At 33.9% G+C, this 134,029-nt stretch overlaps 5 protein-coding genes, 1 long non-coding RNA gene and 1 other non-coding gene across 21 annotated transcripts; 2 read left to right on the forward strand and 5 right to left on the reverse strand.

Annotated features, from left to right (window-relative positions):
* The first annotated feature begins 4,233 nt into the window (after positions 1-4,233).
* Positions 4,234-8,939, forward strand: LOC117924601 (nuclear pore complex protein NUP43). The gene is made up of 5 exons (XM_034843274.1): positions 4,234-4,922; positions 6,573-6,642; positions 8,007-8,244; positions 8,414-8,487; positions 8,585-8,939. The coding sequence occupies exons 1-5, from the start codon at positions 4,285-4,287 to the stop codon at positions 8,636-8,638; spliced, it is 1,074 nt and encodes a 357-aa protein (XP_034699165.1). The 5' UTR covers positions 4,234-4,284; the 3' UTR covers positions 8,639-8,939.
* Positions 8,940-17,656: 8,717 nt separating this feature from the next.
* On the forward strand, positions 17,657-24,045 carry LOC117925072. 2 transcript variants are annotated; one of them, XM_034843894.1, is made up of 6 exons: positions 17,658-17,963; positions 18,750-19,034; positions 19,182-19,355; positions 19,733-19,839; positions 21,661-21,992; positions 23,126-24,045. In XM_034843894.1, the coding sequence occupies exons 1-6, from the start codon at positions 17,811-17,813 to the stop codon at positions 23,734-23,736; spliced, it is 1,662 nt and encodes a 553-aa protein (XP_034699785.1). In that variant the 5' UTR covers positions 17,658-17,810; the 3' UTR covers positions 23,737-24,045. The 2 variants fall into 2 exon arrangements, with proteins under 2 accessions (XP_034699786.1, XP_034699785.1); XM_034843895.1 differs by lacking the exon at positions 19,182-19,355 and having other exon boundaries at positions 17,657-17,963.
* A 1,341-nt stretch (positions 24,046-25,386) lies between these two features.
* Positions 25,387-32,994, reverse strand: LOC117924882. The gene is made up of 4 exons (XM_034843612.1): positions 32,950-32,994; positions 31,092-32,110; positions 26,630-26,818; positions 25,387-25,875 (listed from the first exon to the last, which is right to left on the reverse strand). The coding sequence occupies exons 2-4, from the start codon at positions 32,095-32,097 to the stop codon at positions 25,658-25,660; spliced, it is 1,413 nt and encodes a 470-aa protein (XP_034699503.1). The 5' UTR covers positions 32,098-32,110; positions 32,950-32,994; the 3' UTR covers positions 25,387-25,657.
* Positions 32,995-57,245: 24,251 nt separating this feature from the next.
* Positions 57,246-81,780, reverse strand: LOC117924662 (serine carboxypeptidase II-2-like). Of its 2 annotated transcripts, XM_034843360.1 has the most exons (10): positions 81,395-81,779; positions 75,001-75,108; positions 73,285-73,380; positions 73,092-73,184; positions 60,931-61,016; positions 60,575-60,838; positions 60,082-60,215; positions 59,150-59,245; positions 57,740-57,845; positions 57,246-57,622 (listed from the first exon to the last, which is right to left on the reverse strand). In XM_034843360.1, the coding sequence occupies exons 1-10, from the start codon at positions 81,666-81,668 to the stop codon at positions 57,461-57,463; spliced, it is 1,419 nt and encodes a 472-aa protein (XP_034699251.1). In that variant the 5' UTR covers positions 81,669-81,779; the 3' UTR covers positions 57,246-57,460. The 2 variants fall into 2 exon arrangements, with proteins under 2 accessions (XP_034699251.1, XP_034699252.1); XM_034843361.1 differs by lacking the exon at positions 60,575-60,838 and having other exon boundaries at positions 81,395-81,780.
* An 8,652-nt stretch (positions 81,781-90,432) lies between these two features.
* On the reverse strand, positions 90,433-96,669 carry LOC117924483 (ubiquitin-like-specific protease ESD4). Of its 9 annotated transcripts, XM_034843103.1 has the most exons (11): positions 96,221-96,669; positions 94,523-94,575; positions 94,243-94,351; positions 93,698-93,760; positions 92,522-92,743; positions 92,315-92,434; positions 91,631-91,989; positions 91,457-91,541; positions 91,279-91,374; positions 90,804-91,195; positions 90,433-90,707 (listed from the first exon to the last, which is right to left on the reverse strand). In XM_034843103.1, the coding sequence occupies exons 3-11, from the start codon at positions 94,267-94,269 to the stop codon at positions 90,545-90,547; spliced, it is 1,527 nt and encodes a 508-aa protein (XP_034698994.1). In that variant the 5' UTR covers positions 94,270-94,351; positions 94,523-94,575; positions 96,221-96,669; the 3' UTR covers positions 90,433-90,544. The 9 variants fall into 9 exon arrangements, with proteins under 9 accessions (XP_034698994.1, XP_034698990.1, XP_034698995.1 ...); XM_034843099.1 differs by lacking the exon at positions 94,243-94,351 and having other exon boundaries at positions 92,839-93,760; XM_034843104.1 differs by lacking the exons at positions 94,243-94,351; positions 94,523-94,575.
* A 3,782-nt stretch (positions 96,670-100,451) lies between these two features.
* LOC117925765 lies at positions 100,452-100,558 on the reverse strand. The gene has a single exon (XR_004653031.1). It is a non-coding gene; the product is annotated as a small nucleolar RNA R71 (small nucleolar RNA).
* A 10,351-nt stretch (positions 100,559-110,909) lies between these two features.
* Positions 110,910-123,019, reverse strand: LOC117924485. Of its 5 annotated transcripts, none has more exons than XR_004652804.1 (6): positions 122,580-123,019; positions 120,848-120,955; positions 114,150-114,212; positions 113,002-113,194; positions 112,251-112,439; positions 110,910-111,648 (listed from the first exon to the last, which is right to left on the reverse strand). It is a non-coding gene; the product is annotated as an uncharacterized LOC117924485 (long non-coding RNA). The 5 variants fall into 5 exon arrangements; XR_004652805.1 differs by having other exon boundaries at positions 113,289-114,212; XR_004652807.1 differs by lacking the exon at positions 114,150-114,212 and adding an exon at positions 114,735-114,846.
* Between the last annotated feature and the right edge of the window lie 11,010 nt (positions 123,020-134,029).

The following is a 134,029-nucleotide window of genomic DNA, read 5'->3' on the forward strand; positions in this document are numbered from 1 at the left end:
TAAGTTTTTGCCATATTTCCCTTATTTCTATTGTTAGGAAAATCACAACACCCAAATGTAATGGTTCTAAGTCCTTGGCAAGAGAGGATCAAATTCACTAACAAACCTAAAAAATACTCGTTCAAACTCTTTCAATCACTTTATACCTAAAATCCAATACACCATTTGCTTACCTCTCTTAACTCTTCTAATTATTCACTTTTTCATTCTCTATTTAAATCCACTCTTTTATATGGTACTTCAGGCTAGCCCTAAATAATTAGTTTTCTAATTCTAGTTAAACTTTAAAAGGTAATTTTTTTAGTTAAACTTAAAAAGATAATTTGTGAAAACCAAAACTTTATAAATATTTACTTTTCCAAAAATAAAACATAATTTAAGTCAAAAGTATTAGTAATCTCCACATTAACTCAAATTCCCTCAATCCATATGTGGAATTATTTCTCCTTGATATCCACCTTTGCACTTCTTAAGAGTGATGTGCCACCACTATACAATAAATGAGAATAAATATGTGTCAAGTTCAAATTATCATCGAATTTGACTCAATACATTGCCTTTGCCTTCTTCACATCATGCCTTGATTGATTGTTCTATGAATCCAAATTTCAAGTCAACTTGAGTTGAGTTTTGAGGGATGACATGCGGATAGAACATGATCTTAGCCTTACAGGTTAATTCCTTACCTAGAAAGCACTATCAAGGCATTATAGTCTAAACAACGAGTGGTGACAATGAACTAAGTTGGAGGACATACCTATTGTATGAAGTATCCTAATGTCTTTCTAAAAGAATTACCTAGTTTACCACTAGAGACAAAGATAGTGTTCACTACTCATTTGGTGTAAGGGATGACTTCTTCTCTTAGGCCTCATACCATATGGTGCTTATGGAGCTCAAGGAGTTGAAAGTACAACTTCAAGAATTGTTAAATAAGAGTTTTATCCAATCCAATGTTTTACCTTGGGGAGTTCCAATTCTATTTGTGAACAAGAAGTATGGATCGATGAGACTTTACAATGAATATTAGGAGTTTAATAAGGTGATAGTGATGAACAACTATTCTCTTTCTTGGATTGATGATATGTTTGACTAGATTTAAGGTGCTTGTGTATTCTCTAAGATTTATCTACAGTTTGGATATCATCACTCGAGGGTTAGGGATGAGGATGTACCCAAGAGAACTTTTCAAACCAAATACAAGTATTATGAGTTTTTTGTGATGCCTTTTTATTTGACTAATTCACCTATTGTTTCCATGGATTTAATGAATAAGGTGTTCAAATGTTATTTAGATCATTTTCTAGTGGTTTTTATAAATGATATTTTGGTTTCATGAACATCATTTGAGCATTATATTGTAAATTTTATGGGATAAATGGTTGTATGCTAAACTTAAAATTTGTGAGTTTTGTTTAGATAGAGTTTCTTTCCTTGAGTATGTGATAACCAAGGACTATAGTTTAGTTGACCTTGGAAAGGTAGATGTTGTAGCAAAATGGAGAAGCCCTTCTACAATGTTTGAGAGTCGAAGTTTCTTGTAACTTGTTGATTACTATAGGTGATTTATTAAGGGATTTTCTAAGATTGTCTTCCTTTTGACCAAATTGGCATAGAAGGGGATTGAATTTGAGTGGTTTGATGACCATCAACATAACTTCCAAGATTTAAAGAACAAATTAGTGTCAACTCTTGTTTCAAATATCCCTTTAGGTTTTGGAGGATTTGTGATATATAATGATTCTTCCCATTAGTGTTTTGGTTGCATTCTTATCTAACATGGGAAAGTTGTGGCTTATGCTTCTAGGTAGTTGAAATCTTATGAGCAAAACTACCCCACTCATAATCTAAAATTAGCTGCAATAATTTTTTGTTCTAAGATGTGTAGATATTTCCTTCTAAGGTGAAATTTATAAGATATTCATATATCATAGGAGTTTGAAGTACTTGTTTTCCCAAAAGGGATTAAACATGAGACAGAGTATATGGATAGAATAACTTAAGGATTATGATTGCATTATTTAATATCATTTGGGTAAGGCAAATGTTTTAGATAATGCTTTAAGCAGGAAATTAGTTAGTTCCTATGCAATTACTAGTGTTAGTTAAAGACAATTATTAGAAGATTTGAGGAATTTATAAGTCCATATGAAAATTTTGAACTTAGGAGCTAACTAGTTTTCTTTATTGTTCAAAATACTAAGCCTTTTTATGTAGCAACTCTGATAAAGAAAAACCAAAGAAAGGGTCACTACGACTTTTATAGTACTTCAGATATCGTTTTTAGGGACTGACTTATGGAATTTGTCAATACTAAGATAAATGAATTATTTTTATGTAAATCCTAAAGTGAAAAACAATCTGGGAATTAACTTTTATGAAACGAAACTAAGAAAAAAAAATTAATAACAAAACAAATATTGATTTTAAATTTAATTAATTCGAGTTTGGGGTTTTCCACAATCCAACTTAGGATATGGAAACTAGAGAAAACAAGGGTCTTTTAGGATCCTTAGTTTCTTACGATCAATCTGAGCTTTAAAACTCAAGACTACATCTGAAACCTAATTTTTCCTTTTTAAAACAAACTCTTAAAACCATCAAATAAATTAGATGAATTGCTAGTTTAAGATTTGACATTTTAACTCTTCTTACTCCTTATAACTTTGTTATGGGATAGATAACGATAGGGAAGATCAAGATAATTAATGAACAAAGTTACCAAGAATCACTAGTATTGAGTAGTAACCTACCATATCATTCCTTAAATTAACTCACAAACATAGAGTAAAAACAAAATTGATAAATTATAACTCAACTAATAATTAATCTCATTGTTATAATGATTTACCCATTGTCCCTATAAGTTTCATAGCCCTTAGGTTTTCATACTTCAAGCCCCAAACTAGTTTTTAGCCTCTCGTGGGGGTAAAGTCACAATCAAAATCCATAAAAGAGTAAGATTCCATAATTTGAATAAAAAAGAACTAAAAACAATGTACTTAACAAAGAAGAAAAGAAACAAACTTAAGTTTTCGTCTTCTTTCGCCTCTAATGTCCAATTCTCCAAGAAAAAAAAAATCTCTAAACCCTAGAACTAAGAGAGTTTATATAATATTATCAATTATCTAATATGTGACACACTTTTATAGGCTACTTGTTACAAAATAATTACCTAAAAATGACTAAACAATAATAAAATGATGTAGTTGTGTGAAGGCCACTTAGGGCCGATGGAGTGCCCTAAATGCAATTCTTGAGGTGGAGGAAGTGAACACCAAAGTGGCAGTCGGTGAATTTGAAATTGACATCATTTCAAATTGGATTTCGAATTCATAAGTTGAATTTCGAAACCATTTTGAAATGCTCCTTCAACTCTACACAGTTGTTTTTAAATGATCATAACTTCTTCGTTTTAACTCCAATTTGCACACTGTTTGAAGTGTTGGACTTCTAATTTCTCAAGCTTCGAAACAATATATAGAATGCCTAAAATGGACTTCATAAAGTGCTCCAAACTTTGCCTTAATTTCAAAGTACATGTTGCCACCAGATTTTCAATTCCATTTTTTCAAGCAAACTTTATTAATTTGTTTCATGTCTTATTGTCTATGTTTGCGTGCCTTTTTTCTTCCTACATAATGATCAATCCTCATCTCCCAAACTCATGACATCCTCGTTTTGCATTTCCTCAAATTCCATGAGACTTGACTCGCTTGATTTCTCATTTAACCCTTTGATCTTTCAAAAACCATTTTCTATCCTTAAACCTGAAATAAATCTTCAAAATAAAAGTTAAACTCATTATTAGAGTCTTAACATTAATTTAGGTTAAGTCGGATGATTTAAGTGTCTTAGTACAAATATGTGTCATTAAAGCATATATTTTAACTTCAATCACAAGCTTATTTAATAAGTTTCACGGTACAATCAAGAATTTATCGGGAAAATTTAAAACTTTGCAAAATAATGATCCTCAATTAATACAACTTATGGAAGAAGTAAACAAGGGTGATAAGTTGGCCTATTTTTTTATAAGATTAAGAAAAGTTTATAAATATATATTTAGTATAAAAAACTTTTTCTTCTATTTATAATGATTTATAATGGAATACGAATATCACAAGTTTGTGGCATTTTTAATTTAATTTATTTTATTTTATTTTATTTTTATAATTTAAAAATGGAAAAATCTAACGTGACAAGGTCAAAGGCATGGATGAAAGCCCCCATTTCCCACTCCCCAGCGTTTCAAACCCATAAACCCTACCATAAACCCCAATAATGGCGACAACAAAAGCACCTCCATCACATTCCCTCCAAATCCACCGCCTTCCGCAATCTCAATACATTGACGCAGTCCGCTTCCTCCCAGCCTTCTCTGGCTTGGACCGCTTCGCCGTCCTTGCCCTCTTCGATACTCACTCCAGCTCACCCTCCCTCCAAATCCACTCCCTCCCCAAGTCAACCCCTCCATCCCTCAACCTCCAATCCTCCCTCTCCCTCTCCTCCCGTGTCTCTTCTCTCTCCCTCTCCCTCTCCGCCCACAAACCCCTCATAGCCGCCTCCACCTTCTCCGGCTCCCTCCACATCCTCCTCCTCGATTTCGATACTTCCGTTCAATCGGAGTTTTCAGTGCCCGAGAAGTCGTTACATGTTGGAGCAATTTCTTGTGTTGATTTGCAGGAGAGTGGAGTGGAGTGCGTGAGTGTTGGGGAGGATGGGAGGGTGAATTTGGTGGCTTTTGGAGATGGATCCAGGTTGAGTTATAGAAGGGTTTGGGATAGCGATGGGTTGGTTTCTTACACGGCGGCCAAGTGGGCGTCTCCAACGGAGTTTGCTACGGGGGGGTTTGGGTTTGGGCTTCAGTGGTGGGATCTGAGGAAACCTGGTGGCCCGGTTTCGCAGTTCAAGGGTAACTGGTAAGAGAATTTGGGTTTTTTTTTTAGGTTTTGTACTATGAATTTTAGTCTATCTATTTTCTGTCCAAGTTCTACATGATGTTTGAAAATGTTTGTGCTAGAACGAAACAATTGGCGTCTCCTTTGGTTTCTCTATTAATAATGTGAATTTCAAATTTTCTGACCTCTTTAATATTCTCTTCTCTTAGCATAAGCCAGAAATTTTCTGAGGTCAATTCCAATAGTGGATAGTTTTATATGTCATTGCATTTAAGATTTGAGTGTTAGTTTTATAATTCAAATACCTTTAGAAGCTATCTGATTCTAAGAAAATCCCATTTGCATTCTCAAAATCCTGCAAGCAACCTAACAAGCCACAACAAGATGGGTAAGAAAAGGCACTGAAGCTCACTGAACCATAACAAGCAATGGTTCAAAATTTCTGGCATTTTATGGCACCTTCTCAGTAGTTGGATTTGACTCTGAATAGGGCTCCTGACAATTTAGGGGGAGCGAGTGCCTTCTGCGAAGTCATTTACAAATTGGAGGTGAGTAAGGAGAGTCACTGCACCAATAAGAAACCATTACTTGTGCTGCTCAGTATAAGTCAATTGGAAGCTTCCCTTGGAATGCAGAAAAGAAATAAAGATGAAACATCGCCTTATTTGATTGCCCTCAGGCTTGGGAAGATTCCTTTCAGTGCCTTGTTCAAGGATTTAGAGGAGCAAGGATACTTTTATTATTGTTCCAGGGTTTCCACCTTAATTTGAATCCCAAGCACCTTAAGGCTATGTTTGGCTCCCGGAAAATTTGAGTGAAGATGCGAAAGAAAGAAAATAGAGAGGAAAAGTAAAATGAAAGAAAAAGTGAAGGAAAATAAAAAACAGAGTCAAACTCAATAAATTTTTTTTAAATGCTTCTTCAAACTCATTTCACTTATTTTTCCCTATTATATAAAGATTAAATGATTTTAAAATATATAAAATTTTAATTAATTTAATTATATTTTATTTTCTTTCATATTTTCCATAATGAAACCAAGCATTAGAAAACTATTTTTCTTGACATTTTTTTTTCTTTCCTTAATACTTTATGGGAACCAAACATAGCTTAAGTAAATTAAGAAATCTCAAGTAACATGGTTGTAACCATTTCCAGTATACATGGGTTGGGTTTCCATATTTGTTAGGCACTATTAGTATATACCCTCTTATCTCGCCTATAAAAGCAAAGTTATAATTTCCCAAGCCAACGTCGTAAGAAATCTCATACAAATCTCCTCAAGCTTTTTCAAGTTTTCAACCTAAAATTTTCATTTTTGATGGCAAGGCATCTCCTTTCTTTTTGCTTTCCTCTAATAAGGTATGTATCTTATCCAAATTTTTCTTAAAAAAAATTTTAAATTATATTCATAAGCTTAAAGTGATAGGGGATATGGAATTACAATGGCATACCATGACAATACAAAATTAAATTTCTGAAGTTGGTTTTACTTGTTATTTTCTTTTTTAGTAAGTTCTAGTTATGAGCTTGTGTTCTTTCTAGTGTGATTTTTTTTTTTCCCATTTACTCCAATTTGAACTATATATTCATATCTTTGCACCTTTTCCTTTTAATTGCAATGTGATTTCTCTTTTTACTAAGAAGTTCTTACAATGAACAATATTGCAGGACTCAAAGAACAACATCTGGGATTGTACACTCCATTGATATTCATCCATCCCGAAAACACACTTGTCTGGTAAGAGAAATGCTCCAACATTTCTCATTACTCCCACCTGTCTGTACACTTATGAATTATACAGACATTCTATGCATTCCAAACTTTGAATTCTAATTTCTCCAAATTTTAAATTATCAAATAAAATGTTTATGTACCTTGATTGATCCTCATTATCTAGATTTATGGAAAGAAAATGAAGTAATTGAAATGAGATAATCTGTATTGTCTATCGAAAAAAAAAAAAAAAGAGTAATCTGTATTCTTGAACTTCATCATGGTATCTAAGATAATCGTTCCTCTCTCCCTCTTTCTTTACCTCACCCACTCACTCATGCACGCACGCACGCATGCACTCTTAGTTTTTCCTCTTAAGTTTCTCATTATTAGTTGTTTCTAGAATTCTTACTATTTAATTTCTAATATTCCTCCTGAAATTTTCCTGTTCCTCCTTCCATGATTTTGCTAATTTATCATCATTCTTCCTCTCTCTACCCTACTAACCCATCATAATTTTCAATGACAAGAATGAAAGCCATATATATATATATATATATATATATATATATATATATATATTTTTATCAGTAAGTGATATATGTATTGAAAAAGAGACGCTAAAGAAGCGACTCAAATAGTTACAGTATAGAAAAAACGACTCACCCCCTTACAAAAGAACCCACCCCTCTATGAAAGCACAAAAAACCCTCTTCCTTAATACATGCACACCCAATCTATAAAATCTAATAAGGTCGAAGGACCATCTTTTATCCACACTTTGGTTTCCGACCATAGCAATATATATATATATCCATACTAAACTCTTGTGTAACTGCATAAGAAAATAAATAAGTTTAAAATAAATCAATAAATATGGATAGATTGAATGTATAATGCACCGAATAGAAATTTTTGAAATTTTATTGATAAAATTTATATTCTTACTGTGAAGCATTTTGTTAAAAACACGAGTCTCTCCAATTTGATTGATGAGAAAACTTTTTTCCATTTGGAAAATTAAAAGAAAAGAACTTTTATTATTTAGATAGATGTCAACAAGAGAAGAAGCAATGCCCAATTGACATCAAAATTGATAACCATCAGCTGAATGAATTTATTCTATGTCAGTTGGGACTAGATATCATTGCACTCATTCATTTTCTTGGCTGATTGTGGTGATACTATTATTCAAGTGGTTTACTTCAAAATTTTAATAGGTGAAGATTTGAATGTTTATTTCTTCATTGCTCTGAATAATACTGTATGAGTTTTTGCTTTTTATGCAATATTATCTTACTTAGCTTCTCACTGTGACTTAAACGTATGTGATACTTTTTAATCTTCATTGAATTTTCTTCTGGTTTCTAATTTTCCTGGATTTACAGGCAGGAGGGTCTTTAGGTACAGTATTTGCCTGGGATCTTCGATGGCAGCAACAGCCAATTATTCTTTCTGGGGTTGGCACGAGCGAGGTAGCAACCCATTCACCCTGTGAAAGTGAGGTATGGGAGGTCAAGTATGACCCTTACATGCAGACTTCTAACTTTGGGAACATGTCATCCTCACGGATCTTACCTGCTATGCTTTGCTCAGAAGATGGGATCCTTGCTGTTGTAGAACAAGGTATGGAGTTTTTCCTGCATCTGTTCATGAATTTCTGACATTATTATCTATAGAAACCTCTTCATAATTGGTTGAATTGTGTTTTCCTTTTGGGCTGGTAAAAAAAAAAAAATGGTTCAGATGCTTTAACAGGACCGTGTTGTGCCATATTTATTCTTGTACTGTATAGGTGAGGAACCCATTGAGCTCCTGGCAGAGCCCTGTGCCATCAACAGCTTTGACATTGATAGACAAAACCCCACCGTAAGTATGGCTATATCAATTAATTTTATATTCTCTGAGCATTGTGCTGGGAATCTAAGTATTTTGTATTTGGTGGTTCCTTGTGTTGATCTAACAGGATGTGATTTGTAGTTTGGAGTGGGAATCCATAGCCATCTTGAGCAGGCCATAGTTCCAGAATTGGGCATGAATTGTAGCATAAGTTGGAACATTGTCTCTATATTTTTCCAGTCACTGAGGTGTCTTCAAGGATGGAAACAGCATGACACAGTCAGTTTGTATTGCTAAAGTATGTTGAATAGTGTTGGGAAAACAAACCTCAATGCTTTTGTAGTTAGCTTTTCATTCGATAGAAAAGATATTGTGCCTCAGCAAGGCACTTCAAATGTATCCAATCCATTTTGCTTTGTGTGCAAGAACATGAAAACCCAAATTTGACGTTGAAGTAGAAGTAGAAATAATTATGACTATTATTGCATGGATCAATAAATAGGTATCTTAAGTAGATAAATATAGGTATATTACATTTTAATATATCAACCATTTATTAATTATAAAAATAAATCAAATCTATATCTATTTTTCTAATATTTTGCTTATTTTTTCCTTATATTTTATCTTTTTACTAATTTTTCTAGTAACTAAGATACTCAAAATTTAATGCTAGAGAACTATTGCAATCTATAGAATTTCTTTACAATTTGTCAGGATTTTTGTTTAAATATTATTATTTTTTTTAAAAACGGCAATTTAAAAAATACTTGCAAAAATGTAATACTTTAAATTTTATTTTAAAGATGATTTTTTTATAATAGATATCCCATCATTATCTCTTTTTTTTCTTATTCTATTTCTTCTTTCACTTTTCAATGTCTATTTTTTTTAAAAGACATGTGGTTGTGCCAAAAGTTTTATATTATTTTTTAAAAAAAAGGACAATAATGGTACCAAAAAGCCTCATTAAGAGGATGTAAAATTGTAAATCTTTTAAATAAATTTATAATTTAAAATATTTTACATGCAAGTAATGCTAATACAACACTCAAATCTAAATTTTCATCCATTTCAATAATTTATAATCAACCCATCTTTTACTAATTTTCTTTTTAAAATATAGGCATGTATCATACCTACTCAAAATGACCCACACTTGAGGGTCTATAGGGAGCACAAAGCTTTTGGAATCCACAAGACACCTATACATCTGCCTGGAACCCCACGAGACATCTACCCATTTCTAATAGTGGAGTAGTGGAGTGTAGAGAATTCTAAAAGGGCACACACATTTCTACACAGGAATGAGAGATGAGCGAGGAGTAGGGAGAATTTTAGAAAAGCCTACAAACATTTACACATTTCTACACAAGGATGAGAGATAAGGGAAAAGGTGTGGAGGTAGAATTCTTTAAAGTTCCAGATATTCTTGTACATGTTAGAATTCTAAAGAACATTTGAGAGTTCCAGAGAGTTACATAGTCTTCTATAAATAGAGGATACTTCATTTCACCAAGGCACCTAAGATCTTTCAAGCATTGTTGTGCATCTTAACTTCCGAGTCATGTAGCTTGCTATGTTAAAGTTGAGTTCTAGGTTGAAGTTGAACAAGTTGAAGATTAGGGTTAAAGTTGGAGGAGTTGAAGACTGGGGCTCGATTTGAAGAAGTTAAAGATTAGTATGGATGTTAATTGGAATTTAGGAATGAGATTTTATACCCACGGATGAGGAGCACAAAAACAATTATTTGTGGGTAAGATTGAATAACGGAATGATTCATGAAGGTATAATAAAAGAACTTAACATTTACGACTATGAGCCATATCAACTTCGAAGTAAGTAGGTTAATTTTTGTTTTAATCTTTTGTTCATTTCTCTTTTAATCTTGGTTGATATAGTTGATGTGATTGTTAATTTCTAATTTCTTTGTGAAATTGCAATTACATGAAAATTTTATGTATGGAATTTAGGGAATATAATTTTTTTTTTCCAAAGAGCAATATTTGTTTTTTCTTGGATTAAATGGAGATGAATTAATATTAAGTTTCGGTTTCTTTATTATTTATTTATTGATATAAACAACTTTTAAGTAAACAATTTTTTTTAATTATATTTTAAATTAAACAACATCTATGTATAAGGCTGAGTTATTGCATGGATTAGTACATAGGTTTTTTAAGCAAATTTAGAAAGATGCAAAATTGTAAAATGTCTTATATTAATGTATAGTTTAGATTATTTTACATGCAAGTAATGCTAATATAATACTCAAATCTAAATTTCCATCCATTTTAATCATATATCAATCAACTCATCCTTTACTATTTTTTTTTATCAAATGCAGGTCTAACTTTCAATCATGGTAATAAAATGTATTTCTTTTCATCCATTCGTAAGAAGCATGAGGGTAGTTCAAGGATCAATAGACTCACCAAACATGGTTATTGGAAAGCTTCATAGAGTATTAGTGCGATGCTAAACAAAGATGGAAAAGAAATAGGTGCGAAAAGACCTCTTGTTTACTACTATAATAAGCCTACGGGTGAAGGTGTTAAAACTGAATGGCTTATAAACAAAATCATTCACATAATCTAGTATTATGTGAAATTTATTACAAAAAGTCAAAAGAAAAAAATAATAGCAATTATACTATGTCTTCAAACTTAAATATTCAAAACCCAAGCAATGACAACAATAATATTAAGACTTTAAACCTAAATATTTTTAACCCAAGAAATAATAACATTGATAATATGCCTTCAAACCTAAATATTTCAAACCCAAATCAAGATATTACACTATGATGCAGATATATCATCATTATTGAATGACCCCCAACTTACATTCGAGGAATTGTTTCAGGATGATGCATAGAAACATGTTTCCATCTTGTTGATATTTGTTATCTTGTATAACGCATTCATCAAATTCTATAATACCTTTTTAATATATTCTATATTTCATTAGTTATTGGTTGGCAATGAAAAAAAATACATTATTTAGACTTTTTATTCCCTATGTAAAAGTGGAATTTTGTGGAATAAAATTCCATTTCATAAACCCAATTTGAAAAATTTATATTTATAAAAATAAAAATATTTTTCCTACCATATAGTATGTAATTTTTTTAATTGATTTAAAGTACAGTATTAATTTAAGTTAAGAATAAGTAGATTTATTTATTGTTTATTTGTTTGAAAGATGCTTTAAAATAGTTAAACTAATTATTTTAAACAAATTTTAGGTTAAAAGAGACTATATTTCTCAATGTAAAAAAAAAAAAAATGGAATTCTTTAATTTTTGATGAAATTTTTACAATAGTTCCCTTTTAGTATTTTATTAAATTTTAAAATAAGTAATTAATTAATTATTTTATTTTTTACATTAATATTTTTGGAAAAAAAAATGTGTTTTTATATACTAATTAAAAAGTATATGCAAAATGGGAACCATATATTTCAAATTATATCATGTCATCCCCACATAATTGGGGTTTCATGTACCTTTTGACTATAAAGGTGGCAACGGATATTGTTGAGTCCGTTGGAGCTAGATTTTGTGGGTTTCAGAATGAGAAGATAAAGGAAAGGCTTTGAGTTTGACGTTGAGAGGAAGAAGAGACAACGGTTAAGGCTTTAGTTTCTGAGATTGTTTTTTATTTTTATTTTTCTTATTAAAGGCTTAGTTGGCAAGTTCAAGGCCATTTTTGAAACTCAAATACTTCTGCACTAAAAGTGCATAAAAAGCTAAAGGACGATAAGAAATAGGTTCTTCCCATAGCAAGTCCTTGTTTCCTATTACTCCCCAAAAAGGACAATTGAAGATAGAACAAGTGGGTAAAATTGCTAAACAAGAAAATGTCTTCAATCATTGTATGAATACGATGCATGGTAAAGGATGAAATTTGGGAAGAAAAAAATTCAAGAAATTTGAATATTGGGGTATGCGTTTTGAAGGTAAGAAGGTAAGAAAATAAAGAATTAAAATTAGTAAATAAATATTAGGAATGACAATAGGACGAACTCGGATTGAGATCAGTCTCATCTCAATTCCATTCCATTTATTCAAAATGTTTTTCATAAATGGACAAGACGTGCATAAGAAATTCACATAGACATACCTGTCCTACCTTGCATCATTTAATTTTTTTTTTGGTAAAAAATTAGTTTAAAATTATTTTAATTATATTAAAATAAATATATTTTAAAAATAATTAAAATATTATTATTTTTATAACTTATTTTAAAAGTATTTTATTATATATATATATATATATATATATATATATATATATATTAAAAATTATATCAAATTAATTTTTAAAATTAAATTTTATATATAATTAGAACAATACGTGGTAGAATAAGACAATACTTGAATATGTCTTGAACCTATCATGAGTTTTTAAAAAAATTTCAAACCCTTTTATTTAAATTTCAAATTTGTCTCACTAGGGACGGGACAGGGTGAGTATCCAAAAAAACCCCATTGCTATCTCAAGTCAGGGATTGTTGGGTTGAATAGGATTTTGATTATGATTTTGATTTTTTAATTGGATATGAAAACATAACAATAATGACTCGGGACTAGTAATAATTTCACATCAATTAACACTAATTTGATGTTTATTTACTTTTTATTGTAAGGTTGACTCTTGAGAAAATGCTTTAGAAAGTATTTGAAGTACTTTTAGGTATTTTCTTCGAATTTTTTAGTAATGACATCATATGTCGACTATCCATGAAGTTATGGTCATATTACAAGAATACCATAAAAGAGATATCATTGTAATTTTCCTTAATTTTCTCCTTAAAAATGTATATTAAAATTTAAAAAGAATAAATACATATAAAAATGAAACAATTATTATTATTATTTTTATTTATGCTTTTAATAAAAATGATGAAATAAGGTGTTAATTTCTTTAATTAATTAAGACAAATATATAGAAATTGAATATTTGAATCATTTAAAAAAAAAGTTATCATCCGTAAATTTTTTCTTTATAAAAAAAATGAAATATAGAAACATAAATGTTACTTTATTTAAATTTAATATTAAATCAATTTAAAATTTAAAATTTAAAATTAATTCTTTTAAAATATAAACCTAGTTAGTTTCTTTATTCCTCAATTGAATATTTGTGAGAACTTTTATTTTTATTTTTATTTATTTTTTATCTATTTGTACCTCTATTAAACTCTTTTATTCAAGAATTCTTATTATATTGGGACTAGGACTCCTTTTTCCTATAAATAATGTCAGATCTTTCTTGGTCTAATAAGTTTAGTTTGAAGATTGGATTAAAGTTGAAGATTTGTTGATTGAAGATTGAAGATTTGAAGGCTTGAAGATAGGCTGAAGTTTAAGATTTCTTATTGAAGATCGAAGGCTTAGGTTGAGGTTGAAGTCGAAGGAGTTGAAGATTGGGAGTTAAAAATTAGTATGGATGTTAATTGGAATATAGGAATGAGATTTATACCCACGGATGAGGAGCTTATAAACAATTATTTGTGGGTAAGATTGAATAATGGAAAAATTCATGAAGGTATAATAAAAGAATTGAACATTTACGACTATGAGCCATATCAACTTCGAAGTAAGTATGGTTAATTTTTGTTTTAATCTTTTGTTAATTTCTCTTTTAATCTTGGTTAATATAGTTGATGTGATTGTTTCCAATTTCTTTGTGAAATTGCAATTACATGAAAATTTTATGTGTGGAATTTAGGGAATAGATTTTTTTTTTTTCCAAAGAGCAATATTTGTTTTTTCTTGGATTAAATGGAGATGAATTAATATTAAGTTTGGTTTCTTTATTCTTCATTTATTGGTATAAACAACTTCTAAGTAAACAAATTTTTTAATTATATTTTAAATTAAACAACATCTATGTATAGGGTTGAGTTTATTGCATGGATTTAGTACATAGGTGTTTTAAGCAAATTTAGAAAGAAGCAAAATTGTAAATGTCTTATATTAATGTATAGTTTAGATTATTTTACATGCAAGTAATTCTAATACAATACTCAAATCTAAATTTCCATCCATTTTAATCATTTATCAATCAACTCATCATTTATTATTCTTTTTTATCTAATGCAGGTCTAGCTTTCAATCATGGTGATAAGATGTATTTCTTTTCATCCATTTGCAAGAAGCAAGAGGGTGGTTCAAGGATCAATAGACTTACCAAACATGGTCATTGGAAAGCTTCGCAAAGTATTAGTCCAATACTAAACAAACATGGAAAAGAAATAGGTGCGAAAAGACCTCTGGTTTACTACCATAATAAGCCTACGGGTAAAGGAGTTAAAACTGAATGGCTTATGAACGAATATATGTTGGTGAATCATTCACATAACTTAGTATTATGTGAAATTCATTACAAGAAGTCAAAGGAAAAAAATAATGGCAATTATACCGTGTCTTCAAATAATAGTAGTGATAGGATGCCTTCAAACCTAAATATTCCAAACCCAAATCAAGATATTACTCTATTGACTGATGCAGATATGTTGGCATTATTGAATGATCCCCAACTTACATTTACATTCGAGGAAGTGTTTCAGGATGATGCATAGAGACATCTTATATTTGTTGTTTCATCTTGTTGATGTTTGTTATCTTGTATTATGCATTAAGTTATGTAATACATTTTTAATATGTTCTATATTTCATTGGTTATTGGTTTGCAATGAAAAAAAAGACATTATTTAGACTTTTTATTCCTTATGTAAAAGTGGAATTTTGTGGAATTAAACTCAATTTCATAAACCCAATTTGAAAAATATATGTTATTTATAAAAATAAATTTTTTTTCCTACCTTATGCTATGTAATTTTTTTAATTGATTTAAAGTGCAATATTAATTTACGTTAAGAATAAGTAGATTTATTTATTGTTTATTTATTTGAAAGGTGCTTTAAAAGAGTTAAAATAATTACTTTAAACAAATTTTAGGTTAGAGACTATTTTTCAATGTAAAAATAAAATAAAATTGGAATTCTTTAATTTTTGATGAAATTTTTACAATAGTTCCCTTTTAGTATTTTATTAAATTTTAAAATAAGTAAATAATTAATTATTTTATTTTTTACATTAATATTTTTGGAAAAAAAATGTGTTTTTATATACTAACTAAAAAAGTATATGAAAAATGGGAACCATATATTTCAAATTATATCATGTCATCCCCACATATTTGGGGTTTTATGTACCTTTTGACTATAAAGGTGGCAATGGATATTGTGAATCCGTTTGAGCTAGATTTTGTGGGTTTCAGAATGAGAAGATAAAGGAAAGGCTTTGAGTTAGACGTTGAGAAGAAGAAGAGACAGCGGATAAGGCTTTGAGTTTCTGAGATTGTTTTTTTTTTTTTTTCCTTTTTAAAGGCTTAGTTGGCAAGTTCGAGGCCATTTTTGAAACTCAAATACTTCTGTATTGAAAGTGCATAAAAAGCTGAAGGACGATAAGAAATAGGTTCTTCCCAGTACCAAGTCCTTGCTTCCTATTACTCCCTAAGAAGGACAATTGAAGATAGAACAAGTGGATAAAATTGCTAACCAAGATGAGAAAATGTCTGCAATCATTGTATGAATAATTTATATGGTAAGGGATGAAATTTGGGAAGAAAAAAATTCAAGAAATTTGAATGTTGGGGTATGTGTTTTCAAGGTAAGAAAATAAGGAATTAAAGAAAATAGATAAAAACCAGGGATGAAATCAGGATGGATTCGGGATGGGATTCACCCATCCCATTTATTCAAAATATTTCACGAGGCGGGTATAAGAAATTTACATCGATATACCTATCTTACCTTGCATCATTTAATTTTTTTTTGGTAAAAAATGATTTTAATTACATTAAAATAAATATATGTTATAAATAATTAAAATGTTATTATTTTTTATAACTTATTTTAAAAGTATATATATTAAAAATGTGAAAATTAAAATTAAATTTTATATATAATTCAGATCAGACGGGATAGAATAAAATAAGACAATACTTGAATTTGTCTTCAATAGGTCTTTTTAAAAAAATTTCAAACCCCTTTCAAATCCTTTTATTTAATAGGATAGGACGTAGCAAGTACCTCAAAAAAACATATTACTACCTAAGGTAGGGTTTGTTGGGTTATTACCTTAGTCAGGGTTTGTTGGGTTGAATAGAATTTTGATTTTAATTTTTTTTAATTGAATAGAAAAACATAACAATAATGACTCAAATGTTGACTAGTAATAATTTCACATCAATTAACACTAATTTAATGTTTATTTACTTTTTATTTTAAGGTTGACTCTTAAGAAAATGCTTTAGAAAGTATTTGAGGTACTTTTAGGTATTTTCTTCGATTTTTTTAGTAATGACATCACAGGTCGACTATCGATTTAATGTTAGTCACCATCGATGAAAGCTATAGTGATATTACAAGAATACCATAAAAGAGATATTATTGTAGTTTTAGAAAATTAAGATGTCTCAAGTGTAATCATTGATTTCTTTGAGGAGTGTTGTGTAATTTTCACCAAGAAATATCTTTCGGCCTTAGAAGCAGTACCATGACCTAAACTTCCTAATTTATGTAACATCTAATAATGGGGATGCTGATATTAATGGCCGGGAAAATTGATTAGCAAAGTGGCTGAGTGCCAGCACTTAGGACAGTTGTCGACACCTGAGAGCGAGTCTACGCGGTTTGTCGTTGATCGCGAGTACCATTTCACACCTCCCAAAGCATATTCCAGCTTTATCCAAATCACCGAAGATAGAAAAATAAGGCGGAATCTGACATCCAATTCAACTGCCTACGTGTCAAGCAGAACAACCATCTTATATAAGCTACCTACCGATCATTCGACACGTGTCATGGGAGCCCCGACCACCGCCGTCGTTCCAAAGGCTGCTGGGCTCCACATATATCCACTAATTTACATGGGGCATCTGCCGGCACGTGTCTAATGCGCTGCGAATTCAATGAAAAGACATAAATACCCCGCAGTGAAGCGGTGCGGCCGCCTTTGGGAGAGGGTGTTTTGGTGATTGAGGGGGTGCGGTCAAACTTGGTGTCTCGACTACGACTACAAGTAGGCGTGATTGGGCTTCAAACACGTGATCGCTCACGTGCTTGCTGTCATCTATTAACGGCGTTAGGATTTTGTTAAATTTCCAGGCGTGCCCCTCCTTAGGAACAAAGAGGCTTCGTAGGGTTTTCGGATTCTCAGCGATCAAGGAGGGAGGGAGGAAAAGGCTTTATCATTATTATTATTATTATTTTTTTATTTTTAAGGAAATTTGGGTTTCAGGCGATTTTGATATTATACAGCGTTGGGTCCTTGGAAGTTGATGGTTCAGTTGATGAAATCGGGGAGTCTCCGACCGGAACGTGAAACGACGCCGTGTCGGGACAAGTTGCCGGTGAAGTTGGAGATCGAGGACTCCTTGGAGGAGGAGCATGGTCCCTTCAACAAGCGATCTAAGCCCTCTACCTCTTACCAGGTCTGATTTTTCTGCTATCCTATTTTTCCTCTGTTTGGCTGCCGAGAAAAAGTATGACAAGAAAGGGATTTTGGGGTTTTCGATCTGTTTGGGAGCTGGCTTATTTTCGGGTGATCCTAATACAGCTGTTTAGCTTAATTGTTGCGGGGGTTTTCTTTTGTTTCCTTGTTTTATCGGTAACCAATTGGAGCGTTAGGGTTTGGAAAAGTGGTTTATCTTGATTTAAGAATTTTTTTTATCGTGAGTGATTTTTGTGCATTAGTTTCGTTGAAGTTCTACATGATCAGGTAGAGGGTTTTTTTTTGAAGATTTTTGAGCTCTGTTTGGTTGCGATAAAACCAAGGAAAAGAAAAGCAGAGGAAAATTTTCTGTATTCTATTTAAGTTACTGGTCTTCCAAAAATTGAAAATGGTAGTCCAATTGGGCTAAATGGTTGTACGGGATCAGTTGAGTGGATGTTTCTTTCTTTTGGACGTCAAATACTGGAAATCTGAAATTGAAGATCTGAATTATGTTTTCTTCCCCAAAATTTTCTTGCGAACCAAACGTAGGATTTTCCGAGTAAATTTTTATTGCGTTAAAATTTTAATCTGGTCTGCATTTTGGATTGCCGTGGAAAATTTGGAAGAGCTTTTGTTTCGTGGCTTATTGAGCTTTCCTGAAACTTTGGTTTACTGGGTTCCGTAGGGTTGATTTTTAAGACATCCGTTTTGTCGTTTTGACTTTTTCTATGAGGTGGATTTTGTCTCACTGATTTTTTATGACATGGTTTTGTTGACTAATTAGCAATGGAGCACCGGAAACAATGCATACCCAATTCCCCCTTCGCAATACAATCCACTTGATGAGCCAAGCCCTTTGGGTTTGAGGTTGAGGAAGAGCCCATCTTTACTGGATTTGATTCAAATGAGGCTTTCCCAAGGGAACCCTTCTAATGTAGGATGCGCACCAAACAAAGGTCCTAATCCAGGGGATAAGAAGGATCCGGGTAAAGGAAACATGGCTTTGGGCACTGACAAGTTAAAAGCCTCTAATTTTCCTGCTTCACTTCTAAGGATCGGCCGTTGGGAGGTACTTATGATCATTATTATTATTATTATTATTATTATTATTTTGGTTTTAGTATCTCAAATGTGCGGTTCTTATTGATTTTAGTTTATTTTAATTTTGAAATGCATATGGCATGCAAAAAATAGCTTAAACTTTGTCTGTTTTCAGTATGCATCAAGATATGAAGGTGATTTAGTGGCAAAATGTTACTTTGCGAAGCATAAGCTTGTTTGGGAAGTTCTTGAAGGTGGTCTCAAGAGTAAAATAGAAATCCAGTGGTCGGACATAATGGCTTTGAAGGCAAATTGTCCTGATGATGGTCCAGGGACCTTGAATGTAGTGGTATGGATCAATTTTTTTTTTTTTTTCCTGTGCAGGCTTGCATAGTGGAGTTTCCATGAGTTTTTATAGTCATTCAGTGAGACCCATGTGGCACCACATCCGTATTTGCATTCAATGAGAACGAGGCATTTAAAGTTTCTAATGTTTTACAAATTTTTCCTTTATTTATTCAATCACTGAGATTGAATTTGAACCTCAATAGCTGAGATTCAGTGAGGTTAGGTATAATATGGGTAGCATAGTACCTATCAAAAAAAAAAAAAAAAAAAATTGTGGGTAGCATAGAATTTCCCATTTTTTGTGATTGTCATTCTTTTTTTATTTGCATTTCCTTTCAAAATTGACATTGGAGATTGTCAATTTTTTCTGTGGTGCAGCTGGCCAGACAGCCTCTTTTCTTCAGGGAGACCAATCCACAGCCAAGAAAGCACACCTTATGGCAGGCGACAGCAGATTTTACTGATGGACAGGCTAGCATACACAGGTAAAGCTTGATGACCTTGTTGTATTAATATAGGCCCGATTGGTAATAAATACTAATTATTTTAGGTTTCTTGAATCTTGAAATATCTCAAAATGATTGGCCATACATAATATTTAGATAAGTTGTAAAACACAAAGAACATGGTCTTTTATCTGCAAAACTGTTGTAAATCTGAGCAGTTAACATTCAAACCCTTTTCCCCTCTGTGTAATGATTTTGGAGAGCAATTCCTAGATCGAACATTGACTCATTGATCTACAATCTTTTGCTTTGAGTTAGTATGGAGGACAACTACAACCTAGAGAAGTGTGTTATGCAAATGAATGCAAAATTCCTTTGAAAATCTATGAAATTTAGCACCAGTGACTTGAGCTTTGATATGGGTCTTTGAAGAATGTAATCCTTTTGTTTTTACCCGGCATGAGAAATAAGTTAATAGACAAAATGAATCACTTTTTTATTATGATGTTTAATTTTTCCTTACAAGTTGCCAGAGATCTGGTAGACCAGAATAAGTCCCTGAAGCAAAAATATCCTTCATTGTCTATAAATTCAATTTTTAACTATGGTTAGAGCTTAGAGCATTCTGCTATATAGAGCAAACAAAGAATTCAAAGCAACTCCATTCTGATCTCCCCCTACTAAACCTGCCACCATTGAAGCCTGGTGGTTCATGGGATATAAACCAAGCCCAAAACCATCCTCAGTTTTCATCCTCTGCAGCCACCTTTTCCACTTGTTGGTGGTTTGGTGTCATTGGTGTGCCAAGGGTGGAAGAGAAATGGAGGTTGAGGGATGGACACAGCATCACCTTGTTTTTATGTCAGCCAATATCTGATTGTCCTTTTTTAATTGTGTAGATTGGTTGGGTTCTTGTGGGTGGGAGCTGTTTTTTTTTTTTCTTTTTTTAATCCCCTTTTTGTTATGGTTTTTCTTGCTCATTGTATACTCCCAGTGTACTCTTGTACACTTTCTGCTTTTTTAATAGAATCTTACTTGTTTTAAAAAAAAATATATCTGGCAAAAGGATAGGGGTTGACCATGAGTTTGGTGGCTGCAATGATTGATCAAGATGTTGGATGTGGGTAGGAGAGAAGGGTTTGGCAGTGGTTAATGATGGAAATTGTAGGCACTGGTTTTGAAGTCAGGGGTGTGATAGAAGGAGTTGAGTTCATGGATTGTGGGGTTCAATAGATAACAGAATAACATTTTTTATGGTAATTTAAAAACCATATTGGGTTGGAAAGATTTAAGTCTATGTTTTTCTTGCATGCTATTGATGCTTTCTTCAATGTTTAAAGCATAAAGCTCTCTTGTGTGATTTAGTTATGGAAGAGGAGCGAAATTGTTCAATTTAAATCGAAAAATTGCTACATTGATTCTACTAGACAATTTGGTGTTAAGATATTATTATTCTTGGAATGCGCATTTACTAAATTTAGTACATATGAATATTGAAAAGCATTTCCTTCTAGCTACAATATTAACCGTGCAAAAGAATTTCATTTCTTCTATAGGTTGTCATTAATTTTTCCGACCCAAAATAGGTTAATTCTAGGAATTTGTTTTTGTTTTCTTCCTAAAATATGTTTCCTACTTAAGTCTATGCTACCCTTTCCTCAATTTCCATACATGGAAATTTAAGGCAACCTTATTCAACCGTGCATTTAAAATGATCCTTCTAGAATCAAATCAAGTGCTAAACTTCATCACTATTGGCACATTTCCAAGTGCCTGATGTTCTATTTTGATGCAACTATATATTTAAGTTTGTAGCTTGTCAGGAACATGATGGAAAATTCTTATATTGTGGTTTTGTAGGCAACACTTTCTGCAGTGCCCGCAAGGACTGTTAAATAAGCATTTTGAAAAGCTGATCCAATGTGATATGCGCCTTAACTTTCTGAGTCGACAGCCTGAGATTGTCTTGGATTCACCATATTTTGAACGAGTTTCTGTTTTTGAGGATCCTGATGAATCCAAAGTTGAAGGTTTTGATCAACTGGAGTCAGTTCAAGGATCCACCATCTCTGGCTTCCAGGATGTTGCATCACCAACTGCAGCTCAGTCATCTTCCTTGAAGATTGAACCACGGGATCCTGTTGGTTTAGCTTCAGAAAATTTGTCCCGAGAATCTCCTTCCCCTAGCTCAGGTACATCAATGAACTTGATGCTTATTTTAAGTTTCTAATGCCGATGAATAAAGGTCATAATCATGCTCTGTCACGGGGGATATAGATGATGCCTGTTGATAGCCTTTAATTCTCTTTCTCTATGTCTTTATGATCAGTGATTTGCTCGGAAGTGTGATGATATTGATGCCTAGTAAGTTCTTTGCTATTAAACCACCAAACACAATTGCCCTATGGTCATGACTTATAATAATGCTTGATTACTCTCTCTTTTGTTAATGATGTGCGCTCATGAAAAATCAGACCACGTATAGTTAGCTCATTGAACCTGAGATGCCATATGAACTTTACACTATTGGAATTCTCAGATTCATATGTCCACAAAACCGATCATCCTAAGTTATCACAGAAGTCTGAAAATTAATCAAGATAAAAAATAATAATTTGAAAGGCTGGGAGCATTTCTTTGCCTTGCTCCTATAAATACGAGTTTGATGTTTATTTATATTTTCTCACAAGTATGTGATCATCTCCATTGAGCAAGAGATTTCTGAGCTTGTTCAATTAACTGTCCTAGTTGGAGCTGCTGGTCTAGTCCTCCATCCTCTTTGATAAAAACCTGATCTTCAATTAGCCTGTACGTAATCTGTGACCAACTTTTGGGATGAGAACCTGATCTATGATAAGTTTTTGCTTGGGCTCTTCTGTTATTTTTGTCATTTTATGACATGATGATGCCATTATATTTATTAACTATTCTTATGCAATAGGTTCATAGCTTTTAGTAAATAGATTGTAGTTAACTGTTGTCTTATAATAGCCCTCAAGAGATGAATGTCTTTTTATATATATATATATATATATAGGTAGAAGGCATTTAAATTTGATAACCCACCATCTAGGATGGGTCCCACTAATTCATTGGAGGTGTATGTGGCACTTTTGAGCTTGCCTTGCCTTACCTTACCTATGGCATTTGCTATTGTTTTGGTTCTATTTTCATAAAAGCTTGAACCTAGAGGTGGGTGGATTCGTAGTATTTTAGTGTGAAGTTCTAAAGTAAAGGAGGTGGAATTTATCCTTTCTGTTTTTTTAGAGCCATAAACATTTTTCCTGGCAATATCAATTGATCATTGCTGGCCTTTTTCTATCAGTGATGGATACACGTGCGATGGAAGGCAGTAGAAATTGTGAGACAGACGACTTGAAGAGGCAAAGGAATTGGGAACAGCTAAAAGTACCAGGGCTCCATCCATCTATATCAATGAGTGATCTTATGAATCACATTGAAAATCGCATTTCAGAGCAGATGACATCTGGAAATCCAGCCTTAAGTGAGGAAGGAGTAGAATGCCAGGGCATTTTGGAGGACATTGCACAATACCTGCTCAGTGATTCTCAGTTTACTGCAGCTTCTGATGAGAAATCCCTCATGTCTAGGGTCAATTCTCTCTGCTGTCTTCTTCAGAAGGACCCTGGCTCGGTTCAGAACTTGCAGATGAATGGGGAAAGTTGCTTCGAAGAACTAGACGAGAAAAAGGATGTTCAGCTTAACCACACTTCTGAATCAGTGCATGAGAACAAGGCTCCAGGTGATATTACGGTCCCTGAGGGGGACTCCAAGGATGTCACTGGCTACAAGCAGGCACCAGCCATGTCGAGGAAAGATTCGTTTGGGGATCTGTTGCTTCATCTCCCGCGAATCACCTCTCTCCCAAAGTTCTTGTTTAACATTTCAGAAGATGATGAGAACCAAGCTAGGTAGTGAAGTTCTCCCTTCCCTATCCCTGTGAATGGAAGATATGCTGGTTGCTGAATTGGACCTTAGAAAGTATTGGGATTCAGAAAATTGTTTTGATGAAGAATCCTGATAAATGTTTCATATATATATATATATATATATATGCATTAGGTATTTGTAGTTCCATTGTTGCTTGTTTTCTGCATGTTATATAGATGATGTAAGATTTCTATTTGTAACTTAATTGTATTGATCCTTTCAACCTTTGAAAAGGGGCCCCTATTAAGTTCTTTATGTGGCTTTGAAGATTCGAGTTTATGTTGGTCCACCATGCAAATAATGGTGCTTATGCAATTTCTATCAGGTTTTAATTAAATGGAGAAGACCTTGCCTTCCCTTGCCTTTGCTAAATTTTCTGAAAATGTGTTTTCAGCTCCCACAGAATTCAGGCAATTGCGAAGCTCTTAACGATTTAATCTAAAGGACTGGTTATTATTGCTTATTTATTTTGACCCATTCAATGAGATCCTGATCAGTTATCATTCCTTTTAAACAAAGTCTTAAACGATCGGCTTATGTCGCCTGCCTAGAAACGACTCCTCTTCTCTAACTATGGTCAGTAGAGTGGTAGTTTTTATTTTGTCCCGTTGCTGCTCTCATTGTTCCAGACAGGTCAGTAGAGTGGTAAAAGAATCAAGGCTTGTTCCCTGCTAAGGCATGGGCTTTCACCTCACCACACGTTTGATAATACAATTCATAGCATTGAGCTTAAACCCATGTTTTAAAAATTGGACCGGTTCGACTGGTCAGACCCTAATCTGGTTGGGTGTTCACTCCAATGAACTGAAAATGAGTCCAACCAACATTGAACCGGTTCACCTGGCGGTCTAACCACTAATTCAATGAGCCGGCTCCGTTCCTGACTAAGGCACAGTCCACGTGTCCTCTCCGGCTTGCTATTGTGAAGCCCCAGGTCCAGCTAGGTATAGTTTGGGCTTTGCATTAAAAAATCTCTGTTGTTTAACCTCTAGGCCCATTGCATGGGAGCTTTCTAGGCAAATTCAGCTACTTTGTTTCTTAGGTTGCCGATGTGGGACCAAATGATTTTGGTTTTTTTAGGCAAAATGCCATACAAACTGATATTCAAATAAATATTTACTATTTATTTATATATTATAGAATAATATAAATAAAATAACTAATAATTTTGAAAATAATAAAATATATAGATATTGAAATCTAAACAAGTTTAAATAATAAAATCTTATTTTACCTAGATGATTAAAAGCTACATATTTAATAAAATTAGAAATACTAATAATTTAATAAATCTTATATTTATCACAATATTAATGACAAATGATGAAATGTGTGTGAGGAATTTTGATTATTAATATATTTTTGAATTTCTTAAATTGTTTTTAATTTTAATAATATATAAGTTACATATCTATGACTTCATTGATTCCACGCAATTCAAGTTCAACCATCAGCATATAGCTGCAGTATTTAGAGAAGTGAAACTTGTGTGAGATGGTTGATGATGTTGGTCATTTTATATTAGGAAACCTATGTCAACTAAACCCAACAATAATATCCACATGCTAAGCCTACTAATTTCATGGGCCCATTCTTCATATTCATTGTGACTGGAAACTGGTTTGTACAAATGAATCATCAGAAAACATGGTAGATAAAGCCAGAGATGCAATATTAGTTTAATCCCAGGTTCTATAGCTATATATACACACCCTTGTACACTACATATGTTTGCTTTCTTTTTTGTTCTTCTAAATGTGAGCTTGCATCAAGTTACCCCTTCCTATTTTAATTCTACTATTCCCCTTTCCTATTATCTAATACAGAATCAAAGAACTGATATACAAAAGCCATTTGAGAAATTTTGAAGAAAAATTGTAAAAATGGATGATGATGATGATGATATTCAAGGTTTGCCAAGGGCGCATATGTAGCATGGTGGATCTGCAGATGGCTCTTGTATAAGAGGCTGGAAACACTCGGAGTGGAAGGCATGGCCACAAGAAAGAACAGAAACTTCAGGAAGAACAGGAGGCTTGGATTCGATCTTTACTGGTGTATATCCAAGATCCCCATTGCAAAAATTACACTTCAAGCCAACTGGCAGATAGGATTTATCAAAACCTGCAAATGGTATTCTTACTGTAAGTAGCAGTACACAAGTCATGAATCAAAATAATGCAACTTAAGCATTGATTAGAGTCAACTGCATGCACATCCACACAAAAGATATGTCTGTGGGTCGTCATATACGGTTTGAAAATCTATTTCTACTTTTTTTCTTATAGGTAAACAAGAATATTATAAAAAATGCTTAAACAAAAAAAGGCGCACCAAAGTACATACAGGTGTATTGTCATATACGAGTCATGACTGCTGCAAACAACTACAATATTATTTGTAAAATTTGTAATTAATCTAAATAATTTTTTTTTATAAGAAACAAAATATGTTTCAGTTGAGGAGCTAAAACAACCATTGCTCTCCCAAATTTCATTACCACTTTCCTTTAGAGTATTGCAGGGGATAGAGGTCAAGAACAGCTGTGGGCAAGCCAGGTTTTGACCACAATATAAAATCTTATCCATGGCATTTGTCAGTCTATCAATGACCTAACATGCTTAGATTCCTAGTCTATCAGTCTATCATGCATTTTGGACCTTTATTGGCTGGACTTCATTAGCTTGAATCTTAGCCAAGGTGTATATACTATATAGTATGTTATTGCAATGCAAAAATACCCATTAACCAAGTCAAACCATAAAACTCTTTCCAGGATTCTTGGCTATCAATATCACACTTGCAAAAATTGTACCGACAGTGACTGGAAAGGTGAAGATAATTTTCAACCATGAAAAGAACTTAAAGAGAGACATACCATCCCAGCTGATATGATAAACGTTTCCCTTGGATGGTTTATGTATCCTATTAGAAGGCCAGGTCCAGGTCTTTTTCCATGAAACCTGGCCAGAAGCTGAAGCTGTTTGCTTTGTATTCCTCCTAACAGGTGGAACAGAAGTTTGGTTGAAGTGGTCTAGCTGGTTCCTTTGAGCTTGACTGTGTTCACCTGCAAGCACTAGCAATAAAGGTTTTAGAATGCTGATTTTATTTCAAATCAGAAGATAATGCACACTATTTGTTTTTGCAATTTTTCTGAAAACCAAATCCAATTCTAGGTTAGCAAAATTGAAGGAACAAAAAAAGGAAAAAAAGGTGAAATAACATGATAAAGTGTTGTTAAATTCAAAGTAAAATTCATGTATCCTTGAAACCACGAGAGAAGATTTTCAAATAAATTGGGCCTCTATGAAATGCTTAGAGGCAAAATTTTCATCATCATCGCCAAAGGGGGGCACCATGTTGAGAATCTGGAAACCTGTAAGCAAAGATGGAAAAAGATGCCAGCCAGACTCTAAGAAATGATGGGGAAATGCTATTACAAGGATCGATCTTCATCCTTTTCTGTCTTTGAATACAGGTGTCTGGATTTGCAAAGCATCACAGGCCCTTTTGACTAGAACACACTATAACAAGCAATATGGCACAATTCAAGAAATCATTAACTCTATTGCTATATGTAATGCTGTTGATTAGCAATATACCTCCATCTTTACCATTTCCAATTTCCAAATAAGCTTGCAACTCCCTGAATAAATGAATCATGACCATGCTCTCCTTGATTATGAAACATATGAAAAGCAACACACAAGCATTTGTAGTTCTTCTATCATTTTATTGTAAATCAGTGCCAGAAAATGTCTTTACATGAAAGCTTGCCACACATCTAGATCTTAGTTAAAACCTAACTCTACCATAACTTTTGTGGATTTGCATATCTGTAACCATGTTAACTGTTTTTTATGCTAGGATTGATAATGGAAACTATAAACATTATCAAGAAAAAACTTGAAAGAAAAGATTCTAGAAGCAATTGGAATACTAAAATAGAGGGCCTTTCCAGCAGCCTGTGTACTCCATGGAAACTAAACAAATGTATACCTGTCATACAAAATGATTTTTGGATTATTATTGCTAAAAGTTCTGTCAAAATATCACTGTTTTAGGAAAATATAGTATGCATTAATGACAGTGTGTGCTGCTTGTTTCCACAGTGTGGTGCACAACCATACATTCTTAATTATTTCCTTTTAGATAATGTTTTCTTTTAATATTTATTATGGAGAATTGAAATCTAGTTACAAACATTATTTTGTATTAATACTTATAATAGAATTATTCAAAATTGTCTGGCTCAAGGGGTTGGAATTAAACTATGGATTTTAGTTTCGGAGTATTGGAAGTGAAAGTATGTGGAATCAAAATTTTGCAGTTTGGATGATTGGATCAGTTTCTAATATATATATTTTTAATAAAGACTGGCGGTAAACTTAGTATTGAAATTCTAAGGTGGAAGCATGCTGGTGGCAGGGGTGATTGGGAGGAAGTATCAAGTTTTCGGTGATGGTAGTCAATGGTTATTGAAGATGGTGAGAAAACATAGGCAATGATGTAGGGTGAAGATAGGGTGCTGAAAATTATAGATACCAAAGAGTGTTGAAAGTGATTTGTACCAGAAACCATTGTAAAATTTGGGGGCAATAGACAGTACATGGCATGGTGGTGGTAGTGACAAGGTGATAAGTTGCCAAATTTTGGAAGTAGCTGGTGGTGATTTTGCCATGGCTTACAGGTGGAGAGATAGCCGGAAAATGGCGATTGGTTCATCAGAGGGAAGTGGGGCTGGTTGTGGTTGTGGATTGCCTGTGGAGGTGATGTTCAAAGGATGTGTACATATATTAGCTTCTTACTCAAATCTAAATGAATGAAAATTTATACTTTTGCATATTCATAATACCTCTTGTCTATCAAAAAAAAAATTCCTAATACCTCTTGAATTTCCCTTTGTTAATGAAATCTTTCACATCATGATTCAGCAAAACCTTCTTGCCATGACATAATTCTCTCAATTATGATATAGTATATTCATAAGAAAAGATGAGGTAGCATCCAAAGGTTTCTCCATTATCTCAAACTGTTTCTTAAACAATCAACTTTCTTGGCCACTCTCCCAAAAAAAGGCAAGTAACACTAGTACATCAAAGAAAAATCTGTGATTTGCATAATATTTCCAATCCAAGAACTCAACGATTTACTCCACCATCCTCAGATCTAAGACTTGGTTATTAGAGGTGCCCATAAAAAAAGTGAGACCACACAATTCTTTATTGTACTATGTAATAAGCATTAAAGACAAAAATCCTTACATACAAGTTCTATTTTTTAAAAATCATTATTTTATTTCCATTTCTCTCATTTTGTAATTTGGTTGTTTTTCACTTGAATTTTATAAAAATGATTCCTTTACCAGTCATGGTATAATCTTGAAATCTATCTTCCACAGGGACGATATTCAAGCACCAAGTTGATAATTTGGCTACGTTTATGGGGTTGATATGACTTGTTTTGAAGGTGCCAAAGGGGAAAGAAGTAGATCAGGGAAGATATGGTAGAAGCAAAGTGGACAGCAGAATTACTAAGGATCTCATAAACGATAAGAATCTAGATAAAACTGGATGGCTGGAAAGGAGTCATGCAGCACAGAAAATTCATATAACTTATACCTATGAAGAAGTCATTGAAATACAAATAAGTAAGAAACTTTTTTCTCCTTCTGGCTGTCCCATTTATCAACTCCCTTTACCATAAATATCTAGTGATTTTGGTCATTTTCTTTCATTTCCTACAGTTACAATCTCGAATATGTTCATAGTGGTGGCTTGGATTTTGTAAAACTCTCATAAGAGAGGAACATCGTTTGAGTGCTACCTTATTTCAAAATGGAAGGTGTTAAGAGTGATGAATTTCTCAGCTGTGTCACAACCTCATATGCTTAAATGTGGAAAGTAAATTCCTTGTTAATTGGACTAGAAGTAGAATTCTAACAAGAAGTCCCAAAGATTAAACGATCTCTGCTAAATAAAATGTTAATGAATGAAAAAACTCTTTTAGGGCAGTCTCTGCAGCTCTTCTCATGAGCCTTTCACTTATTTTAAAAGAATTCCCTAATGAGAAATAGTTCAATTTTATCAGCATTTAATGGCACGAGAAGATGTGCAGCCAACCCAGGTCGGTAGGCATGCCATTATTTGCTGTTAGCTTTTCAAATCTACTTTAATGTAGATTATAGAAGCATTTGAGTCTACATGAGCAAGATTACCATAAATCGTGTGTTTCTATCTAGTCTTTAGTGAAGTGCACCATATCTTTTTATTGCATTCTCCATTAATAGTATCGAGTACAATTTCTGTTACACAACAAGGTACGGATTTTTTTTATGGAAACAACAATAACTGATGATAAAGTTAAATGAAAAAAATTTCTCTATTTGATAAGCATGGCAATTTTATCATTTATTTTACATCCCTATCATTGATTTCAACTATAAGGAGTAATTTACCAAGAGAGCAACATTAACAACCATCACAACCATAAAAAACTAACATGAGATGGAAGTCAAATTAGGTAACCACAAATCTAATTGTTCCCACTCATCTAAATAAAGTCAAGTGAAGTTCATTGTTATGTGATTATTCTACAAATCTAAGAAACACACTAGGCAACCACTCAGTGGAGAAGTGAGCCTAGGAGTGTGTGAAAATTAGACAGCCAAATGTAGGGTTGAAAAACTACCTAGTCAAGAGCTTACACAGGTGGAAGAAAGTTAAAAATATAAATTTTTTGGTTTAGTGCCCTCATTCATGAAATACAACTCCCAGATTGGGATGAAGAAAATGCCAAACTCCCAAGCCACATGATAGGTGAGAGATATTTTATTTGCTAATATAATCTACTTCTATACAGCCTGTACAAAAACATGCCACAATGAAGGTGATACAATAACAATGCAAAAGGAGAGTCAGAGGCATGGTGGTCCACAGATCCTTTATTTGCTAATGTTTAAAATCCAGCAGAAGATGAATGTGGTAAGTAAAAAATATTTGTCCGCTAGCGAAATAAATAAATGCATGAAGATTAACCTGAAATTATTAGTGATTTGAAATTATTTGTAATCAGATCATATATCAATTATACAATATCTCTCCCCATGATGTTAAGTTCACTGAGGCAAAAATAAGATGCATGCTCCCTTATTAATGTCAAAGCAACAACAAAAGGTGTTGCACTATTGGAGCATCCATGGTTATTCTACCACTCATAGAATGTTCAAAGTTTCCCTGTGTAAAAGAATTGTCAGGTAGATCAACATCAAAGATTCCAATGAAACAGTGCTTATGGCAATGCGCATTAGGAAAAGTAGGACCAAAGTTTACACTTCTTACCTGATGGATTTTCCATATTGGTGCTTTGTCTGGCCCAAACTGTAGGCAGAACTGCAGAAGGTTCAGTTGGCAACATTCTGATGATATTCTCATGAGCATGTTGTAGTTCAAAAGAATTCTGTTCATTGGGGATCCTTGAAAGAGAAGTATTTGTCAAACCCACCCTAGAGAACCTAGCCAGATCCATAGGAGACAAACCACCATGGCTGTGACTCAATGGTCTTGAACCAGTGGTGGGATCTTGAATGCACCTATTAGAATCTTCATTTAGTCTTGCACCTAGGTGATACTCTAGACCAAGGGCCCTGCCAACTGGAACAGGAAAATGTTGCCGTGAATGGCATTGTAGCACTGGAAGATTTGATGGGGTTGAATTGGCTCTGGGATTGGTGCCATGCATCATTCCAGGGTTGATGTTCATCCCAGGCCAACCATGTACGTAGCTAGAATTCAATGAGACACCAACCAAATTCTGGTGTGAACTTGCAGCATTATGAACAACGCCATGGCCAGGAAATCTGTAATTTGTATTCCATGGATGTAAACTACCAAACAATTGTTCTTGATGGTAAAGGTACCCAGTTTGAACTGCATTAGGGATTAAGTTGTAACCAGCTGGGACACCAATACTTTGACCCTGAGAATGGTATATTACCGGTAAATTATGTCCAATGCTTATGGGATTTCCATATAACAGTTGTCGTTGAATCAAATTGAACTGGGCTTGATCAGGCATAACAGTAGTAGCATTCGCCATGCCTCTACTAGTGTAAAATTGCGGCATACTGGATGTGTACCCTGCTGGATGTGGAAAGACAGACACTGGCCTGTATAGGACAGGATTGTGACCATAGCCAGATCCCTCATAATGCATCAGCTCATTATGGTGTATTGGATCACTCTGAAAACTGTGGAGTCCTGGCTCTCCATTTTTGTAAGCCTGAGATGTGGCAGTGGAGGCTGTTGCCGGTTCAGTTTCCAAATGCATTGGATCTCTGGTCTCCATTAAGAAATGAATCCTGAATTTATATTAGCAAACCATGAAAAAAATCTCCTTTCTGAAGACCCAATAATAATTTATCTCTATTTAAGAAACTAAAATCACCCACACCCCCTCCCAGAAAAAAAAAAAAAATGGGAAAAAAAGAAAGAAAGAAAAATGTGGATAAAAAAGTAATAAGTTTGAATACCAATGAGGCAAGCCTTCGAAGGCAACATATTCAGAACCAGATAGGGTTAGGCCTACATTAACAATCCAGGACTTAAAGAAACAAAGCCATATGAAAAAATGGAAATTAGATTGCAGACTGCTAACCTCGATGAATGACAATCTTTCAAAACCAAGCAGGCGTATTACGAGAATGTAATAGGCCCCTCATTGAGAGCACATAATCAACTTTGTTAAAATGCAATGCGAACTTCAAGAATCCACCTTTTTGCGGTGGAAATACCTCTTCCTTATGGAAGATTCCCAAATTTCAAAGTTTTTTTCCCAGAAATTTCCTTCCTTTAACAAAAAAATCATCGTGCCCTTCAACAGAATTCTAGTAAGATTATGCTTTTACAATTAAAAAACTCAAAATTTTCCCAAATGAGACCAAGTCCCAGAATCCAAGAAAGCAAGAGAACTGAATTAAGTTTCACCATAAGAATTCATAAAGAAAGAAAACCCGTAGAATGCGAAATTCTGATGGGAATCAATTTGCAATGCAAAAAGGTTGGTTCATGAACAACAAAATGTTGGGACTAAAACTGCAGGACAATCGAGGCTAACATTCAGTTCAAAATTTTACAAGAAATTATGAAAAGCAGAAGAAGAATTATGTATTCTTCAAATTTTGGGGAAAAACGAAATTACCTAAAACAAGAATCAGAACAGAAGGGTAGACTGTAGAGCTGTAGAGAGAGAGAGAGAGAGACAGGGGGTTTTGGCACTAGGGTTTTAAAGGTTTTGGTGTGGGGTCCATTCGATGTAGCACACGTGTGTTGCTTCAGATTATTTGCAGTTCGGTTCTCTCAAAATTACTGCTGACGTGGTGTCCTGTGATTGGCACTTTCAAGATGGGCCACACTGGCGGGCTTCGTGCTGGGTTTTTAGTTGGGCTTCTTCTTTTTTTATTTTTGAAAAAGGGGGAGAACCAGTTAATAAACCGTATGAATAGAAGTAATGAATATTAAGATGGAAAATCGTGTAACGATACCTCAAAAAAAAAAAAAAAAAAAAAAAAAAAAGGTTTGAAAGCTGACTTTGAACTTTCCAAAAACCTAACTTTTTTTTTTCTTCCTTTTTTAACGTTAATATTGACATGATAAGTCAACAAAACTCATCCGCATCCTTATCAACCTTTTTGGGAAAGTTATCCAAAAAATGAATTGGTATGATAATGACCGGTAAGCAATTCTTATCAACTATAAAATTTATTATAAATAAATTTGTAATGATGATAAGTACAATGTATCATATCTTGTGTTGAAAAAAATTTACTTTTGCAATCAACCTCTATTTAACAAAGTTTTATTTAGAAGAGTAAAAGATAAAAGATAATTTTATTATTTACTTAAATGCTAGAATTTTCATAAAAATAATCTAATAAATTAAGTATTATTAATCTAATTTATTATTTTATATTGATACCATAAATTATTTTGTATTATGACATCAATATGCTATATGTATATAATTTTTCATATTTTATTATAAGAAATTAAATTTTTTGAAATATACCTTTTTTTTTTTTAAAAAAAATTGAGTTAATTTTCAATATTTCTTAAATAAAAATCACACCATAAGATTATTATATTGTTTTATATACATGACAAATAATTAAAAATTTATTACCTTAATATAATGAACAATTATTTTTCATGAGTGCTTGAATAACACATAACTATTTATTTGATATAACATATGATTTTTTTTAAATAAATTAAATTATGTTATAATGTATTGTAACATCAGTGTATTTGTATTATAAGTATAATGCATTTATGTCGTAACTATATTTTATGATAAAAGTAATAATTATAGAAATGCATATTTATACTTTATTGACTATATCAATAAATTAATATCATTCATTCAATGCATTGAAATTATTTAATATATTGTATATATAAAATTGCAAGTCTTGTGAATTCAAATCAATACTTCATTTGATTTAAAAAATAATTCATAATATAAGTATGTTATGAAATATAGTATGATCATATAACACTTATCACTTTTGTAAAAAAGTTTAAAATTTTCTTAATTAGTTTTTATTATAATGTATTGTAATATAAGTATTTTTATATTATAATTATAATATATTTTTGTCTTATTTGTATTTTATAATAAAAGTAATAGTCATAAAGATTTTTTTTTTATATCTCATTGATATTCAACATATTATACATATTAACATCATCCACTTGATACATTAAAAAAAAATAAAGGAAAAAATTATATGCAAAAATTAAGAAAAAAACATTATGAAAAGCAAAAAAAGTTTAGAAAAATCATATAATTTTTTAAAATTATTTTATTATAAAAAATGAAAAACGATTAAGCATTCTCCATCATTTTCTTATTCTTTTTATACAATGCATATGAAAAATTAAATGTTCTATCTTGCTTGAACTCAATACAGAAACATACTTTATCAATTTAAAATTATATATATGAAAAATTCATCATTTTTATTACATAATTATAAAACTTGTTTTATTTTTAATAAAATTTAAAATAAAAATAAAAATAGAAATATATAAAAAAAAACACATTAGATGTTATTTTCAAATATTTCTTAGAAGTATTTTGGTTGTAAATAATAAATTTAAATAATAAATTATACTATCATATAATAATGTTAAGGGTTAAATCCAAAATTTAACAAATAATGTGGGGCCCACACACTTTAAATATCTTGAGGAATAAAGTGAAATGCTTTAAATACTTTTCAAAAGCTTTTAATTGAAGGACATTTATGGTATTTTAGCCTTATACGGACTTGGAGAGAATTTTCACCTTCCGGTCATTATCACACCTAGACCACCCTTAGCCCGTGGAAACTCTCTCTCTCTCTCTCTCTCTCTCTCTCTCTCTCTCTCTCTCTCTCTCTCTCTCTCTCTCTCTCTCTCCCTCTCCCTCTCTCTCTCTCTCTCCCTCTCTCTCTCTCTCTCTCTCTCTCTCTATTTTATTTTATTTTATTTCTAAGTTTTACACAAACCAACCATGCCAGATGACTTTGACAACTTTTTATTTATTTATTTATTGATTTTAATTATTTTTGAAAGATTTAAATACAAAATAATAATTTATAGTAAATAATTAATGAGAACACAATTAATATAAACATAAATGCATAATGAACAAATTTAGAGGTTTAATTATATAACATTTTCTATATATTTATACTAAATAAAATATTTATTTATTTGATAAATCTTATCACATATAAATTAAATAAAGATATCTTGGTTATATCATTTTATTGTTTATATTATTTTAAAATTATAAATTTTCATGTGAAAATTAGATTTAATGATCATGATTTTAGCTTTTTGCTTGTGGTTTTGACTTGATAGTTGTTTTAATTTTTTTTAGTTCAAATGTTTACCTTTTTATTTATTTATTTATATAAAATAAAAACTTAATTATGGTTTTAACTTTTGTTTGATTAAAATTTTTAATTTTTAATTTATATAAAATAAAAAATAAAATATATTTTCATAAAAAATTGTATTAATATTTTATATTAATTTTCTCTTAATTTTTATTAGAAATTTAAATATTTGCATGCATAAGACATGGAGCATATAATAGATGATAAAATACCTTTTTTTTAAATCAAAGATTTGTGGTACATCATTCCCATCTTAGTAGTATTTTCAGCACACACACATTATTCATGGAGGAGTGATATCCTATTGTGGACCCCGCATTTCGGCTCATGCGTTTCCCACTCGATGGCGAGCTCGATTTTTGTTTCGAAAAATGATTTTTTGTTTGATTAAGAGAAATGACTTGGAGTCGCCACTTATTTTTGTTTTATTTTTAAAGGGTAAACAAAATAAGAAAGAAAAACCCTAAGTGTGACTCCTCACTTTTGAAAAGGTGGTCTGTGAAAAACCGGATCGGGTTCGGGGGTCAGGTTGCTTATTGGGAAGGTACGGTAACGACCGTAGCACCCCTCTAAGTCCCTAAAGTCGGGTCTCTACTAATAAAATGAAGCTGACAGGGCAATCAATGAGAAAATCAATGAATACTTGAAGCGATCATGCACATATGAGAATCAAAACATGTACAAAGAATGAACAAAATATGAGTGGATACGTACCTGGTCCTCCAGTCACGAATGCGCTATCATGAAACAGGATTAGTGAATCACGAATAGATAAAATTATGCGCATGTCAAGGAACAGAATAAATCAAACAAGCATGGTAAATAAATAAATCAATCAATCAATCAGTCATAAAATCACTTATGTAGGGCCCCCACCAAAGCCCGTTTATTTAGCATGACTTAATGTCACAAATTCCATTATTCTGGAATTATGAAAAATTCGTTCATGCTTATTTTTAAAACATTTTGAAGAAGTCATTGAAAGATTTGAAAATTGCTCCTCGAATAGAAAGTGGAAGCAAATTTTATTAAAGAGAGATTTTATTGGCTTTGAGATTACTAAAAAAAAGAAATAAAAATAAAATAAGTAAAACGAAATAAAATAAAGTAGAAGTAAAATGATAAATGAAATAATAAAATAAAAATAAGGTAAAATAATGAGAAGGTTGGGGAGTAGAAGAAGACTACTTGAAAATCAACATTACTAAAAAAAGAAACAATTTTGGAAGTAGAGATAGGGAATTTAGGAAATGAAACATCCACATGTTTCAAGAATGGCCCACTAAGGTGGCCATGCACCTCATGAGAGAAAGAGAGTGGGTCCCACGATCAGATTTTTTCTTCCTCATCGTTTTGACAATTGGATGGCAAGAACATCCCCTGTTGCCTTTACAAACATTCCTAGAACAGCACGAGAAAAACCGAGATCGGCAATGTAAAGGGGCTCACAGCATATCACACCAACTAGGCAGCAAGATTCAACAGCTACAAGTTGGGGTTTCATAGGCCACTATTTAGCAACAACAAAAAGAAAATCTTCTTCTGTCGCTTGAAATGCTTTTCGTATCACGTCCACTGACATGGATTGTTGCTCCGAGGTTAAACCCTTGAGATGCACTCAAATGCTGCCCAATGTCCTTGTACCATCTTCTCAAGAGAGTCTAGGAGTTGTCACCAGAATATCAACACCTATTTCTAGATCCTGCAGCGGCTGACCCATTGGCGCTCCTCCATAAGCGACAACCATCTTGGTTATTGCTACCATTCCTTGGCAGCAATCAGGCGCACTTAACGCGTAGCATGCAGCTCCTATTGTGAACATTTGTCAAACAGCAAGACAACATCTATTTCTTCTACTAGTGATGGAGTTCCACGTTGAGTGTTAGTTTCCGCTCATATAGCGTCCACTTCGATTAAAACATGAACAAGGGACAACCAAACCCTTTTTACGCTATGCATTACGGATGCAAGCATGGCAAATTGATGCTTCTTTTCTATTCGACAAAGCAAATCGAAATCCAAAAAAACCAATCTGCTCTGAAGGTGTGTAACGCCAATCTCCAGGATGCGGATCAGCATGTAACAAGCCTTTATCAAGGAGTTGAACCAGGGATGCCTCCACTCATTTGTTCACTAAATCAAGAAGCCGTGGTTTAGCATCAGTTCGCTACCTCTCTAAATATCTAGAGACATGAGCAACTGAGTTCTCAGCAGCTGCAAGAATTAAATCCCCTAGGCCCTCACCCACCATCCACTCCATAGTTAACACTCTCTTTCTACTTAGAGGAGGAGACAGGCTTGAGAGGTTCAGTGAGTGTACAAACACCGGGAACGCATGAGGAACGAGAATGGTTAACAGGAAATGGGTATAGGAATGATGTGTGGTTTAGTGAGAGAAAAGGTGGTGGATGAAGGGCGGAATGGGTTAATGGGTATGGGGATGTGATAGCACATATGGGCATGGAGGATGAGCGTTTACGAAGGCGTTATGAGAGACGACCATGCATGTAGGGCGGTATATATAAACGTGGTGAGTTTGCATGGGTGCATGAAAAAGGGGTATGGAGATGGGCGATGGGTACGTGGTGAGTATGAGAGGCATGAGCTAAAGATGGTGACCAAATGGGTATGGCGGGTATGTAACGGGTGAGTTAGTGAGAGATGGGTTAATGAAAGGGGTGAGTGGCAGCCAAGAAGGTAGTATATGTTACCAAGGATGGTTTACAAATTTCTTGGGTTTTAGAGATGGATGACGGGATAGAGCTTGCATTGGAACAAAGGCATGGGTGTTTAGAGAGAGAAGTGGGTAGATGGATGTGAAGGAAAGAAATGGGTACAATCATGAATTTGGTGAGTGGAGAAAATATTGAAAGAGGAGGGTGGCCATGCATGTCGTGCATGCCGAACGAGCGCAGAAATGGGGAAGCAACAGTGAGACTAGATAGAGTATGACTGTGGGCTAACCTTGAACGTTTCTTCATGGATGGATGCTTCTCTGGTGAGGGAACGGTACCTCTAGAACTTAGTGCCTTCTCAGAATCAAAACCTTTAGCTGCTGATCGAATAACAGAGGCTTGGGCTGGCACAAGAGCCATTATTGCAAGCTCAACATATCTGATAGAACTTCACATAAATGCACTTGCCTCGGACATAATTCCTATAACTGATGCAAGCTAGAAGATGCTGGATTGTCAAGTAATAGAGCTGTATTCCCACGTAGATCCAGGATCTAGAGCCTGGAGAGTGCTTGAAAACCGTTCGTCTAGGATCTAATCTGAGCGAATTCATACCCAGCTTCAAACATGGAAGGTTAAGAAGTGACTCCAAAATTACACCTCGTGCTCGAGTCCATCCTTTAAGAGAGTCTCTAGGACTTGAAGATGATTTTTAAGAAGATGACAGTCCAAGCTTGCCGGTGAGTTGAGACCAAAAACTCTTCAGACGCAAATCGGATAATGGGCAACAACAATCTGCCGAACCTGGATGGTGCGGGCGTGGCGTCTCTGGAATACCTCTAGACATGCCTGCATGCCATCCATAGGTGGAGGTTTGAGAGCTTAGGTGGGGGCGGATTCCTTCTTCATAGACCACATTCAATCATCGTCAATTGATCACATGCACTCTCTTGATGCGGCGGTCTCAAACTCAGAGCATGACTATTTAGCAACTCTACGGGCAATGAGACAGCAATAATCTAAGTTCAGAAATAGTGCCTTCACTACAACCAAAAGCGATGCTGGCCAAGTCTCTCCTCCTGGCTTCCGCGGGCAGAGATGGGTGAAAACAATGCACTCCATGAGTCTCCTCATCACCCCCGCGAAGGCCTAGCTTCCCGGAGAAGGTCATCTTCTTCCCATTCTATTTAGAAATTTCTTGTTCGATAGATTCTTCTGATGGCGCTGGACTCATAGCTTAGAGAGAGAGACAAGGGTGGCAAGAAGAGAAAGGGAGCAAGATTCATGAAACACTTAACTATCATTTGTTGAACCCATTTCATCATTCTATCCGTGGGTCCAATAATCAGTGGGCTAAAAACAGAGGATACTCACAAGAACAGAGCACCAAAGGCTTCAAACCCCACAAATATTAAACCAATAAACATCAAAAGAAATGCAACCCAACAAAGAGAGTAGGAATCACTAAGAATGAGATACAACAAGTATGTAGAATGAAAGTACGCAGGAAAATCATAATAACCATACCTGAAGATGATCCCTTCCAGCTAGGTCAGCGAGAAAAATCAACCCCTGAAGATGATCCCTTCCAGCTAGGTCAGCGAGAAAAATCAACCTACCATCTTTACTCTTCCTCCTTCGTTTTCTCCTCAAACTTCTCGAGTCTCCTCTTTTTTCGAATCCTCTTCTTTTCCTTCTTATCTCCCTGTTTGTGTTTTCCTGAGCAAGCCATTACCGGCTCTCCTATTCACTCGTCAGCGAGCACGTCGTCTGCCAACCACCAGCATGGCCCCTTGCCATCTCCATGTCGGTCCATGCAGCTCCTCTCATGTGTCGGGGAGGCGTCCTCCCACTTGCCTAGGGTGCTGCCAGCTCTTCCAGAGGGTGAGACGACCTCCTTCCAATGCTATAAAAATCTCCTAAAAAAAAACTACAAGTCTTCGGCCCTTGAAAAGGGGGTCTACAAATATGCCCCTCTTCGGTAAAGTTCACGAGTGTAAAGAACATGAACATTGGAGTGAAAAGCAGGTGCGAATAGTGAGTGGAATGAAGTGAACTCTACCGAAGAACCAAGGAGACCCCCATAGGAACACTAGTGAAACACGAACTCACTCAAACTAACAGACAAACACAAAGGCTCTAAACCTGAGAGAAAGCGATGTCTCAAAATGTCCCTGAAGCCACACTGAGGACCCAGGCTTCCTTTAAGACGTCTCCAAAAGTGACTCGAAAGACCATATCAAGGATGAGTAATGGTCGAACCACTCTAGAAGTACGGGAAAGAATGTGCTAGAAGGAGACTATCCTAAGTGAACTATATGAAAAATGACAAATGTAGGGTGCTCAATAACACGACAGAAATACGTATCATGAACTCAAAGGACATCGTCATAAGCAGTGAGAAGGGAGATATGAAAGGATAATGACGAATAGGTGATAAGCATGGGGTGACAAGGTGAGGAAAACGAGGATAAATGTAAAGCCATGAAGATCAGAATGTGCAATGCCAGTGAATGTGAATACACGACCTCGAATGGTACAGCTAAAGAGAAGTGACTCTGAACGACAAAAACACAGAAAGATGGTGACTCAAAGTACAAGAATGGGTATGAAAAAGGGCTCCGAACGCCAAAATAAAGGGAAATGGGGATAGATCTGGATGCCATCATGGGCCCATGGCTCTGAACGCCAAATATGAGATGAACAATGGCTCTAAAAGCCGAAATGAAACTTATGGATCTGAACGCCAAATGGAAAATGAACGATGGCTCTGAATGCCAAAACTGAGAAGTGATGATGGCTCTGAACGCCAAAACCGAAAATAGTGATGGCTCTGAACGCCAAAATTGAAAAGCGATGATGGCTCTGAACGCCAAAACTGAAAAGCGATGATGACTCTGAACACCAAACTGAGGAGCGACTCCGAATGTCGATCTGAAAGCCGATGATGGCTCTGAACGCCGAACTGAAAAGCGACAATGATGGCTCTGAACGCCGAAACTAAAAAGTGATGATGATGACTCTGAACGTCAAACTGAGAAAATAAATAGTTCTGGAAGCCAAATAAAAAAGCTAGCTCTAAACACTAAACTAGAAGAATAATGGCTCTGGAAGCCAAACCAAAAAACTAACTCTAAAAGCTAAACCACGAAATAACAGCTCTGGAAGCCAAACCAAAAAGCTAACTCTAAAAGCTAAACTAGAGAGTAACAGCCCTGGAAGCCTAAACAAGACAACAGAAATGGCTCTGGAAGCCTAAACAAGATGACAGAGATGGCTCTAGAAGCCTAAACAAGACGACGGTAATGGCTCTGGAAGCCTAAACAAGATGACAGAAATGGCTCTGGAAGCCTAAACAAGACGACGGTAATGGCTTTGGAAGCCTAAACGAGATGACAGAAATGACTCTGGAAGCCTAAACAAGAAGACGGTAATGGCTCTGGAAGCCTAAACAAGATGACAGAAATGGCTCTGGAAGCCTAAACAAGACGATAGAAGTGGCTCTGGAAGCCTAAACAAGACGACAGAAGTGGCTCTGGAAGCCTAAACAAGACGACAGTAATGGCTCTGGAAGCCTAAACAAGATGACGGTAATGGCTCTGGAAGCCTAAACAAGATGACGGTAATGGCTCTGGAAGCCTAAACAAGAGGACGGTAATGACTCTGGAAGCCTAAACAAGACGACAGAAGTGGCTCTGGAAGCCTAAACAAGATGACAGTAGGGGGATGCTCTAGGTGATAACTCGCAAAGATCAAGAAATGGACTAAGTAATGAGAAAGACTGCAAAATATCCGATGAACTCAAAGACGGGGTATGCCCCAGTGTGGCATGCCGCTGCAATCTCAATCCGCTGGAAATGGCTGAAAGGGACTCTACGAGTCTCGAACGACGCTCCGCTGAGAGCTCATATCGATGAAGAGCTCAGGAATAATGGTCAATGAGGCGAACACAATATATCTCGGCCGAGTGATGGAAACTGTAACGGATATGTGAGAGAACGATCGCCTCCAGGGCTAAATGAGGGCAATATGCCCTAGTATGGCATCAGATGTACCCGATCTGTCCTGATGACCCGAGAATAACACCAATGGGACGCATAACAGATCTGATATGTACCCACTGAAATGATGACGTGGGAAATCCAGGCACCAGAGACAACTCCATCCAGGAATCACGACTATATCAAAGGGTATGAATCTGGCTGAATGACTCAAGAGAGGCTCCTCGGAGTATCCGGACAAAATGAAATCAAACATCGACTGGCGTGTATCTCATAACGTGGATGATCATGTAAACCAGTGGGGATCTATAAATCTCGATCAAGATGGGGAATATGCCCAGTGTGGCATCGAGAATGTAACATGTCGAAAAATCAGATGAGCTCAGTCATCCATGCCTGCAACAATCAAACCCACATATCAAGAGGGTCCCTCGGAAGGAAGCATGACGACACCAAGCATCTAAAAGCGCGGCCTGGCTAGATGGCTCTCGATAGGCTCCCCTAAGGAATCATCGTGAGGATAGCGAATATATCATCATCTCTGCATACATCTCGCAAATAAGGATAAGCACGCGACTCCCTCATGATCTGTAAATCTCATCCGAACCGAAATATGCCCCTGTATGGCATCGAAATGTATGATAGGTCGGAGATCAGATAGCATGGAATCATCTATCCTCGAGCATGTGACCTCCTGAAGATCCTAAATCCTCCGAAACGGAATATGCCCCATATGGCATCGGTGCACGACAGGTCCGAAAACAATGTCATGAAATCATCCATCGTCGCACATGTGACCTCCATGAAATCCGTAAATCTCATCGAAACGGAAAATATGCCCCAGTATGGCATCAGGTGCGCAACAAGCCGAAGAACAAATGACATGAAATCATCATCGTCGCACATGTGACCTCCATGAAAGTCCGTAAATCTCATCTGAAACGGAAAATATGCCCCAGTATGGCATCGGATGCCACAAGTCAGAAACAGCGACATGAAATCATCTATCATCGAACATGTAAACTGGTCGTCCGAATCCATAACTGAATCATGCACATATATCCAAGATGTACCTCCCAGATGGAGAGGCATGATGGCATCCAAGTGTCGAGAAATGTGGACCTAGCTGGATGGATCTCGGGGCTCCGTAAAGTAACGATCATGTCCACGTCTCAGTGAGCATCCAGTAAGTGATAATGATCGTGCAAGTCTGTGAGGATCCATAAACCTCTAAATGAATGGGATATGCCTCAGTGTGGCACCAGAGGTATGATAGGTCAAAAATCAGGTGACACCAAATCAATCATCGTCAAACTCGCGATCCCGGTAATCCGAACACAACTGAATCAGACCTGCACATCAAAGAGGCGACTCCCAGAAGAAGAAGCATGACATATCTAAATATCAACCAGATCTCAATCACCTGTCCAAGTAGAGGCTGCCGAAGACGACATCTGATCCCATGGCCTCAGGGTGGTCTTAAGACACGGGACGTAACGTAGGCCAAGGTGATAGGGTGATAGAAATGAAAGGAAACTAGGCTCAAATACCCAATGATCAAAACCATGCCCTCATATATGAAATGCAACATGTATAGTGAACCCCATGAGCCATGGACCTGAGGATGCCTAACGTGAATATGATGTCGATAAGGAGACAAATGAAGCAAAATGAACTGATAGTGATATGTGTAATGATGATGCGAATGAGTATCGAACCCGAGATGGGTTGCTGTAAGGAGAGAATAAGATGTGAAGGGAATGAGACGAATCACAAGCAACGATAAAAACGACAGCGAAACAATGAATATGTGAAGAAAGGTGGTGATCGACTCAGATCAAACATGAAGTGAAGTCACATCAATAATGAATGTAATGATGGAAAGGACAATGACTCGGAGTCCTTAGGAGAAGGTCACTCATCTCTCTCACAAATAGATATGACGAAGCAATACAAATAACATGGGATCTCAGAGAGCTCACATACGAACTCCCAATAACGAACATACTCGATAAAAATGACCCCAGACATCAATATACATACTCAATGATAAAAATAATACACACCTGCGTTTTTTTTTTTTTTTTTTTTTTTTTTTTTTTTACATATATACAAACACGCGTACCCTGAACATGAACAAATGAACCCAAAGATGATATCAATAACAAATGGACACACTCCCAAGTGCTAAGGTAACAAACAAACTCTCTCTGACAAGATGACCTTCTCAAACTAAGGATCTCTAAACCAGTGTCCGCGAGATAGATGGTGGAAATGATGTGACTATCCTCCATGTGATGAACTGAGGAGGCTCACCACTCAGGTGGAGAGAATATGAGACAAACAAATAGTAGATAGGATAGGAAGAAGAGATGAATAACACAACCAATAAGATGAGATGAAAATGCAAGGTGCAGTGATAGGAAAAGATGATGAGAAAAACATGCCCTAGGTCCAAGGCTCATGAAACTCCCAAACAATGCATGCATACATTAAAGGGCCCCTGTCCCGGTGTGAAAATGTGAGCAAGGCGATAAGAAAGAAAGGCTATAATACGCATGTGAGGCTCAATGGGCTAGCAACGGACTATGTATCACAAAGGAATAACAAGGTAATGGCTAACCGAAATGATGGCCACCCATCCTGCGACCATGGTCTCAAACATAGTACCTCTTTAGCTGATCCACATTGGTTGGCTCTGAGAATCGGTTTCCGTCTAAATCCATCAGCCATGCAGCGCCCTCTGGGGTCAACTCCCTGATGAAATAAGGTCCGCTCCAGTTGGGTCTGAACTTCCCTCTAGGATCTCTGATCAATCCCCTGATGACTTTCAAGACTAAGTCACCTACATGTAGTGGTCTGGGCTTGACCCGCTTTTTGAAAGCGCGGGCCATCTTCCTCTGATATGCACGAACATGGTCTGCTGCTCTCAATCTCCTCTCATCTAGGAGATTGAGCTGATCAAATCGAGCCTGAGCCCAATCTGTCTCGGGAATCTGCTGCTCTAGTGCTACCCTCAACGAACCCATCTCAATCTCAACGGGTAGCACCGCCTCCATGCCATATACCAATGAGTAGGGTGTGGCGCCTGTAGAGGTGCGAAAAGAGGTCCGATAAGCCCACAATGCAAATGGGAGCTTCTCTGACCAATCCGAGAAGTCTCAATCATCCTCCGTAATATCCTCTTGATATTCTTATTCGCGGCCTCTACTGCCCCGTTCGTCTGCGGCCTGTACGCAGACGACCTATGATGTCGGATGCTATATCGCTGCACCAAGGTGTCAACCTCTGCCCTGAAATGTACCCCTCTATCCGAAATCAACTCATGAGGGACTCCATAGCGACAAATAATGTGTGATCTGATGAAACTAGCAACTCCAGACGATGTCAATCTCGCATACGAAGCGCCTCCACCCACTTGGTGAAGTAGTCGATGGCGACCAGGATGAACTCATGACCACTGGAAGATTTCGGTGAAATCTTCCCGATGATGTCAATACCCCATACGGAAAACGGCCAGGCGAAGTAGTGCGTGCAACTCTGAAGGTGGCACGTGAATGAGGTCTCCGTGTATCTGACACTCGGGACATCTCTGAACAAACTGGCAGCAATCCGTCTCCATGGTCAACCAGAAGTAACCGGTCCTCATGATCTTACGGGCCAACATATGTCCTCCCATATGTGGTCCGCAACTCCCGCATGAACCTCTCTCATCACTCGATCGGCGGAGGCACGGTCCAAACACAATAATAGCATCCCATCAGCTGATCGTCTATATAATGCCTCACCACAAATCACGAATCGGGCGGCTAACTGTCTCAATGCTCTCCTATCCTTGGCCGTGGCAGCCTCAGGATACACGCCAAGTCTCAAGAAGTGATATATGTCATGGTACCAGGGCAGACCATCGTCTATCTCTGTATCATCAATCAGACAACAATATGCAGGAGCAGACCTCGACTCGATCAACAATGGGCGGACAGTGGCGTCTACAGGAATGTCAATCATGGAAGCTAGAGTAGCTAAGGCATCAGCAAACTGGTTCTGCGCTCTAGGCAGATGGGTATATCTCAAATCATCAAATCTCCCGACCAGTAGCTCCAAATACGCATGATAAGGCCTAAGCTTCACATCTCTAGTCTTCCACTCGCCCTGAATCTGTCTCAATACCAGATTGGAGTCACCAAACACCTCCATCTGTCTAATCCCGAGCTCGAGGGCTGTCTCTAATCCCAAGATACAAGCCTCATACTCAACAATGTTGTTCGTGGCAGGATGTCGATCCGAGAATGCCAAACGAACAGATCTAGGAATGTGATCACCATGAGGGGATATCAATAGGACGCCTATCCCGTATCCGAATGGTTGGCTGCACCATCAAAGTACATGCGCCAACCTGACAGACTAGTCACAGCAGCAACATCCTCGTCTGGGAAGTCGTCATCAATGGCCCTACCATCGGAAACCGGTAAAGAAGCTAGATGATCCGCGACAATGCTCCCTCTAATGGACTTCTGAGTGACATAATGAATGTCAAACTCAGTCAGAAGTACCAACCATCTCATGAGGCGACCGACCAGGGCGGGCCTGTCAAACAAATATCTCAGAGGATCTAGACGGGATATCAAGTGCACCGAATACTCGGTCATGTAATGTCTCAGTCGGCGAGTGGCCCAAACCAATGCCAAGCAATAACGCTCAATCGTGACATATCTCGTCTCGTAGTCTAGCATCCTCTTACTCAGATAATATATGGCCCGATCCTTGCCCGAATCATCGAGCTGAGCCAACATGCATCCCAAAGCCACGTCGAGACGGATAGTATAGGAGTAAAGGACGGCCTGGTGTAGGAGGCGCTAAGACTGGGGGTGACAACAAGTACTCTCGGATCCTCTCGAATGCGCGCTGACACTGATCATCCCAAACAGTAGGCTGACTCTTCCTCAAGAGTAGAAAATGGGCTCACAAATGTCTGTCAATCTAGCAATGAATCTGCTGATGTACTGAAGTCTGCCCAAGAAGCCTCTGACCTCTCTCTCTGTCCTCGGTGCAGGCATGTCAAGGATGGCTCTAATCTTGTCCGAGTCTACCTCTATGCCTCGCTCACTGACCATGTATCCCAAGAGTTTCCCAAAAGTCACTCCAAAAGTGCACTTCTTAGGATTCAGTCTCAATCTGAACTGCCTGATCCTCTCAAAGAATCTCTCCAAAGCTGCTAAGTGATCTGATCTACCTCGGGATTTCACTATCATGTCGTCTACATAAACCTCGACATCCCGATGCATCATGTCATGGAAGAGGTGGTCGCTGCTCTCTGTAGTGGCTCCTGCGTTCTTCAATCCGAATGGCATGACTCTATAGCAATAAGTACCCCACTTGGTAATGAAGGACGTCTTCTCCATATCCTCTGGAGCCATTAAGATCTGACTGTACCCGAAAAATCCGTCCATAAAGGACAACATCGAATGACCTGCCGTACTGTCAACTAGCATGTTGATGTGTGGAAGAGGAAAATCATCATTAGGGCTGACCTTGTTGAGATCTCGAAAATCAACACAAACTCTCACCTTGCCGTCCTTTTTGGGAACAGGGACGCATTGGCCAGCCACTCCGGGTACTCGACCACTGATAAGAATCCTACACTGAGCTGCTTCTGGATCTCTTCTTTCACCTGCAAGCTCCAACGAGGGTGCAATCGTCTCAACTTCTGCTTAACCGGTCTGGCATGGGGCAGAAGTGGCAAACGATGCTGGACGATAGATGGGTCAAGGCCCGGCATGTCCTCATAGGACCATGCGAAAACGTCCAAGTATGCTCTGAGCAATTGGATGAGGTAGTCTCTCTCATCTACAGATAGATCTGACTCGATCCTCAACTCCCTAGGCTGATCTGCGGTGCCGAAATCAACAATCTCTGTGTCCCCTACAGCAGGTGAAACCCTCTGATCAACGGGATCCGAATCGGAAGCAGAAGATGAGTCATCATCTGAATCGTGCTGTGCAATCTCATCATCAATATAAAAAATCTGTGATGTGGGTGAAGATGGTGCAGATAAATCAATACCAGAAGAGACAGGCAAATACTCAAAGATGCTCAAATCCATAGATGAAGAGTCAGAAACATAGTCAAAACGGGAGACGAACCCCGACAGAACGTCAAATGATAGAGGTGGGTCCACAAAGTCGGACGCTCCCTCGATAATGCCAACATGGCTATCAAAAAAATCATCAAAAACTATAAGCTCCTCAGTAGACTCCTAAGCAGGGGCAGTCTGGACCTCATCGGCGATCTCGAGGACGGACACCCCAAAGAGATCAAATGGCGAAGCGAGCTCCGGCGGGGCCATCTTCTCGGTCTGGCTCAAGCTCATCGCGAGCATCTCATCAACGTACTCATCACACGGCACAGCTCCGTCCACTACATCCCCAATCTCGGCAAAAGTCCCGTGATCATCGATCTCATCTGGGAAGCAAAGCGTCATAAGGCTCGTGCGATCTGGGGAGGGAGGAGCAATCAACACAGAAGTCGAAGGGCCAGGGGCTCCGTCACTCAACTGTAACTGTTGGACGAGGCGCTGAAGCTCGGCCTCCTAGGTGGTGCTGAGTCCTCCGATGACCCCATCAGATGGTGCATGTGGCTCTGATGCCCTCACAAAGTAATCGACTAGGCTCATGGTGTATGGGTGGACAGGATAATAAAAGGGCGTACGAGTCAAGCGAGCCCTCACCCTCTCCCTGCACAGTCGCGCCATATGACGATAGTCAGCCTCAGTGGGAATGAATCCGAGCCCGAATGGTACATCGTGGTCCGGAAAGGCCATGAACTCACTAGGCCCGTGCTGACGCCGCCCCAGGCCCATACCGGGAAGATAAGACATGCTCCGCATAATATCGAGCACCACCGTGCTGCTGTGCTGGTCGAAGGACATGGCTACAAAATCTCGGCAGAAATCCTCCATCTCTAGAGTCTGTATCTCATCAAAGGTAAATCCGGTCAGAAAGAGATCATCATCAGCGTGACTAATCTCGAGTACGGCTCGGCAGAGATGAACCTATCACCCGCAGACTGCACCACGACGACCCGACCATCATGAATAAACTTCACCTTCTGATGAAAGGAAGAAGGAATAGCTCCGGCTCTATGGATCCATGGTCGGCCTAGAAGCAGGTTAAAGGATGTAGGAATCCTCAAAACCTGAAACACGGCGACAAAAGTGGCTGGACCAATCAGTAGCTCAATCTCTAGCTGCCCATGACCTCCCTCCGAGTGCTATCATATGTGCGAATGGTCTGAGTGGAGGGACCGAAGTCAGAAGGAGCGTATCCGAGGGGATGGCAGTGGCGAGAGGACATACGTTCAGGGCCGAGCCATTGTCCAGAAGGACAGATGAGACTCGACGACCTGAACATCCAACATATATATAGAGAGGACGCGTGTGGTCTGAACCCTCTGGTGGCAAGTCATCATCGGAAAAGACGATACAAGTGGCTCTGCCAGCCGTCATCATATGAATGAGTCCCTCGGGAGTGGTCGTGGTTCAACTCTGATCTGGCTCAAAGCTCGAGTCAGTGCATCCCGATGAGTACTGGAGGACGCTAAGAGGCTCCAGATGGAAATACGAGCCTGAGTGCTCTGCAACTGCCTCAAAATCTCATCGTCCTCGGCTCTGACCTCCTGGGAGCGGACGTACCCCAACTGGCCTAGCTGTCGTGGGAGGTGGCTGTCGCATCACTCTACCTCCTCGGAGAACATACTGAATGTCCAGAGTCTGAGAATCATCAACGTGTGGAGCCGGAACCTCCTCAACATCCGGGATCAAATGAAAGGCGTCCGGACATTGTAATGCGACAAAACAATGGCTCAGCAGTGGTAGCCGCACCGATGCCACCTCGGGAACCAATCGAAATGGAGCAGGCATCCAGGACCTAGAGTCACCCCACTCATCTCATAAATCACATCTGGCATGATGGGCTCTGGGTCTGAATCGTCATCACTCAGCATGTGGATGCGGTCGTCGATCTCATCAAAATCTAAGAAATGAATATCATCGGCTGGTGGAGGGACTGCATGTGTGGTGTGGGCAGGTAACGGGTTCGTGGTCACACTCGGCTGACCCAAGTGTACCAAACCCTGGTCGATCAAGTCCTGGATGGCGTGCCTCAATGCGGTACACCTATCAGTCTCATACCCAGGCCCCTGATGGTAGGCGCAATGTAAGTCCATCCTGAACCGAGGGGGAAGAGGCTGAGGTGGTGGTCTCGGAGTGAGAGCGGCCAATATTCCGGCCTCTGTGAGCTTTCGAAGAGCCTGGCTCAACGGCATGCCTATCTGGGAGAACTGTCTCTGCGTCCTCAAAGCAAAGGGAGCAGAAGTCTGCTGAGCTCTAAGCCTGGGGTAAGAGGTAGCGGGTCTCGCAGTGAACTGTGCAGCATAGCATGGCTGTCCAGTGGCTGTATAAGAAATAGGAGGCCTCTCGATGCTCTGAGTAGCATAATAGGGCAAAGCCAATGGCTGAGGCTGATATGTCTGATCATAAGTCGGGTGAGGTGCCCGTGGCTTGTACTGCTGAGGCGTGTAAGATGGAGGAGCCTCGAAAAGCTGTGGGATAGGCTGATGACGCCTGAGAGGCCTCTGACTGGAGGAACTGATAGCACTCACATCTGTAGATCTCTGTCCTCCGAAGGGTTTCTTCCCCTTAACATCACTAGGGGAAGAATCTACCCACAAACCCCTCGAGATGCCATCCTCGACATCATACAAAGCCAGAGCCAGAGATCCAAAATCTGTAAAAGGTACCCTGACCACATGCCTGGCAATCCTCGGCTATAGGCTCCTCAAAACCATCTGAATCTGATCTCTCTCTGATGGTCTATCCACTATCTCGGCAATCTTCCCACGCCAGCGGGAGATGAATGAAGAAACTGACTCGTCTGATCTCTGCCTAAGAGCCTCGAGCTCCCTCCTCGATACGTCAACGACAGTATTAAATGCATATTGTCTCAAGAACTCTTGGGCCAGATCATCCCAAGTCCGACGACGTGATACATCCAAAGAAGCAAACCAACGCTGTGCAGCGCCACCCAAAGACATGGGGAAAAGCATGATCATCTGGGCCCCGTCCAATCCATGAGCCCTCATGATCGTACTGTAAAGCCTCAAATGGATGCGGGGGCACCCAATCCCTGTGTATCGCTTGATCTCTGGCATCCTGAACTTGGCCGGTAAACTGGCCACTGGCACTCCATCAAAATCCTCCCAAGTAATGGCTCTGTCGGAAGTCCTCAACTGCCTCAACCCCTACTCAAGCCTATCCATGCGAGCATGTGGGTCCTCTGAGGTCGGGGTAGGCAAGGTGACGGGAGGCGGAGCAACCTCGGTCTGGCTATGTAGGGTGAACGGCATGGCCTGTGGTGCTGACTGACTGGGTGGAGGGGGTGGTGGCACTGTATGGTCATACTGGGCACCATCCGGGGGCGGGACCTGCTGGGCCTACTGCCCATCTATCCTCCGGCCAAGGCTAGTTATAGCCTCCTGAATCGAAGCCATGGCCTCAGTAAACTGATCGACGGTAACTATCTGTGAATCCATATCCCTCTGATCTAATCTCTGGTCTAACTGGTCCGATACTCTGATCAATCTACTCCCAACTCTGATCCAAGAAGTCGAACCCAGACTGAACGTATCGGTACTCCTACAATAGTGGAAACACTAGATAAGGTGCGGGGTAAGGGAAACTTCACAAAGAATGTCTATCAAACGTGTCAAAAGGTAGCCTGGAAGCAATCAAACTGATATCCAATCCTGAGCAGATATATAAGAGACTACTACGAAGGTAACTAAACCTGTCACTACTGAACCGGCTCTGAAGGCCCACAGATGCACCCACGTGTTCGGGAAGAAGAAACCTAATTGAAATGTCTAAGGCTCAACCTACAAGGTCAAGGCGGCTCTAAAAGGAGATAGGTGGACTTTAAAAGATCCCTAGCAGAAGCAATCGTACCCTCCGGTGGTACGCAACCCTCTGCACGCCTCCGAAGAGACGGGGCACTTCCATGCAAGGTGGTCATCACCTCCATACGTGCACTACCTCGACATCCCAGGGGGTTTCCTATGGTGAAACCTCTCAAACTCTCAACGCTCAATGGTCAACTAAAGTGCACAGTGAATGGTGTGGGTGCATCCGAAAACCCCAAGAATCTAGAGCAGAAGAGGAAACACACTGGTCGCACGACTATCCATGAAACCTAGCTCGGGGCTATACAGGTCTTCAATGATCGGACTCCAATCGACATCAAAGTGTCGCTCTCCTCCAGAATGCTCCCGTACATCGATATAACCCGTCGCTAGACCCTACTCCTAATCCCTATCTCGGTCAGAGTACAGGCACACACAAGGCCTCACACTTGCAAAAGTGAGAACCAGAATGGAGGAAATGACCGAGACTAGAGGGTTGGAGATAAGGGGATATATGTGCGACCCACACGAACAAGCAACACGCAATCACGCAAAAAGAGGGCAGTCATGCAACACGCAATCAGGCAAAGCTCAGATATAAAATCATGTACACACAAGATAAGCGAGAATACGACAATCAAGACGAATAGTGATACAAACATCATGCTCAGAGACAATCAAAATAGTATACAAGTCAGAAAATCAACATGTCAAGTTGAGCGATATACGGTGGTGAGTGTATGCATGTGAAGTGATCAAAACAATCATGCCAAAATCAGAATCAATACACTGAGCAATGCAATAAGATCAGTCATCAATAATCCAGCATGTCAAAATCTCAAGTGAATATGACATCTAAGCATGCATCAAGAAATCCTCAATGTGCAATCAAGATATGAGCATCCACTGATCGTCCAATCGAATGCCACGTTTGCTTCATTCTAAGTTCAAGCTTGAACCTCTAAATGATCCCCAGCGGAGTCGCCATTTTGTGGACCCCGCATTTCGGCTCATGCGTTTCCCACTCGATGGCGAGCTCGATTTTTGTTTCGAAAAATGATTTTTTGTTTGATTAAGAGAAATGACTTGGAGTCGCCACTTATTTTTGTTTTATTTTTAAAGGGTAAACAAAATAAGAAAGAAAAACCCTAAGTGTGACTCCTTACTTTTGAAAAGGTGGTCTGTGAAAAACCGGATCGGGTTCGGGGGTCAGGTTGCTTATTGGGAAGGTACGGTAACGACCGTGTTCGGGAGCACCCCTCTAAGTCCCTAAAGTCGGGTCTCTACTAATAAAATGAAGCTGACAGGGTAATCAATGAGAAAATCAATGAATACTTGAAGCGATCATGCACATATGAGAATCAAAACATGTATAAAGAATGAACAAAATATGAGTGGATACGTACCTGGTCCTCCAGTCACGAATGCGCTATCATGAAACAGGATTAGTGAATCACAAATAGATAAAATTATGCGCATGTCAAGGAACAAAATAAATCAAACAAGCATGGTAAATAAATAAATCAATCAATCAATCAGTCATAAAATCACTTATGTAGGGCCCCCACCAAAGCCCGTTTATTTAGCATGACTTAATGTCACAAATTCCATTATTCTGGAATTATGAAAAATCCGTTCATGCTTATTTTTAAAACATTTTGAAGAAGTCATTGAAAGATTTGAAAATTGCTCCTCGAATAGAAAGTGGAAGCAAATTTTATTAAAGAGAGATTTTATTGGCTTTGAGATTACTAAAAAAAAGAAATAAAAATAAAATAAGTAAAACGAAATAAAATAAAGTAGAAGTAAAATGATAAATGAAATAATAAAATAAAAAGAAAGTAAAATAATGAGAAGGTTGGGGAGTAGAAGAAGACTACTTGAAAATCAACATTACTAAAAAAAGAAACAATTTTGGAAGTAGAGATAGGGAATTTAGGAAATGAAACATCCACATGTTTCAAGAATGGCCCACCAAGGTGGCCATGCACCTCATGAGAGAAAGAGAGTGGGTCCCACGATCAGATTTTGTCTTCCTCATCGTTTTGACAATTGGATGGCAAGAACATCCCCTGTTGCCTTTACAAACCTTCCTAGAACAGCACGAGAAAAACCGAGATCGGCAATGTAAAAGGGCTCACCTATTTTTCAAGGGTTGTGTCGATCGATATTATTGTGCAAAAACATGCATGCATTCGACATTATTTCACCATTACATAAGACGTGAAACATATCATGGCAGTACATTCTTTTCACCTTAGTAGTATTTTCAACACACATCAATGATATTTTTTCATAGAAGAGTGATACCATCTTTTTCAAGAATTGTGTCGATTAGTATTATTATGTAAAAACACACATGCATTTCACGGTATTTCACCATGACATAAGACATGAAGAACGTAATAGATAGTAACATACCCTACCTTAAACTAAAGAAGAGTGGTACATCCTTCTCACTTTAGTCATACTTTCAACGCATATTAGTGATACTTTTTTCATAAATGATGTACCACCCTTTTTTGGTTTAGGGTAAAGTATGTTACCGTTTATTACGTGCTCAATATCTTATATAACGATGAAATAACATAAAATACATGAATTTTTTTGCACAATAATGCCAATCGACACAACTCTTAGAAAATAAGGTACTAATCGTTTATAAAAAAAGTATTATTGATGTATGTTGAAAGTACCACTTTGGTGGAAAAAATCTATCACCTTTCTTTGGTTAGGGTGATGTATGTTATTACCTGTTATGTGTTTCATGTTTTATGAATGGTGAAATAAGGTGAAACGCATGAGAATTTTTGCATAATAACATCAATTGACACAAATCTTATAAAAGAATACCAAAATGTCACTCATTTATTAAAAAAGTATCATTAATGTGTGCTCAAAGTACAACTAGTGTGGGAAGGATGTATTATGCTTCTTTGGTTTAAGCTAGGGTATGTTACTGCTCGTTATGTGCTCCACGTCTTATATTATGATGAAATAATGTGAATTGTGTAGGAGTTTTTATATAATAATACCAATTGACATAACTCTTGGAAAAGAGGGTACCGTTCCTTTATGAAAAAAGTACCATTGATATATGCTCAAAGTACAATTAAGGTGGGAATGATATACCATCCTTCTTTGATTTAAGGTAAGGTATGTTATTGCTCGTTGTGTGTTCTATGACTTATGTTATGGTGAAACAATGTGTAGGAGTTTTTGTACAATAATATTGATTAACATAATCCTTAGAAAGAGGGTACTACTCTTTTATAAAGAAACAACCACTAATGTATGCTAAAAGTATTATTGTTGTAGGAAGAATGTACCACTCTTCTTTGGTCTAGGATAAGGTATATTATTGTTCGTTATGTGCTCTATGTATTACGTAGTAATGAAATAATGTCAAATAAATAAGAGTTTTTTGCATTATAACATCAATTGACTCAATCATTGAAAAAAAGGGTATCACTCATTTATGAAGAAAGTATCATTAAGGGTATTACTTGTTATATGCTCTACATCTTAAGTAATGGTAAAACAACATGAAACACATGTGAACTTTTATGCAATAACATTGATTGACACAACCCATGAAAAAAAATGTATCACTCCTTTATGAGAAATGTATCATGTGTGGGTTTGTTATTTTTTTCTTGTGCACTTGAGGGTATATTATTTTTATCTATTACATTTGAGGGTGTGTTATTTTTTCCTTAATAAATAATAAATCTATTATTGTTACATTATGTCATACTTTTATCTTAACAATGGTATCACATTGAAAATAATATTTTATCCCTTTTTCCGACCAAACATGACTTAGAAGTAAATGAGGGATATGCAGTCAGATTAATGTTATCTCCGCTATCTATAATGAGAGGAATTGGTATTGGTACATTTTGAAAGAAATCTCTAACCTCTAATTTTCTCACATCAAAATTTCAAATCATTTGAGCATATTTTAAATTTACCTTCACAAATTTAAGGGAAAAAAATCGTGAAAAATTCCTACCTAAAAATTTAAAATTTGAAAAATTGGATGAGGATTACTCAAATTTCACTACTTTTATTCCTTATTTGAACTTGCATAAATCCAATTTGATAAGTGATGAATATGCTAATATTTAGTGAGTTTGAAGCTAAATTTATTGCTCTTATTTACAAGTACCGATGATGATCAAGATGATTCTAAATAGGAGAATGCTTCTCATGATACAAGTCCTTTGGAAGCATTTTCTGATGAGTGCTCAAAGCAGGAAGTTAAGAAAACTAATTAGAAGTGACTCATAAGAACCTAATTGATGAGATGGATGCTATGAAAAGTGATAAAACTTTCTTGCTTGATAAAATACATTTCTTAGAAAAAGAGTATTCCTTGATATTTCAAAATTTGAAGTCCTTAAAGAAATGGTTTCGTATTGTCTAATGAAGCTTTCTTAATCCTAAAATTATCCTCTAAAATGATGAAAAATCATGACTCTACGTTCAATTTAAACATTTAACTAGAGCAAATAGCAAAAAACTATTCCCAAATGAAGCATAAATACTACATATTTGACCATATTTATAATTTTTTTTCCATGAGTTCTAGTTAGAAGAGAAAACTTTGGTTTCTCATCTAAGTTGGTTTATATTATGGTATTTCCAAATGCAAAATATTTGAATTCGATCCCCATCCAGTTGGATGAGTATATTAATACCCTTCAATCAAAACAACATGCAGAGAAGCAAGTTCAGACGTATCCCCAAGAGCTTCTTGCCTTAAATCTATTTAGACAAAGTGAATATTCTAAAGAAAAACATACTTGAGATTTATTTAAAGATAATTTCCTAGCCATTCCCATGATATATATATACAAGATAAAATTTCCCCAGTTCTAGGGTAAAGTATTCATGGAGATAGTGGAGCCCTGAGTGTTCTTTTTGGAATGGAACATCCCTATGAAATGCAATTTATTGGTACTTATAAAAGAGTACTAAGTTAAAATGGAAAGCATGATGTTTTGCAAATGCATGTCTGCTAGAGCCACTTAAGACGTTCAAAGAAATAACATTTTAGGTTCCAAATAACCTCACAATATGGAAACTATTGTCACCGGTAGTCTTTTCTCCCAATCATAGGAGAAGAAGCTTCAAGAGTCGCTTACTTGTTCCATGTAGGGCATTGGGGCTCCTGATAAGAAGGCCTTGAAGAGTGTGAACGCTTGTTTGGGTTTATGCAGAGGAACTTCATGCCCTGCTCCCCTCACTGTAACGAAGGTAAGCCCTGCATAATCTTGGGTCCATCCTCCAACCTGTTTTACATCTCATATTAATTACTACTCATAACTGTCATGTTTTATTGCCTTCTTAACATTAATATATATTCTGAAATAACGAAGAAGCACTATTATTATTGAATTGAAAATTACCTGTCCGTCATCATACCAAGCTCGCCATGGGCTCACAGTGGGAAGCTTGAGAGCATCAATACTGTATCGGGTGGATGTAACTGGGATTACGGCATCAGTATCACCACTGTCACAAAGGAAAAATGTTTGAACATTCTTTCAACATAAAACCTTGACAAGGTTATCTAAGTCGAGACAATATCTACACAGAAGAGAGTTAATCATTGTAAATGGTATCAAAACTCCATAAGATAATGTCATATTCATATAAAAAGAATGAGGTAGTAATTATGATATCTGACATTGGATAAGGGAAAAAGTTTCTAATTGATCTCATAATTTCATAAGACATAATAAGAAAGTAATAATTATAATATCCCCCATTAATATTATATGTATAAACTTCTCTTAACCATACATATAGACATATTTTATAATCATGAGAACCATTGAGTCTATAGTGAACAATATCTATTTAGGACAAAGCGGTTCATTACAATATTATGCACATGTAGAAACTCAAACTTACTAATTAAATTAGAAATCAATAACTTAAAATCAAATTTTATTTTTGAGAACTTTCTAAAATTTGAGTTTACAATAAGATGAAGAGAAATAGGAAGCGATATTGCATGGGAAAAAAGTATAAAGAAAGTACCCTACTAGTATCAATACCAACCTAACTGTATTGAAACTATTTGGGGTCATATGCTTTTTAAATTTCATCATGTTTCCATCTATCCATTTGCATATTTGACTTTTGGGATTGCTTCCATTGACATCTCCACTATGTCATTACCTTACTTCACTATATTGAGCACTCAGAAGCACACACAGACCAACTATCATCAATTGGAGTTATGACTGCACAAATATATCAATATTATTACTGCTCTGACGGATTACAATCGTCGTTCTCCCTTATTCGACTTTATCAAATTAAAAGTTTTTCATATTTCCCATATCAACCATAATGTTTTTTTTTCCTTAATAATCTAATTTCCAATATGACTCCAACATATGTTGGCCTCATAGTATGCTTCATAGTCTGCCAGTTCAATAAGAAACAATGTAACGATGCATTAAAGTATGCCAGACATGGGTTCAAAAGGCATCTAGAAATCCCTGTGTCCTACACTCCAGTGCTAGACAATTTGATGACTTTATCCTTTTGCTATTCATTCATCTTAATGTCCTCATATCAACATAATCAATGAATGTGTTATGTTTTAATGTAGCCGATGCTCCAAAACACAAAGTGGTTTAAGGAAATCCATGAGCCAACCACTAAATCAAATCAACACAACATAATCATAAAATTATGGACAACTTAATTAGTTAGTTAGGATACTGCAATGAATTAACCAAGCACATGCATGCCAAGTTAGTAAGCACACAATGAACTTATAATGCTAAATGTTTCGGAGAAACCTGAATATCCAAATACGGAGTCTCGCATGTATCAGCTCACGATAAATGTCTAGCACCGACCTGGGAGAATCTTTCCAAGTAGTAGAAACCTCATCACTGGTGATAGCAAGAAAATCAATGAGATGTTAAAAACTAATTTTCAAGTAATTTAGCCAAAGTTATAAATCATACAAATATTTGTTATCGAGAAGAATTGTTGGAAAATATATTGCAAGTTTAAATAAAATAAGTACACTATTAAGCACTTGTTAGAAGTGACGCTAGCAATGAAAGGTGTAATATTAGAAAACAAGTCTCCAAGCCACTTAGCCAAGGCTACAGAATCATTCAAATGTTATAGAATCCAGAGAACTGGTAGAAAACATATTGCAAGTCGAAATGAATCAGTACAAGATGCAGTTCTTGTGATATTTTATGATGCACAAACCCCACTTGCCTGGTTTTGAAAGATTGGGAAAGCCCACAACTACATAACCCTCCCTTTAGAAGTTTAAGACTCAAACCTGAGACTTCTCCTGTGAGAGTGCATGAAAGCATCTACCAAATAGGCTACCCTTGGGTTGCCCATGAATATTACTATTCTAGAATTGACTCCTCAAACAATCTAATTTTCTAGAAAATTCTCCCCATTAGTACTTTTTACAATCGTTAGATGGATGCTCATATTATAAGTTAGTTGAATAAGTGAGTAGTGCTTTGATCAAAAGTGCTTTACACAAAACTCCTATCTGTACATTTTTATTTTATACCTTCTCGATGATTGCACGATTTCATATTAACATGTCTCTCGATTAATTTAGTCTAGCATGTTCTGTATATAATATCCTTGATCAAGAATCAACGGAATTCTTTCGTTAGTATGCGTTATCTTTGCAATCTAAGGATGCAGTGTTCGTAATGGTATCTGAATATTTCTTTAGAAAGAGCTATACCTGCAGGTTGCCCATTTAAATGTTGCATTATCAACATAAACATGAAGTGCTTGTTGAACCTCAGGTAGATTGTAGTACACAACTGAGTGCTGCTGTGTGCATGGATCATACTTCCGACTGATGCCACCGGCCGTCTATCAGATGACATTACATTTATTAATAATATGATAAAATCATTTCAAAAGTCACAACTATTTTTTTTTAGAAGATTTCTTCTGAAGCAAGTTCTGAACTTCCATTCAAGGCCAATTGTTTACAAATAAAACTCAAATAAAACTATGAAGGTTTAGATAAAGTAATGACAGAGATAAACATGCTTAAATCATTAGAGAAATTTAGTGAGTCAATTGGCCAGATTTAGGGTGGGGTTTTTCTAAATGTCCCTATATTATATGAAAAACAGGCCTAAACATGAAAATTACTTTAGTCAAAATAAAATGAGAGCTTCAATACACTATGAAAGTAACTAGATAGTTCAAGACTTGTGACTCACAATCAATTTTTTCATCAGCTGATTTGAAAATCCAATTTTGACACTGCAGGGAGGAGTAAAAATGCTGTATAGGTCAATGTTTCCAATTTCCTCTCTAGCAATGTCCATAATCTTATCACACAACTCCGAGGACAGTATAAATGATTGGGAGTCGCAAAACACATTCAGTAGCTTGTATGTTTGATCAGAAATCATACCAACTGACCACATAAACTGGAATAACCCCAAGTGGTCATGGAAATCATCGGTCAGAGCATTTCCCACCTTCATCACAGATATCTTGGTTTGTCAATTCTTTCTGCTGGTAATGCAAAATGGCTATCTAATTTTTATATTGAATAGAAAGAGAACCTTACCATGTAACCCTTTAGATTAATTGACTTTGCCTTTGTTGCGAAATTGTACCTTACAATTGCTTGACTTAGCTGAGGAACATAATGCCCTGGGACAGATTTTAATCAATATCATAACATAAAATATATTGTAGCTATAGATCGACTGAAAGGATATGTGATTTGACCAATCATGAATAAATTTTCTGTGAATTAGACCTAGAAAATGAGATTTTTATTAGCTTGGAAAATTTAGTTTTGAGTGTTTGTATTGAAACCAAGTAGGACAATTCCAGATATGGATCAAATAGCAGAAAATAAGTGGGAATTATAGTATAGGAAATTGTCTGGGTGAGCAAATATGATCAAGTAAGAAATTTTTTTTAACTCTATCATGTACAGGGATAAGAAATAGTTTCTCTGATACACTGGATTAATAAAATGAATGTATCATCCCAAAGGCCTAAAGGCCTTTGAGAGTTGGTTTAAGTAGTAGGGGGTTGAGGGGGAATATGAGTGATAAGGATCATGACCATCAATTTCAAGTTTATTATATATAGCCAAAAAATGTAGGTGCTAAGAGAGATTCATGTACTTTGAGATTATTCTTATCAAAGTTAGAACCTTTTTTCATATCACTTTAATTTTCAAATTTTAGCCAGTATTTTTATTGGTATTATATTTCCCTTAAGTTTCTTGAATTGTTTATAAAAAGTATGTAACTTGTAGCAATTGAAAATTATTAATTTAATTTGCAACTTTTCTTTATTCTCTCTATCATTTCCTATATATATTTATCTTCTAATTTCTACTTTTTTTTTTCTCACCTAATTCCTTCTCTCACCTTTATTTTCATCCTTTCTAACCTACATCAATTTGGTAATTGAGCAAAATTGATTCACAAATTTTTTTAAATAAGATTGGCAATACCTTTTGGTTCACAATTTCGCAAGTTCACACCTAAAAGCTTCAATTGAAGGAAGTTCTCTTTCTTAGAAATTTCAGCTTTATTATTTTAGCGCTTCAAAAATATGTTCATGTGATTCCTCTAAAGAAATGAAACAAAAGATGGGGCCTCTAGTTGGGAGTTTTTTGTTACACCATGCTATGATATCTGTTTGAGCTAACTGAATCATTGATAAGTTATGTATTCTTTTAATACACCTTGGTTAATATTTTATCTTTTGCGAAGGTCAGCAATTTATGCACTACTTGAGACTAGTAAGCCTACTCTGAAGCATATATTATAGTATTTCATTTACACCCTTTTAATCCTTTTAATTCCCTTTTGGTTCTTTACCTTAAAGAAAACAAAAACAAAAATAAAAATAATTGTTTTTCGATTGAATTTTGATTTCCACATGACATTTTAATAGTTTAATTTATTTATTTAATTAATTTAAAAACCATATTAGCATATTCCAGGAAAAATGAAATCTCTCATCAACCTATCTCATAATTTTTCCATATATGTCTTCTTCCTCCATGGCCTGTAGAAAATCATCCAATCCAACACCTAGTTTGAAGTGACAAAATTCTATAAAGCGACTCCACATGATGAACTTTGGGTAAAATTTAATTCTAAATTGACAGAAATACAATCCAAGATGGTTAGACCATTTTCTTAACTGCAAGTTGATAGGCTATGACCAACTGGAATATGGGAGAGTTTCATGTTCGAATATTTACTAATAGCCAAAATCTTGTTTCCTTAAGAAGTCCAAGGTCACATTAAAGTCTTCATCTACACACACTCGAACATAAATGAGAACCTTTAAGGACCCATAAGGGGAAGTAGAATCCAACATGTCACATTCAATGAGGACCCTATTGTGTGACTAGGGAGCATGGGTGAGAATGACTCATTTTTGAGAAGAACAAATGGAATTAAGATTACCATAGGCAATACTACAATAACTACAAGAATTTTGACTAGCCTGTACGGTTGACATTTACACATATATCCATATAATGATTCATGTGATATAACAAAGAAGGCCAAAGTAGACTCCCTTAGTTATGATGGATGGTTAGACCTTATACTTTCTTTAATTACTATCTCCCTTTGCATTGAGATAAAACTTGACCATTAGACAATTTGGTTTCATCTACTGTGATTGCGTCCAAGGAGAATCTACAAGATAGATGATGGGTTGTAGTATAAGTAATAAGAAACAAAATGTAGTAGAGCACATTGATTAAGTTTTAGAGCCGTGTTTTAACATTTAAATATGAATTCCATATATGTATTGATCTTAAGATTCAATTCACTCTTGGATTGATTTTAATCTCTATATAATAGATAAGTTTACTAGTATCTCTCTCATTTTGTTACTTGAAATATAATTTGTGAAACATCTTAAGCCTTTTTTACATTGATTTTGTTTATTACAGTTTGATAGCTTAAAAAAAAAGGCAATACCTTTCATACATATCTTATTTGACTTAAATCCATTAACATTACCAGTGAGTTTACTTTGAACAAAAACACAAATAGCCGATTGTGCTGGTCTTAGAGGATGACATCTGTTTTTTTTTTTTTTTCACTATAAATTTTTTATTAATTTAAGTTAAGGAAATTGTGTCGGCTACTGTTGTGATATGTTAGAGTTTAGTAGTTGAAGTTAAGATTAAGTTAGTTTTAGTAGTTATTCTTATTTCATAGCTTATTTTCAGTTTAGGATTAGTTTTGTTTAATTTTGGATTCAATTGTTACTTTCCATTAGTTATCTTTCTTTTTCCTTAGAGTTTCTCTTATTTTATTCTTGGTTGGAGAAGGGACTTTGTAGAGAGACTACGGAGAGTTGATTAACTTGTTCAAGGAACAATGATAAGGATTAACATGGTAACAATAATGGGCTTCCCAGGCCTTTCCGTGCCTATAAATTAATCCATGAGAGAGCATTTAAATCCTCCAAGGGTGAGCACTTCATCGTGTTCTCACTCTATAGGAGCATATTACGATCATACCACAACTAGTTCCCTTGCTTTCGGTTTTAAGAGGAAATGAGAATAAGAATCCATAAACACACATCAAGGAGGTGGAGAGATAGTTTTACATTCTAGGAAAAAAACATGCCTTTGAATGTGTTGAGGATAAAGTTATTCCCTCAAACATTGAAAGATAAGGTAAAGACATGACTGAACACTCTCAAACCCAATAATATCAAGAATTGGAATGAACTTTAGTTAGTCTTCCTTCATAAATTTTTCCTGCTGTATAAAACCATTTAATTCAAGAAGGAGATTTCAAACTTCATGGCACAAGTGAATAACAAGTTTTTCTTACGTTGGGAACAGTTTAAAAAGATAGGAAGAGCTTACCAACATGATGGTTTTGACAACTGAAGGTTAGTCTCATATTTTTATGAAAGAATTGTCTCTCCAAATGTAGCAATTATTAAAGACAAAGTGCGGAGGTGACTTCATGAGCAAAAGTTCAAATGAAGTTCTTCAATTTCTGGACTACAAGGCTGACATGTTAAGGAGTTGGGAATATCTTGTAACTAGGAGCTATTTAGAGAGACAAGCTCTAATGGTATCTTCAAATTGTTTAGTGGGCTAGATTTCAAGAAAAGATAGCAACATTAGTGAAAAGATTAAAGGACTTAAGGAGCTAGATGAGTTTAGGATATGAAGTCTATGAACAGAGCAGGGATGATGAAGTGTTTGGTATATCAATTAGAAGAGCGTGAAGTAGCAAGCTATCCAATAATTCTAGCATTGAAAGACATATTTTTTTAGTACGTAAGCTAATGTTGTTGGTGCATTTAAACGGAGTAATATAAATTCTCCATTCTCCAACACACACAATCCTAGGTGAAAAAATCATTCATACTTGTTTTGGAGAGGGAGAAATCAATTTTAGCAAGAAATGAAACCAACTCAACCAAATAACTAGTATATACAGTAGGAAAATCAGTTTGGAACTACTTAATGTATTAGACAACAACTATATGCTTCTCAAATGATGTCAAACCAAGTTCCTTCTTGAATTCACATCTCAATCAGAACATCAAGGGTTTGTATAACAAGCACCTTCAAGTTCAAATATGGAAAACTTGATTCAATGGTTTGTACAATAACTAGGGAAGATTAATGAAAAGTTGAGGAGGCTTAATACTAAGACATAACAAGCCAACTTCAACATTTAAACTACTTTTGGTCAAATTTTAGCTAACTTGCCTTAGAGAAAGGGCAATTTCCAGCTTAGCCATAACATAACTTAAAGAATTCTTATGAGGTAGTTGAGTTGTGAAAGAATGAAAAGGTTAAGGTCATGATCTCAATAAGAAGTAAGAAGAAGTTGGAAGAGATAAAGCAGAAAAGAGATGACATACTAGTCCAAAAGTATGAATCAAATGTGGAAAAATCAAAGAGACTATGAAAGAAAAAGAAGTTTAGAATAAAGAAGACAAGATGTAAGAAGAAACAAAGAAGACTACTATCAAGAGTCTCCTCCTTTTCCCTTCACCACTAAAGAAGCATAACATGAATTGAGCAAATGATTGAGATGCTTGAGTTGTTGAAGCAAGCGAAGATTAATATACTTCTCTTGGAAATGATCAAGCAATTTCCTATTTATGCAAAATTTTTAAAGTACTTATGCACAAAGAAGCAGAAGATTAAGTTGAGCAAGAAGGCTTTCTTTACTGAGCAATCATTTAGAAAAGTGGTTAAATATAAAGATCTCAACTGTCTTATAATTTTTGTGTAAATTAAATATTCTTATATAGAAAGAGCCTTACTTAACTTAGGAGCTAGTTTGAACTTATGACTTTATGCCATATATAAACAATTGGGATTAGAAGAGCTCAACGATATATGATACTGTCACCATATCCTTAGTTGATCAATCTATCGGGTACTAAGGGGAATAGTAGATGTTTTTATAGAAAGTGGACATTAGTCTTTTTTTAACTAAGAATGAAGGGAAAGAAATGCAAGCAAAGAAAACTAAAATTAAGTTTTTGCCTAAAAAAAAAATTTTAAGTCTACTTTTTTTTAGGGAAAATAAAGAGACATTAGTGGTGATTTATGCCTTACTGAGAAACAAAAGAATAAGTTATAGAAGGTTCTTAAAGAATGTAAGAAGCCATGGATTGGTCCATCTTTAACTTGAAGGTGATCATTCTGATGATTTGTATATATCATATATATTTGGAGGAGAATGCCAAATCTGCATGATAACCATAAAGAAGGCTTAATATTTTAATGTAAGATGTAATTAGCATTGAATAACTAAAGCTTTTAGATGTAGGCATCATATATATCCCATCTCTAACAGCACTTAGGTCAGGTCTATTGAGGCCTGTTGAGCCCGTTTAGCCCATTGTGGAACCACCTTTTGTAATTAGGGTTTTTTTAGTGTGGTGGGGTTGCCGTGTTATATATAGAAAGAGAATATTGTAGCCGCTATGTTGTACGCTATATTCTTCCCTGATAATAGTGATATCCCTGCAACTCCATGGACGTAGGCAAATTGCCGAACCACGTAAATACTGTCTTGTGTGTGTGATTGTTTTTATTTGGCGTGTGTTTTCTCTAATTTTTTGTTTTCTCACACGTTGGGAATTCAATTTAATTCCCTACAACTGGTATAAGAGCCTAGGGTTAGGTTTGAGTGGGAGCAATGGCAGAGGAAGCAGGAAAGATGTTTGGAATAGAAAAGTTTGATGGCACAGACTTTGCGTATTGGAGGATGCAGATTGAAGATTATCTCTATGGGAGAAAATTGCATCTGCCTCTTTTGGGGACAAAACCTAAGAGTATGAAGGCTGAGGAATGGATGCTTCTTGACAGACAGGTTCTAGGAGTTATTAGGTTAACTTTGTCTAGGTCTGTTGCACATAATGTTGTAAAGGAGAAGACCACAACAGATTTGATGAAGGCTTTGTCCGGTATGTATGAAAAGCCGTCCGCAAACAATAAGGTGCATCTGATGAAGAAATTGTTCAATTTGAAGATGGCAGAGAATGCATCAATAACACAACATCTGAATGAATTTAATACAATTACAAATCAATTGTCGTCTGTAGAAATTTATTTTGATGATGAGATTCGTGCTCTGATCGTCTTGGCTTCTTTGCCAAATAGTTGGGAGGCAATGAGGATGGCAGTAAGCAATTCTATGGGAAAGAAAAAGCTCAAGTACAATGATATACGAGATTTGATTCTGGCTGAGGAGATTCGCCGAAGAGATGCAGGTGAAACCTCAGGATCTGGTTCTGCCCTAAACCTTGAGACAAGAGGCAAAGGTAATGACAGAAATTCAAATCGGGGTAGATCAAATTCCAGAAATTCTAATCGGAATAAAAGCAAATCTAGATCAGGCCAACAAGTACAATGCTGGAATTGTGGGAAAATAGGTCACTTTAAAAGGCAATGCAAAAACCCTAAGAAGAAGAATGAAGATGATTATGCTAATGCTGTAATAGAAGAGGTACAAGATGCATTACTTCTTGCAGTAGACAGTCCACTTGATGATTGAGTTTTGGATTTAGGAGCTTCGTTTCGTACCACTCCACACTGATAAATCATACAGAATTATGTTGCAGGTGATTTTGGTAAGGTATATTTGGCTGATGGTTCAACCTTGGATGTTGTGGGTCTGGGAGATGTCCGGATATCGTTGCCCAATGGGTCTGTTTGGTTACTAGAGAAGGTTCGACATATTCCTGACCGGAGGAGGAATCTGATTTCTGTTGGACAACTTGATGATGAAGGACATGCAATACTATTTGTTGGTGGTACTTGGAAGGTTACAAAGAGAGCTAGGGTATTGGCTCGTGGAAAGAAGACTGGTACTCTGTATATGACCTCATGTCCAAGAGATACAATTGCAGTTGCTGATGCAAGTATTGATACAAGCTTATGGCACCGCAGACTTGGTCACATGAGTGAGAAAGGGATGAAGATGTTGCTGTCAAAAGGAAAACTATCAGAATTGAAGTCCATTGATTTTGACATGTGTGAAAGTTGCATTTTAGGAAAGCAAAAAAAGGTGAGCTTCTTGAAAACTGGTAGGACACCGAAGGCTGAAAAATTAGAACTAGTACACACTGATTTGTGGGGGCCTTCTCCGGTTGCATCCTTAGGAGGTTCAAGGTACTACATCACTTTTATTGATGACTCAAGTAGAAAGGTATGAGTTTATTTTCTAAAAAATAAATCTGATGTATTTGAAACTTTTAAGAAGTGGAAGGCCATGGTTGAGACAGAAACAAGTTTGAAAGTAAAATGTTTGAGGTCAGATAATGGAGGAGAGTACATAGATGGAGGGTTCAGTGAGTATTGTGCTGCACAGGGAATTAGGATGGAGAAAACCATTCCTGGGACACCACAACAGAATGGTGTGGCTGAGCGCATGAACAGAACTCTCAATGAGCGTGCTAGAAGTATGAGATTGCATGCTGGACTACCAAAAACTTTTTGGGCTGATGCTGTTAGCACTGCAGCTTACTTGATAAACCGAGGACCATCAGTTCCCATGAAGTTCAAACTTCCTGAGGAGGTTTGGAGAGGTAAAGAGGTGAAGTTTTCACATTTAAAAGTTTTTGGTTGTGTTTCTTATGTTCATATTGATTCTGATGCTCGTAGTAAACTTGATGCAAAGTCAAAAATATGTTTTTTCATTGGCTATGGTGATAAGAAATTTGGCTATAGGTTTTGGGATGAACAAAACAGGAAAATCATCAGAAGTAAAAATGTGATATTTAATGAACAGGTTATGTACAAGGATAGGTCAACTGTAGTGTCAGATGTTACAAAGATAGATCAAAAGAAATATGAGTTTGTCAACTTAGATGAATTGATTGAAAGTACTGTCCAAAAAAGGGGTGAAGAAGATAAGGAAAATGTAAATTCACAGGTAGATTTGAGTACACCTGTAGCTAAAGTTCACAGATCTTCCAGGAACATTAGACCTTCGCAGCGTTATTACCTGTTTTAAATTATCTCCTGTTGACTGATGGTGGTGAGCCAGAGTGTTATGATGAAGCCTTGCAAGATGAGAATTCAAGCAAGTGGGAGTTAGCCATGAAGGATGAGATGGATTCCCTGTTGGGGAATCAGACATGGGAACTGACTGAATTGCCAGTAGGAAAGAAGGCTTTGTACAACAAGTGGGTATACAGAACAAAGAATGAGCATGATGGTAGCAAACGTTACAAGGCCAGATTAGTTGTTAAAGGGTTCCAACAGAAGGAGGGCATTGACTACACAGAGATATTTTCTCCAATTGTGAAGATGTCAACAATTAGACTTGTACTTGGAATGGTGGCTGCAGAAAACTTACATCTTGAGCAGTTAGATTTGAAGACAGCATTCCTTCATGGTGACTTAGAGGAAGACCTTTACATGATTCAACCAGAAGGGTTCATTGTTCAGGGACAAGAGAATCTAGTCTGCAAACTGAGAAAGAGCTTGTATGGCCTTAAACAAGCTCCTATACAGTGGTACAAGAAGTTTGACAATTTTATGCATAGAATTGGGTTCAAGAGATGTGAAGCTGATCACTGTTGCTATGTTAAGTCCTTTGACAATTCTTACATCATATTACTGTTGTATGTGGATGATATGCTTATTGCAGGGTCTGGCATTGAGAAGATTAATAATCTGAAGAAGCAATTGTCCAAACAGTTTGCAATGAAGGATTTGGGAGCTACAAAGCAAATCCTTAGTATGAGAATCATTAGAGACAAGGCTAATGGTACATTGAATCTTTCACAATCAGAGTATGTGAAGAAAGTTCTCAACAGGTTCAACATGAATGAAGCTAAACCAGTGAGCACACCTTTGGGTAGTCATTTCAAACTAAGCAAAGAACAGTCACCGAAGGCAGAAGAAGAAAGGGACCATATGAGCAAGGTGACCTATGCCTTAGCTATTGGCAGCTTGATCTATGCTATGGTGTGTACAAGGCCAGACATTGCACATGCAGTGGGAGTTGTGAGCAGATTCATGAGTAGGCCTGGAAAGCAGCATTGGGAGGCAGTCAAGTGGATTCTAAGATATCTGAAGGGTTCATTAGATACATGTCTTTGCTTCACAAGTGCAAGTTTGAAACTGTAGGGTTATGTAGATGCTGATTTTGCTGGTGATATTGATAGTAGAAAGAGTACTACTGGGTTTGTTTTTACTCTAGGTGGTACAACTATATCATGGACTTCAAATCTACAGAAGATTGTTACTTTGTCTACTATAGAAGCTGAGTATGTTGCAGTAACTGAAGCTGGAAAGGAGATGATTGGCTACATGATTTCTTAGATGAATTGGGTAAGAAGCAGGAGATGGGCATTCTACATAGTGACAGTCAAAGTGCAATTTTTCTTGCCAAAAATTCGGCTTTTCATTCAAAGTCGAAACATATACAAACAAAATACCACTTTATCCGTTATCTTGTTGAGGATAAACTGGTAATACTTGAGAAGATTTGTGGATCTAAGAACCCTGCAGACATGTTGACTAAGGGTGTCACTATTGAGAAGTTGAAGCTGTGCGCAGCTTCAATTGATCTTCTAGCTTGAGGACAAGAGGATGAGTTGTAGGGATGAGGGATTGTTTCTTGGAGGATAGCGGTTTGATGTTGGTGATTGGACTAGTCTCCAAGTGGGAGATTTGTTGGGCTTTGTGGAGCTTAGTTTTGTTTGATCCGGTTTGATGACCCGACCCGAATAATATTGCATGGTTTTTTAATAGGAGATTTATTGAGGCCCGTTGGGCCCGTTTAGCCCATTGTGGAACCACCTTTTGTAATTAGGGTTTTTTAGTGTGGTGGGGTTGCCGTGTTATATATAGAAAGAGAATATTGTAGCTGCTACGTTGTACGCTGTATTCTTCCCTGATAATAGTGATATCCCTGCAACTCCGTGGACGTAGGCAAATTGCCGAACCACGTAAATACTGTCTTGTGCGTGTGATTGTTTTTCTTTGGCGTGTGTTTTCTCTAATTTTTTGTTTTCTCATGGGTTGGGAATTCGGTTTAATTCCCTACAAGGTCTACTCAAGTGATGTTAAAGAAGAGGAAAATCATTATTATGAAGAACGAAAAAGGTGATTTCATACTAGCAAAACTTACTGGTGGAAGGAAAGTATGCATTGAACATAGATAACTAAATGTTATAACGAAAGACTGCTTTCCATTGCCCTTCTTAGATCAAGTATGACAAAAAGTAGCAGAACATGAGTATTACCATTTTATGGATGGCTATTTAGGATATTTTTAAATTGCAAAATGGAGGACAAAGGGAAGACTAATTTCACCTATCCATTTGGAACCTATGCTTATAAAATCAAGAATGATCTTTTGGAGTGTGCAATGCACCAACTAGTTTCCAAAGGTGTATAGTCAGTATTTTTAGTGATTGAAAGGATTACAAAAGTATTCATGGATGACTTGATAACTTACAAGAAACCATTTGATGAGTGTTTGTTGAATTTGAAGATAGTGTTGAAGATATAAATTGAAAAAGACCTAGTGCTAAATTAAGAAAAGTGTCAATCCATGACAACTTCAAGAGTGGTGTTAGGTCATATCATTGCTAGGGATAGAATTAAAGTTGATCTAGCTAGCATGGAGTTAACTATAAATCTTCCACCACCTGCCACTGTTAAAGAATAAGATAATTCTCTCCACATACAAGATTTTATAAGAGATTGATAAAAGATTTCTCAAAGATATCTCAATCACCATGTCCTCTATTGCTAAAAGTAGTTGAATTCAATTGGATTAATGAATACCAAAAAGCTTTTGAGAAGTTGAAGTTGTTATTGACATTAGCACCTATTGTGAGACCTCTTGATTGGGCACCACCTTTTGAGATTATGTATCAAGTAAGTGATTATGCGTTAGGAGTTGTACTAGGATAAAGAAAAGAATTTAAATCAAATGTAATCTACTATGTTAACAAGACATTAACTAAAATATAGAGGAATTATAGTACAATTGAAAAAAAGAGTTGCTTCTTGTTGTATTTGCCTTGGACAAGTTTAGAAACTACCTACTTGGGACTTCTATAGTAGTGTCCATAGACTACACAACCCTTAACTATCTATTGAATAAGAAAGATACCAAGGCTAGGTTCATTCAATGGATTCCTCTATCACAAGAGTTTAATCATCATATTAACGACAAACAAAGAGTAGAGAATGTGGTTATAGACCATCTCTTTAGGGAAAATTAACTCAACATTTGAAGACACCTTACTATACTTTTCCACATCATACACTTTGTGCTATAGATATAGTATGTAAATACAATGAATCATTTGGAAACTAGAAGAATACTTATTGATTAGATCAGAGATGAGAAGAAGTGATTTCTATTAAGGGTTAAGTAGAAGAATTATTTTAAAGATATGTGATTGAGGAAGAATAATAAATTATTTTGAAGACGTGTCATGAGAAAGCTTGTGGAGAATACTTGTTGCAAGGAAGATATCAACTAAGATATAACAAAGTGGATTTTCTTGGCCTTCATTGTTTGAAAATAGTAACATGCATTTTAGAAGTTGTATGTAGTATAAGGAGCTAGAAAGAATTAGAAAGAGATATCAAATGCCTATGAGTCATGTCCAAGTTATAGAAGTCTTGGATTATTGGGGACTTGACTTTATGAGGGCCCTTTTATTTATCCTTTAGGAAAACTATAAAAGGAAGACATTTTGTTAAAATTTGTGAACATGAAGATTGGGTTGGAAGTTAACTAACCTATTGTGGGTTTATAGAACAACTTATAAGACTAGTCTTGGGATGTCTCCTTATAGAGTTGTTTATAGGAAAGTACTTCATCTACCTATAGAGTTAGAACATAAAGCATATTAGGTAATTAAGAAGGTGAGCTATGATTATAAAAGAGTTAGGATGGAAAGGAAATATGACTTTCTTATTGTTATAATCTAATTTGAGATTATTATTGTTATTTAAAATTATTAAAAGAATTTTCCGTTTTTTTTCTCCCTTTACTTTCTTGTGTTTCTCATTTAACTTTTATTATTTTCTCACCTATATATCTATATCTATATATATATATATTTTAATTCTATCATCTAATTTTATTACCTATAATTTTCTCCTTTTCTATTACATCACATGGAAGGTCCCATGTTCAGTTTGATGTAGTAACATCCAAAAGAAATTAATAGAATGAAAGAAATGAAAGAAAAATTAGATGTATCAACACAAACCTGCATAACTCTCTCCTGTAATGTAGAAGTCCCTTCCTTTATATTGTGGAAAACGCTCAAACCACTCCAATAAAAATTTTAATGAGTCCTTAGCTGAAAATCAAATGACCATTTGATATAAGTATACCATCATAGAAACTATGACCTATATTTTAAACCAAGCATTGATATCTACAAGGGTTAAAAGTCATACCGGTCCTTATATCTCCATTGCTTGATATATCAAAGGAAGAATTTGAATATGAAAAGCCTACTCCAACAGGGGAGTCAAGAAATAGAATGTTGGCAGCTGCAAAATGATTAAAAAAAAGAAGAAGACATAGTTGTGCAATAAAAAAGTGGTAAGAATCACAATGAAACTTTGATCTTTGAGAAAGAAAAATATTAACGATTAAAAAAAGAAGAAGACATAGTTGTGCAATAAATGGTTGTTGCTCAACCTAATGATTGAGGAATGACAATTGTTGTATATATCTCAAGGCTTGTTGCACAAGGCTTCCCAATGAGTGAGGAATGACATTGCTCACTTGTTGTACGTATTGAAAGGCTTGCTATATATGGCTTGATAGCTTATTTACTCCTATAATCAAGTATCAATTTTCAATTGTTTATCGTTTCCATGGTAGAATTGTACCTTTGTGTATATGTCAATGTAAATCACATATTTAGAGCATGAAATGTATAGATGGATTATTGACCTTCTCCTTCTTTTTTTTTTTCTTTAATTATTTGATGTTGGACACTGATTTGCAATAAAGTGTTGATGAGAGAATACCTACTTTTGGAGTTGTGTTTGCCACTTAGTAAAGAAATAATAAATTGGAGAAATTGAAAACGAGGTATTACAATAGACCATCATGGTATCATAGTATATAGCTACAAAAGTAGTGAGGATTTGTACGCTCATTCTAGAACTTGAAGTCATTCTATCCATTCAACTTCCAATCAAAATTCATCATGATTGTGATAACATGGTGCAATGGGACATGATCTTGAGCGTAGAGCTCTTTAAAGGAAGAAACACATTGAACATAGATTTCTCTTGATGACATAATGAAAAGAGCCGATGTGACAATAACAAAAATTGCCTTAACAAAAAATGTCGAGGCAACGAAGGTAAAAAATAGGTGTACAATTGGTTTTGAATGAAAGTTGGAGATTATTAGATTATGCTCTTTCATAACCCATTTTTGAAATTTTATTTTATTCAATTTGTTTTGTATTGTTATTTAAAAGAGATACCATATTATTATTTTATTATTTGTATTTCTAAGTTATATATGATCTCAAAATGAAAATCAACATGATAACATTATACAAAGATCATACTATTGTTTAATGAACCCAAAGCAAAGAATGATGATTTACTTTGAGTTCCTTGTTAATCGGAAGTGTTCTAGCATTGGTGGTACAATGATACTAAAAAAATAAGCCTACACTTGTGCTACTATTTGATAGGATGATATACTCCATCATTGAGTTGTTGATCTTAAAATGTATTATAACAAGTACATGCACCTAACTTGATCTAAAGGGAAATGTGATTTATTAATTGGATAGCATAGTTTTTATATAATTCGCTAATAATCATTAGACCTTAGCTGTTTATGTTTATTTATTTATTGTTTTTATGCCTTTGATTTTGTCAACCGCGCACTGATGATGATTAAATGTAGAAGTTAATCATATTCTAATTTTTAATTAGGAGTTCTATTGCTAATTAACAAAGAGAACCTAAGGGTATGTTATATATTTATAAAGACACTTTTTTATTTTTTATAATACTTTAAAATCACACTAATAAAAATAATACCAACGAAATTGGTATAAACTAAAAGAAAACCCTTTTATAAGAGCCCTTAGGCTTAGTCATTCTCAATCCTTATTAAAAAGGTGAGAGAAATCATACCTTGATTCCAAGAGTATGGATTCAAATAAAGGGTCTTCCCGTCTTCCTTGATGTGAAACGGCCCTATTTCCTCCGACTGCCCATAAGCAATGGAAGAACATCCAGGCCCTGCAGAAAAAAAAAATAAAAATAAATTCCAGGTTAAGACAACCTAATTTTATAATTTTTTTTTTTTTTTTTTTTGTGTTTGAGTGCAGTAACAAACAAATGAAACTATCAAATATCAGTCACTGAAATTGAAAAAAGTTAATACGCATTGATTTGTTGCATTTACTATCAGTTGAACTTGGATCAAGCTTTAGACAATTTAAGTGTAACTTGAAACTTATTTAATATTTTTATTTATATTTTTATATAGTCTTATTTACTTTAGTTTCTTTTTATTTTTATTTTTAAGGAAAAGTATAAAATTATGGTTATATAGAGCATTATTTCACTTGCCTAGAGAGATATATACATAATATATTTTTATTTTTATTATTATGAAGTATTGTCTTATTTATTATTTAAATTTTGATATAAATATATAGTTCGATCCAATCAAAATTTGACCTGCTAAACCTAACTAATCTTAATTTGACACTATCAAATTGAGTCTAACTTGCACTCACCTTGAGTTTTAAAGATTAATTTGATTGAGTTTGGATTGGGCATGTTTAGAATATCAAATTGGGTTGACCTAGTTTGGATATTTTCTAATTTGGGTGGGGTTTGTGATAAGCCAAGAACAGAGGCAGAGGAGAACAGAGGAGTTGGTTACTAGTTGGTTACTGATGTCACGAGATGAAGCCCAGCCCACTTGTTGTATAACTTTATTGTTATTGAGTTGTTATTTTTACCAGCTGTTATTTACAGCCTGTCTCCATGTACTTTGAACACTATATATATATATTAAATATCTCTCTCTTGTCTCTTTAACAAAGAGAGCAGAGTCTTCAGCTTCAGTTTTTCTATCTTGGTATCAGAGCTCTCAGTCAAGGTTTGAATTTTTCTTTGCTTTCTCACTTTCTCTATGTTTCTCTCGATCCAAACATGGCCTCTACTCCGACACAGTCTTCTTCTTCCTCTGGTTCAACTGGATCTGGACACAGCTCAACAATGGCGTCCATTCCTTCCTATCAGATGCTTAATCACACTCTGCCTGTGAAACTTGATTGGACGAATTACATCCTATGGAGATCTCAGATTGATAATGTCGTCTTTGCTAATGGCTTTGAGGATTTCATTGATGGAACCTCTATCTGTCCGGAGAAAGATCTGAGTCCAGGAGTGATCAATCCAGCTTTTGTTGCTTGGAGGAGATAAGATCGAACAATCCTCAGTTGGATCTACTCGTCGCTCACACCAGGTATCATGGCACAGATCATAGGCCATAATACTTCTCACTCTGCTTGGAATGCCTTGGAAAGTATTTTTTTCATCTTCTTCAAGAGCTAGGATAATGCAACTCAGACTCGAATTACAATCCACAAAGAAAGGATCAATGTCGATGATAGACTACATAATGAAGATCAAAGGAGCTGCTGATAATCTAGCTGCTATTGGAGAACCTGTCTCAGAACAAGATCAGGTTATGAATCTTCTTGGAGGTCTTGGATCCGATTATAATGCTGTTGTTACTGCTATCAACATTAGAGATGATAAGATCTCTCTTGAAGCTATACATAGTATGCTATTAGCCTTTGAGCATCGTCTTGAGCAACAAAGCTCGATTGAACAAATGTTTGCCAATTATGCCTCTTCCTCTAATAACAGAGGTGGTGGAAGGAAGTTTAATGGAGGTCGTGGACAAGGCTACTCTCCAAATAACAATAATTACACCTATAGAGGTCGTGGACGTGGAGGTAGAAATGGACAAGGTGGAAGGCAAAATTCCAGTCCAAGTGAGAAACCTCAGTGTCAGTTATGTGGTAAGTTTGGCCACACTATTCAGATCTGTTATCACAGGTTTGATATCTCTTTTCAAGGTGGTCAGACTACTATTTCTCATTCTCTGAATAATGGGAATCAAAACGATATACCTGCTATGGTTGCTTATGCTTCTAATAATCCTGCAGATGAGAGTTGGTATTTGGATTCTGGAGCAAGTCACCATCTAACTCAGAATTTGGGGAATCTCACCAGTACTTCACCATACACGGGAACAGATAGAGTCACTATTGGTAATGGTAAGCATCTCTCCATTTCCAATATTGGCTCTAAACAACTTCATTCTCATACACATTCTTTTCAACTCAAGAAGGTGTTTCATGTTCCCTTTATCTCAGCTAATTTGATTAGTGTGGCTAAGTTCTACTCAGATAATAATGCCTTGATTGAGTTTCATTCTAATGCTTTCTTTGTGAAGGATCTACACACGAAGATGGTTCTTGCTCAAGGCAAGCTTGAAAATGGGCTTTACAAGTTTCCTGTGTTCAGCAATCTGAGACCTTATAGTAGTATTAATAATGCTTCTGCTTTTCATTCCCAATTTTCTAGTACTGTTGAAAATAAAGCAGAGTTATGGCACAATAGACTAGGCCATGCTGGTTTTGACATTGTTTCAAAAGTCATGAAAGCTTTTAATGTTGCTTCTGGGAAATACAAATCTACTGTTTGTTCTGATTGTCAGTTAGCTAAAAGTCATAGACTACCCACTCAACTCTCAAATTCTCGTGCATCTAAACCTTTAGAACTTGTTTATACTGATATTTGGGGACCTGCATTAATTAAATCTACATCTGGAGCGAAATATTTCATTCTTTTTGTAGATGATTATTCCAGGTATACTTGGTTTTATTCATTACAAACAAAGGATCAGGCCCTTCCCATCTTTAAGCGATTCAAGCTTCAAATGGAGAATCAGTTTGACACCAAAATTAAGTGCTTACAGTCTGATAATGGTGGAGAATTTCGATCTTTTATGTCTTTTCTTCAAGCAGTTGGTATTGCCCATCGATTTTCCTGTCCATACAACTTAGCTCAAAATGGTAGAGTTGAGCGGAAGCACAGACACGTAGTTGAAACTGGGTTGGCTTTGTTATCTCATGCTTCCTTGCCAATGAAGTACTGGCACTACGCTTTTCAGACAACAACTTTTCTTATCAATCGAATGCCAAGCAAAGTTCTCGAGTATGACTCTCCTTACTTCACTCTTTTTAGAAGGCATCCTGATTATAAATCTCTTCGTGTATTTGGCTACCTTTGTTATCCTTTCATTCGACCATACAACACTCATAAATTGCAGTACAGATCTGTCCAATGTCTTTTTCTTGGCTATAGTTTGAATCACAAGGGGTTTTTATGCCTTGATTATGCAATTGGAAGAGTCTATATTACTCTCCACGTGGTCTTTGATGAATCAACTTTCCCACTTGCTCAGTCCAAGTCTTCCAACTCATCTAATGACACTTCAGCAGAAGGCTCTACCCCTGCCCTTATAACTCCTCATTCTTTTCCATGTCTTCTCCCAGATTCAAATATCAGTCATGCTTCCATAGATTCTCATTCTCTATCCACAAGTGAAAGTCCTATTCCTACAACCTCTTCTTCACCTCTGGACACATCTAGTTCTTCTCCTGCTATAGATTTGTCACCGAAATCTGTTCCAGAACCTCAAGTCACTGCTCTTGCTCCACGCATGACAACAAGGTCCATGCGTGGTATAACCAAGAAAAAGACCATTCTTGATCTCTCTGCCATAAAGGTTTCAGAACCAGCTACTCTCAAACAAGCCTTCAAAGATCCAAATTGGACTAAAGCTATGGAAATGGAGATTGCCGCTCTTCATAGAAACCATACTTGGGATCTTGTTGAACAACCACCCAATGTCAATGTGATTGGCTGTAAGTGGGTGTATAAACTAAAACATAAGCCAGATGGGAGTATAGAGAGGTATAAAGCTAGGCTTGTGGCAAAAGGATATAATCAGACTCATGGTCTGGACTATTTTGAGACTTTTAGTCCAGTAGTTAAGGCTGCCACTATTCGCATCATACTTACTGTTGCTCTCAGTTTTAAGTGGGAAATTCGACAGCTTGATGTTCATAATGCCTTCCTCAATGGTGAGTTAGAAGAATAAGTCTATATGTCTCAACCTCCTGGATACTTTGACACTCAATTCCCGAATAGAGTGTGTAGATTGAAGAAGGCTTTATATGGCTTAAAACAAGCCCAAGGAGCTTGGTTTCAAAGACTCATCTCTGCTCTTCTTCAGTGGGGATTCAGCATGTCTCGGACTGATAGTTCTATGTTTCTGCACTTTGGAAAGGCCACTACCTTGATAGTTCTTGTCTATGTTGATGATATACTCGTAACAGGCAGCTCCTCCACACAGATTTCGTTTCTCATAGCTAAACTTGATTCAGTTTTTGCCTTACGAGATTTGGGTCAACTCTCATTCTTTCTCGGTATAGAGGTTTCTTACAATGAAGGCTCTATGACTTTAAGCCAAACCAAATACATTTCAGATCTGCTTCATAGAACTGAAATGTTTGATACCAAACCGGCAAACACACCTGGTGCTGTTGGGAAGAACTTGTCTAAATTTGATGGAGATCCTTTGGCAGATGTTACTCATTATCGAAGTGTAGTAGGGGCACTTCAGTATGTTACCTTGACAAGACCTGATATAGCCTTTGCTGTCAATAAGGCATGCCAATTTATGCAACAACCAACCACAGCTCACTGGCTCTCAGTCAAACGAATACTTCGGTATCTGAGAGGAACAATGCAAGATGGGCTCCTGTTAAGTCCTTCAAGTAACTTGACAATAGAGGGATTCACAGATGCAGATTGGGGTGCTCACCTTGATGATAGGCGCAACTCAAGTGGATATCTAGTTTATCTAGGAGGTAACTTGGTCTCTTGGTCCTCTACTAAACAAAAAGTAGTGTCTCGCAGTAGTGCAGAGTCTGAGTATCGTGGTCTTGTTTTCGCTACTGCTGAGATTGTTTGGATGCAAGCCTTACTGCAAGAGCTATGTGTGCCAACCCCTGCCATACCTCTCATTTGGTATGATAATATCAGTGCTTACCATATGGCGAAGAACCCTGTGTTTCATGCTAGAACTAAACACATAGAAATAGACCTTCATTTTATACGAGATCAAGTCATGAGAGGAAAGATACATCTGCACTTTGTTCCCACTAAAGAGCAGCCAACAGATTTATTGACAAAGCATCTCACAAGTTCAAGGTTCTTGTCCCTCAAATCTCAGCTTTGTATAGCTCCAAGACCCTTTCACTTGAGGGGGGATGATAAGCCAAGAACAGAGGCAGAGGAGAACAGAGGAGTTGGTTACTAGTTGGTTACTGATGTCACAAGATGAAGCCCAGCCCACTTGTTGTATAGCTTTATTGTTATTGAGTTGTTATTTTTACCAGCTGTTATTTACAGCCTGTCTCCATGTACTTTGAACACTATATATATATATATATATATATATATATATATATTAAATATCTCTCTCTTGTCTCTTTAACAAAGAGAGCAGAGTCTTCAGCTTCAGTTTTTCTATCTGTTTGGGTTGGCTACCAACCCGACGTAGTTGTAACCCTATTGAAAACTAAAAGACATTTTTGATGTGAAATGTAACCTTATATTTTTGTTGATTTCTTTTCCAATTAAATTAGAAAAAGAAAATTTTTCACTAAGACTAACAATTGGTATAGTTTGGATTTGAACTTTCGTATTTGGCTATTTAGAATATTTTTGGATTTATTTTCCTCACTTTTCTCTTTAACCAACCATATAATAACATATATAAAGTCTTTGAATTCATTATTTGAATGTGAAGGTTATGTTTAAGAAAGTGCAAGAAAAACAAAAAACAAAGAATAAAAATAGGAGGAAAAAAAGTAAATAATAAATAAGAAATATATCTAAAGTCAATAAAGTAATTTTATATTGTATTTCAAGGTTATTTATCTTATTTTAATTCATTTATAGAAAAATTAAATAATTTAAAAATAAACAAGTTTTTAACTAATTTTAAGGATAATTACAAAATTAAACTCTCATGACCATTAGTCATGATTGATATTGAATCACAAAAAAAAAAAAAAAAAAAAAAAATTAGAAACACCACCCAAAAACCATGCATCCTTATCTACAATTGCATGGAATAAAAAACATTATGGAAGAACAAATGGAAAGGACATATGATTATAAATTACACACCTAATTATCAGCAAAAACTTTCTTGGTAATACCTTCCTTTTCCTCATTTTTCTCGATAACCAAACAAAGCCCAAACAAGTCCCTCACAATTATTTCATAGACGTAGGGTACAGACAAAATACTGATAGTACCATTTAATCAAAATTCTTCCATACAACAATCCAATTGCTAGAAGTCAACACATAAAATAATAAAGTGACAACAATAATGACAAGGGTGTTTGCCAAAAGCCTACCTCCATTGAGCCAAAGAACCAGAGGCTTAGACGAAGGGTCTTCAGCAGCCTCAATGAACCAGTAGAATAGAGCCCTCCCAGTGTACTCATTCACAGTGACGTACCCAGCATAGTGTGCAAAGGAGATATTAAAGGTTTGGCCTGGGAGCTGAAGGACCTTGTCCAACTCTTGCTGAACAAGAGGGTCTGAAGAAGAAGAAGAAGTGGCTCTATTCAGATTGATCAGAGTCAACAAGATTTGAACAACAAAAACCCATTTCGGACTCAGCGCCATTTTTGTGGTGTTTTGGAGGTGGAGGAGGATAAGGAAATTAATGAGGGTGAGGAATATATGTGGATAGAGGAGGGGTTTGCTATGGACATGTGCATGGCTATTGGCTGCTGAAGAATCCATCTTATGCCTTGTTGGCTGTGCTGCATTTGTAACTTACTGTTTGGTTTTTTCCTTAGTCGTAACATCATCTTGGAATTGCTCTTCAGTCTTCATTGGCTTCCTTTTTCCTTTACTAAACAAGAACCTTAAGTTTTTTTTCCATATATATATATATATATTATTATTATCAAAACTTTCTTTCTTTGATTTCGTTTCTTTTCTTTTCTTTTCTTTTCTTTTCTTTTCCTTTCCTTTTGTTTTCTCCCCAATTATGTCAACTACTCTAGCCTCTCTATTAATATGATAATATCTCAAAGTCATTGTAAGCATTGGTGCTATATATATATTGAACATTCTCAAAGTATTCACTAATATAATTGAGTACTCAATAGTAATCCTAAAAGTATTATCCATGATTTGAGGCTAAATCCCAAGAAAATTCAATAGAATTTTTTTATTGAAATAAAAATCATGATTTCTAGGTATGAATATTTTTGTGGAGCATATATGGGACTAATGTAAGGAAACAAAAGAGAATTAAAAGAAGGGTTATAAAGAAAAGGGGTGAATAGAGTCTCAAATAACAAGAGATATATAAAAAAGTAGGTCTTATTACGCCTATTCCTAATCCTAAATGGAATGTAACAATGTAGGGATTCATATGTAAACACAGTATCTATTTAGATACGCTCGAATGATCAACTCTTCTCATAATGAGAATGTATATAACACTATTCCAATCTAGTCCAGTATGGAATAAATTTATAATCATGGAGTCGATTCAATCATCATATTATAGACTATAAGTTCATAACCCTAACCCATTCCATTTTGTGAAAATTAGAAGGGAAATTGTTGATGATCAATGCTTAGGTTAATGTGGAAGTTAAGGAGTAATAATTACTAAATTTACATAAGATATTGAAAACTAATTAATTCCTAGCTCACAGTCCTAGTCATATTTTAGATATGATTATAGTTATATTTCTTAGAAGTAAAGAAATGACATAGAAATATCTAAAGAAGTTAGAGAAAAACCTTTCAACAGAGTGGCCTATCACATTTGTATAGTGATATATTTATAATTTTACCTTTTTACTTGTAGTTTTTCTAATTATTAAAAGAAAAAAATATTTCTATATTATTAATTATTAGCTTTTTTTTTTTACTTATGAAGAAGAACTTTTTTTATGTTATTTGTTTTATTGTTTGTTTTTTCTTTTTGATATTAGTTATACTTCTTACTATAAAGCCTCATTGTCACACTTCATTAGAAGCCTTTCATTCTCTATATTTCATTCTTTATTGATCTCCTTTTTAACATTTTCTTCCTTTGACAAGAATGGAGGTGACAAGAAAAAAGGAGCAAAAACAAAGGATACCAAAGAAGACAAGCTCCAAATGGTTATTGCACTAGGTTTTTTTATTTTTTATTTTGCATGGTTATGAATAGTTAGCTCTACACCCATGTTTATTGAAAAAGTGTCTTTTCATGCAATCCTTTAAAAATAATCACAAATTAGAAACTCTAAAAATAATTCTTCAAGTTTCATGTACTCATCAATTAAAGATAGTACATAAGATAATTAAAGGTAGTATTTATATCATTAAAAGGTAATACTTGAATGGTTAAAGATAGTACCTTTCACCAAAAAGTGCATAAAATGCTAATTATTTTTAAATAATTGCTTGAAATTTGTATTTCATAAGCTTGTATTTCTATTTTGTTATATTTTTATATGAGTGTATGAAACATACATTTCCTTATAAAGAAAATGAATAAGAAAAAATAAAAATAAATAAAAAAATAAATTTAAAATCAATATATATATGTATATATATATATATATATATTATGTACAACTTCAATTTTATTTCATATATTTCAACTCTTCTCTACAAATATGAAATAATTTAAGACTTCACAAGTTTTTAGTTAATTTTAATTATTTTTTATTTTTTTAATAAAACCAAACATGAAATATATATATTTTTTTTTGTGATTTTTTTCTTAACAGTTTTCCAAAATCAAACATAAATAAGAGTTATAAAAAAGAAAAAAAAAAGTTGTCCTTCCTTTCCCAATTACCAACTCATCAATTTTGATTTTATTTATGTTGGAAAAGAAAGGTACAAATTGAGCCTGCACAAAGATCATAATCATGTTTTTATGAAAATAAATGGATTGACAGAGATGCCATTGATGAAGGTAGAATGTAATTATTTGAGAGCACTATCAGTTTTTCTTCCAAAAGAAAATTTTTCTTTTTTTCTTTTTGGAAATATGATGGTGTATGAAAGGGGACCATATTAATAATGTAAAATAGGACAAGGTGAATTATATCGAAGATGGTAGCTTGTGCAGATCCTCTTTACTCGCTTAAAAGTAGGGAAATATTGCATTGTGGTGGTCCTCATTATTTCTTCAAACATCCCCATCATTTCTGCCACATTGCATGTGAGTTTCCAGGCTAATATATGTTCTTTTATAATGGCTCTTCCTTTTCATATTGTCTTTTATATCATATCATTCCATTTTGTCTTCTCCTATTTTCTCATTATGTAATTGTATTTTTGGATGCCTATGTTGAAATAAAACCCTATAAAATTAAATAATACCACCTTGTTTAGATTTATAAATTCTCTTTAATTTGATTTTTCATTTTTGGAGTATTTGACAAAGCAACAAAAATTTCCAAGATATCAATCAGTCTAACCCAAGGTATTATCATTTGGAGGGGTATATTTGTGGATGAATTACTTTTCTAAAAATAACTTCATTTTTCAGAAGTTTCAAAAGAAAATTCTTTATAAATACAAGACGAAATATCACAATATAGTTATGAAATATCGACTATTTGATAAAAGCAGGAGGATATTTCAACATTTCCACCAATGAGCTTGGCACACATACTATCAAAAATAAATAAATAAATAAATAAATAAATTAGAAGTGAAAATTTTGAAGATAGAGATCGAAAGAAAATATTGGAGCCTTTTAATTTCTTTGTTTTTTATACATTTTTCACACTTGATTAACTAAACACTATTAGGTCTTATGTACAGTGAACTAACTTGCTGCGATACTTACTAGCTTGCATCTGTGCTTTAACTGATCACCTAATTTTATAATTGTTGAACTATCTTTAAATAACAGTAGGGAAGCCATTTTGTAACTTTCTTGCAACTTCGGATGTGGCTTCTTGAATGTTCTTTAGGTGCAGTTCTTGTGACATTTTATGATGCACAAACCCCACTTGCCTGCCTTTGAAAGACTGGGAAAGCCTACAACTATATGACCCTCCCCCTGAGACTTCTCCTGTGAGAGTGCATGAAAGCTTCTACCAAATACGCTACCCTTGGGTTGCCCATGAATATTACTATTCTAGAATTGACTCATCAAACAAGCTAATTTTCTAGAAAATTCTCCCCCATAGTACTTTTTACAACCATTAGATGCATGGATGCTTATATTATAAGTTAGTTAAATGTGTGAGCAGTGCTCTGAAAAGTGCTTTACACAAAACTCCTTCTCGATCGTTGCACGATTTCATATTAGCATGTCTCTCTATTAATTTAGTCTAGCATGTTCTGTATATAGTAACCTTGATCAAGAATCGATGGAATTCTTTCATTAGTACGAGTTATCTTTGCAATCTAAGGATGTAGTGTTCATAATGGTATCTGAATATTTCTTCAGAAAGAGCTATACCTACAGGTTGCCCATTTAAATGTTGAATTATCAACATAAACATGAAGTGCTTGTTGAACCTCAGGTAGATTGTAGTATACAACTGAGTGCTGCTGTGTGCATGGATCATACTTCCGACTGATGCCACTGGCCATCTATCAGATGACATTACATTTAATTAATAATATGATAAAATCATTTCAAAGGTCAACTATTTTTTTTAGAAGATTTCGTCTGAAGCAAGTTCTGAACTTCCATTCAAGGCTAATTGTTTACGAATAAAACTCAAATTAAACCATGAAGTTTTACATAAAGTAATAACAGAGATAAACATGCTTAAATCATTAGAGAAATTTAGTGCGTCAACTGGCCAGATTTAGGGTGGGGCTTTTCTAAATGTCCCTATATTACATGAAAAACATGCCTAAACATGAAAATTACTTTAGTCAAAATAAAATGAGAGCTTCAATACACTATGAAAGTAGCTAGATAGTTCAAGATTTGTGACTCAATCAATGTTTTCATCAGCTGATTTGAAAATCCAATTATGACACTGCAGGGAGGAGTAAAAATGTTGTATAGGTCAATGTTTCCAATTTCCTCTCTAGCAATGTCCATAATCTTATCACACAACTCAGAGGACGGTATAAATGATTGAGAGTCGCAAAACATGTTCAGTAGCTTGTATGTTTGATCAGAAATCATACCAACTGACCATATAAACAAGAATAACCCCAAGTGGTTAGGGAAATCATCGGTCAGAGCATTTCCCACCTTCATCACAGATATCTTGGTTTGTCAACTCTTTCTGTTGGTAATTCAAAATGGCTATCTAATTTTTATATTACAATAGAAAGAGAATCTTACCATGTAATCCTTTAGACTAATTGACTTTGCCTTGGTTGTGAAATTGTACCTTACAATCGCTTGGCTTAGCTGAGGAACATGGTGCCCTGGGACACAGATTTTCATGGCAACAATGATAAGGATTAGGATGGTAACAATAGTGGGCCTCCCATGCCTTTCCTTGCCTACAAATTAATCTATGAGGGAGCATTTAAATCCTCCAAGGGTAAGCACTTCATCATGTTTTGTCACTCTGTAGGAGCATGTAACAATCATACCATAATTAATTTTCTTGCTTCCATTTTTAAAAGGAAATGAGAATAAGAATCCATACACACTCATCAAGGACGTGAAGAGATATGTTTTACATTCTAGGAAGATAACACGCATTTGAATGTGCTGAGAATGAAATTATTCCCTCAGACATTGAATAAAGTAAATACAGACATGATTAAGAACTGGAATGAACTTTAGTTAGTCTTCCTTTAGAAAATTTTCCTACCATCGAAAACCGGTCAATTCAAAGGATCTCAAACTTCATGGCACAAGTGAATAACAAGTTTTTTCTTGTGTTGGGAACGGTTTAAAGTTATAGTAGGAGCTTACAACATTATGGTTTTGGCAACTAGAGGTTGGTCTCATATTTTTATGAAAGAATGTCTCTCCAAATGAAACAATTATTAAAAGACAAAGTGTGGAGGTGACTTCATGAGCAAAAGTTCAAATGAAGTTCTTCAATTTTTGGACTATAAGGTTGACATGTTAAGGAGTTGGGAACATCTTGTAACTAGGAGTTATTTAGAGAGACAAGCTCTAATGGTATCTTCAAATTGTTTAATATGCTTGATTCTCATGACTTGAACATGAACAAGGATGATGAAGATGGTGGAATGAATTCAACCTGAACGAGGATAGTCAAGTGATGCAAATTGATTTAATGGAAGAAGCAATAATGGACTATGAAACTCATGCAAAACAAAACATAGAAGAACCATTTATAGTTGGTTATAGTGAAACTGGTGATGGCCATATGGAAGAACACTAAATATACTCCAATAAGAAAGAATTGCTGAAAAAGTTGTGCATGATTGCTTTGAAAAGAAAGTTTTAGTTCAAAACATTAAAATCTTCAACCAAGTTATTACATGTTGGATGTGTTGATAAAGAATGCAAGTGGCGACTTCATGCAATCAAGTTGGGAAATTTTGATCTATTTCAAATAAGGGAATATCATTCAACACACACTTGTAGCTAAACATGATATCTCATGATCATTGGCATGCAACTAAGTAGTTGGTTGATTAGTGAAAGCATAAGAGAAATATATCAAGGGGTTAGTCGTTAGTATCGACCAAAAGACATTGTAGCTGATATTCAAAACAAGTATGGTGTGGGAATAAGCTATGATAAGGCATGGAAAGCTAGAGAATTTGCTTTAAGTTCTATTAGAGGATCACCAGAAGAGTCCTATAGCGCTTTACCATCTTCTTGTTATGTGTTGGAGAAAAAAAATCCTAGCAACATTATTGATATAGTTATTGACCATGACAATCAATCTAAGTATTTTTTCATGGCTCTTGGTGCATGTATTTTTGGGTTTCTTACATCAATAAGGCTTGTCATTACAATCGACGAAACATTTTTTAAGGCAAAGTACTTAGGAACTTTGTTTGTTGTTGCATGCAAGGATGACAACAATCAAATATACCCCTTATGTTTCAGAATTAGTGATTTTGAAAATGATGCTTCTTGGGAATGGTTCCTAAAAAAATTGCATAGAGCAATTAGCCATGTTGATGATCTTGTGATGGTTTCAGATCGTCACAACAACATTGAAAAAGCTATACAAAATTTTTTTCCTCATGCAAGCCATCGTGTGTGCACTTATCACATTAAGCAAAACCTTAAAACAAAGTTTAAAATTTTCGAAGTCCATAAGTTTTTTCATGACGCTGCTTATATATATCGCTCATCAAAATTCAATATTATATTTGGGCAACTACAAATGATTTCTCCATGAGCAGCAACATATGTAATGGATGCAGGTGTTGATCGATGGGCACGTTCACACACCACCAAAAAAAAGATATAATATTATGATCATAGGGATTGTTGAAAGTCTCAATGTTGTGTTAAAGAATGCAAGGGATCTTCTTATTTTACAGTTAGTTGAAGAGTTAAGAAATGTACTTAAAAAATGGTTTGCAAACCGTAAAAAACAAGCACTATCAATGAAAACTAAGCTAACAACATGGGCTGATAGAGAGCTTCATGTAAGGTACAATACATCATCGACATATGAAGTTGAAGTAACCAACTCGATGGAGTATAATGTTAAATATAATGGTGTCAGTGATCATGTTAATTTACATAATCAATCATGCACATGTCGACGTATTGATTTTGATCACATATTGTGTTCACATGTTATTGCTACTTGTAGATATTCATGTAGATATGCACATATGTCATGCTATACTCTATGCTCCAAATATCATACAGTGAACTCATTATTATCTTCATATGTTGAGTCCATCTATCATCCTAGACATCAAAGAGATTGGGTGATACCTGATGATACAAGCAATAGAGTAGTATTACCACAAAAAACAAGGCGACCAACAGAAAGACCAAGGAAGGAAAGAATCCCTTCAGGTGGCAAGGGTAAACGCAGACGACGTTGTGGTCAATGAGGTGATTATGGTTATAACCAAAAGTCTTGCAAACGACCAATCCCCCTGCATTATTAAAATGATAATAGTGGACACACTGAGACAAGAATGCAAGATTTCTCCTTACAATTAGAGAATGAATGAAATTGTGACTAAGCTAATTTTATGGTGAATTTTTGTTGTTTTTGTAGATGGTGATTGGGCATATAAAAGATATGATGTTGTAATTTTTTGTACATTGTGAATAGAGGCAAAAGACATGTAATCATACTTTGTTGCAATCCTTTTTAATTGAGCGATGAACTTAAAGCTTAAAAATGAAGTTTAAGTTCATCCCTCAATACCAACTCATTTGAAATGACAAGTGAACTCTTTATTTTATTTTTTGGAATACTTGTCTCATTAATATTTGATCATACATATTTGGAGATGTTTTAATATTTTATTGATGTTAAGATCAAACAAATTCTGTATGTTGAGATTGTCCATATATACAACTTTAATTAAGGATATTCACCTGAATTGCACTAGGGTTAAGTTTTTTTTACAATGAACTTAATAGTAGTTAAGTTTTAGTTAAAAAAATTACTTAACAAAACTGAAGTTAAGTTTTTTTAATAAAGTACTTGGTAGGAGTTAAGTTTTAATTGAGGATATTCACTTGAACTACACTAAAGTTAAGTTTTTTTTTTTTTACAAGGAACTTAACAGTGGTTAATTTTTAGTTAAAAAAAATTACCTAAACAAAATTGAAGTTAAGTTTTTTTAATAAAGAACTTAATAGGAGTTAAGTTTTAATTAAGAATATTCACATGAATTGCACTAGGGTTAAGTTTCTTTTATAATGAACTTAACAATGGTTAAGTTTCAGTTAAAAAAAAATTACTTGAACGAAACTTAAGTTAAGTTTTTTTAATAAAAAACTTAGTAGGAGTTAAGTTTTGATTGAGGATATTCACCTGAACTATACTAAGGTTAAGTTTTAGTTGAAAAAAAATTTACCTGAACAAAACTGAAGTTAAGTTTTAATTGACGATATTCACCTGAATTGCACTAGGGTTAAGTTTCATTTACAAGTAACTTAGCACTCGTTAAGTTTGAATTAAAAACAGAAGTCCTAAACTACACTGAAGTTAAGTTTTTTTTAATAAATAACTTAGTATGAGTTCAATTTTAATTCAGTATATTAACCTGAACTGTACTAAGGTTAAGTTTCTTTTACAAGTAACTTAACACTTATTAAATTTGAGTTTAAAAAAAAATGATCTGAACTACACTGAAGTATAAGTTTCTCTTATTAATGTTTACTACAAGAAATTCAAACCTGTTAACAATCATAACATAGTCACATTTATAAAAAAAAAAAAAAAAAAAAAATTGCAACCATTCATTTTCTCTAGATGTATGAAAAACATGTGACTATTTAAATAAGGGATATAACATAGGAATATGCTAAACAAAAAACTTCAATGTCTTTACAATTTAAATAAGTGTCACAATAAAGAAATATTCCAAACAAAAAACTTCAATTGCATTACATAGAAACATCTTCCACTATCCATTTACAATCAATTTACAGTGGTGGGATCACATAGGAAGTTCTTTATGGAAAAATAACTCCACTGTATCTTCTCACGAAACCAATCCATCCGCTCGCCTATTAGTGTATCCATTGGATGGTTGTGCATTAGGTATTCCACAAATTTGATCAAAAACATTCCACAGTCACCACTACATGAACATAAAAAAAGTGTGATGTTAACAATTTTCAGTATTATTGTATATATAACGAAATATGCATGTTGCCATGGAAAATATTGTACATACTCCTTTGTTTGTTGTGGAATGTTGTTCAATATCTCAATGTCCCACCCTTTATCACCCTTGGGGTCACCATTCTCCTCATAGTATTTTATAGCACTTAAGATACGTGGTAACAACATTGCTAATGGTGTGATGAGTGTTTTCAATCCATTGGGTTTGTTAATTGACTTTAAGGAGTCATAAATGTAAATTTTCCTACTACGAAGGTGGACAACTCCCAATACCCAATGTGTGTTCCTTAGATTGATAGGAACATATATGACATCAACCTCAGACCATTTCAAAGAAGGCTTAGGATAAAGACCCATAGCATAATCGATGAGGATGTCATCTTTCGGTAAAATGTATTTGTTCCATGCCTTTTGATTCATCCTCCAACAACCATTCACTTTTTGCTACATTAGGAAAAAAATATTAGAAGTGGTGAATATAATTAAAAAAAATGTGAAACAAAATTAAAATGCACTAATATGCATACCCAAAATAATGTGTCAGTAGTGGTGAATTTTTGTGTAAATACATCGGGGTTTACTATCCTCCTTTTCCGAAAAAAGTATAAAATGGCATCAATATGCTGAAAATTGTGAGGAATAATAATTAGTAATCAAGAAGAAAATTTTGTATATCAATGAATAATGTAGGCGACAGTCGCAAACCGAGTCACTAAGCCATTCTCCAGGAAGCATTATTTTCTGAAACCATTTTTGGTCCACCTCCATATACTCGATGTTGACTTCGAACCTTTATGCCATATAAGGAAATAAACCATTTGTCAACTTCATAAATTACCTACAAAAATATTAATTGAGTTAATGTTGTAGATAACTTACTCTTCCTCAATCCCATCATTAATATTTTGTGTATAGGCCATCTTTGCCTCCATTGATGGTGGTCGCAATGGATCAAAGATTGATGATGCTATGTCAGTCTTAGTCATTAGCAACTTCCTTTTCTTAGTGGGATCTATAAATGGGTGTTGTAATAGATAAGATTTTTTTACCTCCCTTCTTCGCTTAAAGATATTCGGTGATACTTGATGTGAGAAAACATGAACTACTGTTGCATTAGGTGGGTCATCTATCAAAGCCTCCTTATCATTGTCTTTCTTGAATGTCTCAATTTTTTTGAAGTCCAACATTGTTTCATTTCCCATTGTTGCAGTATATGGCTCATTACTCGAGTTTCCAACCTGAAATTACACATAAATATATTTGAAAATGCATTATCAGTAATTCAAAAAATATCAAGAATATAAAATTGTGGAAAAACATTAACTGGTGTTTCATTTAGTGCATCATCCATTGAAGCCTCCATTTTATTGTCTTTTCCCGATGTTTCAAATTTTCCTGACTTTGATTTAAAGTCCATTGTCACATCATTCCCCATTGTAGCATTATATGGCTCACTTCTTAGGTTTCTAATATGAAATTGCATAGAAATATATGAATATATTTTAAAATGCATTGTTGGTATTACAAAAAAAAAAAAAAAGGAGTCTAGCACATGTTACTAACATCCAATAATAGCTTCCTCAAACCATCAATCTTGCTTCCTATTTTTTTCAATTCTGCTCTAACTTCATTAAAATTTGCTTCTGTCTTTTCTTGAAAGTTGATGAACATCATAAACAATTCCTTTACATCACAAAAAAAATATAACATTAGTCAAACATTCTTAAACATGTATAGTGAAATAATGTTAATAACTTTCAGTTTAGTTACCTTGAATGAAGGTAATTTAGAACTATCACATTCTTTTCCACATTTCATTGTTGTTGTTGTAGCAGTGGTATAGGCCTCGACTTCTTCATGATCTTCATCTTTCTCCCAATCATTCACATCATCTTGGAAGGCATCATTTGATTCAACCTCGAATTCAAAACATTTCACATACTCTTGTTCACGCTCTTCCAATGTGGGAATGAGTATGGAATGCAAAGATAACTAATAATTCAAAGTAGAAAGAAAGTAGTTAATAATAATAATATGCTTATGTAAATAAGAAAGAAAGTATAAACAAATATTAAGATATTACTCACATTTGACTCTACAAAGAAGGATTGAATCTCAGTGTATTTTGGAGTTGCAATACCTGTCCAATTTAAAATTCTGGGGAAACTTCTACCAATGCGACTTGCATATTTCATTCCAAGCAATGGAATGACTTCATATGCCCAAATTTGAAAGGCATATGGAAATCCACAAGTGCATATGCTTCATAGGTTGCATTCCCTTTTTCTTTTCTTTTTTTCTCTACATATTTTGACTGTCTTTTATCCAAAGCCCTTTGAAATCCAAACAATGTTCTCTCATAGCAAATTCTTCCCCAAGGATACTTGTTGAACTCCTCTAGACTATCAACAAGTTGAACCCATTGTAAATCTATCAAATTCTTCCCTTCTTTTCCTAGTAGGACATGCTCAACAAAGTACAACAATGCTAACTTCACAATATCTTCATCAAGATTTGATTTCCCACTTAACTTTGCCTTCTTTTTTGTCCTCTTTGTGCTTGTTCTCTTTCCTTTCTTACATAATGAGATGAAAACCTCCTCCAATCGATTATTACGAATCTTATTCTCTCCATTGAAATATTGATCTCTTATTCTTAAAGATGTTAAGTCAAATTGTGAAATATTACCAAATTTCAACCCAGTTATCAATGCAAACTCTGACGCACTAAATCTCAATCCTTTTGAGTGAACAAGTATCCACATCTCATCTTCTCTTTTAATGTCACATTGCGTAACAACATATTATGAACAATTTGAGCAGAAAATTTCAAATTAGCCATACCTAAGAAGTGGCCAAAACAAGATTTTTTAAACATCTCTAGTTGGGTTTCATTCAAGTTCTTCTTTATATTGTCAATGACAATAATGTGGGATAAGCAAGCCACCTTAGATGGGAAGTGATCTTCATTACATATTTTCTGTATGAATATTGTTGAAGAAGTGGTAGCCTGCAAAGTCACACACATTGTGCTTCACATTAAGAAAATATATTAAAAGTTATAAACAATCTACATGAACTAAAATAAATTACAAAAAATTTAACCATTTCTACTAAAATCAAAATACCGATTCAATTAATTATATTATAAATAGGTTTGAAACATTTTAACTAAAAACTTAACTACAATTATGTTATTTGTTAATGAAACTTAACCTCGATTAAGTTCTTTGTAAATAAAACTTAACCAAGTGTAGTCTAAGTGAATATTTTGATTAACATATAAAAACTTAACCTGATTAGCTCATTATTTATGGCAAACCTGAGATACAATATCATTTGTAAACTTATTATCTAGGTTAAACTTATTTGGGATCTTCTTTTTAGCATATGAAAAGCAATGGAAATATATTTTTCTATTGAAGGAGTAATCTCATATACAAGAATCATCAACACATTAACATCCCAAATAGTATAAAAAATACAAACCACCTCTTTAGATTCTTCAGTATTTGCCATTAAAGATGAGTTGTTCACTTTCTAGGATGACCACTTTTGAAGTTATACAATATTGTAAATCTAAGTCTTTTTTTCCTTGTCCCTGAAAAATAAATATAAAAAAAGATTCAAATAACAATCACAAATTTACTTATTAAAATCCATAAGTTTGTACTAAGAAAGTAAACAATATAGATGTCAAGAAATATATATATATATATATATATAAAGAAGAAAGAGAGAAAGACCACTGTACAACATTCTTTTACATCACCTTAGAAACAATTCTTAGAAATTTACATTTTGATAGAACTTAACATCCAGGCCCTGCAGAAAAAAAAAATTCTAGGTTAACACAACCTAATTTTATAAAAAATTGTTTGTGTTTGAGTGCAATAACAAACAAATGAAACTATCAAATATCAGTCACCGAAATTGAGAAAAGTTAATAAGTATTGATTTATTGCATTTACTATCAGTTCAACTTGGATCAAGCTTCTGACAATTTAAGTGTAACTTAAACTGATTTAATATTTTTATTTATATTTTTATATAGTAATATTCACTTTAGTTTTTTTGTTTGTTTTTTTTTAAGGAAAAGTATAAAATTATGGTTATATAGAGCATTATTTCAATTGCCTAAAGCGATATATACATAAATATATTTTTATTTTTATTATTTTGAAGTATTGTCTTATTTATTATTTAAATTTTGACATAAATATATAAAAATAGAAAAAACATCAAAAATTAGTTCAATCCAATCAAAATTTAACCCGATAAACCTAACTAATCTTAATTTAACACTATCAAACTGAGTCTAACTTGCACTCACTTTGAGTTTTACAACAACAATAAATAATGAGATTAATTTGATTGAGTTTGGATTTAACACATTTAGATTATCAAATTGATTGACCTAGTTTGGATATTTCCTAATTTGGGTGGGGTTTGGGTTAGCTACCAGCCCGACCTAGTTGTAACTTTATTGAAAACTAAAAGACATTTTAGATGTAAAATGTAACCTTATATTTTTGCTGATTTATTTTCCAATTAAATTAGAAAAAGAAATTTTTTCACTAAGACTAACAATTGGTATAGTTTTTTGAACTTTGGTATTTGGCTATTTAGAATATTTTTGGACTTATTTTCCACACTTTTCTCTTTAACCAACCATACAATAACATATATAAAGTATTTGAATTCATTATTTGAACATTAAGGTTATGTTTAGAAAAATATGAGGAAAAAAAACAAAGAATAAAAATAAAAGGAAAAAAAATAAAAAATAGATTTAAAATAAATAAATTACTTTTATGTGGTATTTCAAACTTATTTAACTTATTTTAATCATTTTATATAAAAATTAAATAATTTAAAAATACATAAGATTCTAACTAATTTTAATTATATTTAATTTTTTTATATATATTTTTCATGATAAGAAAATCATTTTTCATATCTTTTCTTTAGTACTTTTCTAAAACCAAATATAATCTACGAGATTGAGAATAAATTTTACATTATAATCACTTATGCTAGTTGGTAAAAAATAGTAATCTAGAAAGATATTTACAAAATTAAACTCTAAGTACGGCCATTAATCATGTTTGCTATTTAATCACACAAAAAGATTTAAAAACACCACCCAAATACCATGCATCCTTATCTACAATTGCATGGAATTAAAAAACATTATGGAAGAACTAATGGAAAGGAAATATGATTGTAAATTACACCTAATTACCAGCAAAAACTTTCTTAGTAATACCTTCCTTTCCTTCATTTTTCTCCGTAACTAAACAAAGCCCAAACAAGTCCCTCCCAATTATTTCATAGACGTAGGGTACCGACAAAAGACTGACAGTACCATTTAATCAAAATTCTTCCATACAACAATCCAATTGCTAGAAGTCAACACATAAAATAATAGTGACAAAAATAATGACAAGGGTGTTTGCCAAAAGCCTACCTCCATTGAGCCAAAGAACCAGAGGCTTAGAAGAAGGGTCTTCAGCAGCCTCAATGAACCAGTAGAATAGAGCCCTCCCAGTGTACTACTATTAACTGTGACGTACCCAGCATAGTGTGCAAAGGAGATATTTTAAAGGTTTGGCCTGGGAGCTCAAGGACCTTGTCCAACTCTTGCTGAACAAGAGGGTCCGAAGAAGAAGTGGCTCTATTCAGATTGATCAGAGTCAACAAGATTTGAACAACAAAAGCCCATTTCGGACACAGCGCCAATTTTGTGGTGTTTTGGAGGTGGAGGAGGATGAGGAAATTAATGAGGGTGGGGAATATATGTGGATAGAGGAGGGGTTTGCTATGGACATGTGCATGGCTATTGGCTGCTGAAGAATCCATCTTATGCCTTGTTGGCTGTGCTGCATTTGTAACTTACTGTTTGGTTTTTTCCTCAGTCGTAACATCATCTTGGAATTGCTCTTCAGTCTTCATTGGCTTCCTTTTTCCTTGGCTAAACAAGGACCTTAGGTTTTTTTTTTTCTTTTTCCTTTTTTTAATAATATTATTATCAAAACTTTCTTTTCTTTTCTTTTCCTTTTGTTTTCTCCCCAACTGTGTCAACTGCTCCAGCCTCTCTATTAATATGATAATATCTCAAAGTTATTATAAGTATTGGTGCTATATATTGAACATTCTCAAAGTATTCACTAATATAATTGATTATTGGGTATTAATCCTAAACGTATCATCCATGATTTTGTTGGATTGTGAAGCTTGAATTAGTATTATTGCGCTTCGCTCGAAATGTCGAGGGTCAAGTTACCCGATCAGCTTGTGGGGGTCCCTAATATATATTTAACCCTTTTATGTTAGGGTTTTGCTTTTTTCAAAGAATGCGATCGCAATTGAGAAGTTTTTTTGTTTTTTTTTTTTCGAGAACTTTACCATTGTAATTTTTCTCATTCATTTTGATTAGTAGATTATTGAGTATTGGTGCACTTCGCATATTTTAGCTGTGATTATAGCTATATTTTTGAGAAGTAAAGAAGTGACACAGATATCTAGAGAAGTGGCCTATCAAACGGTGGTTGCACTAGTTTTTTTTGCACCAATGGATTTACATGATGCATGGTTATGAATAGTTAGTTCTACACTTGTTTTCATTGAAAAATTGTCTTTTCACTCACACATATAAAAATATTAACAAAAAAAATTCTTTAATAATAATTCAAGTTTTATACATTCATCAATTAAAGATAATACCTAAGATAGTTAAAGGATGTACCTATATCATTAAAAGATAATACTTGAATGATTAAAGATAACACATTTCACAAAAAAAAAGTATGAAATACTAATTATTTCTAGATAATAGGTTGAAATTTGTATTTCATAAAGTTGGGTTGCTATTTTATGATATTTTTATGAGTGTAAAACTCACTTTTCCCTTAAAAAAAAAAAAAAAAAAAAAAAGGAAGAAAAAAAAAATTAAAATCAATAATTTTTTTATGTACAACTTAAATCTTATTTCATATATTTCAACTCTTCTTTACAAATATGAAATGATGTAAGAATTCACAAGTTTTTAGTTAATTTTAAGTATATATTTTTATATTTTTTAATAAAACTAAATATGAAAAAAATAATTTTTGGTGATTTTTTTCTTAATAGTTTCCCAAAATCAAACATAAATAATAGTTATTACAAAAAAAAAAAAGCAAAAAAAACAAAAGTTGTCCTCCTTTTCCCAATTACCACCTCAGCAATTTTGATTTTATTTATGTTGGAAAAGAAAGGTACAAATTGAGCCTGCACAAAGATGATAGTCTCGCTTAAAAGGAGGGAAATATTGCATTGTGGTGGTCCTCATTATTTCTTCAAACATCCCCATCATTTCTGCCACATTGCATGTGAGTTTCCAGGCTTTTATATGTTCTTTTATAATGGCTCTTCCTTTTCACATTGTCTTTTATATCATATCATTCCATTTTGTCTTCTCCTATTTTCTAATTATGTATTTGTATTTTTGGATGCCTATGTTGAAATAAAACCCTATAAAATTAAATAATACCACCTTGTTTAGATTTATAAATTCTCTTTTAATTTGATTTTTCATTTTTGGAGTATTTGACAAAGCAACAAAAATTTCCAAGATATCAATCAGTCTAACCCAAGGTATTATCATTTGGAGGGGTATATTTGTGGATGAATTACTTTTCTGAAAATAACTTCATTTTTCAAAAGAAAATTAAAAATAACTTTATTTTTCAAAAGAAAATTATTTATAAATACAAGACGAAATATCACAATATAGTTATGAAATATCGACTATTTGATAAAAGTAGGAGGATATTTCAACATTTCGACCAATGAGCTTGGCACACATAGTATCAAAAATAAATAAATAAATAAATAAATTAGAAGTGAAAATTTTGAAGATAGAGATCGAAAGAAAATATTGGAGCCTTTTAATTTCTTTGTTTTTCATACATTTTTCACACTTGATTAACTAAACACTATTAGGTCTTATGTACAATGAACTAACTTGCAGCGATACTTACTAACTTGCATCTGTGCTTTAATTGATCACCTAATTTTATAATTGTTGAACTATCTTTAACTATCAGTAGAAAAGCCATTTTGTAACTTTCTTGCAGCTTCGGATGTGGCTTCTTGAATGTTCTTTAGGTGCAATTCTTTTGACATTTTATGATGCACAAACCCCACTTGCCTGCCTTTGAAAGACTGGGAAAGCCTACAGCTATATGACCCTCCCCCTTGATAAAGGAAACTCCAACTCAGCCAGCTGATAATACAATCTGCCAGAAAGGAAAACTACTCTCCATATTTGTAATGTGGAAAATCAAGGCTAGAAGGAAATCTCACTTACCTATTCTGTGTAATATTCTATTTTCTGTGTAAAGAAAGTATGTATTGTTTATTTATTCTTTAAAAAACAATCAGTAAAGCAGTGGTGAAAATTCAACCTTTCAAAAAATAGTTTCTGTTCTTCATGGTATCAGAGTGGGTTAACCTAAAACAATCCAAAGCTTCCATGGCAAACCCAGAAAATGTTCTTAGCATTCAGGCTTTTCATCAATGCTCAAGCCTCGTCTCCATCAAACTGAATATGTCCAATCTCCTTTTGTGGCGCTCACAAGTTCTTCCTCTTGTGTGAAGCCTTGGATTAATCCATCATCTCTCTGAAAATAGAGACGCATCAGAGGAGACAATGGGTACTGAAACAAAGGAGACCCATGATCAGTCAATAGAGACATGGTCTCACAATGATGGTCTACTTACCTCCTGGCTTCTTGGGCTCATGACAGAAGAAGTGATGCTTTTGTTGGATGGAACAGAGACTGCCTATGATGTCTGGAACTCTTTAGAAGAAAAGCTCCTACCAATGACCAAAGAGAAGGAAATGCAATTGACCAACAGACTCCAAGGGCTGAAGAAAGGCACAAGGTCCCTTGATGAGTATCTAAGGGAGTTCAAAGGCATTTGTGATGCATTAGCTGCTGTTAGAAAACCAGTAAGTGACCTAGACAAAGTTTTTCAACTAGATCAAGGTCTCGGAACTAAATACATGGATTTTTGGGTGGCCATGTTATCAAAGCCACCGTATCCCTCTTACAATCAATTTGTTCTGGCTCTACAAGGGCATGAACAAATGATTATGACAGAAAATGAAGAGAACAAGGAGTCAATAAACCATGAACAAGCCTATTTTATCCAACGAGGAAGAGAAAGAAATCGAGGAGGAAGATTTCTTTCTAGAAGTCATGGCTTCACTCCAGTAGGACGATTCAATCACAATGCTACCAGTGACCAAAGGCAGAATGTTCATCCCAGCACCAGAAATCCAAGAAATAGCTTCAACAACCAGCTTCCACCACAACAGAAACTCCAAAAATCTGAAGATACTCTTATTTGCCAAATTTGTAATAAAGCTAACCATTCAGCTTTGGATTGTTGGAACAAATTTGACTATTCATATCAATCAGAAGAGACTCCTCAAGCTTTGGCTGCTATGGCTCTAAATGAAGAAGAGAAGGATCCTAATTTTTATGTGAACTCGGGAGCAACAACCCATATAACAAATGGCCCAGATAAGATGTCCCAAGTAATTCCATATAAAGGGCATGCTGTAGTTTTTGTTGGAAATGGAGAAGCTTTAATAATCTCACATATTGGTGAAGCCAGACTAAAAGCTAAACATAGAGATCTAAAGCTTAAAGATGAGGAATGATATAACTAACTTTTTACAGCAAGATCAAGAGTCTCTTTATGAAGCTTAGGAGAGGTTCAAAGATCTTTTAAGAAAGTGCCCACACCATGGCTTACCAATGTGGATGCAAGTGCAAACGTTCTACAATAGTTTGCACCCTAATACTCAAACCATGGTGGATGAAGCAAGCGGATGAGCTTTTATTAATAAGACACCAGAGGAGGGATATCAGCTTATTGAATTGATGGCTAGCAACAATTTCTTAAAGTCTACGGATAGAAATACACAAAAGAGGACAACCGACGTTCATGATATCGATGCTTTTAATAATTTGGCTGTTCAAGTTGCAATTTTAAATAATAATTTTAAGAAAATGAATGTTGCTGTCGTTTCTAATTTAGTTTGTGAAAATTGTGCAGGTAACCATCCTAGCTTGGAGTGTCAAGCTGGAGGCCCATATGAAGCAAATTCATCCTAACAAGTGAACTATGTGGTCAATAATCAATGTCAATACAATACTAACTCCAATTATTTCAACCAATGGTGGAGGAATCATCCAAATTGCTCATGGATTAACAACACTAATGTGCAAAAACCACCATCTGGTTTCCAATCTCAAGATAAGAAGCCAAACTTAGAAGAAGTTTTCACCCAATATATACAAAAGACTAACGATTTTATTGATGATACTAAAGCAAATTTCAGGAACCAAGGTGCAAGTATTCACAACTTTGAGCATCAAGTGGGGGAGATTTCTAAGTTATTGATGGAGAAAACTTAAAAAGCACTTCCTAGTATCACTGAGACAAATCCTAAGGAGCATGTAAAGGCCATAACTCTTGGAAGTGGGAAGGAGTTAGAACAATCAAAGGAGGCCGAGCAACAAGCAAATAAGGAGGATACTTCGGTTCCCAACGAACAAGATGTTTCCACTCCTATACAACCATCTACTCCAAAACCATCATCTAATGCCATCCATTTTCCTCAAAAGCTGAAAAAACAAAATTTAGATAAGCAATTTTCTAAATTTATCAATATTTTTAAGAGCTTACATATCAATCTTCCTTTTGTAGATATGCTGGAGCAAATGCCAAAATATGCTAAATTCTTAAAGGAGGTGTTATCGAATAAGAGGAAATTGGTGGACAATGAGAATGTGATGCTCACTGAAGAGTGCAACACCATTCTTCAAAGGAAACTTCCTCTTAAGCTAAAAGATCCAGGGAGTTTCACTATACCTTGCACTATTGGTGATTTTGATTTTGATAAAGTTTTATGTGATCTTGGTGCAAGTGTTAATTTGATGCATTTTTTTATTTTCAGGAAACTTGAACTAGGAGAAGTAAAGCCTACTACGGTATCTTTGCAGCTTGCGAATAAATCTATCAAACATCCAAGAGGCATTATCAAGGATGTTTTGGTAAAAGTGGATAAGTTTATATTTTCGATTGATTTTATTGTATTAGATATGGAAGAAAATTGGGAAGTTCCACTTATATTAGGAAGACATTTTCTTGCTACAGGTAGAACTCTTATACATGTTCATCAAGGTAAGTTGATTTTAAGGGTTTAAGATGAACAAGTTACATTTAATGTTTTTGAGGCTGTGAAATTTTCATCTGATGTTGATGCATGCTTTGCAATTAGTGTTTTGGATAGGCTGGTAGTTGAAACATTTCATGAAACTTTTCCTACTTCACCTTTAGAAAATTGTATAATGAATGGTAGAACTTTAGGAACTCTTTATAATGATGATGATGATATAATTGAATGTGTTAATAATCTTGATGCATTGCCAACTTATGAGTTTCCAAAAAAGTTACAGTTTAAAGAATTAGAGGCTATTCATGTTAACAATCATACATTAAAGAAGGAGTCTCCTAAACTTGAACTTAAATTATTACCATCTCATCTCAGGTATGCCTTCTTAGAAGATTCTAATTTTTATCCTGTTATTACTAACTCTTCTTTGAATGATTTGGAGGAGGAAAAACTATTAAGAGTTTTGATAGAGCATAAGAAAGCTATTGGATGGACTATTGATGACATCAAGGAAATAAGTCCATCGATTTGTATGCATAAGATCCTATTTGAAGAAAGCTACAAGCCAACAGTTCAACCACAATGAAGATTAAATCCATCTATGCAAAAAGTGATTAAGAAGAAGGTTGTGAAGCTTTTGGATGCAAGTATAATTTATCCAATCTCGGATAGTACATGGGTAAGTCCAGTTCAAGTAGTTCCTAAGAAGGGAGGTATAATTGTAGTGAAGAATGATAATAACGAACTTATCCCCACAAGAACAGTAACCGGTTGGAGAGTTTGTATTGATTATCGAAAGCTTAATGATGCCACAAGAAATTATCACTTCCCTTTACCCTTAATTGACCAAATAGTGGAGAGACTTTCCTATCATGATTATTATTGTTTTCTAAATGTATATTTGGGATACAATCAAATCCCTATAGCACCGGAAGATCAAGATAAGACCACTTTTACATGCCCATATGACACTTTTGCTTACCGACGAATGTCATTCAGTTTATGCAACGTTCCGACTGCTTTTTAGCGTTGCATGATGTCCATTTTCTTCAATATGATTGAAAAATACATTGAAGTGTTTATGGATGATTTTTATTTTTTGGTTCTTTTTTTTATTGCCTTTTTAATCTTTCTTTGGTTTTGTAGCGATGTGTTGACACAAACTTGGTTTTAAACTGGGAAAAATGTCATTTTATGGTAAGATAAGGTATTGTGTTGGGACATCAAATTTCTGTAAAAGGAATTGAGGTGGATCATGCCAAGATAGATTGAGAAGCTGCCACCACCTACAAATGTTAAGGGAGTTAGAAGTTTTCTTGGTCATGTAGGATTTTATAGAAGATTGATTAAGGGCTTTTCAAAAATTTCTAAAGCTCTTTGTGATTTTTCTAAAGAATGTTTAAATGTTTTTTAAACTCTTAAGTCTAAACTATATCTTCTCCTGTTATTGTTGCACCCGATTGGGAATTGCCTTTTATATTGATGTGTGATGCTAGTGAATTTGCTATAGGTGTTGTTTTAGGGCAGCAGAAAGGTAAAAATTTTCACATGATTTATTATGCTAACAAGGTTTTAATAGAGGCTCAAGAAAATTATGCAACTACTGAAAAATAACTTTTAGCAATTGTTTATGCTTTTGAAAAAATTCGGTCTTATTTGATAGGTTCTAAGGTGATTGTCTATATCGACCATTTGGCTTTGAGGTATTTGTTTGCTAAGAAAGATGCAAAGCCAAGGCTACTTCGTTGGATCTTGCTGCTACAAGAATTTGACTTGGAAATCAAAGACAAGAAAGGAACCTAGAATTTAGTTGCAAATCATCTTTCTCAGATGGATCATGTGGAGCCTAATCAAGGAGTTGATGATGATATTAATGAAAGATTTCCTTATTAGCAACTTTTAGCTATTGAAGAAGCGTCATGGTATGCAAACATTGTCAACCATTTGGCTAAGAAGATTTTGCCTCCCGAGCTTACTTATCAAAGAATGAAGAAGTTTTTCTTTGATCTCAAGTACTATATATGCAATGATAATTTCTTATATAAGCAATGTGTCGATCAAATAATTAGGAGATGTGTGTCGGAAGAGGAGATGGAGAGTATTCTGCATCATTTTCATTCCCGTGAAGTTGGAGGACATTTTGGAGCTATTAAAATTGTAGCCAAAGTTTTACAATCAGGATTTTATTGGTCTTCTCTTTTTAAAGATTCATTTAATTTTGTTGCCAATTGTGATAGATGTCAAAGGGTTGGGAATATATCTAGGAAAAATAAGATGCCTTTAACAAATATTTTAGAAATAGAATTGTTTGATGTATGGGATATTGATTTTATGGGTCCTTTTCCATCTTCTTATGCTAATTGTTTTATTTTGGTTGTTGTAGATTATGTTTCCAAATGGGTTGAAGCTGAGGCACTGCAGACCAATGATGCTAGGGTGGCGGTTAAATTTCTTAAAAAGAACATTTTTGCAAGATTTGGTACACCAAGAGCTATCATAAGTGATGGGGGATCTCATTTTTGTAACCATCAATTTGAGTCACTATTGGGTAAATATGGAGTAAAACATCGTATGGCTATTCCTTATCATCTACAAACAAGTGATCAAATTGAGGTATCTAATCGTGAGCTCAAGCGAATTCTAGAGAAAACAGTTAATTCTTTTAGGAGGGATTGGTCAAGTAAGTTGTATGACACTTTATGGGCTTATAAAACGACATTCAAGACACCTATTGGGATGTTTCCATATCAATTGGTTTATGGTAAATCGTGTCATCTTTCGATTGAGTTGGAACACAAATCATTTTAGGTTGTTAAACTTTTGAATTTTGACTTATGAACTGAAGGGGAGAAGAGATTGTTACAATTAAATGAGATGGAGGAGTTCCATAATAATGCTTATGAGAGTGCTAAGATTTATAAGGATAAGGTAAAAAGATGGCATGATAAGCATATTCAGAAGTGCGATTTTGAAGTTGGTCAACAAGTTCTTCTTTTCAACACACGTCTCAAGCTTTTTTCGGGTAAATTAAGATCGCGATGGTCTGGTCCGTTCATAGTTAACAAGGTTTTACCATCAGGAGCAATAGAGGTTCATCATCCATCAAATGGAACTTTTACAGTGAATGGGCAATGATTGAAGCATTATTTGGAAGGAAATTTTAGCATCAAAAGGGTGTCCATTATGATTTCAATTTCAAAGTAGAAGAATGGAGAAAGTCTAACTAATGACTTAAATTTTAGCGTTTTTCAGGAGACAACCTGATTTACTTTGACAAATTTTTATTTTTGAATTTTGAATTATTTTAGTTGTTAGGAGTTTTATCAATTTTATTTCTATTTTGTTTCAAATTTAATTTAGTTAGTGAATTTCTAGAGTTAATTATTTGGTAGTTTATGAATTATTTTTATTTTTATTTGTATAAATTTTTAACTACTTTTCCTTTATTTATAGGTGAAAAAGGGTTTTTTACATACCCAATGAAAAGCACTGCGGCGGGAGGCATTGAGCGTCGCGATGGGCTCTTCAAACTCTGCATAATAAGAAAACCCGAGGCTAAACCGCCGTGGTGTGTAAGGCTTTGCGCTGCAACGGTCACACCTAATTGAATTTAACTCATAAAAATTAGGGTTTTGCACCGCAACGGAAAGACTTGAACGCCACGGTGCGATAAGTAAGTGGGCGTTTTAAGAGCTATTTTTCGTCATTTTTCACGAAAAGCTTTTCTCATTTTCTCTTTTTTTTTTTCTCTCCATTTTCTCTCTATCTTTCAATCCTAATCATATTTAAACCTTGAATTCGTTGTTTTCTTTTGGATGACTCACATGTTTTAGAGATTTGACAAGATTGAAGATTCATTTGGTGTAATTTTGGAAGGAAAATCGCAGATTCAATCCTTCTTCTTGTTGGGTCGCGATTTAAGGTGATTGTTTATGCCTTTTTGCTGCAATTTGGTAAGAATTTCTACCTTTGATTTTTGTTTCTGTGATTTGTTGCTAGATTGAAGATTGTGTTGAATATGGATGCATCTAGTAGCAAAAAAAAAGGGCAAGGGTGTGATACAATTTGATAAAACCAAATTTGTTAGTGAAAATGCCCAGAATAGATATTATGACTCTATTTAAACCAAAATCCGATAGTTGAGAGGGGTTTGTGTGTAACTGGAATAAATTGGCCAACCATTATTGCTAATATTAGGGAGAGAAAATGGGATAATTTTTGTGCTCAACCTCAAGCTGCTATTGTTCCAGTTGTTAGGGAATTTTATGCCAATGTGCTTGAACATCATCATCGAAAGGTATTTGTGAGAGGAAAACAAGTAGGTTTCAGTGGACATGCTATTAATGTTTTTTTCATCTTGCCTGATATTGAGAATGATGATTATAATGCTTTTCTTGGTGGAGAAATTGATTATCAAGAGGTATTAAGGATTATTGCAGTTCTAAGTACTCAATGGAAGATGTCGGATGATAAGTAGGTCACCTTCCCAAGTATTGGGTTAACTAGGGAATGTAAAGCTTGGTATTATTTCTTGGAGGTGAGGTTGATGCCAGTAAGACATTTTAGTGACATTAATAAAGAGCGAACAATGCTTCTGTATTCTATTGTTACTGAAAAATCTTTGGATTTGGGAAATTTTTTTATTTATCTCATATCATTTAGTGTGCTAAGCATTCATCCATGTCCTTATTTTATCCGTCATTGATTACTACTATATGCGCTGCTAGTGGGGTCCAATATGGACCAAATGAGGAGTCTTTAGCTCCTATGTCGGCAATAATGGATAATAAGGTGTAGACAATGAAGGGGGGTGACATAATGGGGCTGGTTGTTCAGGGTTCACAGGCAAGGCAATAGTCTTCTTCTTCAAGGCCCCTTACTATGGTCGAGCGTATGGAAAGATTAGAGGGCCAGGTTACTCATCAGGGTGAGCAGCTGTAGCAACTGATTGATTATCAATATTCCTCAAATAATCCTATTGGAGAGATGATGAAGATGTTGACGATTGGAATGGTGGTGGATATGTCTTAGTTCCCAATTATGCCAGTTTTTCTAGGTTGTCCACAACCAGAGGAGCATGCCTCGTCACAACCAATAGAGGGTGGCGGAGATGTTGGTGGTGATGATGAGGAGCTACAATAAATTTTTATGTTTTATTTTCTATTTTTATTTATTTTATTTAGTTTTTATTTATGTTTTATTTTGGTTTGTATAAACTAAATTATGATTATTGAAGTTAGCTAACAATCTTATTTGGTCACAATAATTTATTTTGTTCTTTTTCTTTTAAGACACTACTAAATGAGAAATGAGCGATTTTTCGATGTGTCCCAAAAATTCATCAAAAATGGAGTTTTTCTTTTCCTTAATTTTTCCTTACTTTATTTTCTTTTGTTCATTGAAGGCAATGAAAGTAATTAAGTTTGGGGGGAATGATTTATTTCTTTTGGCTTTAGCTAAGTTCAATTAAAAATGTTTTCGAAATTTCTTGATTTTTGAACATTATTTTTTTGTTTTTCAAGTTGATTCATATAGTCGATGATAATATATTGAATGCTATGATGCGTGGTTGTTGACATGGAATTTGATATTACTTAGATTTTGAGGATAATTTGGATGTTTGTTCTATTTGGATTGAGATTCGATGTTGGTCTAGTATGGTGATTTTGATAACGATCCTGTTTTGGATGCTTAGAGACATTTTATTTAGACAATTGTGGATGATTAGAGATCTCAACAAATTTTAGACCTTAGTTGATTGTTACTCGAGGCAAAATCCTAGATTTTCATGTTACTGAGATGATTTAGGCCATTTTTGGATCGTTTGAGCTTTTCTTATCTTACCTAGAATATTTTATCCGCTAGTTACCTATTTGAGCCCTTTTATATAATGTTACCCTTATTTTTCTTTCTTTAAGCCTATCTTCCTACCTATTTTAAGCCTAAACACTTATCCTTACCCTTGATGAGAACATTTACATGTTTGTTATTTATTTTGTTTGAGAGCAAAAATATTTTATTAAGGAGAAAATGATGGAAAAGTGTATTGTTAACCCCATTTATAATAGAGAAATAAGTTTGGGGGTTTTGAAGAATTAAAGGAAGAGTGTGTGTGAAAAAAAAAATTGCATTAGTGGTGAAATATGTGAAAGTGTTAATGAGCACGAAAGAAAGAAAAAGTATGAAAAGTTTCAAGAAGATATGAAGTGATGTTAGTATTAAAAGCTCTTGAGGTTGTTACAGTTTTTTCAATTGTGAGTGTTCTCATTCTTTGAATTTATCCTTTCCATTCTTTTTGAGCCAACACCTTAGCCTAACATTACAAGCTTATTAAAGACCTTTTGATCCAAGGTAACATGATGAGTATACATTAGTGGAGAGTGACAAGAAAGCTAAGCCTATGAGATTTGATATCATACATTACTTTTTAAATGTTGACTTTGTCTATAATTGTTTTTATAAAATTATTCGGGTAGTAGAATTGATTGTTTGAAAGGTTGCTTACTTGGATTTTTCGGAAGATTGAAGGTTTGAATGGAATGAATGTCTGAGTGACCCTTCTAATTTTTGTAATGTTCGATAGATTCTTGACGGCTTTGTGTTATTAGTAATTTTTGAGACAATATTATGAATTAAACTTGATGAATGAATTTGATTCTTGAAGTTTGAGAAGTTTTGAGTCTTGATTTAGTTTGTGATTTAATTGTTTTTAGGATAGTTTTAGGTTAGATTTTATTATGTTTTTGCTCGAGGACTAGCAAAATGTTATGTTTGGGGGAATTTGATAAGTCGATTTAGAGCGATTTATTATCTATGATTTAACTTGATATTTCATTAGTTTAAGAGTAATTTTATCTCAACAATCATTATTTTTATTGTTTTAGGTCTCAAATAGCCAAAAGTACGAAAATGAAGCAATATGAGGCAAAATTGGAAGAAAAATATGAAGTTCGGTGAAAATGTGAAAACCGCCACAATTGGAGCTCTTAAGCGTCGCGATGGCCCTTATGTGACAAATTGAGTAACTTACCCGAGAGAAAAGCGTCGCAGCGGGAAGGACTTAATTGTCGCGACGCGTGTATGTGGAAAATCATAGTTAGGGACCCAAGACAAAACCACCACAGCGGGAGGAACTTATACGCCGTGGCGCCCGAAGGAATTTCAGAAATCCTTCGGACCCGAGACTAAAGCACCGCGGTGGGAGGCATTGAGCACCGCGACACGATCTTTAAAATTTGAAAATTATTTGTTCTTATCTCATTCTTTTCAGATCCAAATTAGGTGGGACTTGAGTTTGTGATACCAGGCCTATAAATAGACGAAAGTAGGGTTTATTTCGGGGAAAGGGAGAGACCTAGGAGAAGAAAGAGCTTCGAGAACATAAAAAGGATTTGCAAACTTCCTTTTATTTTTCTGGTTTATTCTTCCCTTTTCTTTATAATTGTAATTCAGGATGTTTATTTTTCATCTTAATATGAGCTAATTTTCTTTGTCTAGGGCTGAGATGTAACTCAATCACAATTTATGTTTATGATTAGTTTAATTTAATTCTTTGTTTTGCATCAATTTATTTGTTTAACTATTTTGCACTTAAAGCTCTCAATTCTTAAGGGCCCAAGTTCTGATTGAATTTATGATTTAGGTTGATAACGAGAGTTAGAGTCTAAATTAGATCCATAGAATAGATTACGTTAGAATGAATGAATAGTAGAGATACATTACCATGTTCTAAGAGATTAATAGTTAAATCTATAATAATTCCATAGATCTTAATTACTCATTTAGACTTAAATTCACATAGAAATATGTTGGGTTAGTAATTTAAGGAGCAATCTAATATATTTCGAGAGAAAATATTGGTTGGCTTGGGGAATTAAATCTCCAAATAAAGCATAACATAAATTAGGTTAAGCAATCAATTGCATGAAAGTGTTTGTAGTGAAATCAAAAGGCCTAGATCATTTAAATCATAAGAGTTTGAATTTATTTTCTTTAATTATTTAAGTTACTTTCTTCTGGTACTTTAAAAATTCGGTTGATCAAATATTTGGAGAAATAATAAATTTTAGTAATTAGTAGCATAGTCCTTGTGGGTTCGATATCCATACTTAGGTACAATCATATTACTTGAACGATTTGTATACTTGCAAATTTGCACATCAAAGTTATGTTTTTTAATAAAGAACTTAGTAGGAGTTAAGTTTTAATTGAGAATATTCACATGAATTGCACTAAGGTTAAGTTTCTTTTATAATGAACTTAACAATGGTTAAGTTTCCGTTAAAAAAAATTACCTGAACGAAACTTAAGTTAAGTTTTTTTTTTAATAAAAAACTTAGTAAGAGTTAAGTTTTAATTGAGGATATTCACCTGAACTGTACTAGGGTTGAGTTCTAGTTGAAAAAAAAATTACTTGAACAAAACTAAAGTTAAGTTTTTTAATAAAAAACTTAGTAGGAGTTAAGTTTTAATTGACGAAATTCACCTGAATTGCACTAGGGTTAAGTTTCATTTACAAGTAACTTAGCACTCGTTAAGTTTGAATTAAAAACAAATGTCCTAAACTGCACTAAAGTTAAGTTTTTTTTTCTTTTTAATAAATAACTTAGGAGTTCAGTTTTAATTCAGGATATTCACCTGAATTGTACTAGGGTTAAGTTTCTTTTATAAGTAACTTAACACTCATTAAATTTGAGTTTTAAAAAAAAATGGTTTGAACTACACTGAAGTATAAGTTTCTCTTATTATGCTTACTACAACAAATTCAAACCTATTAACAATCATAACATAGTCACATTTATAAATAAATAAATAAATAATTGCAACCATTCATTTTCTCTAGATGTATGAAAAACATGTGACTATTTAAATAAGTGCTATAACATAGGAATATGCTAAATAAAAAACTTCAATGTCATTCTAGTTTAAATAAGTGTCATAATAAAGAAATATGTCAAACAAAAAACTTCAATTTCATTACATAGAAACATCTTCCACTATCTATTTACAATCCATTTACAGTGGTGGGATCACATAGGAAGTTCTTTATGGAAAAATAACTTCATTGCCATCTTCTCACGAAACCAATCCATCTGCTCGCCTATTAGTGTATCCATTGGATGGTTGTGCATTAGGTATTCCACAAATTTGATAAAAAAAACATTCCACAATCACCATTGCATGAACACAAAAAATGTGATGTTAACAATTTTCAATATTATTGTGTATATAATGAAATATGCATGTTGCCATGGAAAATATTGTACATACTCCTTTGTTTGTTGTGGAATGTTGTTCAATATCTCAATGTCCCACCCTTTATCACCCTTGGGGTCACCATTCTCCTCATAGTATTTTATAGCACTTAAGATATGTGGTAACAACATTACTAATGGTGTGATGAGTGTTTTCAATCCATTGGGTTTGTTAATTGACTTTAAAGAGTCATAAATGTAAATTTTCCTACTACGAAGGTGGACAACTCCCAATACCCAATGTGTGTTCCTTAAATTGATAGGAACATATATGACATCAACCTCAGATCATTTCAAAGAAGGCCTAGGATAAAAACCCATGGCATAATCGATGAGGATGTCATCTTCCGGTAAAATGTATTTGTTCCATGCCTTTTGATTCATCCTCCAACAACCATCCACTTTTTGCTACATAAGGAAAAAATTATCAGAAGTGGTGAATATAATTAAAAAAAAAATGAAACAAAGTTAAAATGCACTAATATGCATACCCAAAATAATGTGTCAGTAGTGGTGAATTTTTATGTAAATACATTAGGGTTTACTATCCTCTTTTTCCGAAAAAAATATAAATTGGCATCAATATGCTGAAAATTGTAAGGAATAATAATTAGTAATCAAGAAAATTTTGTATATCAATGAATAATGTAGGCAACAATCGTAAACTGAGTCACTGAGCCATTCTCTAAGAAACATTATTTTTTAAAACCATTTTTGGTCCACCTCCATATACTCGATGTTGAATTCAAACCTTTATGCCATATAAGGAAATAAACCATTTGTCAACTTCATAAATTACCTAAAAAAATATTAATTGAGTCAATGTTGTAGATAACTTACTCTTCCTCAATCCCATCATTAATATATTGTGTATAGACCATCTTTGCCTCCATTAATGGTGGTTGCAATGGATCAAAGATTGATGAAGCTATGTCAGTCTTAGTCATTAGCAACTTCCTTCTCTTAGTGGGTTCTATAAATGAGTGTTACAATAGATAAGATTTCTTTACCTCCCTTCTTTGCTTAAAGATATTCGGTGATACTTGATGTGGGAAAACATGAACTACTGTTGCATCAGGGGGGTCATCTATCAAAGCCTCCTTATTATTGTCTTTCCTCGATGTCTCAATTTTTTTGAAGTCCAACATTGTTTCATTTCCCATTGTTGCAGTATATGGCTCATTACTCAGGTTTCCAACCTGAAATTGCATATAAATATATAAATATATTTGAAAATGCATTGTCAGTAATTCAAAAAATATAAAGAATATAAGACCATGGAAAAACATTAGCTGGTGTTTCATTTAGTGCATCATCCATTGAAGCCTCCCTCTTATTGTCTTTTCCTGATGTTTCAAATTTTCCTGACTTTGATTTAAAGTCCATTGTTACATCATTCCCCATTGTAGCATTATATGGCTCACTTCTTAGGTTTCTAATCTGAAATTGCATAGAAATATATGAATATATTTTAAAATGCATTGTTAGTATTACAAAATAAGGAATCTAGCACATGTTACTAACATTCAATAATAGCTCCCTCAAACCATCAATCTTACTTCCTATTTCTTTCAATTCTGCTCTAACTTCATTAAAATTTGCTTTTGTCTTTCCTTGAAAGTTGATGAACATCATAAACAATTCCTTTACATCACAAAAAACATTATAACATTAGTCAAACATTCTTAAACATGTATAGTGAAATAATGTTAATAACTTTCAGTTTAGTTACATTGAATGAAGGTAATTTAGAACTATCACCTTCTTTTCCACCTTTCATTGATGTTGTTGTAGCAGTGGTATAGGCCTCAGCTTCTTCATGATCTTCATCTTTCTCCCAATCATTCACATCATCTTGGAAGACATCATTTGATTCAACCTCGAATTCAAAACATTTCACATACTCTTGTTCACGCTTTTCCAATGTGGGAATGAGTATGGAATGCAAAGATAACTAATAATTCAAAGTAAAAAGAATTAATAATAATAATAGGCTTATGTAAATAAGAAAGAAATAAAGTATAAACAAATATTAAGATATCACTCACATTTGACTTTACAAATAAGGATTGAATCTCAGTGTATTTTGAAGTTGCAGTACTTGTCCAATTTAAAATTCTGGGGAAACTTCTACCAATGTGACTTGCATATTTCATTCCAAGCAATGGAATGATTTCATATGCCCAAATTTGAAAGGCATATGGAAATCCCACAAGTGCATATGCTTCATAGGTTGCATTTCCCTTTTCGTTTTTTCTTCTCTACATATTTTGACTATCTTTTGTCCAAAGCCCTTTACAACCCAAACAATGTTCTCTCATAGCAAATTCTTCCCCAAGGATACTTGTTGAACTCCTCTAGACTATCAACAAGTTGAACCCATTGTAAATCTATCAAATTATTCCCTTCATTTCCTAGTAAGACATGCTCAACAAAGTACAACAATGCTAACATTACAATATCTTCATCAAGATTTGATTTCCCACTTACCTTTGCCTTCTTTTTTTGTCCTTTTTGTGCTTGTTCTCTTTCCTTTCTTACATAATGAGATGAAAACCTCCTCCAATCAATTATTACGAATCTTATTCTCTCCATTGAAATATTGATATCTTATTCTTAAAGATGTTAAGTCAAATTGTGAAATATTACCAAATTTCAACCCAGTTATCAATGCAAACTCCGACACACTAAATCTCAATCCTTTTGAGTGAACAAGTATCCACATCTCATCTTCTCTTTTGGTGTCACATTGGTGTAAAAACATATTATGAACAATTTGAGCAGAAAATTTCAAATCAGCCATACCTAAGAAGTGGTCAAAACAAGATTTTTTTAAACATCTTTAGTTGGGTTTCATTCAAGTTCTTCTTTATGTTGTCAATGACAATAATGTGGGATAAGCAAGCCACCTTAGATGGGAAGTGATCTTCATTACATATTTTCTGTATGAAGATTGTTGAAGAAGTGGTAGCCTGCAAAGTCACACACATTGTGCTTCACATTAAGAAAATAAATTAAGAGTTATAAACATTCTGCATGAACTAAAATAAATTACAAAAAAGTTTAACCATTTATACTAAAATCAAAATACTGATTACATTTATTATATTGTAAATAAGTTTGAAACATTTTAACTAAAAACTTAACTACAGTTATGTTATTTGTTAATGAAACTTAACCTCGATTAAGTTTAGGTGAAATTTTTTTATTAATAACTTAACATCAGTTAAGTTCTTTGTAAATAAAACTTAACCCAGTGTAATCTAAGTGAATATTTTGATTAACATATAAAAACATAACCTGATTAGTTCATTATTTATGGCAAACCTGAGATACAATATCATCTGTAGACTTATTATCTAGGTTTAACTTATTTGGGATCTTCTTTTTAGCATATGAAAAACAATGGATATATATTTTTCTATTGAAGGAGTAATCTCATATACAAGAATCATCAACACATTAGCATCCCAAATAGTATACAAAATACAAACCCTCTCGTTAGATTCTTTAGTATTTGCCATTAAAGATGAGTTGTTCACTTTCTAGGATGACCACTTTTGAAGTTATACAATATTGCAAATCTAAGTCTTTTTTTCCTTGTCCCTGAAAAATATATTACAAAAAGGATTCAAATAACAATCAAAAATTTACTTATTAAAATCCATAAGTTTGTACTAAGAAAGTAAACAATATAGATGTCAAGAAAAAAAGGAATATATATATAAAGAAGAGAGAAAAAGAGAAAGACCACTATACAACATTCTTTTACATCACCTTAGAAACAATTCTTAGAAATTTAAATTTTGATAAAACTTGCACTACATTTTTCATTTACTTCTTTTAAATGGATCATTGATGAAAGAGATTGCATAATGCACATGATTTTCCAATTCTTATGGCTATGGATGGAAGCAATATTTTTCCTTTTATATTTTTTCTTTTTTTTTTCTTGAGAAAATTACTCACGAATTTTATTAGAAACATTGAATTAATCCTAAGAAATATGATGATTTATGGTGATGATTGAAAGAATTGTAAAAATAATGACTCTTAAAGATGTTTACCTTATTCACTATTAGAAGTTAATCTACTAGCCATCGAAAGTTTATTCTTCTTTGAAGCTGCTTCATAGATAGTGTTAACCATTTTTGTTTCTCTATACTTCTCTAGGTGAACAAATATGTTAAAGTTTCTTTCTTTTCTTTCCTCTTAATTGTTTGGTAAATCATATGTTATGTATTACTTTTTGTCAATAATGTGGGAGATTCAAGTGAAATTTACATATATATCTAGGTTGTTTAAGAGTTTTGGAGTGTTTCAACATCTCTTTTTGTTCATGAATATTATCTTTAGAGTCTTCAAGTATCTTTCCATTATCAAATCTAACATTATCTTTCCATGAGTTTAAACACTTTGGTTATTCATGCTTAAATTTCAAGAACTAATCGTGAATCCATGTCATATTACTTTTCCTCACATCCATATCTAGGTATAAATGATGGTCTAAAGGACCATCCTTACTTACAAATAGGATATGGCAGAAGTATTTTGAGTATTTTGGCTATGCATATGCTTCATCTCACTCAATATTTTAGTTGTGAGTAATATTTTAACCATCAGTTAGTATCATTCTTTGCCATGACTTTTGTTAGAGATTACTATTAGAATCATATGGTTTGCATTGCAAAACCAATTGGGTTCCAGATTTAGCAAATGTCACCTATGATATAGTAAAAGCAAATTGGGTTTAGACCTTGATAAGGTGTTTGTTAATGTTGGTTCACCTCCAAGGGAGAGCAAGTGTTTTCTTCTTAATCTATACAAGTGAAATGGAAACTGTAGTAGGCAAGGAATGCAAATTGTTTTATTAAAATTGAAATTTTGGTTAAACCAACTTTCTATCCCTTGGAAAGAGAACTGCAAATAGGAAAATATCTTCTTCCTAAACTGTTGAAAAACTAGATACCCAATTGGCAAAGGCTACAATGATTTCCAATTTTGTCATTAATAGAAAAAGAATGACTATTCATGTATATCAAATTGGTTCCATTACTTGGAGGTTAAACAACAATAAAAGAGAATATTTGACACAAATGCTCATGGAAGAAGTATTGTTTTCACTTTATGACAAAGTTAAAACTACTATAAAATATTTTGGAAAAGAAATCAAAACCATTCTTCCAGCACTGCTCATGGAAAAAGACTTCAGCAACACCTCTAATATCTCCACTTGGAAAGTTTAAGGAAACAAATCCATCTTCCTTCGTGGGACAGATGCAACATTTCTTCTAATCACTAGGGAGGAGAAATCAAAATGGCGGCAGATTTTGTTTCTCTAATTCTATTTCAGCTCTTTCGAACACCAAATTGATCAACGCATTTGTCACTTTTCCACTAGATTTATGCTTAAAAGTACACATGCAACAATAACCACAAGAACGATTTTCTACACTATAAAATCAGAGCAATTGCTAGAATATCACACTTCAAAATCTTAACGAGTAGAGCAAAACATCAAAATACAATAGCCAGGAAATCTAATTAAATATAAATTTTTTCTTTTTGAATTCAAAGATGAATAGACTAACAAATTTAAGAAAATCTCTTATATTTACGCTTAAGAAAAAATGAACATATAAACCCATTACTTCTTTCCGTGTTTTTTCTGAAACCATATGAAAAAAAAAAAACACACACACACACACACACCTCAAGCACATGTATGAAATCAACAAAGAGACAAAAAATATAAAAAACAAACTATTTGAAAGTAATAAATGTAACTTTTAAGATCCTTCTTTATTCTTTTCCACTTCGTTTTGTTCTCTTCTTCTCCCACGTTTTTTCAAAAACTGGATAAAAAAAATTCACACTTCAATAAATGGAAATTTTAGAATCCTTTTAGACAGAGGAATCAACAATAGTACAAAAATCTACAAAAAAAAAAAAAAAGAAAAAAAAAATCAGAAGACCAAAGCATACCTTCCAGTCTACCATTCAAAAGAGAAGAACCCTTCGTTTTGCTCTCTTTCTCTTCTCTTCTACTTTTTTGAATTTGAAAGGTTTCGCTTTTAATTTTTTTTAAGGTTTTAAAGAGGCAAAGGTTATTTTTCCAAATACCAACTTATTTTGCCCCTTTTAACCAAATATCCCTTATAATCTTATTAAAAAAGTATCTTTTACTTGAAAATATATGTCTAGTTATCCAATGTTTATATATATATATATATAAGAAGTTCCCTTTACACAACCATAAACCTCATTTTTTTATGCTTGCTCTAAGCATATTAAGCTTCACTACCATTTTTTTCAAGAAAATGCTATATTTGGAGTTTTAGTCACTCAATTTCTACTTTAAAATCTTCAAATAGTTAACATTTTTACAAAGGTCTTACCTAAGATTCAATTTTCTTAGTTTTTTTTACAAGTTGGGATTTCATTAAATTTTGTTCACTCTTAAGGGGAATAATAAACAATTATTGCATGCAAACCTAGTGGAATGTAAATTGTTGTCACAAGGATTTCCTATTATCATATTTTCTCCATGAATATCTCATGGTCGTTGCTCAACCTAATGATCGAGGAATGACAATTGTTGTATATATCTCAAGGCTTGTTGCACATGGCTTCCCAATGAGTGAGGAATGGCATTGCTCACTTGTATATATTGAAAGGCTTGCTACATATGGCTTGATAGCTTATTCACTCCTACAATCAAGTGTCAATTTTCAATTCTTTATCATTTCCATAGTAGTATTATACCTTTGTGTATATGTCAATGTAAATCACATATTTAGAGCATGAAATGCATAGATGGATTATCGAACATCTTCTTTTTTTCTTTAGTTATTTGATGTTGGACACTAATTTACAATAAAGTGTTGATAGAATACCTACTTTTGGTGTTGTGTTTGCCACTTAGTAAAGAAATAATAAGTTGGAGAAATTGAAAGCGAGATATTATAGTAGACCATCATGGTAGCGGAGTATATAGCTACAAAAGTGGTGTGGATTTGTTAGCTCATTCTAGAACTCGAAGTCATTCTATCCATTCAACTTCCAATCAAAATTCATCATGATTGTGATAACGTGAATAGGACATGTCTTGAGCCCAAAGCTCTTTAAAGAAAGAAACACATTGAACATAGATTTCACTTGATGACATAATAAAAAGAAATGATACAACAATATCAAGGACTGCATTAACAAAAACTATCGAGGCAATGAAGATAAAAAAATATCTGTACAATTGGTTTTGAATGCAAGTTGGAGATTATTAGATTATGTTCAACCTATTTTTGAATTTTTATTTTATTAAATTTGTTTTGTATTGTTATTTAAAAGAGATTTCATATTATTATTTTATTATTTGTATTTCTATGTCATATCTGATCTCATAATGAAAATTAACATGATAACATTGAACAAAAATCATACTATTGTTTAATGAACCCAAAACAAGGAATGATGATTTATTTTTAGCTCCTTGTTAATTGAAAGTATTCTTAGCATTGGTGGTACAATAATACTAACAAATAAGTCTACACTTGTGCTACTATTGATAGGATGATGCATCATTGACTTGTTGATCTTAAGCAAACAAGTGAATGTATTATAACAAGTACATGTACTCAACTTGATCTAATGGGAAATGTGATTTACTAATCGGATATGATAGTTTTTATGTAATTTACTAATAATCATTGGATCTTAGCTGTTTATGTTTATTTATTTATTATTTTTAACTGATGTTGATGATTAAATGTAGAAGTTAATTATATTCTAATTTAATTTAGAAAAGTATAAGAATATAATAGGAAAAGTATCTTACAAATCTTAAATGCAAAAGTTAGTTTTAATTAGGAGTTCTATTGCTTGACAAACAGAACCTAATAATCTCATATACAAACTTACTATAGTTAGGCTTGTTTGTGCTGACAATATTTTTGAGTTATTTACTTTTCAATTTTATCACTTTTTCTTTTTCTTAGAAAAAGTAAAAAAATTTTACTTTGTCAAAGGAGGAAATCATTTTTCCTTTCTCTTTTCTAACTTTTATTTTCTACAACATCCAAAATTAATTTATTATTCAAAATAAAACCAACTCCACTCTTAAAAACTTCTTATAATTATGGACTTAATTAAAAAAACCAAACTACCATAGTCTCAAATAATTTATATGAGAATTAACATTGAGATATCAATAAAAAAAATAGAGTAAAAACTTAATGACATTCCAATCTATTAAGATTTAAATTAAATTAATATTTATTAATATTTTGAGCAACAGAAACAAGGACAAAAAAACACACACACACGGGGCATTTTAGTCTTTCTATATATAAGAATTGACTATGAGATAGCAAGAGGTTAGAGCTACATTTACCTATAACTAAAGAGAAGAGAGGCATGTACATGAATAACTTTGGAGGCAAGATGCCTGGATGGCTAATTGAGGCAAGCAATTATTGTGCAAAATATGTAATTTGAGTGGTTGCCTTTGGGCTTTTATTTATTTCCAAAAAATTCTTGACATTGTATTGTAAACTCCATCAATTTTAAATCCAAATTCACATTTTAAAAGGTTTTCTTAAACAATGGATTTGGATTCAAAATAGACTTGAGTTTCTCAAAATCTATTTATTGAAATAAATTTGAAGTAAAAAGGTTTACCAAGATGAAAATATCGTTATATAAGTCTCAGAAGCATGCATCATTTGGTCTAAAACCCAATCCAAACCTTAAGCATGCACAAGAAGCACAATCCAAGCCTCAAGCATGCATAGGAAGGGAGCATCTCTTATTAAATACAACTTTATTTTGCTCCCCATGTCCTATGTGGGATTCACTTCCACAAAGATTAGAAAAATCATAAACCCAAAAGCACACCACCGGGACTTGAATCCTAGTATTTTGCATGAAATTTAAATCACTTGCCAAAAAAGATACGTTGCTCTTAGTTTTATGAAATGCATATTACTTATATATACTAATTTATAGAATAAAATTTATAAACGAAATAAAATTTATTATATAATTATTGGAAATAAGTTAAATTTAATTATAGTAATTAAATACAAGAAAAGTATAAATTTATAAATAAAATTATTAATATTTTTAAATAAAAAATACTTTTAAATATATATATATAAACATTTCTTTTATATTTTTTAATACATCCAAATTAAATGCATTATATCCTTCGGTATGTATATCATTTTTTTTTTGTTAAAATAACTTTAATATATTATTATTATTATTATTATTATTATTTGATCATTTTTGGAGTTTTTTATAATATTTTTATGAATTTTTCATACACCGATATTTTGTATCAAAATATATATCGATATTTTTTCAATATATGCATAATTACCGATATTTTTATCCTTAAGTCTTCCTATTGAAATAAATTTAAGACTCATTGAAAAATGATTTTTGGTGAATAATACTTTATCATGCTCGAAAGAGTTTAATTTATAAAAATGATAGTTTGGTAAAATTTTAAGAGAATCTAATAGAATTTGAAAAAAAAAAAAAAAAATCCCTTTTTACTATTAGGGTTAGTCGTATTTAATTATTTAACATGTGAGAGAAATCCTACCTTGATTCCAAGAGTATGGATTCAAATAAAGGGTCTTCCCGTCCTCCTTAATGTGAAACGGCCCTATTTCCTCTGACTGCCTATTAGCAATGGATGAATATCCAGGCCCTGCAGAAAAAAAAAATTCTAGGTTAACACAACCTAATTTTATAAAAATTTGTTTGTGTTTGAGTGCAGTAACAAACAAATGAAACTATCAAATATCAGTCACTGAAATTGAGAAAAGTTAATAAGCATTGATTTGTTGCATTTAATATCAGTTCAACTTGGATCAAGCTTTAGACAATTTTAGTGTAACTTGAAACTTATTTAATATTTTTATTTATATTTTTATATAGTAATATTTACTTTAGTTTTTTTGTTTGTTTTAAGGAAAAGTATAAAATTATGGTTATATAGAGCATTATTTCAATTGCCTAAAGAGATATATACATAAATATATTTTTATTTTTATTATTTTGAAGTATTGTCTTATTTATTATTTAAATTTTGACATAAATATATAAAAATAGAAAAAACATTAAAAATAAGTTCAATCCAATCAAAATTTGACCCAATAAACCTAACTAATCTTAATTTAGCACTATCAAACTGAGTCTAACTTGCACTCACTTTGAGTTTTATAACAACAATAAATAATGAGATTAATTTGATTGAGTTTGGATTTAACACATTTAGATTATCAAATTGATTGACCTAGTTTGGATATTTCCTAATTTGGGTGGGGTTTGGGTTGGCTACTAACCCGACCTAGTTGTAACTTTATTGAAAACTAAAAGACATTTTAGATGTAAAATGTAACCTTATATTTTTGCTGATTTTTTTTCCAATTAAATTAGAAAAAGAAAATTTTTCACTAAGACTAACAATTGGTAGTATTTGGCTATTTAGAATATTTTTGGACTTATTTTCCACACTTTTCTCTTTAACCAACCATACAATAACATATATAAAGTATTTGAATTCATTATTTGAACATTAAGGTTATGTTTAGAAAAATACGAGGAAAAAAACAAAGAATAAAAATTAAAGGAAAAAAATAAAAAATAGATTTAAAGTAAATAAATTATTTTTATGTGGTATTTCAAACTTATTTAACTTATTTTAACTATTTTATATAAAAATTAAATAATTTAAAAATACATAAGATTCTAACTAATTTTAATTATATTTAATTTTTTATATATATATTTTTCATTATAAGAAAATCATTTTTCATATCTTTTCTTTAGTACTTTTCTAAAACCAAATATAATCTGTCCGATTGAGAATAAATTTTACATTATAATCACTTATGCTAGTTGGTAAAAAAATAGTAATCTAAAAAGATAATTACAAAATTAAACTCTAAGTACGGCCATTAATCATGTTTGCTATTTAATCACACAAAAAGATTTAAAAACACCACCCAAATACCATGCATCCTTATCTACAATTGCATGGAATTAAAAAACATTATGGAAGAACTAATGGAAAGGAAATATGATTGTAAATTACACCAAATTACCAGCAAAAACTTTCTTAGTAATACCTTCCTTTCCTTCATTTTTCTCCGTAACTAAACAAAGCCCAAACAAGTCCCTCCCAATTATTTCATAGACGTAGGGTACCGACAAAAGACTGACAGTACCATTTAATCAAAATTCTTCCATACAACAATCCAATTGCTATAAGTCAACACATAAAATAATAGTGACAAAAATAATGACAAGGGTGTTTGCCAAAAGCCTACCTCCATTGAGCCAAAGAACCAGAGGCTTAGAAGAAGGGTCTTCAGCAGCCTCAATGAACCAGTAGAATAGAGCCCTCCCAGTGTACTACTATTAACTGTGACGTACCCAGCATAGAGTGCAAAGGAGATATTTTAAAGGTTTGGCCTGGGAGCTGAAGGACCTTGTCCAACCCTTGCTGAACAAGAGGGTCCGAAGAAGAAGAAGTGGCTCTATTCAGATTGATCAGAGTCAACAAGATTTGAACAACAAAAGCCCATTTCGGACACAGCGCCAATTTTGTGGTGTTTTGGAGGTGGAGGAGGATGAGGAAATTAGTGAGGGTGGGGAATATATGTGGATAGAGGAGGGGTTTGCTATGGACATGTGCATGGCTATTGGCTGCTGAAGAATCCATCTTATGCCTTGTTGGCTGTGCTGCATTTGTAACTTACTGTTTGGTTTTTTCCTCAGTCTTAACATCATCTTGGAATTGCTCTTCAGTCTTCATTGGCTTCCTTTTTCCTTGGCTAAACAAGGACCCTAGGTTTTTTTTTTTTTTCTTTTTCCTTTTTTTAATAATATTATTATCAAAACTTTCTTTTCTTTTCTTTTTCCTTTTGTTTTCTCCCCAATTGTGTCAACTGCTCCAGCCTCTCTATTAATATGATAATATCTCAAAGTTATTATAAGTATTGGTGCTATATATTGAACATTCTCAAAGAATTCACTAATATAATTGATTACTGGGTATTAATCCTAAACGTATCATCCATGATTTTGTTGGATTGTGAAGCTTGAATTAGTATTATTGCGCTTCGCTCAAAATGTCGAGGGTCGAGTTACCTGATCAGCTCGTGGGGTCCCTAATATATATTTAACCCTTTTATGTTAGGGTTTTGCTTTTTTCAATGAATGCAATCGCAATTGAGAAGTTTTTTTGTTTTTTTTTTTCGAGAACTTTACTATTGTAATTCTTCTCATTCATTTTGATTAGTAGATTATTGAGTATTGGTGCACTTCGCATATTTGAGCTGTGATTATAGCTATATTTTTTAGAAGTAAAGAAGTGACACAGATATGTAGAGAAGTGGCCTATCAAACGGTGGTTGCACTAGTTTTTTTTGCACCAATGGATTTACATGATGCATGGTTATGAATAGTTAGTTCTACACTTGTTTTCATTGAAAAATGTCTTTTCACTCACTCATATAAAAATATTAACAAAAAATTTTTTTTAATAATAATTCAAATTTTATGCATTAGCTTGTCCATATCCTCTTTACTCGCTTAAGAGTAGGGACATATTGCATTGTGGTGGTCCTCATTATTTCTTCAAACATCCCCATCATTTCTGCCACATTGCATGTGAGTTTCCAGGCTTATATATGTTCTTTTATAATGACTCTTCCTTTTCATATTGTCTTTTATATCATATCATTCCATTTTGTCTTCTCCTATTTTCTAATTATGTATTTGTATTTTTGGATGCCTATGTTGAAATAAAACCCTATAAAATTAAATAATACCACCTTGTTTAGATTTATAAATTCTCTTTTAATTTGATTTTTCATTTTTGGAGTATTCGACAAAGCAACAAAAATTTCCAAGATATCAATCAATCTAACCCAAGGTATTATCATTTGGAGGGGGTATATTTGTGGATGAATTACTTTTCTGAAAATAACTTCATTTTTCAGAAGAAAATTAAAAATAACTTTATTTTTCAAAAGAAAATTATTTATAAATACAAGACGAAATATCACAATATAGTTATGAAATATCGATTATTTGATAAACGCAGAAGGATATTTCAACATTTCCACCAATGAGCTTGGCGCACATAGTATCGAAAAAAAAAAGATTAAATTAGTTAGAAGTGAAAATTTTGAAGATAGAGATCGAAAGAAAATATTGGAGCCTTTTTATTTCTTTGTTTTTCACACATTTTTCGAACTTGATTAACTAAACACTATTAGGTCTTATGTACAGTGAACTAACTTGCAGCTATACTTACTAACTTGCATCTGTGCTTTAACTGATCACCTAATTTTATTATTGTTGAACTATCTTTAACTAACAGTAGGGAAGCCATTTTGTAACTTTCTTGCAACTTCGGATGTGGCTTCTTGAATGTTCTTTAGGTGCAGTTCTTGTGACATTTTATGATGCACAAACCCCAATTGCCTGCCTTTGAAAGACTGGGAAAGCCTACAACTATATGACCCTCCCCCTGAGACTTCTCCTGTGAGAGTGCATGAAAGCATCTACCAAATACGCTACCTTTGGGTTGCCCAAATATTACTATTCTAGAATTGACTTATCAAACAAGCTAATTTTCTAGAAAATTCTCCCCAATAGTACTTTTTACGACCATTAGATGGATGCTCATATTATAAGTTGATTAAATATGTGAGCAGTGCTCTGAAAAGTGATTTACACAAAACTCCTTCTCGATCGTTGCACATTTTCATATTAGCATGTCTCTCTATTAATTTAGTCTAGCATGTTCTGTATATAGTAACCTTGATCTTTATTTTATTCAATTAGTCTTATATTTTTGGGAAAAGTCCTATTAAGATTGTGCTAGTGGAATCCCGTTCCACTTATAAGTGGAGTCTCATTCCACTTATAAGTAGAATCCCGTTCTCTTTGAGTCCTATTCCGTTTACAAGTAAAGTCCTGTCAGGACTGTGTTAGTGACCTATAATAGCAGGTCACCTCTCACTCTCTAAATACGAAAACCAATTTTTCAAAGAGTTTTTCATATATCTATCTGGAGGAATATTTCAAAACCCAAGCTATATACGTCTCGCTTACAGAGTGCACCCAAGGCGAGATCTGGTTGTTGAATCCTGGAGGTAGACCACTGGTACCCTAGTGCACCAAGTTCGTCTTCGAGGAGGGTGGATTTATTTCAAGGACAGTGTTTGTCACGCCTTAGTCGATAAGCTTTTCTTACTATTCATTTTGTTCTTTGTTTGTGTCTTTTGGGTTAGTCATTTGTTTCTATACCCTTAAACCAACAATAAGAAGGTTGGTCAATCAAAAGGAAAAGAATTTTGGCAATTCTGGCAATGATTAAAAGGAAAGAAATTCAAACAATTCAGCATTTATCTTCCACAACGTAGTCAAACAGAATAATTTTGGCTTGCTGGAAATAATCAAAGGGAATAATTTTGTGAATAATTCTGGCAGTGATGGAAGAATCTTCTTAGTAGTGATGATAATATTCAACTTTCTATTTTGGTATCTTAACATGCACCCTCAAGTTGGAGAGGGAATGCAACGAACTCCTAAATTGAACAGAAAAACATAGGTTGAGCGGCGTGAAAGAGACTTGGTGAGTATGTCAAGAATAAATTTTCTTGTTCCCTTGTGCACATTTTATGGGATAAATGTTACAAGATTGTCAATTTTTTGGCATTAAGATTGAAACCATCTAATCGATATTTATAGTTTATTATTTCCTCATCCAATTGTGTGTTGTATGAAAGGAATTATATTTGATAAAATGATATGTGACCTCATTGATCCATATTGGTAACTTTGCAAGATAAGTATGCAATGATCGTAATAGTTTTATGTGACCACTTATTAAATCCATAAAAGTTTCCAAGTATTTACATGCTCATTTTTTTAAGTGGGAGAATGTTGGAATTATTGTGGCCCTCATGATCACATAAAGTTAATCCCTATATTTTATGGTTTATGACCAAAGTCATGAATTTAATGTATTTACATTTCTCATATTATATATATAATGTATGTAGGAAGATTAAATGTGCAAGGTATATGAAAAAAAAAAATATGAAGTATCATAACAAAAGTCATGAATTTGCTAAATTGTGTACAAGTTATAATGACCAAAATCATGTACCTATATTAAAGTTATCATATACCAAGAATATTACATAGAATTGAAAAATATGAATTTATACAATCTCCATATCTTTTGTTTTTGCATGAAACACCGGATTTTTAGACTTATATAGGCACTCATTTTATTTGTGAATAGCTTAGTTGGTTTGTTGAATGTCAATATCTCAAAGGAGAAAGGTAATCCGTGTGAGTTCAGCAGCTACAAGAGCTAGAGATCTATATTCAGATGCTTTAGCACTAGAACGAGCAATGGTCATTTATTTCTTTGAACTCCATGATATACTATTTACTCCGAGAAAGATGCAGTAACCTGTTGTTTTTCTTCATCTAGTAGGACAACCAGCCTAATCCTAATCTGAAAAACCATAAAGGTTTCTGGGACTTTGAGCTAAAAATTTGAGACCAAAGTCTATGTTTCCTTTAATTAACATAGGACCCTCAAATGGACTTGGTAGTGCTTTGAAAGTGTTGACAAACACGATTCACCGAATATGTAATATTAGGTCCAGTAGGATATTATAAACTTCCCACTAAACCCCGATATTCAGTTGCATCAGTGAGATCATTGTCATTTAGTAATTGAACATCTTTGAGTGACATTAGAGTGGCAATCGGAGAGCAGCCGAGCATATGAGCTTTGACGAGCATATGATGTACTTCATTTGTGAAAGGAAGACTCCTTTGAATGGACGAACTTCAATATCAAGAAAGTATTGTAATTCCTTAACTTCTTTTAGAGCAAGTTAGAATTTAGCTGGTGAATGACATTTTAGAGAAAATCATCATTATTTCTTATTATTATAACATCATCAACATAGACTACAACCATAAAAATGTTAGTAGCATTATTGTAAATAAATAAAGAAGCATTCACCTTGCTACAATAAAAACCAAGTTGAAGCAATACTTATGTTAGACATTCAAACCATGCCCAAGGAGCTTCTTTGGGGCCATAAAAAGATTATTTGAGTAAATAAATATGAAAAGAAAATTTAGGGTCCTCAAATCCAAGTGGTTGCTCCATATATATTATTTCTTTAAGGTTTCCATGTGCGCCACTTGGTACTAACCCCTAAAGAAATGACTAATCTAATTATGGTAGATTTTATAACAAGACTAAATGTTATAACCTAAATTATTTCATAAGGAAATCAACTATAAACTTACTCAATTTCCCCCTCAAAAAAAAATGTCAATAGTATTATATTAGGTATTAGTAAGGAGTATTTTATTTATTGTTTTAATTGTTAGTTTCACCTTTCCACTTAATTTTCGTGCACCTTCACGAGGCTGAACATGGCCATTTTCGTTTTAGAATAGTTACTCAAGTTACTAAGGAAAAATTAGTTGCATTATGTATGTGTGTATATATATATATATATTCAAAGGGCCGTGTGAACTATTGGTTCCATTGTCCACTAAGAAAATGAATTATTTGTTGATCCAATTAATTAGTTAATAGTTGTGTAAGCTGCTGCCACCAAGAGAGGTGTTTTATGTAAGCAAGCAGCTGCATCATCTTGTATATGTGGCTGAAAATAGTCCACTGAATGCCACCAAGCATGCAGCTGCATCATCAGCTACTAATAAATCAATTTGTGGCTTAAGAAAACCCACTTTCTTAGCCTTTAAGTAGCTTTCATCACTAAGTTTAAAAACCCCAGCAACAGCTCGGTTTCTAGAGAGAAAACAAGGAAGAAAGAGTTGCAAAATTCTGCCCATTGCTACCACGGTTTGGTTTCTTTCTTTAATGCCAGGTAGGGAAGGTTCTATCTTGGACTCAAGCTTTATAATTTTTTTAAAAAAGAAGCCAGGTTTCACGGAGTGAGATGAAGTTGTAAATTTATGGAATAAATGGCATTCCTTCCATTAATTTTTTTATGTTATCCAATTATACTAATGATAGACAATATGCTAGTTGAAATTAATGTGTTGAAATTTCAAGTTTGTGATGGATATTTGTTGAAATTACAAATACATGATTTGGATGTTTATTGAGTTATGATTTATGTTAGAAATTCCTATTTATGGACTGTCTTAAATATCTTGTTAACTTAGAATACCTAGGTGACTCACATGATGAAAACATGAAAGAATTATTGTTCTAGATGATTATTGAATAATTCACAAATGGATTATAGTTGTGGTTATCAATTGGTTGTTTTATGAACTCCATTAAGGATTTACTCTAAAACATTAAAGAATTGAATGTTGGGCTAATAATAAAGAGATAATTTTATGAAATAAATAAAGGTAAATAATACTGTTATTATGGAAAGGGTGACTTGGTGGTAATGGGGGCATTGGTCCCTGGGGGAGAGCCCTAAAAAAAAGAAGGGCATGGTGTCCCTAGTGGTGAAAGACCCCAAACTTACCTTGAAAAGATCCAGTTGGGATGTAATAGGGGCATAGATGTATGTCCTTGCTATGCCCTTGGGTGAGAGTTCTTAAATACACTTGGTACTTATTTATGATTTCTAGTGGTTTGCAACACTATATATGGTTAAATTAATAAATGTTGAGTACTTTATTTTATAATGTTTATTGTTTTATTTGATATTTTGATCTAATAATACATATTATTGCTGAATATTATTGCCCAAATGTCATATTGTAAAATATCTTTATGCTTAAAATCCAAAACAGAATCATTCTCTATTGAGCTTTGTTAGCTCATCCTATATTGATCACTTTTCAGAGTCGGCTGCTGAGGCTTCTTGTGGGGAACTTCAAGATGCTTGATTGAGTGCTTGAGAAAGCTTCTTTTTGAATGCATGTATGAAAGAGTTTGAAGGTCATTTTGATGTATTTTAGATGCAACAATTAGCATGTGATAATGTACATAAAGTAAAGGAGTTGTAGCTTTCTTGTATTGCATGTGATCACTCATTGTTGTAACCAAAATCTAGTGTGTATGTGCTTATATAAATAAACTTTTAAATTGAGAATATGAAATTAGAGATGTCAAGGAACACCTAGTTACAAGGCCTTGTTAAGATAAGCATATTTACTATTTTAGTACCTTAATTTTTCTTCTAGCAATGTTGCTGCCAGGTTGGATTGCTTATTATGGCATGGGAAACTTTACCTAAAAGTTTCAATAGGTTAGGTTGATTTTTGAATCTTGTGTAAAATAGAAAAGTTTTAGTACGTTTTGTCATCTTTCAAACGAGACAGGTTCCATCTTGATCCATTATGGGATCAAATTGTTATGAATTTCTAAATCTACACAGGTGCAGGACATAGCAACCATGTCGAAGATATTTCGATTTTGGATACATTATTTTTGGATCGATTTTAAGGCCTCTGTTTTTGCTAAGATAAATTTTTAGTATTTTTATATTTAAAACCTTTGAAGTCTAGTTTCTAAATTGGTATTTTGTGATCAATTTCGTGATCAAATGAATTTTTGAAAAATCCTCAATCACAAGCTAGTTAAATTTAGGCTGTAGAAATTTCATCAACCAAATGGCTTGTGACTTTGACTCACTCTTGTTTGTGTAAATGATAACACATGATATTTTGGTTGTCAATGTGAATTAATGGAATAGATAGAGAGAAATTGTCATAAAATATTACTAACCATCTTCATACTCATTTTGAATTTTTGAGATCCAGAGTATTTTTTAGTTTAGGTTGAGTCATGGTTTTCAAAATTCGTGGTGTGACACTGAATGTTTCTTCAAAGTCTACACCTAGAACTTATGTGAAACCCTTACTAACTAATTGGGCCTTGAACCTATCAATGCTTCCAACCTCCTAGTATTTTATTTTGTATACCCATTTTGATCCAACTATGTTCTCATTTTGTGGCCTAGGGATAAGCTCCTAAGTATGATTTTGTTGCAAAGCCTTCAACTCTTCTTCCATGGCAATGACCCATTGTGGAACTTTCAAGGTTGTTCAAAGGGTCTTTAGTTCAATAGATGGCAGAGTATGAGCAGTTTGGAGAGCAAGAGTAGGATTATGCTTAAGTTTATGCATGGTGATTATAGGATTGTCACTTATTTTGCGAAGTACTGGATACGTTTTGTTCAGGAGGAAAGACATGTAGATTAATAAACAAATTATTAGAAATATGATCGGTATTAGTAACCTGGTTTGTTTCATCAATTTGAGCTTGATTAGTTTGAGCTTCATCATTTTCAGTGCAGTAGGTGGCATTTGATGAATGGAGACTTTGCAAATTAGCATTTATATTTTTTTGTTTATGTCACTCTCCTTAGGTTGCTTTAGGTTAAACCATTCATCATGATCAAGGAATGTTGTTAATGGACTCTTTTCCTCTGTGAAAGAATCCAAACAAGATTTATTAGCAAATGGGAATTTTTTTTCATCAGAAAAAACGTCTTGATATGTCCTAGAAAATCATAGAAAACCCTTTTATTTTTTATTACCTATCTTAATTCAGACCATTAACTTTTTTTCCTCTTTTTTTTTCAAACATAAAGAACAAAAACCCTAGAAAACCATGGGAAGCCTTCTTCACTTCTCATTCTCTCTCTTTATTCAAGTTTGTATTTCCTCTTTTGAACTTATCTCCTACCTTTTCAAGCATGAAAAAAAAAAAGTTCCTTGACAAGTCATAAGCCAAAGAGGTTCAAAATGATAAGAAGAAAGCACACATCTTAGTTGCTAGCCGAAGAGGAAAATGAATCTATTAAATCCATAAGTTTAGTCTTTGTTTCTAAATGTTTGAAATTTTTAGGGATTCACGTATTATGTATGTTTAATTTCTTCTCAATTTTCAATGAAAGAGTATAATAATCTATTAAGTCTGTAAGTGTAGTTTTTATTTTTAAAATTTTTAGGATAATTTTATACAATGGTATTTGATTAGGGTTAGGTTTTCTACTTGATATTTTTAAAATTTTGGAAATTTACATGTTGAAGTGTGTTCAAGATAGTAAATTGCATATTTTCAATTTTTAAATTTTCCATATTATTGTTGGTCAGGAATTTGGGAATTAGATAACATTTCAAAATATATGGTGGCATTTGATTAGAGGTTAGGTTTCCAACTTTAGAGTAGAGAATTCATCAAATTTTAGAGACTTTAGGAATTTATTCCCTTACTTGTGTGGATATGTATTGATTAAGAATATATATTTTTGTTTGAGATTACATTATTTATAAAAATAGAGAATATCATTTTATAATATAGTGTAGGTAGAAAAGTCTTTTATTTTGGTATTTGCTTTTATTTCTAAATAAATGTTTTTTATAGCTGAATAGTGGTACTAGATTTTCTCTTATATTGTATAGAGGTTACAAATAATAATTAATATTAAGATGAATATTAATTTTAGTTTTTTTTTTTTTTTCTTTGAAATGCCTTTTAAATGTATACTCATATGGTCAGTTCAAAGATAGAAAGCTCAAAATAATAATAATAATGTTAAGATTAAACTACACTTTTGAAGAAATTTTTATTGAAAAACAAATTTGGTTAACCTAATTTAAAAGTAATTAAAAAAAATATGCTTTGACTTTGTTATTTTCTACATATGAAAGCACTTAAGGTTTAGATTTAAAAAAAAAAAAAAAATAGTGTATTATATAGAATGTTCAAAAGAAACAAGACCTAAAATATCATGTATCCAATGGATATATCGGTGGTCAACGTGAGCGATCAACAAAGTCAAAGCTCTTCAAACCCTCAACAAAAAATTCAGCCAGCATCATAGGCACCACTGAGGCAAGTTTGCCCCTTATTAAATAACATGCACCAGACATATATATATCAAAAGTAACGATATAAACAAAATATTAAAAAAATATTTTAAAGATCAAATTAATTTTAATTATTTTATAATTAAGTGAAAATTTTTCATTTAATTGTTTAGCAAAAATATAAAAAAATGATCATGATAATTTTCTTCCTAGTGTTTTTAATATTATTAATATATTAATTAAATATTAAAAAATTATACATTTATCATCATTTATTTTATATTGTATCATAATTTTAATATTAAATATATTTTAAAATTAAACATATTATAATCAAATATCATAATATTATCATCAAATAATATTTGATATAATTTAATAATCAATGTACACTTATCAAATTTATATTTTTTATTGAAATGTACAATATTATATATATATATATATATATATATATATATATATATATATATATATATATATATATATATATGTATATTTCAATTTCTTCAATAAAACAACTTTAAAATGTCTATTATACTTCTAATTTTATTTCTAAGAGTTTTATTTTATATTTTTATAAGTTTTGATCAATTTTAGGTCTATCGATATTTTATGTCAAAATATCCGTCTTTATATTTCCTATATATCACCGATAGATCCATGATTAGATTACTAATATTTTCATTCTTGCTTGTAACCCATATTATTTGTTATCCAAAATAAATAGAATTCTCTTTGAACCTATAGTATTATGACTCATTGATAGATATCAATAGGGTGTCACCATACTTTTAGCTAAGTTGTTACCATATATATTGCATATCATAGCATATTATGAGGAAAATGATGACCCTAAAGATAATTAACAATAGGAATAGGACATGGAATGGTTGCATGATATCTTTCAATAGGAATATGTCATATATGAGTAAACAAATTATCATTCATTTCATCATTTTACCGTCAAGTTTTAATATAATCATTTTTTTTATAGCAATCTTAATTTTGATTATAACTGTTTCATGCAATGATGATGTTGGAATGTTCTTAATCAAATACATAGAGTATTTTATGCATGACCATCCATTCAGTCTCTGACGAACACTCCTATGGATTGGTTTCAAGTGAAAATGGCGACAGAGTTGTTCTATTTCTAAAATTTGCCTATGTAATGAATTCATATGTTATTGAGTGTTGACTCTTAGTTTGGAGGAATTTTACTTAGTGTTAGAAGTTTTGATTTTTTAATTTAGTTTGATATGTTAAAAACATGTTCAAGTGATCATTTTGATTAGAAAATTATATATTTTTTATTTACATCTTATATATTGTTGATAAATGCATAAACAAAATTCACAAGAATGGTTTGATTTGCAGTACTTAATCAATAATTCTTTGCAAATGAATCATAACTATAGTTAAGTTCATTTGAAGTTTTTATATTCAAAACTTAACTCTAATTAAGTTTAGGTGAACATTTTTCTTTTGGGAATATAACTCTATAACCCTTTGTAAATGACAAGCATAATTTAATCCAAGTAAAAAATTCTCATTGAGAATTTAACTATATAAGTAAACATTTTAATTTTAGAGAAAACTTAATAATTTTTTACAAACGAAACCAATGTTTTTATAATCGGGCTGGTAATTGAACCAGAAAAGTTACCGATTCATGATTCACTGGTCAAATCGCGGTCTAACCAATGACGTCATAAATAATAATTTATATATTATATAAAAATTTAATTGATTATAAAAAATTAAAATTATACATAATTAAAATTTTTAATAATATTTCATTTTTTATATTTGACATATCAAATTAAATGATGAAGAGAAATATAAATATATTAATATTTTAAATTTTATTAAATAGAACATATATAATATTTAAATATAAATTTATATTTAAAAT

Source organism: Vitis riparia, chromosome 11 (genome assembly GCF_004353265.1).
Source record: "Vitis riparia cultivar Riparia Gloire de Montpellier isolate 1030 chromosome 11, EGFV_Vit.rip_1.0, whole genome shotgun sequence".
Classification (NCBI taxonomy): Eukaryota; Viridiplantae; Streptophyta; class Magnoliopsida; order Vitales; family Vitaceae; genus Vitis; species Vitis riparia.

Coding starts and splice junctions, on each gene's coding strand:
- LOC117924882 (XM_034843612.1), bottom strand. CDS start 32,097: ATGGAGACCAGAGATCCAATGCATTTGGAAACTGAACCGGCAACAGCC. Junction 26,819..31,091: donor CAATATGGAAAATCCATCAG/GTAAGAAGTGTA, acceptor TAGTGCTTGCAG/GTGAACACAGTCAAGCTCAA. Junction 25,876..26,629: donor TTATCATATCAGCTGGGATG/GTATGTCTCTCT, acceptor TACCATTTGCAG/GTTTTGATAAATCCTATCTG.
- LOC117924662 (XM_034843360.1), bottom strand. CDS start 81,668: ATGGCGCTGAGTCCGAAATGGGTTTTTGTTGTTCAAATCTTGTTGACT. Junction 73,381..75,000: donor TCCATACTCTTGGAATCAAG/GTATGATTTCTC, acceptor ATCATTTTGCAG/CTGCCAACATTCTATTTCTT. Junction 57,846..59,149: donor CTCCGTATTTGGATATTCAG/GTTTCTCCGAAA, acceptor CCTTTGTGACAG/TGGTGATACTGATGCCGTAA.
- LOC117925072 (XM_034843894.1), top strand. CDS start 17,811: ATGGTTCAGTTGATGAAATCGGGGAGTCTCCGACCGGAACGTGAAACG. Junction 17,964..18,749: donor AGCCCTCTACCTCTTACCAG/GTCTGATTTTTC, acceptor TTGACTAATTAG/CAATGGAGCACCGGAAACAA. Junction 19,356..19,732: donor CAGGGACCTTGAATGTAGTG/GTATGGATCAAT, acceptor TCTGTGGTGCAG/CTGGCCAGACAGCCTCTTTT.
- LOC117924601 (XM_034843274.1), top strand. CDS start 4,285: ATGGCGACAACAAAAGCACCTCCATCACATTCCCTCCAAATCCACCGC. Junction 4,923..6,572: donor TCGCAGTTCAAGGGTAACTG/GTAAGAGAATTT, acceptor ACAATATTGCAG/GACTCAAAGAACAACATCTG. Junction 8,488..8,584: donor TTGATAGACAAAACCCCACC/GTAAGTATGGCT, acceptor TTGATCTAACAG/GATGTGATTTGTAGTTTGGA.
- LOC117924483 (XM_034843102.1), bottom strand. CDS start 92,946: ATGAAATATGCAAGTCGCATTGGTAGAAGTTTCCCCAGAATTTTAAAT. Junction 92,435..92,521: donor CTAAATTACCTTCATTCAAG/GTAACTAAACTG, acceptor TGTGATGTAAAG/GAATTGTTTATGATGTTCAT. Junction 91,196..91,278: donor CTACTGACACATTATTTTGG/GTATGCATATTA, acceptor TTCCTAATGTAG/CAAAAAGTGAATGGTTGTTG.